The sequence below is a fragment of the Scyliorhinus torazame genome, chromosome 13 (assembly GCF_047496885.1).
Source record: "Scyliorhinus torazame isolate Kashiwa2021f chromosome 13, sScyTor2.1, whole genome shotgun sequence".
Lineage (NCBI taxonomy): Eukaryota > Metazoa > Chordata > Chondrichthyes > Carcharhiniformes > Scyliorhinidae > Scyliorhinus > Scyliorhinus torazame.
Genome location: NC_092719.1, coordinates 67,756,802 through 67,867,713, shown reverse-complemented (window position 1 = coordinate 67,867,713; position 110,912 = coordinate 67,756,802). Strand labels below are relative to the sequence as shown.

The 110,912-nt window shown below is 46.5% G+C and overlaps 2 protein-coding genes across 3 annotated transcripts; both read right to left on the bottom strand.

Moving 5' to 3' along the window:
- Window positions 1-34,652: 34,652 nt before the first annotated feature.
- On the bottom strand, window positions 34,653-76,383 carry dera (deoxyribose-phosphate aldolase (putative)). 2 transcript variants are annotated; one of them, XM_072471722.1, is made up of 9 exons: window positions 76,289-76,383; window positions 68,135-68,232; window positions 56,278-56,425; window positions 54,631-54,726; window positions 53,593-53,727; window positions 52,568-52,696; window positions 37,561-37,673; window positions 35,258-35,407; window positions 34,653-35,098 (listed from the first exon to the last, which is right to left on the bottom strand). In XM_072471722.1, exons 1-9 carry the CDS (start codon window positions 76,317-76,319, stop codon window positions 35,042-35,044), a joined length of 957 nt encoding a protein of 318 aa, XP_072327823.1. In that variant the 5' UTR covers window positions 76,320-76,383; the 3' UTR covers window positions 34,653-35,041. The 2 variants fall into 2 exon arrangements, with proteins under 2 accessions (XP_072327823.1, XP_072327826.1); XM_072471725.1 differs by having other exon boundaries at window positions 76,260-76,296.
- A 2,597-nt stretch (window positions 76,384-78,980) lies between these two features.
- Window positions 78,981-109,695, bottom strand: strap (serine/threonine kinase receptor associated protein). The gene is made up of 10 exons (XM_072471721.1): window positions 109,604-109,695; window positions 109,288-109,457; window positions 98,518-98,653; window positions 97,061-97,142; window positions 96,900-96,972; window positions 93,812-93,911; window positions 93,162-93,299; window positions 81,974-82,110; window positions 80,329-80,478; window positions 78,981-80,095 (listed from the first exon to the last, which is right to left on the bottom strand). The coding sequence occupies exons 2-10, from the start codon at window positions 109,397-109,399 to the stop codon at window positions 80,034-80,036; spliced, it is 990 nt and encodes a 329-aa protein (XP_072327822.1). The 5' UTR covers window positions 109,400-109,457; window positions 109,604-109,695; the 3' UTR covers window positions 78,981-80,033.
- Window positions 109,696-110,912: the final 1,217 nt, after the last annotated feature.

Sequence of the window (110,912 nt, the reverse complement as noted above, 5' to 3'; positions counted from 1 at the left end):
ACAGGACTTTCATCAGGTCGGATGTCCAGCGGCTACTGCGGGAAGGCATCATTGAGGCCAGCAACAGCCCCTGGAGAGCCCAAGTGGTAGTATTAAAGACTGGGTAGAAGCTCAGGATGGTCATTGACTGCAGTCAGACCATCAATCGTTTTACGCAGCTCAACACGTACCCCCTACCACGCATATCTGACATGGTCAATCAGATTGCACAGTATCGGGTCTTTCCACAGTGGACCTGAAGTCCACCTACCACCAGCTCCCCATCCGCCCGAAGGACCGCCAATATACTGCGATCGAAACAGATGGCTGCCTCTATCACTTCCTTGAGGTTCCCTTCGGGGTCACTAATGGGGTCTTGGTCTTCCAATGTGAGATGGACCAATTGGTTGACCGGTACGGACTGCGGGCCACCTTCCCGCACCTAGATAACGTCACCATCTGCGGCCATGATCAGCAGGACCACGATGCTAACCTTCTAAAATTTCTCCAGACCGCCAAGCTCCTTAATCTCACGTACAATAAGGAGAAATGCGTGTTCCGCACCAACTGCTTAGCCATCCTTGGCTATGTCGTGGAAAATGGAGTTCTAGGGCCCGACCCCGACCACATGCGCCCCCTCCTGGAACTCCCCCTCCCCCACTGCCCAAGGCCCTGAAACGATGCCTGGGGTTTTTCTCCTACTATGCCCAGTGGGTCCCTAACTATGCGGACAAGGCCCGTCCACTCATTCAGTCCACAGTTTTTCCCCTGACGGCTGAGGCCCGCCAGGCCTTCAACTGCATCAAGGCAGACATCGCCAAGGCCATGATGCACGCAGTCGACGAGTCCCTCCCCTTCCAAGTCGAGAGCAATGCAGCTCTGGCCGCCATCCTCAACCAGGCGGGCGGGCCCGTGGCCTTCTTTTCCTGCACCCTCCATGCCTCTGAAATTCGGCACTCCTCTGCCGAAAAGGAGGCCCAAGCTATTGTGGAAGCTGTGCGGCATTGGAGGCATTACCTGGCCAGCAGGAGATTCACTCTCCTCACTGACCAATGGTCGGTTGCCTTCATGTCCAATAATACACAGCGGGGCAAGATCAAAAACGATAAGATCTTGAGGTGGAGGATCGAGCTCTCCACCTATAGTTACGAGATTTTGTATCGCCCCAGGAAGCTCAATGTGCCCCCCAATGCCCTATCCCGCAGTACATGTGCCAGCGCACAAGTGGACCGACTCCGGGCTCTCCACGATGGCCTTTGCCACCCGGGGGTCACCAGGTTCTTCCATTTCAGCAAGGCCCGCAACCTGCCCTACAACATTGAGGAGGTCAGGACTGTCACCAGAGGTTGCCACGTCTGTGCTGAGTGCAAGCTGCACTTAGATCGTAGAATACTTCTACCGGCCGGATCGAGCGTACCTGGTGAAGGCCTCCCGCCCCTTTGAGCGCCTCAGCATGGACTTCAAAGGGCCCCTCTCCTCCACCGACCGCAACACGTACTTTCTGAACGTGATTGATGAATACTCCCTGTTCCTTTTCGCTATCCCATGCCCCGATATGACTTCTGCCACAGTCATTAAAGCCCTCCACTGTATCTTCACTCTGTTCAGTTTCCCCACCTATGTCCACAGCGATCGGGGATCCTCCTTTATGAGTGATGAGCTGCGTCAGTTCCTGCTCAACAAGGGCATTGCCTCGAGCAGGGTGACCAGCTACAACCCCCGGGGAAATGGGCAGGTGGAGAGGGAGAACGGGGCGGTCTGGAAGGCCATCCTGCTAGCCCTGCGGTCTAAAAATCTCCCAGTCTCCCGCTGGCAGGAGGTCCTCCCCGACGCGCTCCACTCCATCCGATCGGTCCTCTGCACCGCGACTAACGAAACCCCCCATGAACGTCTCTTTGCCTTCCCCAGGAAGTCCACCTCCGGGGTCTCGCTCCCAACATGGCTGGCAGCTCCAGGACCAATTCTCCTCCACAAGCACGTGCGGCTACACAAGACGGACCCGTTGGTTAAGAGGGTACAGCTACTCCACGCAAACCCGCAGTATGCCTACGTAGCATACCCCGACAGCCGCCAAGACACAGTCTCCCTCAGGGACCTGGCACCAGCTGGGTCCCCACATCCCCCCCGCTCTGCCCCGGCGCCACCCTCCCTCCCCCCAGCGCACCCTACCACAGGCCCCGCTCCAGGACAATCCGTCCTCTCCTTGCTCCCACCCGGGGATGAAGATGAGGTCGACATGCTCCCGGAGTCACTGACGACCGAACCGACGCCTGAATCGCCACCAGAACTGTGGCGCTCGCAACGACGGATCAAGGCGCCCCATCGTCTAAATTTGTAACCACTTTCTTAAATTTTAAACAACCTGTATGTAAATAGTTTTCCACCACCCCCGCTGGACTCTTTTTTAACAGGGGGTGAATATGGTAGTCACCACTGTTTTGTATATTGTATATACCGCATACGAGGGTATTACGGTAAGGCCCCTGTACTACAGGTACGGGGGTAGATCCCTGCCTGCTGGCTCCGCCCAGTAGGTGGAGTATAAATGTGTGTGCTCACCGAGCTGCAGCCATTTCGGCAGCAGCTGCGGGAGGCTCCACATCTGCGTAATAAAGCCTCGATTACTCTCTATTCTCGTCTCGTCGTAATTGATATTTCACACACACACACACACACACACACAGGATGCTCAGTGCGAGAACACACACAGACAGGCTGCTCGGTGCAGGAACACACATACGCACACAGGATGCTCGGTGCGGGAACGCACACACTCACGCTGCTCAGTGCAGGAACACACATACGCACACACACAGGCTGCTCGGTGCAGGAACACACACACACACACAAGCTGCCCGGTGTGAGAAAACACACACACGCACACGCGCTGCTCAGTGCAGGACCATTCACACACACCGGCTGCTCAGTGCAGGAACACACACAGCCTGCTTGGTGCCGGAACACATACACACACAGGCTGCTTGGTGCAGGAACACACACACACATAGGCTGCTCAGTGCAGGAACACACACACACACAGGCTGCTTGGTGCAGGAACACACACACACACAGGCTGCTTGGTGCAGGAACACACATAAGCTGCTCAGTGCAGGAACACACACACACAGGCTGCTTGGTGCAGGAACACACATAAGCTGCTCAGTGCAGGAACACACACACACAGGCTGCTCGGTGCAGGAACACACACACAAACACACACACAGGCTGCTTGGTGCAGGAACACACATAGGCTGCTCAGTGCAGGAACACACACACACACAGGCTGCTTGGTGCAGGAACACACATAAGCTGCTCAGTGCAGGAACACACACACAGGCTGCTTGGTGCAGGAACACACACACACACACAGGCTGCTTGGTGCAGGAACACACACACACACACAGGCTGCTCGGTGCCGGAACACACGCACACACACACAGGCTGCTTGGTGCAGGAACACACACACAGGCTGCTTGGTGCAGGAACACACACACACACAGGCTGCTCGGTGCCAGAACACACGCACACACAGGCTGCTTGGTGCAGGAACACACACACACACAGGCTGCTCGGTGCAGGAACACATACACACACAGGCTGCTCGGTGCCGGAACACACGCACACACAGGCTGCTCGGTGCCGGAACACACGCACACACAGGCTGCTTGGTGCAGGAACACACACACACACAGGCTGCTTGGTGCAGGAAGGCACACACACAAGCTGCATGGTGCAGGAATACACACAGTTTGCTCAGTGCAGGAACATACACAAACACACACAGGCTGCTGATGCACTTTCAATTACAACAAGACGAGAGTAGAGAGTAATCAAGGCTTTATTACACAGAGATGTGTGGCCTACAGCTGCCGCAATGGCTGCAGTTCGGAGAGCACGCACATTTATACTCCGCCTACTGGGCGGAGCCAGCAGGCAGGACCCGTACCTGTAGTACAGGGACCTACCGTAATACCCTCGTATGCAGTGTAGTATATACAATACAACACAACAGTGGTGACTACCACATTCACCCCCTGTTAAAAATGAGTCCAGCAGGGGGGGGTGGAAAACTATCTACATGCAGGTTGTCATTAAAATTTCAGAGAAGGTTACAAATTTAGACGGTCGGGCGCCTTGATCCGTCGTTGAGAGCGTCGCAGTGCTGGTGGCGAGTCAGGCGTCGGCTCGGTCGTCGGTGACTCCGGGAGCGTGTCGACATCCTCTTCATCCCCAGGTGGGACCAAGGGCAGGACAGATTGTCCTGGAGCGGGGCTGTGGTGGGGTGCGCTGGGGGAAGAGAGGGTGGCGCCGGAGCAGGGAGGGGAGGGACCCAGCTGGTGCCAGGTCCCTGAGGGAAACTGTGTCTTGGCGGCCATCGGGGTACACTATGTAGGCGTACTGCGGGTTTGCGTGGAGTAGCTGTACCCTCTCAACCAACGGGTCCGCCTTTTGGAGCCGCATGTGCTTGCGGAGGAGAACGGGTCCTGGAGGTGTCAGCCACGTTGGAAGCTAAATCCCGGAGGTGGACTTCCTGGAGAAGGCAAAGAGACGTTCATGGGCGGTTTCGTTTGTCGCCGTGCACAGGAGCGACCGAATAAAGAACAAACAAAGAAATGTACAGCACAGGAACAGGCCCTTCGGCCCTCCAAGCCCGTGCCGACCATGCTGCCCGACTAAACTACAATCTTCTACACTTCCTGGGTCCGTATCCTTCTATTCCCATCCTATTCATATATTTGTCAAGATGCCCCTTAAATGTCCCTATCGTCCCTGCTTCCACTACCTCCTCCGGTAGCGAGTTCCAGGCACCCACTACCCTCTGCGTAAAAAACTTGCCTCGTACATCTACTCTAAACCTTGCCCTCTCACCTTAAACCTATGCCCCCTAGTAATTGACCCCTCTACCCTGGGGAAAAGCCTCTGACTATCCACTCTGTCTATGCCCCTCATAATTTTGTATACCTCTATCAGGTCTCCCCTCAACCTGCTTCGTTCCAGTGAGAACAAACCGAGTTTATTCAATCGCTCCTCATAGCTAATGCCCTCCATACCAGGCAACATTCTGGTAAATCTCTTCTGCACCCTCTCTAAAGCCTCCACATCCTTCTGGTAGTGTGGCGACCAGAATTGAACACTATACTCCAAGTGTGGCCTAACTAAGGTTCTATACAGCTGCAACATGACTTGCCAATTCTTATACTCAATGCCCCGGCCAATGAAGGCAAGCATGCCGTATGCCTTCTTGACTACCTTCTCCACCTGTGTTGCCCCTTTCAATGACCTGTGGACCTGTACTCCTAGATCTCTTCGACTTTCAATACTCTTGAGGGTTCTACCATTCACTGTATATTCCCTACCTGCATTAGACCTTCCAAAATGCATTACCTCACATTTGTCCGGATTAAACTCCATCTGCCATCTCTCCGCCCAAGTCTCCAGACAATCTAAATCCTGCTGTATCCTCCGACAGTCCTCATCGCTATCCGCAATTCCACCAACCGTTGTGTCGTCTGCAAACTTACTAATCAGACCAGTTACATTTTCCTCCAAATCATTTATATATACTACAAAGAGCAAAGGTCCCAGCACTGATCCCTGTGGAACACCACTGGTCACAGCCCTCCAATTAGAAAAGCATCCCTCCATTGCTACTCTCTGCCTTCTATGGCCTAGCCAGTTCTGTATCCACCTTGCCAGCTCACCCCTGATCCCGTGTGACTTCACCTTTTGTACTAGTCTACCATGAGGGACCTTGTCAAAGGCCTTACTGAAGTCCATAAAGACAACATCTACTGCCCTACCTGCATCAATCATCTTAGTGACCTCCTCGAAAAACTCTATCAAGTTAGTGAGACACGACCTCCCCTTCACAAAACCGTGCTGCCTCTCACTAATACGTCCATTTGCTTCCAAATGGGAGTAGATCCTGTCTCGAAGAATTCTCTCCAGTAATTTCCCTACCACTGAAGTAAGGCTCACCGGCCTGTAGTTCCCGGGATTATCCTTGCTACCCTTCTTAAACAGAGGAACAACATTGGCTATTCTCCAGTCCTCCGGGACATCCCCTGAAGACAGCGAGGATCCAAAGATTTCTGTCAAGGCCTCAGCAATTTCCTCTCCAGCCTCCTTCAGTATTCTGGGGTAGATCCCATCAGGCCCTGGGGACCTATCTACCTTAATATTTTTTAAGACACCCAACACCTCGTCTTTTTGGATCACAATGTGACCCAGGCTATCTACACCCCCTTCTCCAGACTCAACATCTACCAATTCCTTCTCTTTGGTGAATACTGATGCAAAGTATTCATTTAGTACCTCGCCCATTTCCTCTGGCTCCACACATAGATACCCTTGCCTATCCTTCAGTGGGCCAACCCTTTCCCTGGCTACCCTCTTGCTTTTTATGTACGTGTAAAAAGCCTTGGGATTTTCCTTAACCCTATTTGCCAATGACTTTTCGTGACCCCTTCTAGCCCTCCCGACTCCTTGCTTAAGTTCCTTCCTACTTTCCTTATATTCCACGCAGGCTTCGTCTGTTCCCAGCCTTTTAGCCCTGACAAATGCCTCCTTTTTCTTTTTGACGAGGCCTACAATATCACTCGTCATCCAAGGTTCCTGAAAATTGCCGTATTTATCTTTCTTCCTCACAGGAACATGCCGGTCCTGTATTCCTTTCAACTGCCACTTGAAAGCCTCCCACATGTCAGATGTTGATTTGCCCTCAAACATCCGCCCCCAATCTATGTTCTTCAGTTCCCGCCTAATATTGTTATAATTAGCCTTCCCCCAATTTGGCACATTCATCCTCGGACCACTCTTATCCTTGTCCACCAGTACTTTAAAATTTACTGAATTGTGGTCACTGTTACCGAAATGCTCCCCTACTGAAACATCTACCACCTGGCCGGGCTCATTCCCCAATACCAGGTCCAGTACCGCCCCTTCCCTAGTTGGACTGTCTACATATTGTTTTAAGAAGCCCTCCTGGATGCTCCTTACAAACTCCGCCCCGTCTAAACCCCTGGCACTAAGTGAGTCCCAGTCAATATTGGGGAAGTTGAAGTCTCCCATCACCACAACCCTGTTGTTTTTACTCTTTTCCAAAATCTGTCTACCTATCTGCTCCTCTATCTCCCGCTGGCTGTTGGGAGGCCTGTAGTATACCCCCAACATTGTGACTGCACCCTTCTTATTCCTGATCTCTACCCATATAGCCTCACTGCCCTCTGAGGTGTCCTCTCGCAGTACAGCTGTGATATTCTCCCGAACAAGTAGCGCAACTCCGCCTCCCTTTTTACATCCCCCTCTATCCCGCCTGAAACATCTAAATCCTGGAACGTTTAGCTGCCAATCCTGCCCTTCCCTCAACCAGGTCTCTGTAATGGCAACAACATCATAGTTCCAAGTACTAATCCAAGCTCTAAGTTCATCTGCCTTACCCGTAATGCTCCTTGCATTAAAACATATGCACTTCAGGCCACCATACCCGCTGTGTTCAGCAACTTCTCCCTGTCTGCTCTGCCTCAGAGCCACACTGTCCCTATTCCCTAGTTCTCCCTCAATGCTCTCAGCTTCTGACCTATTGCTCCCGTGCCCACCCCCCTGCCATACTAGTTTAAACCCTCCCGTGTGACACTAGCAAACCTCGCGGCCAGGATATTTATGCCTCTCCGGTTTAGATGCAACCCGTCCTTCTTATACAGGTCACACCTGCCCCGGAAGAGCTCCCAGTGGTCCAGATAATGGAAACCCTCCCTCCTACACCAGCTGTTTAGCCACGTGTTTAGCTGCTCTATCTTCCTATTTCTAGCCTCACTGGCACGTGGCACAGGGAGTAATCCCGAGATTACAACCCTCGCGGTCCTGTCTTTTAACTTTCTGCCTAGCTCCCTGAACTCCTGCTGCAGGACCTCATGCCCCTTCCTGCCTATGTCGTTATTACCAATATGTACAACGACCTCTGCCTGTTTGCCCTCCCCCTTCAGGATGCCCTCTATCCTTTCGGAGACATCCTGGACCCTGGCACCAGGGAGGCAACATACCATCCTGGAGTCTCTTTCACGTCCACAGAAGCACCTATCTGTGCCCCTGACTATAGAGTCCCCTATTACTATTACCCTTCTGTGCTTTGACCCTCCCTTCTGACCATCAGAGCCAGCCGTGGTGCCACTGCTCTGGCTGCTGCTGTTTTCCCCTGATAGGCTATCCCCCCCGACAGTATCCAAAGGGGTATATCTGTTCGAGAGGGGGACAACCACAGGGGATTCCTGCACTGACTGCCTGCCCTTTCTGGTGGTCACCCATTTCTCTGCCTGCACCTTGGGTGTGACCACATTTACATAACTGCGATCTATGACGCTTTCCGCCACCTGAATGGAGTGAAGTGCGTCGGGGAGGACCTCCTGCCAGTGGGAGGCCGGGAGATTTCTGGACCATAGGGCCAGCTGGACGGCCTACCAGACTGTCCCATTCCCCCGCTCCACCTGCCCGTTTCCCCGGGGGTTGTAACTCGTCGTCCTGCTCGAGGCAATGCCCCTGGTGAGCAGGTACAGGCGCTGCTCATCCCTCATAAATGAGGATCCCCGGTCGCTGTGGACATAGGCGGGGAAACCGAACAGAGCGAAGGTGGTGTTGAGGGCTTTGATGGCGGTCGCAGACGTCATATCGGGGCATGGGATGGCGAAGGGGAATCTGGAATATTCGTCGACCACATTGAGAAAATACGTGTTGCGGTCGGTGGAGGGGAGGGGCTGAGTCCACGCTGAGGCGTTCAAAGGGACGGGAGGCCTTCACCAGGCGCGTACGGTCTGGCCAGTCGAAGTGCTGTTTACACTCCGCGCAGACCTGGCAGTCTCTGGTGATAGCCCTGACTTCCTCGCTGGTGTAGGGCAGATTGCGGGCCTTAATGAAGTGATAAAAGTGGGTGACCCCTGGATGACAGAGATCGTCATAGAACATAGAACATAGAACAATACAGCGCAGTACAGGCCCTTCGGCCCACGATGTTGCACCGAAACAAAAGCCATCTAACCTACACTATACCATTATCATCCATATGTTTATCCAATAAATTTTTAAATGCCCTTAATGTTGGCGAGTTCACTACTGTAGCAGGTAGGGCATTCCACGGCCTCACTACTCTTTGCGTAAAGAACCTACCCCTGACCTCTGTCCTATATCTATTACCCCTCAGTTTAAGGCTATGTCCCCTCGTGCTAGCCATTTCCATCCGCGGGAGAAGGCTCTCACTGTCCACCCTATCTAACCCTCTGATCATTTTGTATGCCTCTATTAAGTCTCCTCTTAACCTTCTTCTCTCTAACGAAAACAACCTCAAGTCCATCAGCCTTTCCTCATAAGATTTTCCCTCCATACCAGGCAACATCCTGGTAAATCTCCTCTGCACCCGTTCCAAAGCCTCCACATCCTTCCTATAATGCGGTGACCAGAACTGTACGCAATACTCCAAATGCGGCCGTACCAGAGTTCTGTACAGCTGCAACATGACCTCCTGACTCCGGAACTCAATCCCTCTACCAATAAAGGCCAACACTCCATAGGCCTTCTTCACCACCCTATCAACCTGGGTGGCAACTTTCAGGGATCTATGTACATGGACACCTAGATCCCTCTGCTCATCCACACTTTCAAGAACTTTTCCATTAGCCACATATTCCACATTCCTGTTTTTCCTTCCAAAGTGAATCACCTCACACTTCTCTACATTAAACTCCATTTGCCACCTCTCAGCCCAGCACTGCAGCTTATCTATATCCCTCTGTAATCTGCTACTTCCTTCCTCACTATCGACAACACCACCGACTTTAGTATCGTCTGCAAATTTACTCACCCACCCTTCTGCGCCTTCCTCTAGGTCATTGATAAAAATGACAAACAGCAACGGCCCCAGAACAGATCCTTGTGGTACTCCACTTGTGACAGAACTCCATTCTGAACATTTCCCATCAACCACCACCCTCTGTCTTCTTTCAGCTAGCCAATTTCTGATCCACATCTCTAAATCACCCTCAATCCCCAGCCTCCGTATTTTCTGCAATAGCCTACCGTGGGGAACCTTATCAAACGCTTTGCTGAAATCCATATACACCACATCAACTGCTCTACCCTCGTCTACCTGTTCAGTCACCTTCTCAAAGAACTCGATAAGGTTTGTGAGGCATGACCTACCCTTCACAAAGCCATGCTGACTATCCCTGATCATATTATTCCTATCTAGATGATTATAAATCTTGTCTCTTATAATGCCCTCCAAGACTTTACCCACTACAGACGTGAGGCTCACCGGTCTATAGTTGCCGGGGTTGTCTCTGCTCCCCTTTTTGAACAAAGGGACCACATTTGCTATCCTCCAGTCCTCTGGCACTATTCCTGTATCCAATGATGACATAAAAATCAAAGCCAATGGTCCAGCAATCTCTTCCCTGGCCTCCCAGAGAATCCTAGGATAAATCCCATCAGGCCCCGGGGACTTATCTATTTTCAGCCTGTCCAGAATTGCCAACACCTCTTCCCTACTTACCTCAATGCCATCTAATCTATTTACCCGGAGCTCAGCATTCTCCTCCACAACACTATCTTTTTCCTGAGTGAATACTGACGAAAAATATTCATTTAGTATCTCGCCTATCTCTTCAGACTCTACACACAACTTCCCATCCCTGTCCTTGACTGGTCCTACTCTGTCCCTAGTCATTCGCTTATTCCTGACATACCTATAGAAAGCTTTTGGGTTTTCCTTGATCCTTCCTGCCAAATACTTCTCATGTCCCCTCCTTGCTCGTCTTAGCTCTCTCTTTAGATCCTTCCTCGCTACCTTGTAACTATCCATCGCCCCAACTGAAACTTCACACTTCATCTTCACATAGGCCTCCTTCTTCCTCTTAACAAGAGATTCCACTTCTTTGGTAAACCACGGTTCCCTCGCTCGGCACCTTCCTCCCTGCCTGACCGTACATACTTATCAAGAACACGCAAGAGCTGATCCTTGAACAAGCTCCACTTATCCAGTGTGTCCAAAACTTGCAGCCTACTTCTCCACCTTATCCCCCCCAAGTCACGTCTAATGGCATCATAATTTCCCTTCCCCCAGCTATAACTCTTGCGCTGCGGTGTATACTTATCCCTTTCCATCCTTAACGTAAACGTCACCGAATTGTGGTCACTGTCCCCAAAGTGCTCACCTACCTCCAAATCCAACACCTGGCCTGGTTCATTACCCAAAACCAAATCCAATGTGGCCTCACCTCTTGTTGGCCTGTCAACAAACTGTGTCAGGAAACCCTCCTGCACACACTGAACAAAAAACGACCCATCTAATGTACTCGAACTATATCTTTTCCAGTCAATATTTGGAAAGTTAAAGTCTCCCATAATAACTACCCTGTTACTTTCGCTCATATCCAGGATCATCTTCGCCATCCTTTCCTCTACATCCCTAGAACTATTTGGAGGCCTATAGAAAACTCCCAACAGGGTGACCTCTCCTTTCCTGTTTCTAACCTCAGCCCATACTACCTCGGAAGATGAGTCCCCATCTAGCATCCTCTCCGCCACCGTAATACTGCTCTTGACTAGCAGCGCCACACCTCCCCCTCTTTTGCCTCCTTCCCTGAGCTTACTAAAACACCTAAACCCCGGAACCTGCAACATCCATTCCTGTCCCTGCTCTATCCACGTCTCCGAAATGGCAACAACATCGAAGTCCCAGGGTCCGGAGTCGGTCCACTTCTGCGCTGGCACATGTACCTCGGGACAGGGCATTGGGGGGCTCGTTGAGCTTCCCCAGGCGATACAAAATCTCGTAATTAAAGGAGGAGAGCTCGATCCCCCACCGCAAGATCTTATCATTTTTGATCTTACCCCGCTGTGTGTTTCATAGAATTTACAGTGCAGAAGGAGGCCATTTGGCCCATCGAGTCTGCACCGACTCTTGGAAAGAGCACCCTACCCAAGGTCAACGGCTCCACCTTATCCCCATAACCCAGTAACCCCACCCAACACTAAGGGCAATTTTGGACACTAAGGGCAATTTATCATGGCCAATTCACCTAACCTGCACATCTTTGGACTGTGGGAGGAAACCGGAGCACCCGGAGGAAACCCACGCACACACGGGGAGGATGTGCAGCCTCCGCACAGCCAGTGACTCAAGCCGGAATCGAACCTGGGACCCTGGAGCTGTGAAGCAATTGTGCTATCCACAATGCTACCGTGCTGCCCGGTTGTTAAACATGAAGGCAACCGATCGTTGGTCTGTGAGGAGAGTGAATCTCCTGCCAGCCATGTAATGCCTCCAGTGCCGCACAGCTTCAACGATAGCCTGGGCCTCGTTTTCGACAGGGGAGTGCTGAATTTTGGAGGCACGGAGGGTGCGGGAAAAGAATGCCATGGGCCTGCCTGCCTGGTTGAGGGTGGCGGCCAGGGCGACGTCTGATGCATCGCTCTCGACTTGGAAGGAGAGCATCTCATCGACCACGTGCATCGCGGCCTTGGTGATGTCAGCCTTGATACGGTTGAAGGCCTGGTGAGCTTCGGCCGTCAGTGGGAAACCGGTGGAGTGGATGAGTGGGCGGGCCTTGTTCGCATAGTTAGGGACCCACTGGGCGTAGTACGAAAAGAACCCCAGGCATCGTTTGAGGGCCTTGGGGCAGGGGGGAAGGAGGAGATCCATGAGCGGACGCATGCGATCAGGGTCGGGCCTTAGAACTCCGTTCTGAACCACATAGCCGAGGATGGCTAATCGGTTCGTGCTGAACACACTTCTCCTTGTTGTAGGTTAGGTTGAGGAGTTTGGCGGTGTGGAGAAATTTGGAAATGTTAGCGTCGTGGTCCTGCTGGTCGTGGCCACAGATGGTGACGTTATCCAGGTACGGGAAAGTGGCCCGCAGCCCGTACCGGTCAACCGTTCGGTCCATCTCCCATTGGAAGACCGAGACCCCGTTAGTGACGCTGAAGGGAACCCTAAGGAAATGGTAAAGGCGGCCGTCCGCTTCAATCGCAGTGTACGGGCGGTCTGCCTTGCGAATGGGGAGCTGGTGGTAGGCAGATTTCAGGTCCACTGTCGAGAAGACCCGGTACTGTGCAATGTGATTGACCATATCAGATATGCGTGGGAGGGGGTATGCGTCGAGCTGCGAGTACCGATTTATGGTCTGACTGTATTCAACGACCATCCTGTTTTTCTCCCCCGTTTTCACCATTACCACTTGGGCTCTCCAGGGGCTGTTGCTGGCCTCGATGATACCTTCCCACAGCAGCCGCTGGACCTCAGACCTGATGAAGGTCCTGTCCTGAGTGCTGTACCGTCTGCTCCTGGTGGCGACGGGTTTGCAATCCGGGGTGAGGTTTGCAAACAGAGAAGGCGGGTCGACCTTAAGGGTCGTGATGCCGCAAACAGTAAGGGATGGTAGGGGCCCGCCAAATTTCAGAGGTTGCACTGGAAGTCCAGGCCGAGTACCAAGGCAGCGCAGAGGTTGGGGAGGACGCAGAGCCGGAAGCCGCTGAACTCTACGCCCTGGATGGTGAAGGTGGCGATGCAGTACCCCCAGATCGCCACGGAGTGGGATCCGGAGGCCAGGGAGATTCTTTGGTAAATGGGGTGTACCGCAAGGGAGCAGCGCCTTACCGTATCGGGGTGGTTGAAGCTCTCAGTGCTCCCGGAGTCCAGAAGGCAGGATATCTCATGCCCGTCGACCTTCACCTTTGTCGACGCGGTCGTGAGGTTGTGCGGTCGGGACTGGTCGATCGTGACAGAGGCAAGACGCGGCTGGTCGGCGGCAGTTGCAGGCGATGAGCGGCCCGTTGAGGTGCCCGATGGGCAGGGGTACTGAGACGGGGATGATGGCGGCGCCCATGGGCCGCACGTGTTGTGAGGGGAGCAAGATGGCAGCGCCCACGGGCCGCACGTGGTGTGAGGGGAGCAAGATAGCAGCGCCCACGGGCCGCACGTGGTGTGAGGGGAGCAAGATGGCAGCGCCCACAGGCCGCACGTGGTGTGAGGGGAGCAAGATGGCAGCACCCACGGGCCGCACGTGGTGTGAGGGGAGCAAGATGGCAGCGCCCACAGGCCGCACGTGTTGTGAGGGGAGCAAGATGGCGGTACCCACGGGCCGCACGTGGTGTGAGGGGAGCAAGATGGCGACGCCCACGGGCCGCACGTGGTGTGAGGGGAGCAAGATGGCCGTGCCCACGGGCCGCACGTGGTCTGAGAGAGGAAGATGGCAGCGCCCACGGGCCGCACGTGGTGTGAGAGAGGAAGATGCCGGCGCCCACTAGCCGCACGCGGGGGGTGCAGGGACAATAGCAGCGATTGAGTGGGTCTGGCACACTGCAGCGAAATGTCCTTTCTTCCCGCAGGCCTTGCAGAGCGCGCTCCGCGCCGGGCAGCACTGCTGGTGGTGTTTTGTCTGTCCGCAGAAGTAGCACTTGGGTCCCCCGGGGTTGGTTGGCTGCCGCGCGGCGCAGTCCTGGGGTTGGCTGGGGGCAGTCGCTGATGGGGTCCACGGTGGGGTGTTCACTGGCAGGGTCCACGATGCCCAGGAGGGGTGGGCCATGCGGTCGGGGGTATACACCTGTACATTGTGTGAGGCGACTGTGAGCGAGAGCACTAGTTTCTTGGTCGCCGCGAGATCAAGCGTAGCCCCTTCTGAGAGGCGCTGGCGGATGTAGGCCGACCCTATGCCCGTAATGAATGCGACGAGACAACAGTAGAGAGTAAGCGAGGCTTTATTACACAGAGATGTGTGGCCTCCTACAGCTGCTGCCGAAATGGCTGCAGTTCGGAAAGCACACACATTTATACTCCGCCTACTGGGCGGAGCCAGCAGGCAGGGATCTACCCCCGTACCTGGAGTACAGGGGCCTTACCGTAATACCCTCGTATGCAGTGCAGTATATACAATATAATACAACAGTGGTGACTACCACAGCTGCTTGGTGCAGGAACACACACACACACAGGCTGCTTGGTGCAGGAACACACACACATACAGGCTGCTCAGTGCAGGAACACACACACACACAGGCTGCTTGGTGCAGGAACACACACACATACAGGCTGCTCGGTGCAGGAACTCACACATACACAGACTGCTCGGTGCGGGAACATACACACACACTGATGCACGATCAATTACACTCAAGACAAAGTGATTTCATAACTGAAGGCTTTAATCTACTAGAACCTGTTCCCCAGCAGCTTCGGTACAGAAAGTGAAGGCTGTTGTGATAGCACCGTTTCTTATACTCCGCCTGTCAGGGCGGAGCTACGTATCAACAGCCAATGGTAAACTCCTGGGTTTAGCCAATGGTCATCAGCCTCTCAGGTACCGCAATACCTGGTACTACCACATTCACCCCCTGTTAAAAAAGAGTCCGGCGGGGGTGGTGGCCAGTGGTAACAGTCGCCTTTAACATGGTATGATCAGGTATGGAGGTACCGTGCTGTCGAGAATATTTACAAAGTGTTCGTTCACAGTTAAAGTTACAGCGAGCCAATCAGTCGATCGGGTGGCCTGGTCGTCCTTCTGGAGCGTCTGGGCTTCGGTGGTGATTCTGGTGGGGGTCCCAGTGGTTGCGACTCCGGGAGCCTGGTTTCGGACTCCCTGGCAGCTTCATCACCCCAAGGCGGCGCTGTTGGGGCAAACGGTTGACATGGGGGGGAGGGGGGGGGCGCCTGTAGGGGGCGTCAGTGGGTGGGCGGGCCTAGGCAGGAGCGGCGGGAGTACCGACCCTCCAGTGAGGTGCTGTGGGGGGGAGGGGGTTAATGGTTCGGGTACGCGTGGGGTTCCGGCGGGCGCCAGGTCCCGAAGGGAGACTGTATCTTGCTGGCCGTCAGGGAACGCCACTTAAGCGTACTGGGGGTTAGCGTGCAGCAGGTGGACCCTCTCGACCAACGGATTGAATTGTGCGCCCGCACCTGCTTCCGATGCAGGATGGGTCCGGGTGTCGCTAGCCAGGTTGGGAGCAAGGTCCCGGAGGAGGACTTCCTGGGGAAAACAAGGAGACGTTCATGAGGTGTTTGATTTGTGGTTGTACAGAGCAGCGATGGATGGCGTGGAGGGCCACTGGGAGGATTTCTTGCCAGCGGGAGACTGGGAGATTCCTGAACCCTAGGGCTAGTAGAACAGTCTTCCAGACCGTTCCGTTCTCCCTCTCCACCTGTCCGTTTCCCCGGGGGGTGTAACTGGCCGTCCTGCTCGAGGCAATGCCCTTGCTGAGCAGGAATTGACACAGTTCGTCGCTCATAAAGGAGGACCCCCTATTACTGTGTATGTACGCAGGGAAACCGAACAGTGTAAAGTTACCCTGGAGGGCCTTGATGACGGTGGTTGTGTTCATGTCTGGGCAGGGGATGGCGAATGGGAACCATCCCGCTCGGTGCGGGAACAAACGCACGCGCACACATACACACAGGCTGCTCAGTGCGGGAACACACACATATACAGGTTGCTCAGTGCGGGAACACAGACACAGGTTGCTCGGTGCAGGAACACACAAACCATCTCATCCCATCCTCCCTCAAAAAAAACCTTTCCACACACCGACTAGAAGAGGAGGACGATCCAGGCTGAAAGGCAACCCGCTTCCCACTCCAATCTTTGTACGAATTCTGCCAGGGTCAGCTCGACCAGTGTGCACCACTAGAGGGGAATGCAAGGTCTGTGCTGGTTAAACCCAGCTCCTTAGCTCTGTCCTGGTTTTCTTCATATAAATCACTTAAACCTGGATGTCTGATCCATTGAATCCTTACATGCAGAAGAAGGTCATTCAGTCCATCGAGTCTTCACCGACCATCGGAAACAGCAACGCACCTAGGCCCACTTCCCCACCCTAGCCTGGTTACCCTGGTGCAATGATCATGGTCAATTCACAGTTTGTCCCCACTATAATTATGATTCCCAATTCTGGGCACCCAAAGGATGTGAGGGAGAGGGTTAAGAGGGTGAGATTATGGACCTGGAAACAGGAGAAGCGCCAGTGTCTACCTTTTCTCTCGCCCTGGCTCTGTGCTCCACTACAGTATAAAAAAGATGCATAGATCAAGTCATCAGTGCAATCTGGAGTGCAATTAAGCAGATTTTGCTAATCCACGAACAAAAATAATGCATCTCAAAGTGGTTCGTAGACAATGATCTAGTATTGAATGTATCCTGTTCTTACAGTATCCAACTGTACACAAAGCACCAGGAATAACAGATAAGATCTGTACCAGTGATTTGCTTTTGCTCTGGTAATGCTGGGAGAAATCCATGCATTTTATTAATAATAGAACCACTAGACAGAAAGATCTCAAGCTTGAAAACGCGATCAAAATGTACCGTTTGCATCAATTATCAAAAAGTCAGTATAATGAAATTTTTCTCCGAGAAAAGGGCGCGATAACGAACCTCAAGGTAGAATGTGTTAAGGCAGTGTCCCAGATGGAAAAGATGTGCGTTGCAGACGGCAGCCATCTTGCACATGCGCTTTCTAATCCGACACATGCTCACTTCTCAAAAAGATGCGAGATGGATGAAGGCCGATCTGCGCATGCGCAAAGAAGTTTTGTGTGTGATGACGTATACATGATGACGTGTGGAAGGTGTAGAAACGCCCAACCTCAGAAAAAATGTCCAGCTCAAGGAATCATTTGCTCACAATGTGGCATACACAACCACTTCGCTGCTCAGTGCAGATCCACTCTCAAATTTAAATCTTCAAATTTAAATTCAAAACAGATTAATGTTAGAAGTGTGGATACAAAGGAAGAAGGTTTTCAAGAAAAAAATTCCAACGATTTAGATGCTTATTCTTTGGAAGACTCATTCTTCGTAGTCATCGTTGAGAAGTATGATGGAACCACAGAAGTCTCATCTCCTCACTCTATCAACACTGATACGGAATGGAACACAGTACTTCAAGTTACTAATTCTCCAATCAATTTTAAGCTTGATACTGGCGCTTCTCAAATTTGCTCAATAGGCTTGACTTCTCAAAGCTGAAGCAAACTCCGAAGGTCAATAAATCGACTTGTCAATTGCGAGACTACAATGGCAATGCCATCACCTCAGTGGGATCTTGCTAATTGTTAGTTACCAATCATGACACAACGATATCTCTAAGATTTGAGATTGTTGATTCAGACAAATCTTCACTCTTAGGTGCACAACCCTGCAAGGATCTACACCGAATTCAGAGGATTTATAGTGCGAGTTCATCTCAACCACCGATTCAAGACGACTTTCAAGGGATTCTGGATCATTTTCCGGACGTCTTCGAAGGCATGGGTACTCTTCCCTACCGATACAAAATTCAGTTATGACCGGATACCAAACCTGTGGTACACCCGCCGAGAAGAGTTCCTGCACCACTTTGAGAGAGATTGAAGCTTGAATTTGCCAGATTACAAAATCAAGGCATTATATCGAGAATCACAGAACCGACTGACTGGGTCAGTTCCATGGTTTGTGTAAAGAAACCTTCTGGTGATTTGAGGATATGCATCAACCCTAAAGATCTTTATAAGAATATTGAGAGAGAGCACTTTCCCAAACCCAAGAGAGAAGAAATCGCTAGCGAAATGGCTAACGCTAAAATGTTTTCCAAACTGGATGCCTCCAGAGGATTTTGGCAAATGCAGCTAGACAAATTCAGTAGAAAGTGATGTACTTTCAACACGCCTTTTGGCAGGTACTGTTTTAACAGGATGCCATTTGGAATTATCTCAGCATCAGAGATTTCTCATCGTGTGATGGACAGATGACTGAATGTATTAAAGATTTACGTGTGTATGTGGATGATATAATCGTATGGTCATCTACAAGAGAAGAACACAATTCAAGATTATTATGTATTTCAAAAAGTACATAAGTTTGGTTTGATTAGAACCAAATGTAGTTTTGGTATATCGACTCAGAAGTTCCTTGGAGACCCGATTTCAGAACATGGTGTGTGACCTGACAACGACAAGATTAGCCATACAACGAATGAAAATCCCAGAGGACAAAAAGGCCTTTTTAAGGTTTTTAGCTGTTGTGACTTTTCTAGGAAAGTTCATTCCCAATCTCTCGTCCAGAACTACTGCTCTCAGAAATCTCATCAAGAAGTCTACCACGTTTGATTGGACTGACGCTCATCAAAAGGAATGGCTCGATTTAATGTCTCAGCTGACGACTGCTCCTCTTCTTTCGTTCTTTTACCAGACAGAGAACCAAAGATATCGACTGATGTGAGTCAGAGCGGAATAGGAGCTGTTTTGTTCCAGCAAGATGACAATTCGTTATGGTTACAAGTTGCCTATGCTTCCAGAGCAATGACAGCAACTGAACAAGGGTATGCACAAATTGAGAAGCAATGCTTGGGTTTACTGACAGGTGTTTTAAAGTTTCATGATTATGTTTATGGTCTTCCCACCTTTACAGTTGAAAGTGACCACAGACCACTTGTCTATATCATACAAAAGGATCTAAATGATATGACACCAAGATTACAGATGATCTTGATGAAGCTTCGTAGATATGATTTCAGACTTATATATCCTCCAGGCAAGGACTTGTTAATTGGTGATGTTTTATCATGCTCAATTAATTCAGAAGAAGAAACTCGTGAATTTATACAGCACATAGAAGCTCAAGTGCAACTTTGAACTGAAACTCTTCCTGCTTCAGACGTGAAACTGAACCTCATCCGTGAAGAAACCAAAAAGGATTCAATGCTTCAAAGAGTCATAGACCATCTCAACAAAGGTTGGCCAAAAGTGCATTGCTCCAAGTTCAGGAATATACAAACAGAATTAACAGTTGTGGATGGATTGTAACTTCGACCTGATCGGATAGTCTCTCTGACCCATGATTCTCAACCAGATACATGAAGGTCACCTTGGCATTGAAAAGTGCAAGAGAAGAGCAAGACAAGCTGTGTATTGGCCAACTATCAATCGAGGCATCACTGATATGATACTTGGATGCAAAACATGAAAGAAATTTCAACAGCACAATGAAAGGAAAAACTTCAACAGCATGCATTGGAGATGGTCGAAAGTAGGGATTGATTTGTGTCATTGCAATGTTTGTGATTATGCATTAATAATAGAGTACTTTTCGAATTATCCAGAAGTCATCAAGTTGTCAGATCTCACATCCAGATCTGTTAAAAAAGCGACAAAGGAAATTTTTGCCAGACATGGTATTCCACTGTTATGTCTGACAACGGGTGGTGCTTTGATAGTCATGAATGGGCTGAATTCTCCCGAGAATACAACTTTGCTCACATCACTTCAAGTCTGCACTACCCTCAATCAAATGGTAAAGTTGAGAAAGGAGTTCAGATCATGAAACAACTTCTTTACAAAACTTTTGATTTTCATGCAGACATGAATCCTGCGTTACTCAACTGTAGAGAAACTCAGCTTGCCACAGGTTTATCATCAGCACAATCGTTGATGAATAGGGAATTAAGGATTACTCTACCGTCCATTACACTACCTGATCCAGATCATCTACCTGTAATAAAAAGATGCAACATCAACGAGATAAACAACGACTGTACTATGATCGACATGCAAATACGCTGGAAACACTGCTTCCAGGTGACACGGTCAGGATCAAAATACCTGATGGAGGTTGGTCTGCCCCTGCAAAGGTTATTTGACAAGCAGCACCACGCTCCTATGACATTCAAACAGCTGATGGATCAATTGTTCTCAGCAATCGACGAGTACTTTTGAAACTCAAATAGCGCAATAACATCTTTCCAGATTTACAACTACGTGAAAGTATTTTCAATGATACAATCTTCCAAAGTTCATGCAGATTCAGAGGACAGTAAAAACTTCTGAGTCTCCTCTTCGTAGTTTAAGAAGGTTAACCAGGAAAAGAAGGAAACCGGACAGACTCAATTTGTGAATCGTACCTGTTGAACATTTTCGTTATTGATTTTTCACTACATGGCAAAGTCATATACTTATAATGTATTGTATTAATATTATACATTTTTTCCTTTTGTAAATAGAAAAGAAATGTTAAAAATAGGGGGATGTAATGTTATGTATATAGTCAGGTTAGTGAATGGTTAATTATTACATCTCTGTGTAATTCAAACACTAAAGGGCACCACTACTTCTCTGTACATAAATCAGACCTCAGGGAATGCTGGGTAGTGTTAGTGAAGGAGAAAGCAAGAGAACAGCACTAGGAGAAGAGTAGGTTAGATAGAATTAACACAAGATTAGATCATAGTATTATTGGTGACTATTTAGATTATTGATAACTGCTATATAGATTCAATATTACTTTCTTATTAACTATAGCTCAGTAGAGTGTTTGAACTTTATTCAATTAATCGTTATACAATAAATTAGTTTTGTTTCAATCTAATGATTGGGGGATTCTTTGTCATCAACACAATGGACCATTCTGGAAGAACACAATATATTACTACCAAGGGTAACATAACAGTTAAGACTTGTTTAATAATAGATTCTAGCATGTTCCCAATAACTTATGTCAGGTTGTATGATCTACACGTACCTGTTTCTCTCTCTCTTTCTTGATTAATGTTAGATTTGCCAACTTCTCATCCAGTACATTCTAGAATCTGGGGAATTGTGGAAAATCATAACCAGCCTTTCCACTATCTCTGCATCCATCATTCAAGTGGATTGGCCATGATAAATTGCCCTTAGTGTTCAAAATTGCACTTGGTGCTGGGTGGGGTTACTGGGTTATGGGGATAGGGTGGAAGTGTGGGCTTGGGTAGGGTGCTCTTTCCAAGAGCCGGTGTAGACTCGATGGGCCGAATGGCCTCCTTCTGCACTGTAAATTCTATGATTCTATGGGCCTATGAAGTCCTGGGGATTTGTCAATTTTTGGGCCCTTAATTTGCCGCAGGACTATTTGTAAATGGAGTACATGCTGCACAAAGCAGGGGTACATTTCACTCTTCATGCTGACCAATAGTCTCTGAACGGTTAAGAAAATAAAGTGAGGTGGGAAACTTTGTAATCCCCCCACTCCTCAAATCTTTCAGAATCTGCACGAGTTCCTTCGGATCATTGCAAAGCAAAGGGAAATTTGGCTCCTCTGGTTACATGCTTCTTTCTACGCCTGCTTTTCACACCTTGAATCGACATGTGGTCTCTTAAAAAAAATTCACTTCTCTCGCAACTTCTTCAAACTTGTCATCAGCTGGCCGATTATAATTGCTGCAAGCCAACAGCAACCTAATCAGATTCTTTGGGGATGGGTTTTCAAATTGGGGATAGGAACCCTTCGCCCAGATAATATAAAATGCCCTGACTAAACCCAAAGTGCGTTTGCTGCTCATATAGGAGAGGTTGGTTAGCTCAGTTGGCTGGTTCGTGATACAGAGCAATGCTAACAGTGGAGGTTCAATTCCCGTACCAGCTGAGGTTTCCATGAAGCCTGCTCAACCTTATCCCTCACCTGAGGTGTGGTGACCCTCAGGTTAAATCATCACAAATCAGTTCTCTCTGTCTCAATGGGGAGAGCAGCCTATGGTCCTCCGGGACTATGGCAACTTTCATTACTGGTGACGGGTGTTCCCAGGAGGCAGAGGGAGCAGGCAGCCAGAATGGGATCTGGTAAACTGCCTTGCTGAAGAGAAATGGCGGCACCTTGGAGGGTCAGCAGCCCATCTGAGCACCGAAAGGTCGAATGAAAGATATGGGGCGGGATTCTCCACTCCCGCGCCGAAGTGCCCACGATCCCGACCGATTCAGGCCCCGACAATGGGCTAGGATCGGGGCCGCGTCATCTACTGCGCCAGGCCTTGTTGTCGCGTAAAGGCGGCGCCGCATAGATGACGCGGTCGGCGCCGCATAACTGGCGTCACCCGCGCATGCACGGGTTGGCCGGTGCCAACCCGCGCATGCGTGGTTGCCGTCCTCTCTGAGTCCGCCCCGCAAGAAGATGGCGGACGGAACTTGCGGGGCCGCGGAAGGAAGGAGGTCCTCCTTCAGAGAGGACGGCCCAACGATCGGTGGGCACTGCTCAGTGAGATTAACAGGCCACTTCCCCTAATTATCTTAGCAAAGAGTTTATTGTTTTCGAAGACTTGCAGCTGTTAAGTGCATAAGCCATCCTTTCTCAATGCCATAAAGCAGAGAGTAACTCTCTGATGCAGTGCAATTTGGAGTAAGAAAATATAAGTGTCAGAAGTACAGGAGGTGGAGATTACAATCAGCAAAGTTCACATATAAATGTGAGATTCATTCAAAGCAGTCCTAGGGGCCTATTTTAATATTGAATTTAAAATAAACACATTATTGCCTCTAAAACAGTTCCCACAGGAAAATAGTATAAATGTGTTCAGTGTTTCAATGTGAATCTAAGCCAATTCAAATTTTCATCCGATGTTATACTGCACCATTTCAAATGTCTTGGGTCAAGAAGACACAAAAAGTTAATACCAACCTGCTTACGGTATTACTTATTCATTGATTTTTCGTTTGTAGGACAGGGATATTAATGGTAGAATTAAAACATTGTTCCACTTTAGAAATCCAGGCATGGGGCAATCATTCTCTTGCCATAGTTAAGTGCAGCAAAAATCTCCCTTTAAGCAACTTCAGTAAGAATTGCAACATTTTATTGCTTTCCATTTCTTAAATATTTAGGAGTGAAATGCTAAATTGCGTGTGTTGGCTGAATTTCCCTTTAGTCTTTGCGGTTCTCCATTTTAAGTCGGGAAGTGGTCACCCCAGGTGGCTACATGAGTGAGATCAGACCAGAGTGGGATTGGGGGAGACGGATCAGACTGGAAAGGGGGTGGTGGTCAGATCAGACCAGAGAGGTGGGGAGGGTTCTCTGGAGAAAGTTCCCTATACTTATTTAATGCAGTATTTATACAACCAGCTGAGAGAGACCTTCATCCCACGACTTCGGGCTGCACTGAAGTCCAATTTTCAGAGACGAACAGATAATGTGCTACCACATTGAATAACTGAATTTCGGCCTGGATTCTCCGACCATGTCCGTTGCCGCTGCAAGTGAGAACGGAGGATTTGGCGCCCCAGCCAAAACTCCATTCACTTTCAGCCGGACTGGAGAATCGTAGCTGGATAGGAACACAGGAGCAGGCCATGAAGCCCTTCGTGCCTATTTCATCTTTAACATCATGACTGATATGGTGGTCTCAATTCCACTTTCCTGCCTGCTTCCCCCCCCCGCCCCACCCCCACACGCACATATATACACGCACACACACAACATACAACTCACTTGCCTAACAAAAATCCCTCTACCTCTGCCTTGTCTTTCCAATTCAGGTTTAATTCTAGAATAAGTAGTTTTAGCTGAAATAAAAGTAGGAAGTTCCATAATAAAAATAGAAAATTCATGGCGCTGAGGACCCAGGATCGATCCCAGCCCCGGGTCACTGTCCATGTGGAGTTTGAACATTCTCCTCATGTCTGCATGGGTCTCACCTCCACAACCCAACGATGTGCAGAGTAGGTGGATTGGCCACCTAAATTGCCCCTTAATTGGAAAAAAATATATAAAAAATAAAAACAGGAAATGCTGAATAAACGCAGCAGATCTGGCAGCATCTGTGAAGAGAGAAACAGAGTTAATGTTTTGAGTCCGTATGACTTCTTCAGGGCTGAAGAGGGGGAGAAATGTGATGGGTTTTATACTGTTGAAGAGGGGGAGGAGCAAAATAGAATGGATACTGAGTGTTTATGGCTGTGTTAAAGACTAAACAAGGTGCTAATGGGGGCGTAAGGGGAAGAGAGCAGAATGCATTAATACAGAACAAGTTTCAGCGCTGTGAAAGCAAATCACAAACACAGGAGGCTGTGAGGATTGGGGAAAAGGGATTTAAAAAACCATTGAAAGAGATTTTAAAAAGATCAAAATAGAAGAGAGAGTTAATGGTCTGAATTTGTTGAACGCAACGTTAAGCCCAGAAGGCTGTTAAGTACCAAATTGGAAGATGAGGTGCTGCTCCTTCAGTTTGTGTTGAGCTTCACTGGAACATAATAGCAGGCCAAGGATGGACATGTGGACTTGAGTGAGAGGAAGGTGGTGAGTTGAAATGGCAAGTGACAGGAAGATCAGGGCCATGCATGTGGACTGAATGGAGGTATTCTAGTTTCTATGTTGTGCAAAGCAGTTATCCAGTCTCTATTTAGTCCTCCCAATTAGAAAGTGTAGATGTACAAAGGATTCTGGGTGTCCTTGTCCATAGGTCACTGGAGGCTAACATGTAGGTGCAGCAAGCTATTAGGAAGGCTAATGAAATGTTAGCCTTCAATCACAAGATTTGGGTACAGGAGTAGTGAGATCTTGCTTCATTGTATAGAAGCTTGGTTAGTTCGCACCTGGAGTACTGTGTGCAGTTTTGGTCCCCTTACCTCAAAAGGATATTATTGCCACCGAGGGAGTGCAATGAATGTTCACTATATTTATTCCGGTGATGGTGGGACATAAAAAGAAATTGGGGAAACTGGGCCTGTATTCTCTGGAGTTCTGAAGAATGAGAGAACTCATTGAAACCTACAAAATACTGAAAGGAATAGAGAGGGCAGAAGCAGAGAAGATATTTCCCTTTGTTGGGGAGTCTAGAACTAGGGGGCACAATATCACTTAGGAACAAGATGAGCAGAAATTTATTTATCAAGGTTTGTGAATCTTTGGAGTTCTTTACCCTAAAGGGTAGTGGAATCTCATTGGAGTATGTTTAAGGTAGAGATTGATAGATTTCTGATTAACAATAATGTCAAGGGGACTTCCGGTTGCGGCGATGACCAGCTAAGCCGCACGTTTCGGCACCTCCCGTTTCAACTGACTTTTGGGCTCTTATCGGGAGCCCCAACGGAAATCTTTTCACGTCCAAACCCAGTGTGAGGCGACAAAGGAAGGAGTCCCCCCAGGTGTGGATGGAAAGAAGCGATAGTAGTGGCCAGATTGCGGAGGATCCTCTGGAGCAGTGGCAGAGAAGAGAAGGGAGAAGCAAGATGGCGGCTGAGGGAGCCCAGATGGTATGGGACCCGGAACAGCAGGAGTTCCTCCGACGATGTGTGGAGAAGCTCAAGAAGGAGGTGCTGGCGCCAATGTTGCTGGCGATTGAGGGATTGAAGGAGACGCAAAAGACCCAGGCGATGGAGCTCCGTGGAGTGAAGGCAAAGGCAGCCGAAAATGAAGACGAGATACAGGGCTTGGTGGTGAAGACGGAGACGCACGAGGCACTGCATAAGAGGTGCATGGAAAGGCTGGAAGCCCTGGAGAATAGCTCGAGGAGGAAGAATCTAAGGATTTTGGGTCTTCCCGAAGGGACAGAGGGAGCTGATGTTGGGGCGTATGTGAGTACGATGCTCCATACTTTAATGGGAGCTGAGGCCCCGACGGGCCCCCTGGAAGTGGAGGGAGCATACCGGGTCCTCGTGAGAAGACCAAAGGCAGGGGAAATACCGCGAGCAATAGTGGTGAGGTTCCACCGCTACAAGGACAGGGAGATGGTCCTGAGATGGGCTAAGAAGACACGGAGTAGCAGGTGGGAGAACGCGGTGATCCGCGTGTATCAAGATTGGAGTGCGGAGGTGGCGAGAAGGAGGGCGAGTTTCAATCGGGCCAAGGCGGTGCTCCACAGGAAGAAAGTAAAATTTGGAATGCTGCAGCCGGCAAGACTGTGGGTTACACACCAGGGCAAACACCACTACTTCGAGACGGCAGAGGAGGCGTGGACATTTATTCAAGAAGAGAAGTTGGACTAGATTTGAGGAATTAATGTTTGGAAAGAAGTAGCGAGGTGGTGGCAAAGAAATGCAAAGGGGGGAGAGGGTGAGGGTTTATCTGTAAAAATGTTAGACGGGAGAATTTTCCTCCCCCCCCCCCCCCCCCCCCCCCGCCCCGAGTGGGGGGGGACACAAAGAAATGTGGGCGCCGGTGGGGAAGGGGACAGGAGGGAAGGGGAGAGGGAGTTGCGCCACTAGGGGCGAGGCCGAGAGGGAAGCGCGGTTTTTTTTCCCGCGCTATGGAAATTGCGGCAGGAAAAGTGGGCGCAGGAAGGAAGGGGGCCTCACACGCAGGGAGGCCAAGGGTAAACGGGGGAAGCCGAGGTCAGCCAGAGTTTGCTGACTCCGGGAAGCAATATGGGGGGAGCAATCAAGCTAGAAGGGAATCTGGCAGGGGTGGGGGGAGATTAACTGGGTTGCTGCTGCTGAGGGTAAGGGGGAGCTGATACGGGATGGGATGGTCGGGACGGGAGGGCGCCGTCTGGGGGACAAACGGGTGCGTGGGGCCCGGGTGAGGAGCTGGTTTAAAAAAGGGGATGGCTAGTCGACGATGGGGGGGGGGGAAAGGGCCCTCCAACTCGGTTGATCACGTGGAACGTGAGAGGGCTGAATGGGCCGATTAAGAGGGCAAGGGTATTTGCGCACCTAAAGAGACTGAAGGCGGATGTGGTTATGCTTCAGGAGACGCACCTTAAATTGGCAGATCAGGTCAGATTAAGGAAAGGATGGGTGGGACAGGTATTCCACTCAGGCTTAGATACGAAAAATAGAGGGGTGGCAATACTGGTGGGGAAACGGGTATCGTTTGAGGCTAAAACCATAGTGGTGGACAGTGGGGGCAGGTACGTGATGGTGAGTGGCAGATTGCAAGGTGAGGCGGTGGTGCTGGTGAACGTATATGCCCCGAACTGGGATGACGTGGGTTTTATGAAGCGTATTTTGGGGCGCATCCCGGACCTAGAGATGGGAAATTTGGTAATGGGGGGGGGGGGGACTTCAACACGGTGCTGGACCCAGGGCTGGATCGGTCCTGATCTAGGACCGGGAGGAGGCCGGCAGCGGCCAAGGTGCTTAAGGGGTTTATGGATCAGATGGGAGGAGTAGATCCCTGGAGATTTGCTAGACCGAGGAGTAAAGAGTTTTCCTTCTTCTCCCACGTCCATAAAGTATACTCCCGGATAGACTCTTTTGTCCTAGGAAGAGCGCTGATCCCGAAAGTGGTAGGAACAGAATATTCGGCTGTAGACGTTTCAGATCACGCCCCACATTGGGTGGATCTGGATCTAGGAGAGGAGAAGGAGCAGCGCCCACTTTGGAGATTAGACATGGGACTGTTGGCGGACGAGGGGGTATGTGGAAGGGTGAGGGGATTTATTGAAAGATACCTAGAGGTCAATGATGATGGAGCGGTCCAGGTGGGAGTAGTATGGGAAGCGCTGAAGGCGGTGGTTAGGGGGGAGCTGATTTCCATAAGAGCCCACAGGGGGAAACAAGAGGGTAAAGAAAGGGAGAGACTGATTGGGGAGATTCTGAGGGTGGATAGGCAATATGCGGAGGCCCCAGATGAAGGGCTATACAGGGAAAGACGGAGACTACAGACGGAGTTTGACCTGCTGACCACGGGTAAGGCGGAGATGCAGTGGAGGAAGGCACAGGGAATACAATACGAATATGGGGAAAAGGCGAGCCGATTGCTGGCCCAACAACTTAGGAAGAGGGGGGCGGCGAGAGAGATTGGAGGAGTTAGGGACGGGGAGGGAAGAATGGAGCAGAGAGCGGGGAGGGTGAACGGGGTGTTTAAGTCATTTTATGAGAGGCTGTATAAGTCCCAACCCCCGGAGGGGAAAGAGGGAATGATACACTTCCTGGACCAGCTGGAGTTCCCGAGGGTTGAGGAGCAGGAGGTGGCAGGTTTGGGAGCGCAGATTGAGGTGGAGGTGATTAAAGGAATTGGGAACATGCAGGCAGGAAAGGCCCCGGGTCCAGATGGGTTCCCGGTGGAATTTTACAGGAAATATGTGGACCTACTGGCCCCACTCCTGACGAGAACCTTCAATGAGGCTAAGGAAAGGGGGACACTACACCCGACAATGTCGGAGGCGACGATATCGTTGATCCTGAAATGAGACAAAGACCCGCTGCAGTGCGGGTCATAGAGGCCCATCTCCCTCCTAAATGTAGATGCCAAGTTACTGGCCAAAGTGATGGCGACAAGGATAGAGGACTGTGTCCCAGGGGTGGTACATGACGACCAGACAGGGTTTGTTAAAGGGAGGCAATTGAATGCCAATATACAAAGGTTGCTGGGGGTGATGATGATGCCCCCACCGGAGGGGGAGGCGGAGATAGTGGTGGCGATGGATGCAGAGAAGGCATTTGATAGAGTGGAGTGGGACTACCTGTGGGAGGTACTGAAGAGATTTGGATTTGGAGAGGGGTTCATCAGATGGGTTCAGCTCCTGTACGGGATCCCGGTGGCAAGCGTGGTTACAAACAGGCAACGATCCGACTATTTCCGATTACATAGGGGCACAAGACAGGGGTGCCCCCTGTCCCCATTACTGTTCGCGTTGGCAATCGAGCCATTGGCCATAGCGCTGAGGGGCTCTAAGAAGTGGAGGGGGGTGCTCAGAGGAGGAGAGGAATATCGGGTGTCATTATATGCGGATGATTTGCTGCTATATGTGGCGGACCCAGTGGAGGGGATGCCAGAGATAATGCAGACACTCAGGGAGTTTGGAGAGTTCTCGGGATATAAATTGAATATGGGAAAGAGTGAACTTTTTGTGATGCACCCCGGGGAACAGGGCAGGGGGATAGACGATCTGCCGCTGAGGAGAGTAGCAAGGGATTTTCGATATCTAGGGATCCAGGTGGCCAGGAACTGGGGAACCTTGCATAAACTTAGCTTGACGCGACTGGTAGAGCAGATGGAGGAGGACTTTAAGAGGTGGGACATGGTGCCCCTGTCATTGGCGGGCAGAGTACAGGCGGTTAAAAAGGTGGTCCTCCCGAGGTTTCTTTTCGTGTTTCAGTGCCTCCCCATACTGATCACAAAGGCCTTTTTCAAGAAAGTGGACAGGAGTATTATGAGCTTTGTGTGGGCTGGAAAGACCCCGAGGGTAAAGAGGGAGTTCCTGCAGCGCAGTAGGGACAGAGGGGGATTGACACTGCCGAGTCTGAGTGACTATTATTGGGCCGCCAATGTGTCTATATGTAAGTGGATGAGGGAAGAAGTAGGGGCGGCGTGGAAAAGGCTGGAGATGGCGTCCTGTAAGGGAACAAGTTTAAAAGCACTGGCGACGGCGCCGTTACCGTTCCCCCCGAAAAAATACACCACAAACCCAGTAGTGGTGGCGACTTTGAAGATTTGGGGGCAGTGGAGACGACATAGGGGAGTGACGGGTGCCTCGGTGTGGTCCCCGATAAGGAACAATCACAGGTTCGTCCCGGGGAGGATAGATGGGGGATTCCAATCTTGGCAGCAAGCAAGAATTGGGAAGTTGAAGGACTTGTTCTTGGATGGGACGTTCGTGAGTTTGGGAGCATTGGTAGAAAAATAAGGGTTGTCACCTGGGAATGCCTTCCGATATATGCAAGTGAGGGCATTTGCGAGGCAACAGGTGAGGGAATTTCCGCAGCTCCCAGCACAAGGGATCCAGGACAGAGTGATTTCGGGGGCATGGGTTGGTGAAGGTAAAATGTCCGATATATACAGGGAAATGAGAGACGAGGGGGAGATGATGGTAGAGGAGCTGAAGGGTAAATGGGAGGAGGAGCTGGGGGAAGAGATTGAGGAGGGGCTGTGGGCAGATGCCCTAAGTAAGGTAAATTCCTCGTCCTCGTGTGCCAGGCTTAGCCTGATCCAATTCAAAGTTCTACACAGGGCGCATATGACGTGAGCAAGACTGAGCAGATTTTTTGGAGTGGATAGGTGCGGGAGGTGCGCGGGAAGCCCGGCGAACCACACCCACATGTTTTGGTCATGTCCGGTATTGCATGGGTTCTGGGTGGGTGTGGCAAGAGTGATCTTAAAGGTGGTGGGGGTCCGGGTCGAACCGAGCTGGGGGTTAGCTATATTTGGGGTTGCAGAAGAGCCGGGAGTGCAGGAGGCGAGAGAGGCCGATGTTTTGGCCTTTGCGTCCCTAGTAGCCCGGCGAAGGATTCTACTTATGTGGAAAGAAGCCAAACCCCCAGGCGTGGAGGCCTGGATAAACGACATGGCAGGGTTTATAAAATTGGAGCGAATAAAATACGCACTAAGAGGTTCGGCTCAAGGGTTCACCAGGCGGTGGCAACCGTTCCTTGACTATCCCGCAGAGCGATAAGGGAAAACAGGAAAGACAGCAGCAGCAACCCAGGGGGGAGGTGGGGTGGGTGTATTCGGTGTTTTTTTTTCTTTCTCTCCATGTTAGTTGTTTATATTTATTTTTTCAGTATTATTATTTCTTTTTTCTTGTTCTTTTTCTGCACTTGTTAGTTTAATATATTGTTTAAATAACGGTCAATGTACATTTTGTTACAAAGTTGTAAAACTGGAAAATTCTTTTTGATCAAAAATCTTTAATAAAATATATATTTTTTAAAAACAATAATGTCAAGGATTATGGGGAGTATGTGTAAAAAAAGGCATAGTGCCCAATCAGCCATAATCATATTGAATGACAGAGCAGGCTAGATGGGCTGAATGGCCTACTCCTGTTTCCATGTTCCACAGCTGAGGACCCTGACAAGCACTGGGGAGGAAGCCTCAGCTCAGGAAAAGGGCAGACATGTCAGAAGCGCTGTTTTGGAAGGTAGCACCATTGGAACTGTGGGACAGAAGCGGAGGAACTGAGAGAATGGGATGTAGTCCTTACAGGAAGTGGGGTGTGATGAGCTGAGCACAAGGTAACTGTGGTTTTGTAATGAATATTGGGAGACAGTCTATCACCAGAAAAGGAGACAGAGTGGTCAAAATGAAGGAAAATGTCAAAAGACGGACCATATGCAGGTGAGAGAGGAATGGCAATTGGAAGCAAAACTGAAATTTTTTTCAGTTCCAGACGAGAGCGTGAGGCGGCACTGATGTAACGGAAAAATGTAGGTGGGGACTAAAACAAGGAATGTCCCAAATAACCCACAAAAACACAGGTGTAAATTGGATCCCTGTGAGTACCCCATAACCACACCTTTTATTTGGAGGAAGTGAGACAAAAGGAGACATTGTTGAGTGAAAGAACAAGTTAAGGCATACGGAAGAGAGCAGTGGTGGATGGGGTTTGTTTAGATCTCTGAAGCAGAGAACTGGTCACAGGCATATGGGCTGAATAGCCTCCTTCAGTGTTGTAATTTCTATGAACCTAGGACAGGTAGCTGACAAATAAAATGCACCTTATACAACACCCAGCATTGTTGAACCTAGAAGATTCAACCCATTGACCAAATTATTTTGGCACTTCAGAGGCACATTGCATGGAATTTTAATAAACAACTGGGACTGAATGCTGGCACCAGAAAAAACAGGGGGCACAGGGGCTCCCTTGAACTTCTCCAGGCAAAAGTGGTGATGCCTCTCTATATTCAAATTCACCAATAACAGGCATAGAAACTTATTGCTTTTGTTTATAGCCCATCTTTCCTCTTTAATCTTGAGTTACAATTTTATACGCAGACTGAAAGAAACATGACTACCACCCAAAATGTATGTTCTGTTGCTTCTAAGCCTGATTAATTTGATGGTCGAGTCATCTCACTATCACTCCCATTTTCTCACATTCTTACATGGAACTCTCCTAGGTTATTGGGTTCGCAAGAATCAGGCTCTAAGTATGGAGGATAAATGTACTTGTTACCAGGACGTGCTGTGGAAATTCAAAAGCAGATGGCTTCAATTCACACCAGCAATACAGCACAGCGAGAACTTGCTTCACTCTCAAATGGATGGCTGTCTCTATGTTGTGGTCTAGTACACCATACTGTCAGGGGCCATTTCACCTGAATTGGTTAATGAAGTGCCTGTTCAACTATCCCTGCCCCCACCCATGTACCCCAGAATGAGCAACGGCCTGAAACATCTTTATAAGCCTTTCAACGGTAGACTAAGGGATGAAAAACACCACAGCCGCAATAATTCCAGATGCTTGCTTGATAAGATAGAATGTGCAAGGAAACAACAAACGAGTTCACAATATTTGATCTCTACAGGAAACAAAACAGATCAAAAAAACTGAAGCCATGAACAATCAAACTTGCACTTTAGCACTTTCACTTCTGACAATATCAGGTAATCATCTGCATGTATTCTTTTTGTGGGGATGGAGAGTGGGGAGATTTTATTAGTAGGTCACTTACTGTTGAGTTTTATCTCAAGATTGAGTTGAAGTATAAAGACATTCAGTAGTTTAGCCTGTAGGAAGTGGTCCAATGATCCGTCATTTAAATCAGAAGGAAACCATGGGAACATTTCATTTCATACTTTCCTGTAAACCATTTTAAGTGGGGTTAATTATGAGATCATGCTCTCTCAAGACACAGTTTCAGTTCATAAGCAATGCCATTTGCTTTTTGGAATTGTCCATAAGTAGAAGGTGCTACAGAAACTTTCAACTGTAACAGGCTCACATATCAAAATGTAGACACCCTAGCCTGCTGAAGGGAAAGTTCGTTCAACAGTCGATTAAATCTGGAATAAGCTGGAAATTGCTACCCATTGTATATATCGTGTGGGTTTATTTTCTTGTGACTTCTCTGGGCCTTGTCTCCTTACCCTGAAGAAATGCCTTTTTCACACTACTGGTGAACTCGATAGCCACAGCTGTGTAGTCTGCAGGAGCAGCTCACAGTGGCAGCGAGCTGGGTCAGTGGACCTCACACCTTGTCTGTCACAGACATCTGCCGGCTTATTACCTTGCCAGACTCTCTTGTGATTGAAGTATGTTAAGTTCCCCCCCTCACACGCACCCCAAAAAGTCAAAAGAAGCAAGTCTTTTACGTAGACTCCTGAGGTGCCGAGCAAACTGCAGGTGACCTTTGTATTGAATGTGTCATACCCATGACCAAACGGGGTCTAATGCAGTGAGTGTTCTTGTTAATTCTCTAATGAGGTAGGTTACCAACGGAGAAGCTTTGACCTTGCACTTCAGACCGCGAGCTGGCAAGTCATGGACTCCTAACCATCTCGAAACAGCACTGAAGAAAGAATTACCATGGAAACTGAACACCACTGGAGTTGACAGGTTCAAAGAGGTGTTGAGCTGGTCATTCAGAGTTTTGCCTCAGGGAGAGTGTAAAACCCTATACTGATACGGTGGTAAAAAAAAAATGTTTTTCACTAGTATAAATGAATTGGTTTTTTTCACTAGTAATATTTTTTTTAAATGACAAAAGCCTTAAACATGAAAAATCTTCTGTACAAATCCTGGAAAACGTTATTTGGTCTGGAAAGAGGTCACATTTGGGTTTCAAAGGCCTGGTTCAAATGAAATTCATCTTCAATACTCCTGAAATACCATAGTTTAATATTTATGAGATTAAAAATGAGACATGAGGAAAAACAAGCTCGACTGTTTTTCGTTTGGAAGCTTTGAATAAAATTTCTATCAACATTTACCAATGTTTGTTATATATATTAACCTGATATTCAATGTAAAATTCTTAAAACTCAAAAATGATTGCACAGCCTAGAATGCTTTAAATATTTGTCTCATGCACAATTAAGCCAATCACACTTCCTTGGCCAATTTGCATTAATCAAATTGAATGAAAAAGAATATTAAGGTAAATTAAATGATCATGTACTCCTAGCAGACAGCCCTTCTTGATGGAAGTAAGAGATCAGGGTTCAAATTCCAATGCTGTAGCCCCACATTGCTGTCTGAATGAGAGGAAGGTTCTCCATTGGCAACATGAGATCACAGAATTTATTGTGTAATGCAGACCAAATAAAACTATATTTTATTCATAAGAATGATTTGCAATAAATAGCATTTCAAGTAGAGACACAAAGAAACTTATGCCATCATTTTTACATTCTCAAAAGGAACTCAATTTTAATACTTTTAATATAAAAATCAACATAAAATTGTGAATTTCTCCAGATTCAAATTATATTTTACACATTTATATTTTAACTCAACGTTATATATTCAGAATATGCAAACTATTGGAGTTGAGGAAAAAATTATAAAGTTGTATCTGTCTGATTAGAAAAGGAAAAACATGTCTACTTTTAAAATTCCAGCAAAGGTTCCACACACACAGATGGAGAAATGATGCAGGGGATGGAAACGGAGACCATTTCCTGGGCTGGTAGATACATGTACACTTTTAAGCCATTGGCAATTCATGAGCTGCTGCGTACCTTCCTGTCACGTGATGATAGATCTGAAGAAAATCAAATAGAATTCAATATATTTAGAAACAGCAGATTCTCAGGACTACACATTTTGAAAAAAGTTCTGTGTTTAGAAGCAATTACCAAAACACAATTCATGCAAGTATAACTTAGGTGGAACAACAAAGGTTTGCTGTTGGAATTCTAACCTGTCTTTCAATGTCAGAAAGTAAAGTGCTAGCACCCAGTCGGAACAATTCTGGCTTTAGCCAGTTGTTGCCCAGCTCTTCTTTGATCAGTGACAACCAGGTCAATGCATCCTTCGCACTGCGGATACCACCTGCTGGCTTAAACCCAACCTGCAAAAAGAGAATACAATGTTTATGGAGCTTCATCTTCAGTCTTCATCTAACTTAACCTGGAAAGTTACGATTGTTGGCAATTGTCGGCAAGACTCTAACTCTTGGGTGCAATGAATCAACTTACATTTTACCAATAAAACATCACTGAATTGCATCCGACTGTCGGAATACAACTGATGTGAAGTTTTCAAGAAAAGATTTGTCAATGTAAAATGAAACACATTTAAAAAAACATTCAGTTTTAGGCAGGTGAAAGATAAGCTACACTTATTTAAAGCTTACATCTTTCTTTCTGAACAAAAGTGGATGCTATAAAAGGAGATTGTTCAAAATACTGCCGGTTGAATCAATCAGCTTTTGTAACTAGTTTAATAGTCTTTGTGCTGCTGTGCCCTTACTCTAACTGTTTACCAGCAATGCCTATTTGTACAAGATGATTATTGTAATGTGAAAGTATTGCGTTGAACTATACATCTTCCTCTCAGGATTGAGACCATTCCAATACCATCACATCTAGGATTGATACAGGAAATAGCTACATCTATTGTAAAATAACTTCTACATGACTGGTTGACTGAAAATTGAATATCTATTGCAACTGTCTCCATCGTACTCCAGCCGGTCTCCAAAGACAGATAAATGACAATGAACCTGCTATGAAGCTTGGTCAGGCAGTCAGAATTCACTGCTGCAGTTCCCTTTGCCTGAAGAAAGTCAAAATGGCAGCACTGAGGCCAAATGCAAAAGATCGTTAATGAAGAATTATCGAAGAGTTAGCAGGGCAAATATGAAATATCACAATTTTAATTTAAACTCTATGCGGTTGCAGGAAGTATGTATCATTAGACATGCAAACCATTTGACTAATAGAATAGCGTGGGTTGGATTAATTAATCACAATTGATTTGAATCTCACAAAAATTTTCAAGCGGCCCAATGCAACAATGCACTAGGCAGCTAAAATTTCAACAGTAGCACATAACAAGGAGCCCAAAGTACAAGCACTGAACACTGTGCTGGTTGGAGTTACTGGTGATTAAAATTTTAAAATGGAATTGGCCCTTTTGTTATTATTCCAACACCTACAAAATTAATAACTATTATACAAACGGAAGGAAGCCACAAGAGTTCTGCAAAGAAATATGTTATTACTAAATATTTTTGCAGCAATAGCATCTGGAAAAAGGTGCATTTTTAAAAGAAACGCAAAGTTAAAAAATGTTACTACATTAATAGCTGAAGACACAAGCACATTTAACATGCAATTGGCAAAGTATGCACAAATTATACAGGTTTTGCGAAGTGTTTTCTTTCTTGGAGCTTCCCCTCAAACTTATTTGCATCTCAGTGAACAGAAAATCTGCCATGAACCAATGCTCGTGGGCAGTATTTGAAGAAGGCAGCTGAAAAAAATGTCTTTAAAATATCTCTCGACGTATTGTCAATGGTAACTAGGCGCAGTTCAGTGGGGTTCTGGAAGGGGCGCCGGTGGCACTGGTAAATGTGTACATCCCGAACTGGGACAACTGTGAGTACATTAAGAAGACACTAGCAGCGATCCCCGATCGCGACTACCACCAACTGATCGTGGTTGGGGGGGGGGGGGGGGCACTTGTCCTGTAACCAGAACGGGCGGGAGGGTCTCTCCCTCCTCATTCCGGGAGATACTGAAGGCAGTGGTCAGGGGGGAGAGAATAGTAGACAGGGCACGTGAGTTGATCTCAACCGGGAAGGCAGTGAGCCAACTCCGCCAGACACAGGGGACCTTCTACAGATATGGGGACAAGGCCAGCCACCTCTGCTCCACCAGAGGTGGACTTTACATACTGTTTTTGGTCCAATCAACTTCCAAACTCGTCTAAAAGGGGTCCTTGATCTTTCAATGAAACCAGAATAGAAAACTCTATTTTTCTGCTTCTTTCACACAGGTCTGAATACCCGTGTCTGGAGATTTCAATCCATTCTTTCAATCCAAGCAAATCGTTGGCAACTGTGATTTTTAGGAAAATGCAGATCTTCACTGCTTTCATTCATCGCAATCTGCTTATATTTTTAGGTAAACAAATTATTCTTCTAAAAACAAACAAATACACTTGGAATCGTAAATATTAGAAATTCCCCTCCAAAATATTTCCTAATTGCTGGTGTACCTTGTAACCGATCCTACAGTAATAGTCTCTGATGGCCCGCACCATCACTAGGGCAACAGGGAACGTTGCATTCACCCCTTCTTTTCCTGTAGAGGTTTTAATAAAATCAGAACCTAAAAAAAATAAAAGATTAGCAACATTTAAAATGGAGTGAATTTAATAGGAAGCCACCATCTTATCACTCGGAAGTAAACCATTGAACAAAAGCGGAATTTTTCAGCTACAGAAATGGTTTCCCAACAGCAGTGATAAAAAGTGCGGCTAAATAATACTTCAATAAGGTCACACGCCATAAAGACTGCTAATTTTAGACGAGAATTCCACAGGAGACTGCCAATAAAAGAAACCCAAGAAAACTGTAAAAGAAAAACGAACAGCAATGTAGAAAAAGCAAGCATATCGAGTGGGAATGTAGTGAATATAAACTAGGAGTAAAAGTTCACGTGCAGATAATCCCAAAAAGCCAAAGACTAAAAGGAGGAAGAAGAAAGAATTAAGGGATGTCATCATGGTCAGTTGATAGCAACTCTTAAGTAAGTCAAAGGGTTGTGTTCAAGCCATATGACTGGAGCAAACAATCCAAGTATCACAGAATCCCGACAGTGCAAAAGGAGGCTATTCGGTCCATCGAGTCTGCACAGACCCTCTGAAAAAGCACCCTACCCAGGCCCACTCCCCCACCCCATCCCCATAACCCCATCTAACCTGTACATCCCTGGACACTAAGTGGCAATCTAGCATGGCCAATCCACCTACCCTGCACAACTTTGGACTGTGGGAGGAAACCGGAGCACACGGTGAAAACCCACTTAGACACGGGGAGAACGTGCACATGGATAGTCACCCAAGGCCAAAATTTAACTCAGGTTCACGGTGCTATGAGCAGCTAATCACTGTGCCACAATGCTGCCCAATGCAACAGTACAGCATTTGCTCAGTACTATGCTGGAGGTGCATCATTCATATGAGGGGTTAAATCAAGGCCGACTGCCCTGTCTTTCTAAGAATGTCCAAACTAATGTTGCGATGTCAGATTGAAGTTCCAATTGTAAAATAGCAAAAGTAATCAAGATGAAAGGATATTTCTTTGGTTGTGGTGAAGAGGAGCTGAGAACCAGTCCGTCCTTCAACTAATCCCACCATACAATGGACTGAATAGTCACTTGCTGTGGGATATTGCAGTGTGTACATTCACTGCCATATTCATCTACAGAGCTTTTTTAAAATAAATTTAGAATATCCAATTCATTTTTTTCCAATTAAGGAGCAATTTAGTGTGGCCAATCCACCTAACCTGCACATCTTTTGGGTTGTGGGGGCAAAACCCACACAAACAGGGTGAGAATGTGCAAACTCCACACGGACAGTGACCCAGAGCTGGGATCGAACCTGGGACCTCGGCACCGTGAGGCCGCAGTGCTAACCCACTGCGCCACCGTGCTTCCCTCTTCATCTACAGAGCTGACTGCACTTGCACAACTGGACACACTGACAAATAACAAGTTGTTCTTTTATGCAGACAGGACAATACATTACATGGCAATGGAGCACTGCAATGTGATTGATTTACATCAGTCCCAAATTAAGCTACTCTTCAGAGGTAACTCATAGGATTGAAGGACAGCTAACGTGGTTCCACGTTTCAACAAAGCTGGTAGATATAAACCAGTGAATTGCAGACCAGTGAGTCTCACATCAGTGGTAGGGAAATTATTGGGGAAAAGCCTGAAGGTGACAATTTATCTCCAATTGGAGAGGCAAAGTTTGATCAGAGATAATCGGTATGGCTTTGTCAGAGGAAGGTTATGCCCAACAACTAGGAATGAATTTTTCGAGGATGTGATCGGGTGTGTAGAGGGTAGTGCAGTTGTCATAGTTTATATGGATTTCGGCAAAGCCTTTGACAACGTCCCACATGGGAAACTGATAAAGGTAAAAGCACATGGGATGCAGGGGAACTTGGCAAATTTGATCCAAAATTAGGTCAGGCGATGCACTTTGGAAGGAGTAACAAGACAAGGGAGCATTCATGAATGGCAGGACACTAGGATCTCAGGAACAAAGGGATCTTGAGGTGCTGATCCACAGATCCCTGAAGGCAGGAGGACAGGTTAATTTTTCGGGTATATAAAGGTAGTTAAGAAGGCATACGGGATACTCGTGGCACAGATTATAAGAGCAGGGAGGTTATGTTATGTTAGAGCTGTACAATACTTTGGTTAGACCACGGCTGAGTACTGTGAGCAGTTCTGGGCTCCTCATTGTAGGAACGATGAGATTGCACTGGAGAAGGTGGAGGAGATTCACCAGGATGTTGCCTGGGATGGAGCATTTGAGCAACCGAGAGAGAGGCTGGATAGGCTTGGGTTGTTTTCTTTAAGCAGAGAAGGCTGAGGGAGGACCCAATTGAGGTGCATAAGGCTGAGGGGTATGGACAGGGTGGATAGGAAGCAGCTGTTCTCCTTAGTTAAAGAGTCAATAATGAGAGGGCATAATTTTACAGTGAAGGGCAGGGCGTGGAGCGGGTTTGAGGAAATATCTTTTCACCCAGAGTGTGGTGGGAATCTGGAATGCGCCGTCTGGGAGGGTAGTAGAGGCAGAAAACCTCGCAACCTTCAAACAAAAGGTTCATTTTTCACATGGACGAGCACTTGAACCGTCATAATATTCAAGGCTATAGGCCAAGTGCTGGAAAGTGGGATTAGTGTGGATTTAGTGTAGTTTTGTCAGTGCAGAGACGATGGGCCAAAGGGCCTCTTCTATATTGTATACTGACTAAAATAAACAAATATTAAGGATAAGTACTACTGTCAAAAGGTTTATTTGAAATATAAGCAAATGGGATCCAGGAATGGTGCAGACCCTTATTTTTATCTGTAACAGAGCAGAATCTCTCAAACTATTAGCATTGTGGAATCTTTTCAACCTGAGCAAAGCAAAGTTCCTGGAAAATCCACGCATGCCATTTCTGGAGACATAATATTTTGAGAAATTATATTTCAGGCAAGCCGTTTTGGACAATGTCCTAAAACAGCCCTTTCCAAGTTCCAAATGCAATATGTTATTGGATCCCCCACTAGAGAGTGAAACTCATTTACTCAGCATGCAGAAATGAGCGCAAAGTGACAGTTTTTAGTGCAAGAAACCCGAGGTCACAAGAAGCCATCTGTTCAAAAGGGAGCATATGTCAGTGTGTGGAAGGTAAGAATTCAGCTGGTGTTGAGGGCTTGTGTTCCCAAGCAGTCGCCACACCAGTGGAAGCTGTCCACCAGACTGTCCCTCCATAGGAGGGAGGGAGGTCACACTGGCTGCCAACTGAAGCCTTAAATATTTGGGCACGATCTCTACGGAATAATGCTGTCAAAGTAAAATGATTGGGGCTTGGCCACAAATTAACTTGATGAGATTCTAACCAGATGCTACAAAGAGCTTTTTATTTAGATATACTTGTGTGGACAATAGGAGCAAATGACACAAGCAGGAAATCAAGATCACATGAAAACTACTGCAAGTGAAAAATGTTTAAAGAGGAAATATCTGTGATCATCTCCATTTTGATAACAGCCTAAACCTTTGTACAGTGCTGGATGAACAAATGATTTCCAGGACCTTGTAATTAAAGTCTAATACATGTACACCACCTTACAATAGTTAAATGCAAATTAGTACACAAAAGAATAGTAACGCTGTGTGGGTCACTCTAATAAATTCGAGAACCTAAAAGAAGAAGAACTAAGAGTAAGAAACTCTTGAATACCTCCGGTACAAAAGATAGAGAAGGGTTACTTGTATGACTCTGCCTTGAGCTGATGCTATGAGGGAAATTTTAAAAGTCTCTCAGGTGAGATGAAATCTCATCCACTGTCAGCGAGCATCAAAAAAACATGGACAAGCCCAGGATTTTCTTAAATGCCTGTTGTGGCTGAAGTTCCTTCCCATTGGCACATATTTATGAAATTTAAACTTAGAAATATACGTTAAGTATGTGGACTGTGGGGCAGCATGGTGGCGCAGTGGTTAGCACTGCTGCCTACGGTGCTGAGGACCCGGGTTTTATCCCTGCCCCAGGTCACTGTGTGGAGTTTGCACATTCGCCCCAACAACACAAAGATGTGCAGGATAGGTGGATTGGCTACACTAAATTGCCCCTTAATTGGAAAAAAAATAAGTGGGTACTCTAAATTTATTTTATTTTAAAAGTATGTGGACTGAATGTCTTGACTACACCTTGATGTGTAGTGATCGATATACCCGAATAGTGGTTTCCCCCCACGCTTGTCGACTTAGGCACTGTTTCAGAACAACGCATGCAAAGTAGAAAAGCAAAATGTCCAGTAGTCAAGATCAAATCCTTCCATACTATCAGTCTAGGTAGGAGAGACATATGCAAATAAAAGAGGAATCCTTTTAAGATGCACTGAAAAACATACAGCTCTAAAATAGCAATTTTGCACCCCCAATTATAAGCAATAATACAATTGCTTGCATTTCATTTCCATCTCTTACAGAATCCAAATGTAATATTTCAAAAACATAAATGAAAATTTCTGTTAAAATAAGATTCCTTTGTCGGGCTTTTCATTTGAAAAATATAGGATCACTTTTTATGTTGCTTCTGTAGGCTTTATTCTTCATTTTTTACACAGGCAAATTCATCTTTTAGAGTCTATAATCAGATTTTTTTTCCTTTTGACATTTAATAATCAGCTTTTGATGAAAAAGATAGATAACATTCTTATTCTCCATGCTACACAATGTGTCTTAATTACATCCACTGCTAAATTCATTTGCTTCAATTCTCCAAGGGCTTTTGATGCAATTCTGCACCTCATCACTAAACAGGACAAGATTAACATTTTTCAGTTCATTAAAGAAATGTTCTATGTGTTATTTCCTTTGTACTCATCTTTCTTAATTATCGCATAATGGCTAATGCTTTTTAAATACATTTTCTAGAATTAAAGCACTATTCATTTGCAAACTAAAAGACTATGTGAAGAGTGATATAAAATTACTGACTCCAAAGATTAATGTATTAAATTATTACTCTAATTTTAAAATTCTAAGTCACAGATTATTTAATGAGAAAAGACCAGGCTATAAGGATCTATTATTTGGGGGAAAAAAGTGTTAAATTAATTTTCAAAGTAGATCAGTATGCAATTAGTTATAATCAGCTTTATCTCCAATTATGATAAAAGACAGAAATTATATTTCAGTTCTTTGAGGATTAGCTTTGTGTTTCATAACTGATGACCAAAACACGTGGTTCGGTTTTCATATTACTGTGAAGAACAAGTTTCCACAAATGAGAACTATTCTGTTTAACAGTACTGGGGGGAGTGTGGAAGCAGTGTGTGTTTGCGGAGGGATGCAGGGAGAAAAAAGAATTATTCAAAAGAGCAAAGAAGAATCTCGATGTCATACGGTTTTAATGGGTTACAAGATAACGCAGGATGCAATTAAAACCAACTAGCCAACTGATTCAACTCTAGGCTAGAAGGTTAGAAATCCAAAATGGAGATTACTACACGCTGGTAAACAATCACGCTGCCTCCGTCATATCAAACTTTGCAAATGTAGGCTTTTGGTCTGCACAGCATGCATAGCAAGTTTTATGAACAAGATCTGAGCAGTCCTTCCCATCCATGATGTGCCCAGAGAGTACACCCCCTTCCAATCCACTCAAATTCAACTGAATGGTTTGAATCCATGACACTCAATAAGGTTGAGGCTATGTCATTCTTATTCCCTGATGCCAGAGCTTTGGAATGAAATCTCAAAAGTCCCAAAGAAAGAACAATTCAGAGTCTTGGCCTGCAAAATGCGTTGGCAGGAATGGGAATCCAGAATAGAAAAAAAAAATGATGAAAATCCAAAATAAGCTCAGAAAATGCTGAAAACATCCAGGTCAGCATCTCCAAAGAGAAATCATGGATTAAAAACTTTTAGAGAGTGTACCCTTTGCCTACAGTTTCAAATCTCACTCAGCTGTCTGTTTGCTTTTCGGTTCTGAAAAAGGGGCACACCCGAAATACAAACCTATATTTTCTATTTGCAGATACTGCCTGACCTATTGTGTGCACACTTTTATTAGAATGATGCATCCTGGCTATAGAAGATGTTGCACCATGGGAAAATGTAAAACAGCCATTCAGTTGAGTATCTTCATCTTCTAAGTTGAGGGACCTAATGACAGATTTGACATGAGAATGCAATTAGAGTGTTCCAACTGCCTCAACTGACCAACGCAGAAAGAACACATCAATGTCTGTGCAAACCAAAATAAGATACTAATGTTATCTGGCTAAAAGCAAAGAGTGTTAGTGCACAAGTGCTAATCGTATCCATCTTTGCAATGCAGTAGAAACTACGCACATCATAATGCTTTTGGAAGAAAAATCTTTAAATGAGAAAGATCTGTGAGCCCTATGTCTTCATTCTGATGGCAGCATTAAACATTCGGTGTGTGGCGATGACATGTACCCAGGTGTGAATTATACAGTAAATGGCACAACCCTTAGGAACATTGACATAGAGGGAACTTGGCATTCAGGTCATAGTCCCATGAAAGTGGCAATGCAGGTGGATAAGTTGGTCAAGAAGGCACACAGCATGCTTGCCTTCATTGGCCGGGGCATTCAGTACACAAGTTGGCAGGTCATGTTACACTTGTATAAAACTTGCGTCGGGCCACATTTGGAATATTGTGAGCATGTCTGGTTGCCACACTACCAGAGTACATGGATGCCTTGGAGAGAGTGCAAAGAAGGTTACCAGGATGATGCCTGGTCTGGAGGATGTTAGTTATGAGGAGAGGTTGAATAAACTCGGACTGTTTTTGTTAGAAAGACTGAGGGGAGACCTGATTGAGGTGTACAAAATTACAAGAGATATAGACAGGGTGAATAGTCACATGCTTTTTCCCAGGAAGGCAGACTCAATTACAAGAGGGCACAGGTTCAAGGGGGAAAGTTTAGGGGATTTGTGTGGGGTAAGTTTTTCACCCAGAGGGTGGTGGGTGCCTGGAACACGTTGTCAGTGGAGGTGGTGGAGGCAGGCACGATAGCAACATTTAAGATGTATTTTGATAAGACACATGAATGGGCAGGGAATGGAGGAATACAGATCGTTTGGGCAATAAGAAGTAGGTCTAAATAACGAATCTGGATCAACGCAGGATTAGTGGGCCGAAGGGTCTGTTCCTGTGCTGTAATGTTCTTTGTTCTATGTAGAAGGATGAATGTTTCACTCCAACTCACCCAGAGTTGCATTAAATGAGTTCTACTTGCATTTTAATTAATTATTGTCCTAAGTTACATATAGCAAGCAAACACATACCAATGCAAAAGTGATTTTTCATAAAAGTTGAATTGTAATGTACTCTTCAGAGCTATTAAGTCAATTTTGAGGAAATTTAGGAAAAGCAGTTCTTCTCAAGCAAGGCCAATTATAATATGATTTTTCCTCCACAGCAGTTTTATCTTCTGCTCAATGTGTTTGCTTGCCACACAAAAAAATTAAAGGCCATTTGTTCATCTGCACAGGATGTGTTCAACAGTCAGAAATGGCTGCAGACAAACATGACAAGAGTGTAATAAAGTGAAATTAAATTACTGGATGAAAATTAAAAAAAACAATTTAAAAAACACAAATTGTACAGTTTTAGCACAGAACAGGTTACTGGCAGAGTTGTGGCTTGGGATGGTTGCTCAAGAGCAAGAGAACCAAATCTGGCTCTCAGGTTTCTCTTGAGAGAGCCAGTGCTGAATATGGCACTTGTGTAGGAAAGAAATGGGGACCTTGCTTTTATAGTGCCCCTCTTCAGGCCCTCAGGAAATCCCAAAGCACTTTATAGGCAATAATTTGTTGATGTGCAGTGACTGAAGTCAAATGCAGCAGCCAACTTGCACTCTACAAGATCATAAAATACAAATAAGATAAACCACCAGATAGTCTGTTTTTGTGCTACTGGCTAAAGGATAAATGCTGGCTGAGAAATTGGCTAAACCTCCCTGATCCTTTTCAAGTGGTGTCACACAATCTTGGCAGTTCACCTGAATCGGAGGTTAAGATTTTTTGTTTGAGAGGGGTCAATCCCAAGAGGGAAGGTTACCCAAGGTCACCTTTGCTTTTATGTTATATTAATGCTACGGATTTCTGAAGCACAGATTTGGCATTTTACTCAGACTGACTGACTAGTCTACCGTGAAAAAATGGCAAGCGTTGACAGCTGGCCGTCACAGGACTCCACCATTTTTATTCAGATTGCAGTTGGCACAAGATACATACCTCGGCAAAGTGTCTGCAGCTGGCCATCTCAGAGGGTGCAGTGAAGGAAGCTTGGGGTCAGAACATCTTCCCGAGTTTTTTGTTTACAAAGTTAAATGTAATAGATGAGGATACAAGGCGGGTGGCAGTTACCTCAGATGAGTGAGAAAACAAGTGCGCTAATTGGCCAAATGTTGGATTACACAAAATACGTACAATCCATATCTATATATTCCTGATGGTAACATCTAGTTCGAACTTTCAAATTAGAAACAGCACGAGTAACAGCACCACCTACAGCAAAATTTAAAAACTGCTATGGTGAAGTATGATTACTTGACACATTTAAACACTGGCTGAGATGCATGATGCCCCCGAACTGAAAACTAATTTAAAAATCTTTTAGTTCACATTTGAATATGGTATTGTTATTGCAGTTCCTACGGGTACCGAATAGTTAGTAAAATATTTCAAGGCACTCCACACTGAATTATCAAGCAAGCTATCCAGGGCAGCATGGTAGCACAGTGGTTAGCACTGTTGCTTCACAGCCAGGGTCCCAGGTTCGATTCCCAGCTTGGGTCAGTGTCTATGCGGAGTCTGCACGTTCTCCCCGTGTCTGCGTGGCTTTCTTCCGGGTGCTCCGGTTTCCTCCCACAAGTCCCGAAAGACATGCTTGTTGGGTAAATTGGACATTCTGAATTCTCCCTCTGTGTACCCCAACAGGCGCCGGAATATGGCGACTAGGGGTTTTTCACAGTAACTTCATTGCAGTGTTAATGTAAGCCTTCTTGTGACAATAAAGATTATTATTACTGTGGAGGATTGCAGTGTACAGTAGGTTACAGATAAGCAGCAAGGCCAAGGAGGGTTGTGAAAATTTAAAAAACTGGGGCTTTGCTCAATTTGGCGGAGCCAATTCAAGTCAGTGAGCACGGGATTGATGGGTAAAAGGCACTTTGTGCAAATTGGAATATTGGCAACAAGAGTTAAATTCAAGAAGGGTGTAAGATGGGAGGCGGATCAGGAAGGCATTGGAATAATCAAATCTAGAGGTAACAAAGGCATGGATGAGGACAGGGAAAGGAACAAGGGTGGAGTAAGGCCCAGTAATGGAGGTGGAGGTTGGCAATCTTATTGATTGCGTGGATGTGGTGAGAAACTCATCTCTTGGTCAAGGGCAATGTCAAGGTTGTAAGCAATCTGTTTCAGTTTCCAGGAAAAAGAGATGTGGAGTTGGCAGCTAAGGAACACGGCTTGTGGCGGAGACGCTGCAGCCCTCCCAGTATTTAGCTGGGGCGCTTTTCTGCTCATCCAGTGCTGGACGTTAGACAAGTTGTCTGATGATATTAAATTGGTGGAAGGGTCAAACTATGGTGGTATGGTTGAACTGGAATTTGTCAGGTGTACACATGGAACCTGGCATTGAGTTTCCAGGTGGTGTTGCTGTAGGACAGCATGATGATGAAAAGAATACGACAGGGCCAAGGGTAGATCCTTGGAGGACACTAGAAGTTAACTGCAGAATTGGGAAGAGAAACCATTGATTCTCTGGATACAACTAGACATACTATGAGCAACAAAGGTCCCTGCGGAACACCACTAGTCACATCCTTCCATTCAGAAAAGCACTCTTCCACTGCTACCCTCTGTCTTCTATGACCGAGCTAGTTCTGTATCCATCTTGCCATTACACCTCTGATCCCATGTGACTTCACCTTTTGTACCAGTCTGCCATGAGGGACCTTGTCAAAGGCTTTAATGAAGTCCATGTAGACAACATCTACTGCCCTTCCTTCATCAATCATCTTTGTCACTTCCTCGAAAAAATCGATTAAATTAGTGAGACACGACCTTCCCTTCACAAAACCATGATGCCTATCGCTAATAAGCCCATTTGTTTCCAAATGTGAGTAAATCATGTTCCTAAGAATCCTCTCCAACAATTTCCATACCACTGATGTAAGGCTCATCGGCCTATAATTCCTGGATTATCCCGGCTATCCTTCTTAAACATAGGAACAACATTGGTTATTCTCCAGTCCACTGATACCTCATCTGTAGCCAATGAGGGTACAAAGATTTCCCTCAAGGCCCCAGCAATTTCCTCCCTTGCCTCCCTCATTAATCTGTATATATATTTATAATTTATTTGTGTAATGGTTTATCCAGCAATAGTCCAGAAGGGCCAGCTTCCCTTGGACAATTGCGCCGAGATGGGAACCATCCGACAAAGCGAGTTAAACCACTAACTTTGGATGGTCCTGCCAGTTTTACCTTGATAGTTAGCCTGACAGAGTTAGAAGGAAAAAAAGCACTTCTAACTTCAGCGCATCTATTTAAACACCCAGTCCGAGCTCCGCACGGTACACTTCCACACACCTGACCCAGACCCCACCCCTCCCAATGGAGCACCCCACCCACCAATCAGACCCCAACTCAATTGGGCTCGACCCCACACCAGCCCAACGACTCCCTTGACCTGACCCGACCAGACACCACCCCGCCCATGTCCCAATCCTTACCACCACGTCCCATTCAGTTACCTTAGAAACGTACCTTCTCCCTTTCAATGGACCCTTTAAATTCACCTGCTTTATGGAGGCTAGTGACCTAAAAAAGGGGCGCATACTCCTTCGCTCCACTACTTTCACACTTCACTGCTGGAGTTACTGACCTGCTTCGTTTCTTCAGTCTCATTCAGCCTGGGTCCGGAAAGTTGGGCGAGACAAGACGCTTTGGAATTCAAGCATGGGTAAGTCACTACGAAGTGGCAATCCACCACTCACTGCCACCCCAAGGAAGTTATGGATCATTGTGTCCAATTTTGGGTGCTGTACTTTAGCATGAAACCATGGAGAGGATACAGAAGAGACTTACTAATTCCAGAAAAGAGGATATGAGAGCAGCTCATAGAAGTGTTTGAAATTTTGAGGGATTTGGACAAACTAAATGAAAGCTATTTCCACTTGTTGGTGAATCAGTAACTAGAGGGCAAGAATTTATGAAAATGAAGAACAAAGTGAGAGTTTAAGAGAGATTATTATGCAGAAGGCTGTTAGCACATGGGATTCCAGCAAGAAATAAAGGCACATACCAAGGAGCTTTGCTGACAGATATAGGGAAAGCAAATAAGGTAGAAATTAATTAGGAAAGGTAACAAGAGGTTTGGTTGGAAATACTGAATTTGAGAAGATTTTATAAAGGTTGAGATGGGGGGTTTGCAGAGAATAAGACTGAAGCAGCTGAGGATCTGCTGTCAATAGTAAAACAGAGGGAGAGGGGATTCAGCATTCGACAGGGCATGAGGATTCTAAATCACTCCTGCCCTCCATATCATCACAGACTTTTGTTCTTGTTCACACTCCTTGCTCTCCCACTCCTTTTCCGCCTTGATAAATCTCCAAATTCTTCCAGCTTGCATGAAAGACCATTGACCTAAAACGTTAACTGTTTCACTCTCCACAGATACCCACTTGAGTTTCCAGCAATCCACAATATTCCTTTGTTTAAATACAATGTGAGTAGATTAGCAAGGACAAGGTGGAAGGATCAGTCAGTCTTAAATGTGGGACAGAATATAATTAGCGGAATTTTGGACAAATTGACATTTTTTCTGATTATTCTCGCACCCTCCCCATAGTGTTTGAACAGTCAGGTTGGACGATGCCAAAGACAGGGGTTTCAACAATGGATGGAATGAGGTTGAGACAGAGCTAGGCAATATTGCAGTGATGGATTAAGTACTATCCATGAAGGATGGGATATGCAGTTTAAAACTCTTTTCAGGTTCAAACAAAAAGACAACAGTATCAGCTGTTTTTATGTTTGGAGAGATGTCATTACGTCCCTCCAAAAAGTGAAGTGGATAAATACTTTAAAGAAAAGAAAATGTTATGCAGAAGGAAATTGAGACTAAGTCAATAGTTTTTTCAGAGAGCTGACACAGTCATGATGGGTAGAATAATTCGAGTGAGCTGTAATTGAAGTGTGCACAGAGATTTTCAATTTCTCTACATTCTTTCATTAAGTCTAGTCATTCCTTGAACCCCTTGAATGAGCAGGTTTGATAATTGTTCTCAAAGCCATATCTGGAGACGGGTAGGTGCAGCATTGGGTGACTGACTGTCCCTCAAGTTTAGTACCGGCCATCTATTTTGGGCATTTATTTATTTGACATTCTTTCATGGGATACGAGCTTCGTTAAGAGTCAACCACATTACTGCGGGTCTGGAGTCGCATGTAGGCCAGACCAGGTAAGGACAGCAGATTTCCTTCCCGAAATGACGGAAGGCCATTGTGAACATTAGTGAACCAGATGGGTTTTATGACAATTAGACTTTTAATTTCAGATTTTAAATTTTTTTTAAAATTCAAATTCCATCCATCTGTTATGGTGGGATTCGAATTCAGGTCCCCAGAGCATTAACCTGGGTCTCTGGATTGCTAGTCCAGTGACAATACCACCGTACCACCGCGCCCCCCTGAATTTCTCACAATGAAAGTCAGAAATACGAGGAGGCTGTATAATTCTGTCTTGTTGAGATTTAGTAGTGGTGTTAAAAATTATGACTGGTTTTGATTAGAGTAAATAAGGAGAAACTGTTCCTACTGTGCAGAGGACCGGCAGGCAGAAGACAGATTTAACGAGAAAAAAAGAGGGGAATGCATTTCTGACAGTGCATGGTTATGACCTGCTACACACAGCCCGAGAGGGTAGTGGAAGTAGATTCAGTGATAACTTTCAGAAAGGAATTGGAAAAGGATATAAAACTGCAGGGTTATGGGGAAAGAGCTGGGGAGGGCAGGGAAAATCGGTTGCCCTTTCAACGAGCCAATACAGACACAATCGGCTGAATGGATACGTATCAAGACATATTAGAGCTTCATCGCACTGCCTGGTCAGGCTATCAGTAGACAAAACAGTTCATGTGAATTTCTGCACGTTCTCCATCACCCTTTCTTTTCATTTTAAAATCACACCTTCCTCTGTGCAAAATGTCAGAGGTACAAGAAATCCTCCTGAGCCCCTGGCAATGCCACGTTAGCAAGCTGCAAAGAGATACGAGACCAGCCTGATAATTTTCTCTTCACTTCTTGTGGAAAAGCTCTGTTTCACTGAAAACAGAGTGAGCTTGTTCTCCTCACACCATCACAGTCATGATCACATGATTTGATCAAGTATGACAGCGCACCAACAAATTAATAGACTGCATCTTTTTATGAAGGGGGCAGTGGTCCTGGGAACAACTTTTCTCAAACAATGAAATCGTAAGGAAATGAAGAAAGAACTGAAATACAGTACTAATATTCACAGTCAGAAAGTTCTCAATGTGCTACACAAATGGTTATGTCCGGTGTCGCCAATTAATGAACAGCAGCATCATACAAACACAATAATCTGATTCTGGCACTGTTAGTTGAAGAGCTGTGACTAGACAGTGGCCCAGATCCTCCGATCAGGATCAAAAACCATATTCTGACCAAGATCAGACAAAAAAAATGCACATTCATCTCCCTCAGATTTTTCTGAGCAATCTGCTGATGGAAGATCTTACAGAACTGACTCAGTGTAGCAAGTCTCGGAGAGAGAAGCAGAGAGAATCTGTGCAGAAGCCATGCCCACTTTTTTACAGCACGAGCTGCTTTATTCCACGAGTAAGTAAAAAGAATTTAAATGTCCCAAAGATTCTTTGAAATGCTACAGAGGAGGCAAATGTGTGAAGAGGTGAAGTAAATGAATACGGTGGCAGATGAGTATGGCGGGTCAGGGGTAGTCGGGTCAGAGCATGAGGGGTTGTTAGGCCGCATGGTGAGGCTAGGCAGGCTAGGTAAGGGAAGGAATGGTGGGGTAGTCAGTCACATAGTTACTCAGGTGTTAGACCAGGCTTTTTCTGTCTAACATTGTCTGGGTAACTATCTAGGCAAGTAAGTCGGAACCGTCCGAAGTCTCTGATTCAAATTCTGAGTTGGACACTTTTTTGAAGGATTAGATTTGTTTATTGTCACGTGAACCGAGGTACAGTGAAAAGTATTTTTCTGCGAGCAGCCCAACAAATCATTAAGTACATGAGAAGAAAAGGGAATAAAAAGAAAATACAGGGTGTAGTGTTAATGAGGTCAGTCCATAAGAGGGACATTTAGGAGTCTGGTAACAGTGGGGAAGAAGCTGTTTTTGAGTCTGTTCGTGCATGTTCTCAGACTTCTGTATCTCCTGCCCGATGGAAGAAGTCGGAAGGGTGAGTAAGCCGGGCGGGAGGGGCTTTGATTATGCTGCCCGCTTTCCCCAGGCAGCGGGAGGTGTAGATGAAGTCAATGGGGTCCTGGGGAGTTGGGGAATTGCCCATTGAAACTGCAAAAATTCCAGGCAATTCCCACGGCGTCCTTACATTGAGCCGTCCGAGGAGTCCCAAAGTGCACCTTCCAGGGGTACATCCCATCTCCAACCATCTGGACACTCAAAGATCTGGGACACAGTGTTTTACTCGTTTCTGATTAAACCCATAGGATCTTTCATGCTCTACAACCATCAGAAAAGCCAGACTGTGCCCAATTGAATTCTCACCCAAAAGTTGACATCTCCACTAATGTAACCCTCCCTCTGTACTGTACTGCCAACCTTGAATAGTGGGCTTGATTTCAACAACTTCACACTCAAAATGCAAGAGTACTACCAATACTACCAACTGAACTTTATATAAACTTTTGGAAGGCTGCAAACAGAATTTGAAGTTACCTGCCATCATGGCTACGAGACTAGCCTTATAGACGTTTGTCAACGATCCCAATTCTCCTGTTCCTAGTATGGTCTTCATGTGGGCTTCTCCACAGGCATCATGACATTGTTGAATTTCCTTGTACAGCTCTAGAAACACACATGTTGAGAGCTCTAAACAGTAAATTACTATATACTGCTCCCGTGTTTTCCAGTGTGGTTTTCCCAATATATCATCTTAAATACCTCCTCTTTGTAGGATGCTCTCAAATTTCCTCAACGTGCTATCCCTGATATGCTACTCCCATGTGTTCCTATGGTGAAGGTGTAACCACAACCTCAGTTTTTATAGTAGTTTGACATAGCTGAATGGCTTGTTCGAGTGCTTCAGATGAAATTTAAGACAAATTGGCGTGGGGCTGAAGTCACGTGTAGACCAGACAAACTAACGACCACAGGTTTCTTTCCCCAGAACGAACAAGTTGGATTTTTAATGACAGCATCATTGTTACTTTTGCTGTTTGCAGCTTTTTTTTCATGGACTAAATTTGAATTCTCAAACTGCTGTGGTGCAATTTAAATTCAGTAGGATTATTAGTCTAGACCCCTGGATTAATAATCCAGGAACAATACTGCTACACTATGGTAACCAATGACGTGTATATCCAAATTGACAGGTAAATATTAAGCAGGAAACCCTCTGCAGCAGAAATAACAATTAGCCGTTTGCTCTGATCACTGCCCCAAGTTAAATAAGAAATGAAGGAAATACAAGTGTAGTAACCACAATTTTCTAATGCACGTTCACCATGCTCTGTGCCAAGAGCAGAGGTTCAAACATCACTTTCTGCTTAACAAAACAGCTCGCCTCAATATTAACAACCACTTTATAGGACAGAAGAAAGAGAATCAGCATTATTTCCAGTGTCAGGTTCAAAAGAGAATACAGGCAGGTAATCCACAGCAGGACAAATTGCAATTTATTTTTAAACAAAACAAACACCATCTAAATAGTTCTCATTTGCAGACAATTGAACAGCTCTTACCTTCCCACTGGCCTTTCAGCACCAAGGTTCTGTTAATTACAATATCAATTTCTCTAGCACCTTCTTCAACAGCAAGTTTTATCTCCTGCAAACGTATCGTCAGTGGTGTCTGTCCAGCAGGAAAGCCAGTTGCCACTGATACATAAAAAAAATATTATAGCTGAAGCCGAATTGAGATGAAGGAATAAGTAGCATTTCTGCAGTGCAACGCACATACAGGGAGACATTTCACAACATCATGCAATAACAAAATGCAAAGGTATTCCATGAAAATCAACTAACGGGGAGAGGGGGGAGGAGAGGGGGGGGGGGGGGGGGGATTCAAGGCCTATAGAAACCAGTACAGAACCAAAGTCACAATCGAAGAAGTGTTCCCGCAAATATTTGGGAACTAGACACAGAATGCCAGAAAGCAGGAACACAGCTGAGTGGCTGTGGAGCAGAGGACAGGAAAAGCCCTGTGTTGAAGGAGCTGAGGATGAATGGAGTATGTATGGCAGCAGGAGATTGCTATGATACAGGGGGAGCCAAGCCACCCATGTGACTAACATACTGGGTGGATGAAACTGCAGGAAGAGGACAAGAGAGGACCGATATGTAAGTGGAACTAGCTGCAGAGGAGGTCATTGAGTTCTGTATGGTTGGATGAGTTAAAACCTGCAGGGTTGATGCAAAGAGGCCTATTTGCAGAGCACTGAATAAACCCAGCCGAGTTAACGAAGGGCTAGATTGGGGTTTCAGTGGTACAGAAGAGAGATATGAGCAGAGACAAACAGCTGCAGAGGAAGAAGAAGTGTGTTTTGGCAACGTGGATGTGGGAGAGGAAGCTGAGAAGAACACCACAATTCAGAATTAACAACAGAAACTACAAATTTCAAATTGTCATAATTTAACGATGACAGTTAAAATAACACCAAAGAAAACATCTAGATCAGAGTTTTCATAAGAATCATTGCCTAAATATTTACTGAATGTATTTTTTTAAAGTTTAACATATTTAACTATAATTTCAAAAAAGGTTTCAAGTTACTTTCACACCTGAGGCAACGGGGATATTGCATACTATATTCCTCAATGTTTGTACTGCATCAGACACCCGAGATGGATAAACACACACTGCGCCAGTAGTAATACCTACAAAACAGCAGATCAACTATTCACTCTTTATTACTTTGAACAGTATGTGTAAGCACGTGTAAACTACATATACCATGAAAATAAACCCAATAGTATCCTCATAAACAGCTACATTATGAATTATACACAGTATTTTAATCAAAAACACTTTGCCACAGGTACACACAGAATCAAACTCACTGCAGCCTGTATGCCATGAACTTTGACATGCCATGAACTTTGACACGCCAACCACAATGTCCAAGCATCTCAGCCCCATTTCTACTTGTATTTCTTACTCCTTTGGGGAGTACTGCTTGAATTTCACAGGACCAGAAGTTTGCAACAGCTGTTCTTAGCTTTGCTGCCTCACTAATTGGATAAATGGGCAGCACGGTAATTGATTATGGGTAGCATGGTAGCAGTGGTTAGCACAGTTGCTTCACAGCTCCAGGGTCCCAGGTTCGATTCCCAGCTTGGGTCACTGTCTGTGTGGAGTCTGCACGTTCTTCCTGTGTCTGCGTGGGTTTCCTCCGGGTACCCCGGTTTTCTCCCACAGTCCAAAGATGTGCAGGTTAGGTGGATTGGCCATGATAAATTGCCCTTACTGTCCAAAAAGATGGAATGGGGTTACTGGGTTACAGGGATAGGGTGGAGGTGTGGGCTAGGGTAGGGTGCTCTTGCCAAGGGCCGGTGCAGACTTGATGGGCTGAATGACCTCCTTCTGCACTGCATGTTCCATGTTCTAAATCATAAAACCAAAACACCACAATCTATTTGTGTCACCCACTCAAGAATAGCAGGAACATGGATTTAAAATTAATATGTGATCCATGTAAAGCTTGAGCTACAGTGCAATAGGAACTCCAGTTTCTCACAGTTCCCACATCTTTCCCTAATGGAACAACAGTTTAGGGGACTGGGTAAAATACTCATTAAAATACATGATATTCTGAAAGTGGTTGGATTACTCATGGAGGCCGGGGATTGTTTGCACAGCTCTCCCCAAGGTGTGGCAGAGTCTGATATAGGGTAGTTTGCATGCTGCAAAAGGAACCGGTTTGAGGACCTCAGTGGCTTATCATCACCCCAAACCTTGTTATACTTTGAATGTATTAAATGTAATTTACTACAAAGGCCTTGGTGACTGAAAGAAACGCCAGTGATAAAGTGCCAGAGTATTTTTCAGCAAGAACTTTGCCCTCAGTGACATCACGATCTTTAAAATGAAAGGTCAGGTGACTATTTGGCATAAATAGGTGTCAAATGGCTCTTACAATAAGAGGGAAAGGGATGCAGTGAATACGAGGTTCAGAGAATGGAACGGGTAGAGTCAATGCTCAGCTTATCAGAACAGGCAATCACATGCTCTACTTGGCCCAAATCATTATTAACATAGGCTACTGGGGTAAGTAAAACAAAAGTTAGGTAAATTTCAGGACAATCTTCAGGAAATTCTTCTCTTTCTCCCAAAGACGAGAAAATTTGAAGAGGCCACAAAGGCTTCTCAACTAATTTACAATAAACAGTGCCAGAAGAAGGCGTTCAACATTATTTAAATGCCGCTACCTTTATTGTCCATGTTCAGGCTCTTCAGCAGGTCTTCTCTGATTGGGTGCTTGGCTTTGTAGCAGAGTCTCTGGACATTTGAAGGTGTATCATCACCAGATAGTGTGGTGAGGTCGATACAGGTGACAGCCTTCAGCAGCCATGCAGCCTGTTAAATAACGCAAGGTAAATGGGGAGGGGATAAGGATAGAGAAGAGATTATGAAGAATCAGATTGGCATGAATTGTCAGAAGAAAATGGCACTGCGATATTCATTTCCTGGCATAATACAGAGATCCTACATTCACAATTGCCAGCTTTGACGACAGAGATGCACCACAGTTCTGACAGCTGCATTCCCTCTGAATCCTGGTGCAAAAGGTGTGCCCTTCCCCATCTCTCAGACAAAGATAGGTAGAGTATCACTGAAATATCCATGTGGTTAGTGACATTAATAGAATATTTGTGCTTTTCTGTCTCACTCCCAACTTCATGCTATTAGATGTGAACAGAGCATTTAAAAACAGAGAAGCAACAGTTAGAACACATTTTCTAACAGACTTGGTGAGCATTCCAACCCTCTAACGAGGGTGCAGCTAGTGATAAAGCATTCTCGAAACTGCTCACTGCATGTAACTTTGGCCTTTTGACTCGGCTGGATCTCTGACATCAATTTTGATCTAACTGATTGCAGCACTGAATAAAGTGACATTGAAAGAAACTGGAATTGCCCCACAGTAACACAGACTTAACATAAATCAGAAATAAGCCACACAAACTATTTGCACAGGCTTGCTGACAGACGGGCTTATCATTACAAAGCTCAGCTGAGGGAGGGGTTTGAACATAGGAAACTCAATCAGCTGGTACTTCAAACTAAAAGGGTATTTGACAAAGAAGCAAATTGCCATGTAGACAGAGAAAGTACAGCACAGGTGGCCATTTCGCCCATTATGCTTATTCCAGGCTACCTGTTCTAACCCAATTCTCCTGTAATTTGTGTAAAATTTCACAAGTTTAAATAGGAGAATCTGGATTTTGAAAAGGACCATACTATTTATTGTTCAGGCATATGGATTCTGCACAAGTCCGATGTTAACTCAAGATTCCCCTGCAATATCTGAGTGGCCAATATTTGGGCGGGACAGTGGCCAGCAGTTCTGGTCAAATTGGTGAACATTCCAACTCTGCCCACAAAGTTTCCCTGTCTAATTGACATTATGATGTGTTGTTGGGTCAAGTCAGAAACAAACGGGATTTGCTGATTGTCAAAACTTTCTGCACAGAAAAGAGAGCACTGTGTGAAGATGATAGTCGTAATTTATAGAGACAGCCCACAGGACAAACAGTGCTTATCCCCAGAAAACGCTCTTCGGTTTACAGCTCAGGATAAACCATGGCCTCTTTGTCTGATGGTAAGCCAATTATTTATACTTGAAGGCAGAACCTGCATTTCTGTAGCACCCCATCACATTGGGATTTTATTTTTTTTAATCTGTCCAAGATACAGATTTTGGGATAAAATTATGTTTAGGGGTTACCTGCTTTAAAAAAACACAAAATACATTTGGACAGGTTTGAAAAAGGCCACAGGTTGCATGGCAGGATTGACTCAGCACCTCTTGAATAGGACCCCCTTCGTCATTTGCGTTTGCTCAAAAGGAAAGCACGTTCTCAAGTCATTGCAGCCCGGGCAAGAGCTCTCAGCAAGTCCAAATAATGCTGAGCAATAACCAGCAAACAGAATGCTCAATTGTAACGTAAAAACCATAGAGCACAGAGCTGAGTGAGCCATGCTCAAACTAGCCAGTGCTCAGGCCACACGCTCTTATCACCAAAGCACTAAACAGATGGCTCAGTGAAGAAATACAAGACTTACCCCCAGCTAAATTATAAACAATGACTGGAAAAACTTGGGCTGTGCAACACAGAATTTGACAATGTAGAAAGAATGGTGAATCAGACAAATGTTAGATCAAATTTAATCAGAAATATGAACTGAATACCCCAGAGAGGTACTGGAGCGGTTCGGGCTTGGAACAGGGTTCACCTGCTGGGTAAAACTCCTATACAAGGCTCCCATGGCGAGCGTACGGACCAACAACACCAACTCCCGATACTTTCAGCTGCACAGGGGCACCAGGCAAGGATGCCCTGTCCCCGCTGCATAGCACAATTGCTTCACAGCTCCAGGGTCCCAGGTTCGATTCCGGCTTGGGTCACTATCTGTGCGGAGTCTGCACATCCTCCCCGTGTGTGCGTGGGTTTCCTCCGGGTGCTCCGGTTTCCTCCCACAGTCCAAAGATGTGCAGGTTAGGTGGATTGGCCATGATAAATTGCCCTTAGTGACCAAAATTGCCCTTAGTGTTGGGTGGGGTTACTGGGTTATGGGGATAGGGTGGAGGTGTGGGTTTGGGTAGGATGCTCTTTCCAAGAGCCGGTGCAGACTCGATGGGCCGAATGGCCTCCTTCTGCACTGTAAATTCTATGATTAGCAATTGCTCTCAGAGCAGCAAAAAGCTGGAGGGGGATCCAAAGGGGTGGCAGAGAGCACAGAGTCTCACTCTATGCAGATGACCTGCTCCTCTACATTTCGGACCCACAAAGCAGCATGGACGGAATTATCGCGCTCCTGAAAGAGTTTGGTGCCTTTTCGGGCTACAAACTCGGACAGCACGGTAGCATTGTGGATAGCACAATTGCTTCACAGCTCCAATGTCCCAGGTTTGATTCCGGCATGGGCCACTGACTGTGCGGAGTCCGCACATCCTCCCAGTGTGTGCGTGGGTTTCCTCCGGGTGCTCCGGTTTCCTCCCACAGTCCAAAGATGTGCAGGTTAGGTGGATTGGTCATGATAAATTGCCCTTAGTGTCCAAAATTGCCCTTAGTGTTGGGTGGGTGGGGTTACTGGGTTATGGGGATAGGGTGGAGGTGTGGACTTGGGTAGGGTACTCTTTCCAAGAGCCGGTGCAGACTCGATGGGGCGAATGGCCTCCTTCTGCACTGTAAATTCTATGATAATCTATGAAACTCAACATGAGCAAAAGCGGGGTCTTCCCGGTAACCCACAAGGGGGGGGCAGCACTAACGGGACTGCCGTTTAAACAAGCCCGCTAACTGGGGATCCAAATAGCCCATGACTGGAAAGAGATCCACAAATGGAACCTCACCAGTCTGACAGAGGAAGTAAAAAAGGACCTGCAAAGATGGAACACACTCCCACTCTCCCTCGCGGGGAGAGTCCAGACGATCAAAATGAACGTGCTGCCCAGGTACCTCTTCCTACTTAGATCCATCCCGATCTACATCCCCAAGGCCTTTTTCAAAGCATGAGACAAACTAATCAGGGTGGCGACGGCCGAGCGAATAAGGGGATGGATCAAGGAGCCAGAAGCCGAGTGGGTGCACGCGGAAGAGACCTCCTGCAAGGGGACCGGCCCTCGCCATGGTGGCACTCCCATCCCCACCCGAAAAATACTCCAGCAGCCCGGTGGTGATAGCCTGTCCTGGAACCAACTACAGCAGCAATTTGGCCTCACCAAAATGTCAGACAAAGCTCCCATCTGCAACAACCATAGGTTCGCACCAGCGCTGACTGACGCCACCTTTAAAAAGTGGGGACAGGATGGGGGGACACTGATAGTCAGGGACCTATACACGGACGGCAGGGTCGCAACAATGGACGAACTGATAAGAGAAATTCCAGCTATCCAGGGGGATAGAGCTAAGGGACCAGCAACTCAAAAACTTCCTACAAAAGGAGACAAGGACGTATCCACAACCGCCACGACAGACATTACTGGAAGAATTACTGGACGCAAGCATCCTAGATAAAGGGAACTGTCGCGACATGTATGACCGACTAGTAGAGAGGGCCGACACCGTACTGGACGCAACAAGAAAGAAATGGGAGGAGGACCTGGGGACTGAAATAGGGTGGGGACTCTGGAGCGAAGCACTGCATAGGGTCAACACCACCTCCACGTGCGCAAGGCTCAGCCTGACGCAACTAAAAGTGGTACATAGAGCCCACTTAACATGAACTCGTATGAGTAGGTTCTTCCCGGAGATGGAGGATAGAAGTGAACGATGCCAAGGAGGCCCGGCCAACCACGCCCACATGTTCTGGTCTTGCCCCAGACTTGCGGGGTACTGGACAGCCTTCTTCGAGGCAATGTCCAAAGTGGTGGGGATGAGGGTGGAGCCATGCCCGAAATTGGCGGTCTTCGGGGTATCAGACCAGTCAGATCTATTCCAGGGGAGGAGAGCGGATGCCCTTGCCTCTGCCTCCCTGATCGCCCGCCGTAGAATCCTGTCCGGCTGGCGGTCAGCAGCACCACCCAAAGCTGCAGACTGGCTGTCCGACATTTCAGAATCTCTCTAAATGGAGAAAATCAAATTCGCCATCCGAGGGTCAGACGACGGCTTCCACAGAACGTGGGAGCCATTCACCCAATTGTTCCGGGACCTGTTTGTGGCCAACGAACAAGCAGAAGAATAGCCAGGTAGCCAAGAATCAGGGGAAAGTAGCCGTGGCGGGAGGGAGAGATAGACCGGGGGGGGGAGATAGCAGCTAAACGTAAGAGAAAGGAAAGGCGAACCACAGGAGAAGGGGGGGGGGTAGTGGAAGAGGGAGGAGACAGGGAACAATTGAGGGGAACCAGTGAGGTGGGGGGGGAGGCAAGGGAACGACAGCCGGAAGGAGGGCACGGGAAACAATAACAAACTTGGCATCTACAGGAGTAGAGAACAAGGAAAATCCAGGCGAAAGACGGGACGAACGGCTGAAGCGGAGATGATCGCGAGACGACAACGAAAACCGTCCGGGAGAAGCAAGCGACAACACCAACACCAGATCCATTCACGTATTGCCCTCTGTAATTGTTTCCCCGGCGCCCAAATGTATATGTACCCCACCCCCCCCCCCCCCCCACCCCACAAACAGATGCCTACTTATGTGCTAAAACCAATACTGCCAATTGTACAGAGCTGTTGAGCTAGCACTATAATACCCTACCAGTAATTTTATTCTTTTTTTGTTGTTGTTGTTTGTTTTGTTTTCAAAATATGTTTATTCAAATTTTCCAACAAACTTTTTAACAAACCACCCCCCCCAATCACAAAAAGAAAGCAACACAAACACAAGTCAAAAATTATACAAAACTGATACATTGGGTTTCCCCCATATACAGTAACCCCCCCCATATGACATTCAAAGGTATCCATAGGGAAGCCCCACCCCACCCACCCGAATTCCTCCCCGCCCCCGCTAAAAGAGACCCCCCCCCCCCTTGGGTTGCTGCTGCTGCTGACCTCCTCCTAACGCTCCGCGAGATAGTCCAGGAACGGTTGCCACCGCCTGAAGAACCCCTGCACAGACCCTCGTAAGGCAAACTTGATCCTCTCCAGCTTAATGAACCCTGCCATATCATTTATCCAGGCTTCCACACTGGGGGGCTTTGTGTCCTTCCATAATAGCAAGATCCTCCGCCGGGCTACCAGGGACGCAAAGGCCAGGATACCGGCCTCTTTCGCCTCCTGCACTCCCGGCTCGTCCGTTACCCCAGATAGTGCCAAACCCCAACTCGGCTTGACCTGGACTTTCACCACCTTGGACATAGTCCTCGCGAAACCCCTCCAAAACCCATCCAGTGCCGGGCACGACCAGAACATGTGGACGTGATTCGCCGGGCTTCCCAAGCACCTCCCACATCTGTCCTCCACCCCAAAGAACCTACTCAACCTCGCCCCTGTCATATGTGCTCGGTGAGTAACCTTGAATTGTATTAGGCTGAGCCTGGCGCAAGAGGAGGAAGAGTTAACCCTACTCAGGGCATCAGCCCACAGACCCACATCTATCTCCTCCCCAAGCTCCTCCTCCCATTTGCCCAGTAACTCCTCTACCGAGGCCTCCTCCTCTTCTTTCAGCTCCTGGTAGATCGCCGAAACACTGCCATCTCCCACCCATATGCCCAAAATCACCCTGTCCTGAGTACCTGTGCCGGGAGCAGCGGGAATTCCCTCACCTGCCGCCTCACAAATGCCCTCACTTGCATATACCTGAAAGCATTTCCCAGGGGTAACCCAAACTTCTCCTCCAGCGGCCCTAGGCTCGCAAACGTCCCATCCAAAAACAGGTCCCCCATTCTTCTAATCCCTGCCCGATGCCAGCTCCGAAACCCCCCATCCATCCTTCCCGGGACGAACCGATGGTTCTCCCGAATCGGGGACCAAACCGAGGCTCACACCTCGCCCGTGTCGTCTCCACTGCCCCCAGATCTTCAACGTCGCTGCCACCACCGGATTCGTGGTGTACCTTGTCGGCGAGAGCGGCAGCGGTGCCGTCGCCAGCGCCCTCAGGCTCGTGCCCACACAGGACGCCATCTCCAACCTCTTCCACGCTGCACCCTCTCCCTCCATTACCCACTTTCGGATCATCGCCACATTGGCAGCCCAATAATAGCCGCACAAATTCAGCAGAGCCAGCCCTCCCCGTACCTACTACGTTCCTGAAACACCCTCTTTACCCTCGGGGTCTTATTTGCCCACACGAAACCCATGATGCTCCCACCTACCTGTTTGAAAAAGGCCTTGGGAATCATAATGGGAAGGCACTGGAACACAAAGATTAACCTCGGGAGGACCATCATTTTAACCGACCGCACCCTGCCCGCTAGCGAGAGTGGCAGCACATCCCATCTTTTGAAATCCTCCTCCATCTGCTCCACCAACCGCGTCAAATTGAGCTTGTGCAGGGCCCCCCAACTCCCAGCCACCTGGATCCCTAAGTACCGAAAGCTCCTTTCCGCCCTCTTCAACAGTAGGTCGTCTATCCCCTTGCCCTGGTTCCCTGGATGAACCGCAAAGAGCTCACTTTTCCCTACATTGAGCTTATACCCAGAGTAGTCCCCAAACTCCCTTAGGATCCGCATGACCTCCGCCATCCCCTCCACTGGATATGCCACATACAGCAACAGGTCGTCCGCATATAGCGACACCGATGTTTCTCTCCCCCTCGGACCAGTCCCCTCCATTTCCTGGACTCCCTTAGTGCCATGGCCAGAGGCTCAATTGCCAATGCAAACAACAAGGGGGACAGGGGGCACCCCTGCCTCGTCCCTCGGTACAGCCGAAAGTACTCCGACCTCCGCCGATTCGTAGCCACACTCGCCACCGGGGTTCTATATAGTAACCTGACCCAGCTGATGAACCCCTCCCCAAACCCAAACCTCCGCAGCACTTCCCAAAGATACTCCCACTCCACCCGGTCGAAGGCCATCTCCGCGTCCATAGCTGCCATTACCTCCGCTTCTCCCTCCACCGAGGGCATCATAATCACATTGAGGAGCCTCCGCACATTGGTGTTTAGCTGCCTGCCCTTTACAAATCCCGTCTGGTCCTCATGAATCACCCCCGGGACACGGTCCTCAATTCTCGTAGCCAGCACTTTTGCCAGCAAGTTAGCATCCACATTGAGGAGCGAGATCGGTCTATACGACCCACATTGCAGTGGGTCCTTGTCCCGCTTCAGGATCAGAGAGATCAGCGCCCCGGACATTGTCGGGGGCAAGGTCCCCCTCTCCCTTGCCTTATTGGAAGTCCTCACTAGCAACGGGCCTAGCAGGTCCACGTATTTCCTGTAAAACTCGACCGGGAACCCATCTGGCCCCGGGGCCTTCCCCGCCTGCATGTTCCCCAATCCTTTAACCAGCTCCTCCAGCCCAATCGGCGCCCCCAAACCAGCCACCTCCTCCTCCTCCACCCTCGGGAACCTCAGCTGAACCAAAAATCGTCGCATCCCCTCTTCCCCCGCAGGGGGCTCAGATCTGTACAGATCCCCATAGAAGTCCCTAAATACCTTGTTTATTCTCACCGCACCGTATTCCCCCCGCTATCCTTAACTCCACATATCTCCCTCGCTGCCTCCCTCTTATGAAGCTGGTGTGCCAGCATCCGACTCGCCTTCTCCCCATACTCATACGTCGCTTCCTGCGCTTTCCTCCACTGTGCCTCTGCTTTCCCTGTGGTCAACAGGTCGAAGTCCGTCTGGAGGTTCCGCCGCTCCCCGAGTAGTCCCTCCTCTGCATATCTCCTGTCCACCCTTAAGATCTCCCCCACCAACCTCTCCCTCTCCCTGCCCTCTCTCTTCTCCCTGTGGGCCCTGATGGAGAGTAACTCTCCCCTGACCACCGCCTTCAGCGCCTCCCAGACTACCCCCACCTGCACCTCCCCGTTGTCATTGGCCTCCAAATATCTTTCAATGCACCCTCGCACCTGCCCGCACACCTCCTCATCCGCCAATAATCCCACATCAAGACGCCACAGCGGACGCTGGTCCCTCTCCTCTCCTAACTCCAGCTCCACCCAGTGCGGGGCGTGGTCTGAGATGGCTATGGCCGAATACTCTGATCCCCCCACTTTCGGGATTAGCGCCCTATTCAAAATTTAAAAATCTATCCGGGAGTAGGCTCTATGGACATGGGAAAAGAATGAAAATTCCCTGGCCAGGGGCCTGACAAACCTCCATGGATCCACTCCCTCCATCTGGTCCATAAACCCCCTAAGTACCTTGGCCGCAGCCGGCCTCTTACCCGTCTTGGACCTCGAGCGATCCAGTGCTGGGTCCAGCACAGTGTTGAAATCCCCCCCATTATCAAGCTTCCTACCTCCAGGTCCGGAATCCGACCCAGCATGCGTTTCATAAATCCGGCATCATCCCAGTTCGGGGCATATACGTTTACCAGTACCACCCGCACCCCCTGCAGCCTACCGCTCACCATCACATATCGACCTCCATTATCGACTACAATATTCATTGCCTCAAACAACGCCCGCTTCCCCACCAGTTTTGCAACCCTCTGTTCTTCGCATCCAGCCCTGAATGGAATACCTGTCCTACCCATCCCTTTCTCAGCATAACCTGATCTGCCACCTTCAAATGTGTCTACTGGAGCATAACCACGTCTGCATTCAGTCCCTTTAAGTGCGCGAACACCCGGGCCCTCTTGACCGACCCATTCAGGCCACTCACATTCCACGTTATCAGCCGGATTGGGGGGGGGCTGCTCACCCCCCCCCCCCCCCCCCCCCACCCCCCCCCCACCCCCGCCGACTAGCCATCTCCTTTTCTAGGCCAGCCACGTGCCCGCACCTCCCGCATCCTCCAGTCCCCAAGATGATAGACCGCCGCCCCGACCACGTCTCCTACTTCCAGCTCCCCTTTGGCCCATGCAGCAGCAACCCTATACACCCCCTCTCCCCTCTAGATCCACAGCTAGCCGTTTTGCTCCCCCCATAACACTCCCGTACGTCAGCTGACTCCTGCTGACCTCGATCTCTCCCGCCATTCCATCGACCCCCCCCCCCCCCCCAGTGTGAGAATCCCCCCTTCCCCTCCCTGGCAGTCAGTGTGCGCTCCTCTCCAGCACCGCCCATCCCCCCCGGCCCCCACCCCCGTCCTTCCCTAGCGCGGGAAAAAGCCCGCGCTTTCCTGAGCCGGCCCCGCCCCCTCTGGCGCAGCTCCTTTTGTGGCCTTACCCCAATTCCCCATCCCCGGGCCTCCACTCCCCCTCTTCCTTCGTGGGGGTCTGCCCCTCCAACACAGACGCCCACACTCTCCCACAGTCTCCCCATCAAATCCCTTCACCCATCCCCATCCAACACCCAACCAAAGGAACAAACCCCAAACCTAATAAACATCATATACACAGTAAACATCCCCCCACAACAAACCCTCAATTTGAGTCCAACTTTTCAGTCCGTATAAAGCTCCATGCCTCATCAGGCGTTTCGAAATAGTGGTGCTGATCCTGGAACGTGACCCACAATCGCGCTGGCTGCAGCATACCGAACTTCACCCCCTTCCGATGGATCACCGCCTTAGCCCGATTGAAACCAGCTCTCTTCTTAGCCACCTCTGCACTCCAGTCCTGGAAGATTCGGATCTCCGTGTTCTCCCACCTGCTGCTCCGCTCTTTCTTGGCCCATCTCAGGACACACTCTCTGTCCATAAAGCGGTGAAACCTCACCACGACAGCCCTTGGCGGCTTGTTGGCCTTGGGCCTCCTTGCTAGGACACGGTGAGCCCCATCCAGCTCCAGGGGCCTCGGGAAGGCTCCCGCGCCCATCAGCGAATTGAGCATCGTGCTCACATATGCCCAGCATCGGGCCCATCCACTCCTTCAGGGAGACCCAGAATCCAAAGATTCTTCCTCCTCGACCTATTCTCCAGGTCCTCAAATCTTTCCGCCCACCTCTTGTGTAGCGCCTTGTGCGCCTCCACGTTCACCGCCAGGCCCAAGATCTCGTCCTCGTTCTCCGAGGCTTTTTGCCGGACCTCCCGGATCGCCGCCCCTTGGGCCTTCTGGGTCTCCACTAGCTTCTCGATCGCCGCCTTCATTGGCGCCAGCATTTCGATTTTCAGCTCCTCAAAGCAGCGTTTAAGAAACCCCTGCTGCTCCTGCAACCACTGCACCCATGCTGCTTGGTCTCCACCCGCCGCCATCTTGTTTTTACTCCCTCTCACTTTTCGCTGCTCCAAGATCACTTTTTTCACTGCTCCACTCCTGGTCCAATCCATATAATGTCGGGGGGACCTTGCTGTCACCTTCCCACACTGGAAGCCGTCGAACAATTGCCGTTGGGGCCCCTCTAGAGAGCCCAAAAGTCCGTTCCCAGCGGGAGCTGCCGAACGTGCGACCTACTAGGCATAGCTGCAACCGGAAATCTTTGTTTTGTTTTTTGTGCGTGTTCCCTTCTCTTTACGTATATATATGTATTCTATTTTGTGTACATAATGGTAAATATACTTTATTCAAAAACCCAATAAAAAACATTTATAAATAACTGATCCTTGTAGAAGGAAAATGGGAGAAGATGATATAAACTCTATATATATATATATATATATATATATATATATATATATATATATAATATATATATATATATATATATATAAAAACTTTTATTAAATATCGTTTACTAATTGTTTATACAAAAATTGGACTGGTTCCTCACTGGGCTGTATATTGTTCCTTACATTATTCCTAAACAGAAATACACCACTAACAACCAGTGTTTCAAGTTATCCTTCAGGGATCTGAGACAGGGATCGGGTAACATCAGCGGGATTCTTTACAATTACTGATATGGTTTTGTTAACAGTTTTGTTAATTCCACCAAAACAAAAAGGCAATTCACCACCCACTATGAACGAGATTCTAATTTTGGCACTTTAGTACGATAAGGGGTCGCACAGACCAGAAAGAACTTAGGTTTAATATGGTAAATGTCATCACTGTTAAGCTGCGCATGTTTCTTATGCTGGTACAGAACTTCACAATGGGGGTTAGGGGCGGGGGGACTTCACAATGAGGGGGGTGCTGTCTTATGCATTCTCTGTAGCAGTAACCAATAATCAGTTGGTGTTGTCTTCAAAATAACAGTTCTAACTGGTGAATGGATGCACTGAAGGCAGCTGATCCCAATTGATATATATATATTTATATCATCTTCTCTCATTTTCCTTCCAAAAGGATCACTTCATATTTCTGACTAAATTTCATCTAACATTTGCCTGCTTCACCATACTTTCTACATTCCCAAGTTCTCTGTCATCTGCAAACTTTCAAATTACAGCCTCCATACCCAAGTTCAGGTTATTGACGCATATCAAAAACTGCAGTGGTCTGTAAACCAACAACGCTCAAGGGGGAAACACCACTGTAAACTTCCATTCAGTCTTAAACTGTCCACTAATACTCTCTGCTTTCTGTCTCTTAACCAATTTAATATCCACAAAGCATTTTACCTCTTTAATCCTATGGGCTTTTTGCAAACACAAATCGGTGAGAAAAGTATCAAATTAAATACTTACTTGCCACTCTTTGCTCAAATTCCTCCTCGTCTGTATTTGTTCAGCACGTCTCAAAACAGCAGGTTGGTTCACCTGAACTTTGGATATCCAGCCCAAATCTGAATGGAGAGTCAAATCATGAAAACAGGTTGTCCCTCTCCTCCTCACACAAAACAGCACAATCAACACATTTAAAAGTGGCACGCTGAAATAAATTACATCCAACTATTCAATACCAAAATAATTGCCAACGCTGAAATAATTTATCTAGGCTTTCCCGATTTAAGGTGCACTAATATGCCATTTGCACTTCACAATGTGTGGGTGCACCAACATGCTGTGAGTGTTCTAGGTGGATGGGCTAAGGCGAGTCAAAAGAGACCCCCATCTGTATCAGGTAATTTTTGAAGTGAAAGTTTTACTGCCAGTTACCAAAGAACTGATTGGATCTGAAATTTAAAATCTAGCTTGGGATCTGAAAGAGACTGGAAGCACCTTGACCCATTAGGGTCAATGTTAGTTTGCACTCCTGATGAAAACCCGGGTTCAAGGCATGCAAGGTTGGTGCAAATGCCCAGTCAGTGGGCATCCAAATTACCAGTACTGCTAGCTCAAAATCCCCACGCCATTTTGGCAATTGTAAAAAAATGCATTTTTCTAAGATCTTTGCCTTCCCAGAATTTCAACAATCCTCCTTTAATAGAAAGCTTTCTCAAAGGTCTGTACAGCACTTGCTTCTGAAAGTTTGGCATAGTAGTGCATGGAAGTAGCTCCGGTAGCTGCTTTCAATATAGAATGCCTTGGTACTATTGAGAATTTTGTACCCATGAAATGTCACAAGATTCACTCTACACTTACCAGGCCCTAGAGCAACTACAGTTCTCAAATTAACTCAATTCATGAGCATTCCTTTAGCTCTACAACACTGCATCTTTCAGCTGCCTTGTATTTATGCTCCTAGAATCAAATTTAATAAAGTCACAGGTTCATTCGACATGGTTGATACACAAGATTATAATGCAGCAGACTGACCTTGTGCAGCAGGATGTGCTTTACACAAGAACTTCGCCTCTGACTGACCCTCCCCAAGTTCATGGCATAAGTTCCATGCCTGCACTATCTATTCATTATTAGCCTCCTTTCCGCTTAATAGCCCCCAGAATGCCAGTTTGAAACAGGATCGCAAAGCTGGAGGCTGTTCTTTCATGCACTTCACAACAATGTTAGAAAATAAATTGTCTCGACAGGAAGGTTTAGGTATTGTAGCCACTTAAAATGGCCAACTCCTGATTCAAAATGGCGAACGGCAAAGGCTGATGGGAAAGTTAGCCAACAGGACAAAAACGAGCAGCTGCGGGCTGAGTGTGTATTTACCTCTGGAAAGGCCAGACAAGATCGATACCAGCAACCATCAGCATAACAAAACACCAGCCATCTGCATACTAATGTTCCCCGGGAACAATAGGCAACATTTAGACACAAAAAGCAAAACCAGATTCTTCGGCGCCAGCAGAAGCCTACACAAAGGGAGGTGAACGACCACCTCAAGGCCACCCATCGATCAGGGAACTGCTCCAGCATTGGAGAAAATCGAACCAAGTGATTGGGACAAAGTCCAATCACTTGGGACCAGGTACAGGGTCCGCCCCGAAAGGCGGGAAGCCCCTGGGGACGATAAGAATTGAGCCCCAAGTTCAAGTCGCTCTCTTCTTCTTCGGCTCGCTTCCAGCTCTTCCAGCTCTCGTCACTCTTCAGCAGCCGATCGAACCTGTAAGTCTTACTTCAACGCTCGCTACGAGATAGGCGCTCCTAGCTACCAATCTGTACCAACTTCGAATCCCGCGGGCTCAGAACCCGAACAAAAGGCCATTTGTTTCCCTGACCTGGTGGGCCAGTTCCAAGTTAAGTATAGGCCTGTTAGTTGTAGAAGTAGCTTAGACGTAGAATTTATGCATGAGTAGCGATTACTGTGTATAATAAATGTGCTTTGATTTAAATCTTACTAATCGGTGTACTGGATTATTGATCATTACTCGGACTTGAACCACGTGGCAGTATCAGAAAGATAGCTGGCGACTCAAGAGCAAAGGTGATAAAAACAGAGCAATTAAACCAAGGCAAAGTTAGCAGCAGTATTCAGCGGCCACATTAAATCCATTATGCAGTTAGTTTATACCTGGTGCATTTTGTCCCCTACATTGACAAGACAATCTCTGATGAATATTGATCAACATTTTAATATAACACCCCCTCCTTTTCTGGACTTGGAGCACAATGATGTGGTGCAATGCTATTGATGTACACTAGAGGGAGATTCATTGTGTACTTAAAATCATAACTTGCACAAACAAAGTACTGCAGGAATTCAGTGAGAGCTCGTAAAAGGCCTTTGGAGCGTGAATATTTTTACATCAGATGACTATGGATCCTAGAAAGACATCCTCCCTTTGTACTCCATGCTCAGTACATATTTACCACCTAAATCCAAGTTTGGTTGGTTTTAGCTCAGCATTATTCCTCAATTATTGAATCTCCTCGCTTTCGCTCCGGTTTCCTCCCACAGTCCAGAGATGTACAGGTTAGGTGGATTGGCCATGTTAAATTGCCCCTTAGTGCCCAAAGGTATAGGTGGGGTTACGGGTATAGGGTGAAGGCACGACCGTAAGGTGCTCTTTCCAAGGGCCAAATGGCCTCCTTCTACACTGTAGGGATTCTATGATTTTATGATTCTTAACCTCTGTGGCATCCCGTTTCGGGAGCCTTCACTCTGATTTTTCAACATGAAGGAAACACATACCACATAATTTTATGTATACTTTAGGAAGGAGGTCAGTTAGCTCAGTTGGCTGGACGGCTGGTACATAATGTGGATGTGACACCATGGATTCAATTCCCATATCGGCTGAGGCTATTGAAGATTCCGCCTTCTCAACCTTTTATCTCTCACCTGTGGTGTGGTGACCCTCAGGTTAAATCATCACCAGTCAGCTCTCTCTCTCTCTCAAAAGGGGCGAGCAGTCTATGGTCCTCTGGGACTGAGGTAACATTTACATTTTACTTCAGTAAATGCAGCGGACACAGACCAGAACACGCTTCAGTGAAAAATCAATATGTGCTGATTTTGAAATTGAAACAAATGGAGTGCGCTGGACCATACACTTTTTCAGCCCTCTAGATATACAGAATATTTTGAAGAGGTGTGGTGTTTCTGTTTGGAATTTAAAGATTTTCCCTTGTTTTTACATTTATATTATTTTGTCCCTTACATGCTGGAAACTGAAGACTCGCACTGGGCTAATACGTTTGCATTGTCAACTTCAGGGAGCGTAAACAACCCTATAACCTCGTAAAGCAACAGATTAGCTAAGAGGTATGGTTACAAGGCAGAAATGATATAATGCAAAACACCTTCTGCAAAACATAATTGCTCCAAAAATGGTCAAGTGCATAAGTGACCAGGAAATATCTGCAATGCAAGTTCCAGCTTGTAACTAAGGGTAAGTCTCAATTATTTTCAAAAGGCATCTCTTAATTAACATGATGTGGAGATCCTGGCGTTGGACTGGGGTGAGCACAGTAGAAGGAGCAGTGCTCCGAAAGCTAGTGATTTGAAACAAACCTGTTGGACTTCAACCTGGTGTTATAAGACTTCTTACTTAATTAACTTGCTGCCTCTTTCGTTGTCAATCAGGAATTTCTATGCAAGACTGCTATCACAGAAGCCTCATTTCCAAGTTGGCCCAGTCAAGTGTCCTTAAACAATCACATCTATATTCAACACCACACAAAACAAAATCATAACATTTGATATAATTCAAAATCATCATCTGTACCACTTGATAGACATAGGCTGGATTTACACTACAAGTGAAGCATCAGTGTGGAGTACTTTCATTTTTCAATTATAGTGATTTATCGATTGCTACGTTCAGCTTGAATCCAGAGTCAGGAACCAGCCTGGCATGTAAAAATAAGTGGAGCATCCAAAAACGCTTTTACAGCTAGGCAGTACTTTTGAAGTGCAGTCAGTTTGAAATATAGAAAATGTGGCAGCCAATTTGCACACAGCCAGCTCCCACAAACAGCAATGCCTTTCCAGTGAGAGTGGAATCCACTATCTTTGACTTGCATAAGAAATAGTAGGCATTCAACCTTGTTCCATCATTCAATAAGATCACGATCATGGCTCATCGTCTATCTCAACTCACCTTCCAGCATTATTCTCCATATCCCTTAGTGGTCAGAACTCTATTGATCTCTATTCTGAATCCACTCAACAACTGATTGCAATATTCTGACGTGGAGAATTTCAAAGAATCATAAACATCTGGGTGAAGAAATCCTCACCTCTGTCCTTAATAGAATACCCCTTATTTTGAGAATATGACCCATGTTCTGGATTCCCAACATTGACCTGGGGTCAAGCCCATTAAAAATATTTTAGGTTGTAATTCGGTCAACTCTCATTCCTCTAAGTTTGAGGGTATACAGGCCTCAACCTCTCCTCAAAAGGTCAAGTCCCTCATTCCAGGAACAGTCTAGTGAATCTTCAGTGCACTCTCTCCAAGACAGTATATGCTTCCTTAGGTAAGGAGGCCAGAGGTAGATATAGTACTCCCAGTGGGCAGCATGGTAGCACAATGATCAGCACTGTTGCTTCACAGCACCAGGGTCCCAGGTTCCATTCCCGGCCCCGCGTCACTGTCCGTGTGGAGTTTGCAATTCTCCCAGTGTCTGCGTGGGTCTCACCCCCACAACCCAAAAAGATGTGCAGGGTAGGTGGATTGGCCATGCTAAATTGCCCCTTAAGTGGAAAAAAAATGGGTACTCAATTTAAAAGAAAAAAGAAAAGAAAAATAACCACCTCACATCTGTATGAAGGGTTAATTCACCGTAGGTGGCATCAAACTCATTGAGTAGCGATTTGAGCAAGCGATGTTGCAGAGCTCTGGCACGAATGGAGTCGATGATCTTGACAACTGTCATTACATGAGGAAAGTCAATAATGTTGCTTGCGAACAATTGCTGGTGGATAACACTGTGGGAATTGACAAAGGAGATTTCAGAATCATTTCTGCAATGTGCAACAAAGCCTGCATTGACACCAGGCCTTGACGGTGCACCATCAGTTGTGACTGAAACCAGTTTCTTGATTAGAATGTTTTTCCTCAAGTCACATACCTTTTGAATGACATCCTCGCCTCTTGTCCTCTCTTTTGAGTGGCAAAAGCGTGAGAAAGCCCTTCTATGTTGTTGAGTCTTGGAATGCCATGCAAGCTAAAACAATCAGCTGGGCCATATCAGGCACATGTACTGATTCATCAAGCGGTAGTGAAAAACATTCACAGCCAGATATGTCCTGGTGTATTTGCTGAGACACTTCTTCAGACAGCAATGCCATCCTTCCGACTACTTCTTCTATTCATGAACACACGTGCACACACACAAACACTCTCTCTCCACGGCAGTGTGAATCATATGAGCCTTAAGTAGAAATGCTGATCAGCTATCCTCAACACTCCAATTCTCTTATCTTGGGAGTAAATGGACAATTTAAAGTAGAACTGTTTATAACCCAACATTCTCAACACTTTGCTGGGACTTTAGAGAGACACAGGCTATCTGCCATTCTCTCTAAGAGTTTGATAATTTTACTAATCTATGGATTTTATTCTATAACCACAATTTAAAATTAAGTGGTTTAGTCTTGACTTTTTGTTGGGCAATTAACTGTCAAGGTAAATGGGGAACAGGAAAAGCAGTTGTTTGTAATGAAACAAAATTGTTTTATGATGGAGCTCCTTTTGAGCTTGGAACTGAAGCTGTCTTGATGGCCAAAATACTAGTATATGTTTGTTTTTAAATCAGTTTGAAGGAATTGTTAAAATCAGCCATAATTTAGGATTGTTTAAACAAACTATATATTGTTTTAATTGATCTGTACCAGAAATTGAGACTTTATTCTCTGATATTATAAGAAGTGGTCATAACGGTTCATTTTAATAGCTTTAGTGCAGGGTTGGGTTAAGATGTGTTGACAAGAGAACGCGACGATTTATGCCTTGTCTGTATCTGGAAAGAAATGTTCATAATTCTGTGATGGAATGTAAACAACTGGAGTTTATGACCTATAAAGCAGGGGTGACTGCAAAGGTGGGGTGACACAAGATGATTTGCATCAGACAACCAATAGGTGCTTATTTGGACCATCTAGAAAAAAAAGGAGAAATGGGAAACTGGGGGAGTGAAGTTGAGAAATCATGATTCTCGTTGGCACAGCGGTACCTTGGCTTCTGGGGTATTACTCTTCTGGACGCAGTGCAACATCACTTCAAAAGACAAGGAAGAGCAACATAATCTGTGCTTACAACAGAGTGCCTTGGATCTCAAGACATGAGAAACTTCTATGTTGCCTTCACTGCCTCTTTTTAAGTACATATAAAATCTTGCTCGATACATTTTACTTCATTCATAAATACGAGCTATTCCTACCTTGTGGTCAAAAACACAACTGAGGACCCTAGTATTAGAGAAATTAAAAATTTGGGCCTTAAGAGCTTGTTTTAATTAGAAGGGTTTTATACCACAAAACCCCAAACCCTACATCTCCTAATGTGAACACCTTCTTCCCAATAAAGCAATATGGGCCCATTCAATTGAACAAATCAAACTACCCAACCTTTATATCAGGGAAACTTCAGGACAGCTCACATAATCTCCTTCATTTTACTTATAAGACAGCCCTAAAACATAATTTTATATGCCTCATTTGTTTATTGTCACGTGTACCGAGGTACAGTGAAAAGTATTTTTCTGCGAGCAGCTCAAACAGATCATTAAGTACATGAAAATAAAATACATAATAGAGCAACACAGGGTACACAATGCAAATGCATAGACACCGGCATCGGGTGAAGCATACAGGGGTGTAGTATTAATCAGGTCAGTCCATAAGAGGGTCGTTTAGGAGTCTGGCAACAGTGGGAAAGAAGCTGTTTTTGAGTCTGTTCGTGTGTGTTCTCAGGCTTTTGTATCTCCTGCCAAATAGAAGAAGTTGGAAGAGTGAGTAAGCCGGGTGGGAGGGGTTTCTGATTAAGCTGCCCGCTTTCCTCAGGCAGTGGGAGGTGTAGATGGAGTCAATGGATGGGAGGCAGGTTTGTGTGATGGACTGGGCTGTGTTCATCATGTTCACATAGATCATGCATGTTTGGTTCAATTTGTTGGATGGAAAGCAACATGTAATTAAATTATTTGGTTGCATGTAGTATTCAAGGAATTTTCACATGATGTTCAAACAACTTCTGCATCAGTCTTTAATGGATTATAATTGCTTCACTGGTAACTATGAAAAGGCTGTCTGTTACTTTACCATCATTGGCTGCCCAATAGATTCCATCACGTAAAATATTAATTTCTTTATTGGATTACAAGTGGACCAGCATTTGGATCATCCCACTGCATGTACCTTTGCTCAATTGCTCAAAGAAAGTAAGAAAGATAAACCTCCATTTATACAACACACTTCATGAAATCAGCACTCTGAAGAGTAGGTGCTGTTGCAAATGTAGGATACAGCAGCCAAAATGTAACCACAAATGATGTTTAAGATGTGAGCAGATAATGTTTTTAAGGTTGATCACCACTTAAACTCAAAAAGACGGGGCTGGGAGAATGCATACAGCTCCTTTGTACTAGGCAATAAACCTATCTGCACCATTTTAGCTTCATGGATACAAAAGCAAATATACTAATACAGATGCTGAAAAACTGAAAGATAAAGGTTAATATTTGAAAGGTCACAGAGCTGAAACGTGAACTGATTCCCACGCCACCGATGCTGCCAAACCTGCTGAATGTTCCCAGAATTTTCTGATTTTTTTTTTTTTAAAAAGCTAATGAACATTGTTTTTTTTTTAGTTCTGGTGCCAATTCCCAGTTATGAACCACACTGCCCTGACCATTCCTGGTCAAGCTGCACCTCCTGTCGTAAAGGCTCCTTCTGGGGATTTAACAGGGACTTTAACCCCGACCAGTTCTGCAGAGACCCAGAGCTCAGCGTCCTAACCGTTAAATGTCAAAATGCTAACTCAAAACTCCACCTCCCCGCTTCAAACACCCCTTCTCAGAGCCCGAGCCCGCCACCTACCACCATCTCGCACTCGGCCCATTCCTTACCCAGCGAACAGCCGCAGTTCCTGACCGCCATGGCACCCAGCTCCTGATCGCTTCCGCCTAATCGTCACTTCCGTCATGGGGAACCAGCCAATCGGTTACCGGAACACTGCCCCGTCCATCAGTCTAGCCAATCAGCTGCAGGAAGACTTCCTTCATTGGAATCCAATCAGCGCCAGGAAAACGGCCCTTAAGAGTCCAGCCAATTAAGTCCAGGTAGACTGCCAATACTTCCCCGCAGAAGAGAAAGTAAATGTTCTTCGGAGTCTTCAACATGTCGTCGATGATGACGAACATCTCGCCAAGGCCATCCCCACAACTTGCCTTCAAACCACCTAACCTCAAACAAACCATTGTTCGCAACAAACTACCGAGCCCTCAGAACAGCAAGCACACCACACACTACCATCACACGCGAGATCTCCCACCAGGTACACGGTATACACTCATGCGACGAGGTCAATGTTGTTTACCTCATATGCTGCAGGAAAGGATGTCCCGAGGCAATAGTACATTAGCGAGACCTACGACAACAGATGAACGAACACCGCGCAACAATTGCCAGGCAGGGACCACTTCATCAGTCAAGGGCATTCAGCCTCCAAGCTTCGGGTAAACATTCTCCAAGACGGCCTTCAAGAAACACAATGCCGAATCACCGAGCAGAAACTGGTAACCAAGTTCCGCCCGCAATGAGGACGGCCTCAACTGGGATCTCAGGTTCATGTCAGGTCACATGTAACCCCCACCATACTGCCCGGGTTTACAGAATCCTACTAACTGTCCTGGCTGGAGACAATTCACACCTCGATTACCTGTGATTGGGCCTCACTCGACTCAGTTTGTACCTGTAAAGACTGATTCCAACCATTCTTCACATTCCAATCTGTAATTACTTTGCAATTGTTTCTGCCTATATATGCTGTTTTGTGAACCTGCTGGAGTGGCACTCCAAAAGCTTATGATTTCAAATAAACCTGTTGGGCTTTACCGTACCACCAGTCCAGCGCCAGCATCTGCACATCATGAATTAATTAAGAGTCCAGCCAATCAGCTCCAGGAATACTCATTCATCAGTGAGCTCCAACAGCAGCCCAGCCGCTTGACAGCACACAGGACAAAGCAACATGTTTGATGCCTCCTCCACCACTGACACAGTGATGGTGTACCATCTACAAGATGTACTGCAGAAACTCAAAGTGGCGCTCAACAGCATCTTCCCAATTCAGGATCTCTGCCACCTCAAAAGGACAAGGGCAGATAAAAGGACAAGGGCAGAGGACACATGGAAACACCACCACTTTTATTCTCCTACAAGCCACACCCAATTCTGAATTAGAACCATGTCACTGTTCTTTTGCTGCCATTAGATCAAAATCCCCAAACTGCCTTCCTAACAGCACCAAGTATACCACAAACTAATAGTTCAATAGGTAGCTCACCACCACAAAGACAATTAGGGATGCACATTAAATTATGGCCTCATCAGTGTCACCCACATCCTGCGAACAAATAAAAATAAGTAGTGGGTGCAGCCAATTAGTTCCAAGACTGCCTATTCATTACTGCTCACTCAGTCACGTGTAGACGTCAACCATAGAGCCTTGCTCATGAACCAAGTCACCTGCTCATTCACGAGAGCCCCATTCTTCAACCCTTGGTAGTTCTGCCATTTTAGAACTCATTCCATCAGACTCTGTAATGGGCAATCTATACATCTCATCAGCTAAGGGCAAATAAGCCACAGAGCTGTTCAGTCTTGAACCCAGCCCAGGTTAGACTGCCTATTAATATTAATTCAAGAAACGTTACATAATCCATACTCAATTCCGTTTCAGAAACAATCTTGCCATGTATTTCTTAATCACATCTTAAAAGCCATCAGAAATAACTCATTTTATATCTCTATCATTGCATACTGCTGCCCTATCCAGATGGCTAATTTTTAAAGCAATTCAACATACGAAACCCTTGAGTTAATTTTCGGTTGATGTCAGTTATCCACAAGAAATTTTAGTCCTATTCTGAAACATTACTATTCTTGTGCCAGGTCATTTAATTGCCTTATCTGGAATCAGTCATGTAGTGAACTCATTTTCATCTGCAGTGGCTCATTAACCCACTTCCGATCAAGGCTCAGGCACTAAAACACTCAAATGGTTTGAAATTAAATTGTACATAACAGAATAAAATCACCCATATGATCTTCCCACATTGACTGTCAGTGCTGTAGGAAATTCAGTTTTTGAGGATACATTATCTTGAATTTATTCTGCAAAGCAACCATCACCGATCCCTCCCTTCAATTTTATTCCATCTGCTCTGTGGCAGCTGCTCAAAGGCTTCCAACTAAGATTGCTTTGCTTTCCGTATTAAATGGGGTTTACTGTTCTGATTTTTTTCCTTTCCAGGTGGAGTTAGTCAAGACTTCACTCAGCATCCCCCTGCACTCATGAAGCATGGGAAACAGTAAATTGCCCCAAGTCAGCAACACAAGAGGATTCCCAATTGGAATGTTAAGAATATGGCAATACTAAAATATTCACTTCTTCAATGCACCTGTGAATTAACCACCATTTTAGATGGTCAATTCGGTGAGTTTTAAGCATCAATTTGTACTGGTGACAAACTAGCTTCTCATTAGTTTGCATGACAATGTAATATCTGAACATGGTCTACCAAAGCAAAGGCAAGCTTCATAGTCTGGCCCACTTTTATTGATTATCAGGACACAAGTGTCACAAAACATTTTCATTGAGAGCCTGACAAACCAACAATACTGAAAATGGAAAAGAAAAAGAAAAGAAGTGGGGATCAAGATCAGGCAGCAACTCAAAAGATCACCCTCAAACCTATGATTGGGGTGCAGCATTAAACAAAACCAGAGTTTACTAGGACACTAATTAATCCTATAATGCTGTAAATAATCAAAGCTGTTGGCTGTAGCAGTGAACAATTCAAGATTGCCAACCTACGTTGAAAATACACAAGATATACTGAATATAGTTCCTGCCAGATAAAGAACTAACGTGATTGCTGCTATTGCCCACTTTTCTTTTGCAGAGGACAATAAAGAATTAACAGATTTCAATAAGCATTCATACCCAGATTCAATAAACTTCTGAACAAACATGCATTTAATTGCACAAAACACAGTGGTGAGTGGGCACAAAGCAGCCATAAATACACAAAATTTGAAGAGTACAAATACACTTGAAGAATTGTGTTGGGTAATTTTGCACAAGTTGTGTGGGGGCCAGTTGAATACTGTTCAAGGCACCAATCAAACAAATAAAATGTTGTAAATGGTGACAGGTGCCATATAATTTTAAATGAATAGAATAACAGCATAGCTTGAATAACCTTTTATTGTTAAACCACAGAATGTATGCAGGGAAACTAAAAATGGATTCTAAGGAAAACATACTTGACTCCTTTATGCTATAGTTGTAACTTGACCACACTTCCTCAATGAGAAACTTTTGCCAAGATACAATATATATGTACAGATGTTCCTGGTCAGGCCCAGTGAAATCAACACAAGATGGAAGGCAGCTACACCGAACATGCATAGGTCTCCTACTTTTTTTCCTTGCAGACACCAAGTGCTTATCTTACAGTTAACTACAATTGTCTTCAGTTGATATGGTTAGATGCCTGCATTTGCCGTGACCAGATAACAAAATCTTGTTCACTTTTCAATTAATCAGATATTGCTGCTTGGGTTGTTTTTCTTCAAGCTGGCAGCTCAAGCTTTTACTTCTGGAGGGGTGCCATAGATAGAATCAGAGTTTTCAGAGCCAAGCTCCTCTGCAATTCAAAGAAAGAAGTGTAAAATACCTGCAGTTCATCACAATGACATTAACTTACAAGTATTTCACCCAAGGATAATTGACCTGCACATTAAGCAAATGCCATCTGAATTAAATTGTTCCTTCAGAAAATCAAGAGTCCCTATATAATAAAGGCACATTGCTCTAGATTAAAGTATGCAATAAGATTAATATTAGTTAACCATGGACTATGTATAAAAATGTACTTACCAGGGAGCACACATTTCCATAACCCATAGGTTTTACCAACAGTTGTCTGCCAGAGACGAAGAGTTCCATCTTCAGAACCACTCGCGTATAATTCTCCATCAGGGCTAAATCTTACACAATGGACTGGGCCAAAGTGCCCTTTGTATGATTCTGTTTCAAGACAAATATAAATCCTTTTGTTACAGAGTGATCATAGCAGAGATAAATACAGCTTCCTCTTGGTTTTTAATAATTGTACATTTGAGTTCCAGAAGCATTAAATTCCCACTTTGCTGTGCAGTACTTGATGCAATTTAAAGTTACAGGAACATCAAGCCATGTTTCAGTTGGTGGCACACCCACCAGAGTCAGAAGGTTGTAAACGCAAGTCCCATTCCAGAGACTTCAAACAAAAAGTCAGGCTGATTCGCCAATGTAGTACTTTCAGAGGTGCAGTCTTTCAGATGAGACATTAAACAGAGGTCCCACCATCACAAAGACAAATTATCTGGTTATCACATTGTTATTTGTGGGAATCTTGCTGTGCAAACTGCATGTATGAAGCACCTCACTGGTTGTAAAGCAATTTTGGACATCCTGTGGTCACAGAATCCCTATAGTGCAGAAGGAGGCCACTCAGCACATTGAGTCTGCCCTGACCCTCCAAAAGAGCACTCCATCAAAAAGAGCACTCCACCCAAGCCCACTTCCCCACCCTATTCCGGCAACCCTTTCACCCAACCTATACACCCCTGGACAGTAAGGGACAATATATCATGGACAATCCACCTAACCTGCACATCTTTGGACTGTGGGAGGAAACCGGAACACCCGGAAGAAGCACACACAGACACGGGGAGAAAGTGCAAACTCCACAGTTACACAAGGTCAGAATTGAATCAGAGTCCCTGGTGTTGAGAGGCAGCAGTGCTAACCACTGTGCCACCATGCCGCCTATGAAAAAGCACATATCTTTCTTCCAAATGTGATTTATTCAAAAGATTATTAGAAGTGCACCCATAATGGGTGGCACGATGGGCCAAATGGCTTCCTCCTCCATAACAATTTGATAATCTTAAAATCCTGGAGTTGCTAAAACTGTAATAAACAAGTTTAATGTATTGAAAACAACAATGTTGTTATGGTAATGTCTTTTCTTGCTTCCTCCAGAGATGGCACTGCAAACTTTAAAAACAGTATCACTAGAGCAAGTTATTCTCACTTGCTTCAGAGATCTCAGCCAGCTTTACTTACCATTTCCATTTTCTCCAACTGGCTGCAAGGTCACAGGGGATTCAATTTTCACATGTGTACAGACAGGAATCACAACTAATTTCTTGCTCTTCACTGATCTGCCACTTTTCAACAGCCTTTATTTACTACGGACTCAATTTGTCAACATTCAAATGCACAATTGAGTCGGGACTAATTAAAAAGACATTTGTTGTGGGGACAAAATTAAGGAGATGAATTTTAATTTCTACGGTTAAAGCATAAAGGTACCTTCGGGGCAAAGTTTCTATTTCTATTTTCATAAAGGCATTTTATGCACGAGAATTAAGCATCAAGCAGTAGCCATCCTGCTATGTGCAGTGCCAAAAAACTGTGATTTGAAATACAAATTTCCCCAAGCAACTAATACGCTTGAAAAGATATGAAGACCTACCTAAATCTTCGCCTGTATTGTAGTCAAATTTGTATATTTTGAAGTCATCACCCCCTGCAACAAAGACATCTTTCTCAGGGTGAAGAGAAGCAGAGCTGATTGATGCTGGTGTGTCAAAGGATTTGATCAACTCAAGGCTGTTAAAAAAAATATAAAATCTCACAAAAAACACCTAAATATTTATTAATATTCCCACAAAAGCAACTGTTTTTGTCTACAAAAACCACACTCTATAAGCATGAAAATATTGGTCCCCTGGAGCAAAAAGCATAAACCGGATTCCCAAGCATAACCAGTTTGAACGCCAAGACAACATCAAATCCTCCACTGGAGAATCCAAAAACTTAATGTGGGAGGGAGACGGAGTGCTAAAACTACAAAAGTAATCTGGTTAGTTAGATGAAGAGTGCATTTCTTTTCACCTCTACCTCATTAATTCTTTAATTTGAATATAGAAGACCACCTCAAACTAAATTCAGGGTGATATTTTCCATTTCTCAGCTATCTTGCAGCCTAATTAGTGCCAAGCAATACTAAATTAGGGCCGCTTTCACAGATAGCTTTCCAAGTGTACCCTCTTCAAATATTTAATGAAACCACTTCTAAATTATGCAGTTCCTCCTTTAATAGCAGCTTTTAGTAAAGTAATCCATGTTCTAATAAAAACAATGCAATTACTTAAGATTCTTGTCCTCAAACATGGATAGAACAGATACAGCCAACAGCACGTCAATTCTCAAGCTCGCTAAAAATACAAAGATATTGAGGTTCTTCAAATTTGAGACAGGTTTTCTAGTGGCTCAGTATTGAAGTAAAATTGTTGCAAAAAGCTATCCTGTACCTCCAGAAATTGACCATCTTTCTGACATGAGCTTATCCCAATCTGTTTGAAAGCTTAACCCTGCCCCAACCACCATGAAAACCATCCTTGTCTAACCTCTGCATTCGTACATGATACCATTCACAACTGTAAACCAGGGGGCCGTTACGGTCTTAAATCCTTTGTGATTTCTTAATTCAATCTAGAATTTTCTACTGTCTACTTCTCTCACTCCTCCCTCACTTCCCATTGATTTCAACCTTAATCACAAAGACTAATCCTCCCCTTTTAGCATTTTTGCCATATTTTCCATAGACAAGTGAACCCGAAGTGGGGTATGCAGACCCTGGGGATTTGGTAAATGTCCCTTAATTAAATTAATTTAATTGAAAAATGGCAGATTTTAAAGGGACGGGAGCTTTTTTTTCCCAACTGCCACCCACCCCTTTCCACGGTTAAGGGGCTCCCAAACACAAGTGTCACTGGTGCTCAAGCTCATGCACTGCCACTCACCTTCCCACGGCACCTCCAATTACAGATTGCTACACTCCTCTGCTTGCTGCTAATGGGCACAACTGCATCTCACGAATGCATCTAATAGCAGCAGGGGTGGGAGAGAAACAAGCTCTATTAGGAGGAGCAGTTGGAAGGCAAGTGGCAACGCATGGGCCTGAGCTCAGGCTCGGCAGTGGTTGAGAGCAGGAGCTACTGGCCAAAACACAGTGGGCGAGGTAGCCGCTTGACCAGAGGATCAGTGGACTTCAGGGCAGACATGGCCTGCCAGGTCTAGGCCATCACCCTGGTGGAACCATCTCACAAAGGTACAAAGGAATGAGTGAGTGACCTTGGGAAGAGGGGTTGCTGAGTGACTGATTCTGTGTGGGGTAGGGCGGTTCAGTGATATATCCATTCGTGAGCAAATTATTTCACAATATGATCAAAATGTTGCAATTAGCTTAGCCATATTTGTTAAAATATATAACTAGAGTATTTGAATTATTTTCAAATGTACCAATGAGTACAGTGAATGCAGAAAAAAAATGGCGTAATAAAAATTGATAGTAGGGGTATGCAAAATAGTCAGTAAATCAGAGTAGGGATACATAACTGAAAAGGTTTGAGAGTCATTGCTTATAGACCTGGTATAGTGTTAGGAAATAGAGGTAATTTAAACCATTTATATTTGTTTTGTATTAGGAAAACGGTACTTTAAAAAAAAAATCTTTTTATACATTTGAGTACCCAATTCCTTTTTTTCCAATTAAGGGGCAATTTAGCGTGGTCAATTCACCTGCGCATCTTTGGGTTGTGGGGGGCGAGACCCACGCAGACACAGGAAGAATGTGCAAACTCCACACAGACAGTGACTCGGGGCCAGGATTGAACCTCTGTAGGCCCAGAAAACTAGAACTAATTTCATACTGAACTGTCGGTATTACTGATCTGGAGCAGGTAAAAAAAAAAGAGGATCCAGAGACAGTAACCACCACCTAGAGGAGGTCCAGTCCAGTGTAGCCCTGGCCCGAAGCCCACATTATTATCCGTGGTAAAGTAACAAAATTAAAGATAGCATCAAATTAAAAGAAAAAGCACATCATTCCACAAAGATGAGTGGCAAGTCCGAAGATTGGGCAGAATATAAAGAACAGCAAAGAATGACCAGAAAATTGAGAGAGAAATCAGAGAATGACAAAGCTAGCCTGAAATATGAAAACAGATCGTAAGAGTTTCTACATGTATTTAAAAAGTAAAATGAGCACAGGTCATCCCAAATGTGTCTGGAGAATTAATAATGGAAAATAAGGAAATAGCGGATCAATTGAACAGATATGGTCCCGGGGAACTGCTCAGGGAGTCTAGTAGTATTAGCGACATTGAAAATCTAGAGGCGACTTCCAGTTGCGGCGATGCGGAGCTAAGCTGCATGTTTCGGCAGCTCCCGCGACAACGGACTTTCGGGCTCTCCAGAGGAGCCCGAATGAAACTTTTTGGAATTGATCCCATGTTGGAAGGTGCAGTAAGGTCCCCCCTTACGATATATGGCCGAGATCAGCGGCGGAGCGGCGAAAAAAGAGGCTCTGGAGCAGCGGCAAAATCGAGGGGGAAAAGCAAGATGGCGGAGAGCGAGCAGCATGCGGCGATTCTTGGACCAATTGAGGTTCCCAAGGGTGAAGGAGGAGGAGGAGATGGCTGGTTTGGGGGCGCCAATTGGGGTGGAGGAGCTGGTTAAAGGACTGGGGAGCATGCAGGCTGGGAAGGCCCCGGGGCCGGATGGGTTCCCGGTGGAGTTTTATAGGAAGTATGTAGACCTGTTAGCCCCGTTGCTGGTAAGGACCTTCAATGAAGCAAGGGAGGGGTGGACCCTGCCCCCGACAATGTCGGAGGCGACAATCTCTTTGATCTTGAAGCGGGATAAGGATCCATTCCAATGTGGGTCGTAAAGACCGATCTCGCTCCTTAATGTAGATGCTAAGTTGCTGGCAAAAATGTTGGCCACGAGGATTGAGGACTGTGTCCCGGGGGTGATTCACGAGGACCAGACGGGATTCGTAAAGGGTAGGCAGTTAAATACTAATGTGCGAAGGCTCCTAAATGTGATAATGATGCCATCGGTGGAGGGAGAAGCGGAGATAGTGACAGCCATGGGCGTGGAGAAGGCCTTTGATTGGATAGAGTGGGAGTATCTCTGGGAAGCGTTGAGGAGGTTTGCGTTTGGGGGAGGGTTTATTAGTTGGGTTAAGCTCCTGTATAAAGCCCCGGTGGAGAGCGTGGTCACGAACCGGCGGTAGTCGGAGTATTTCCGGCTGTATCGAGGGACGAGGCAGGGGTGCCCCGTCCCCTCTGCTGTTTGCATTAGCAATTGAATCTTTGGCCATGGCGTTAAGGGAGTCGGGGAAATGGAAGGGGGTGGTTCGAGGGGGAGAGGAACATCGAGTGTCGCTGTACGCAGACGACCTGTTGCTGTATGTGACGGATGCAGTGGAGGGGATGGTGGAGGTAATGCAGATCCTACGGGAGTTTGGAGATTTTTCGGGCTATAAGCTCAATGTGGGAAAGAGTGAGCTCTTTGTGATCCATCCAGGGGACCGGGGAAGAGGGATAGACGACCTACTGTTGAGGAGGGCGGAAAGGAGCTTTCGATACTTGGGGATTCAGGTAACTAGGAGCTGGGGGGCACTGCACAAACTTAATTTGACGCGGTTGGTGGAACAGATGGAGGAGGATTTTAAAAGGTGGGACATGTTGCCACTCTCGTTGGCGGGTAGGGTACAGTCGGTTAAAATGGTGGTCCTCCTGGGATTTCTTTTTGTATTCCAATGCCTCCCAATTGTGATTACTAAGGCCTTCTTTAAGAGAGTAAGCAGGAGCATTATGGGATTTGTGTGGGCGAGCAAGACCCCGCGGGTAAGGAGGGGGTTCCTGGAGCGTAGCAGAGATAGCGTAGCGTTGCCGAATTTGGCTGGTTACTATTGGGCAGCCAACGTGGCAATGATCCGTAAGTGGGTGATGGAGGGAGAGGGTGCGGCGTGGAAGAGGTTGGAGATGGCGTCCTGCAAGGGAACGAGCCTGTGGGCGCTGGTGACGGCACCGCTGCCGCTCTCGCCGACAAGTTTCACCACGAGCCCGGTGGTGGCGGCAACGCTAAAGATCTGGGGGCAGTGGAGACGGCACAGGGGTGCGACGGGAGCCTCGGTGTGGTCCCCAATCAGAGACAACCATCGGTTTATCCCAGGAAGGATGGACGGGGGGTTTCAGAGCTGGCATCGGGCAGGGATTAGAAGAATGGGGGATCTGTTCATTGACGGGACGTTTGCGAGCTTAGGGGCGCTGGAGGAGAAGTTTGGGCTACCCCCAGGAAACACTTTCAGGTACATGCAAGTGAGGGCGTTTGTGAGGCGGCAGGTAAGGGAATTTCCGCTACTCCCGGCACAGGGGATTCAAGATAGGGTGTTTTCGGGCGTATAGGTCGGAGAGGGAAAGGTGTCAGCGATATACCAGGAGATGAAAGAGAGGGAGGCTTTGGTAGAGGGGTTGAAGGGTAAATGGGAGGAGGAGTTGGGGGAGGAGATTGAGGAGGGGCTAGGGGCTGATGCCCTAAGTAGGGTTAATTCCTCTTCCTCGTGTGCCAGGCTTAGCCTGATACAATTTAAGGTGGTTCATAGAGCGCATATGACGGGGACGAGGCCGAGTAGGTTCTTTGGGGTGGAAGACAGATGTGGGAGGTGCTCAGGAAGTCCGGCGAACCATGTCCATATGTTTTGGTCATGCCCGGCACTGGAGGGGTTCTGGAGGAGAGTGGCGGGAACAATATCTAAGGTGGTGAAAGTCTGGGTCAAGCCAAGCTGGGGGCTAGCACTATTTGGAGTAGTGGACGAGCCGGGAGTGCAGGAGGCGAAAGAGGCCGGCATTCTGGCCTTTGCGTCCATAGTAACCCGGCGAAGGATCTTGCTAATGTGGAAGGATCGAAGCCCCCCCAGCATGGAAGCCTGGATAAATGATATGGCTGGGTTTATCAAGTTGGAAAGGATAAAGTTTGCCTTGAGAGGGTCTGCGCAGGGGTTCTACAGGCGGTGGCAACCGTTCCTAGATCATCTCGCTGAGCATTAGATGATGGTCAGACAACAGCAACAGCAACCCCGGCGGGGGGGGGGGGGGGACATAGGTCGTGGGTCTGGGGGGCATGTGAGCAAGAAAACACATGAATGATCCGGAAACTGACATGTACGGGAAGAATCCAATGTACAAAGTTCTGTATCTTATTGACTTGCCATGTTCATGTCTTGCCACGCGAGTTCTCTTTCTTTTCTTTGTTAGGGGGGGGGGGGGTTGTTTGTAAGGTGGAAAACATTGTTGAAAAATTCTCAATAAAAACATATTTATAGACTTCCGGGGACGGCGGGCGGAAGGCAGCCGCACATTGGAAGGCTCCCGTTCGGGAACAGCATTTTCGGGGAGTAACGCCCGTCCTAGGGCCAGCGACAGCAGTAAAAGTCGGGAGATAGCGCAAGGAGAAGGATGTCGAAAAACACCAAATAAACGGCCGGGAAAAAAGCGGCTGAAAGTCCATTGGAGAGGGGAAAGGTCACAGCGGGGTCAACAAAGAAAATGGAGGCTGGAGCACCAGGGGAGGCCGCAGTGCTTACGGCTGAAGAACTAACTAAGGTGATGGCTGCGGAATTCCAAAAGCAGTTGGCGCAGATTGAGAAATGTATGGAGATGGTGAGGAAGGAGATGAGGGAGGTTTTGAATGTGCTGGTGGAGGAGGCGGTTTCCCCGGTGAAGACGGCGGTGGCGAGCGCAGTGGCGGAGGTGCGAGAGCAAGGGGAGGCGCTGAAGGAAGTGGAGGAAACGTTATTGCAGCACGGTGATCAACTTGCCTCGATGGGGAAGGAGATGCGGAAGGTGATGGGCACGAACAAGAATCTGCGAGGAAAAATGGAAGATCTGGAAAACAGATCCAGGCGACAGAATTTGAGGGTCGTGGGGCTGCTCGAAGGAGTTGAAGGACCAAAGCCGACTTGAGTATTTTGCCGCGATGCTGGCAAAACTACTGGGGGAGGGGGAGGATCCCTCCCGATATGAACTGGATCGGGCTCATCGGTCATGGAGGCCTGTACCAAAGGCAAGTGAGCCGCCAAGGGCAGTGACTCTCTACTTCCGTAGGTACAGTGTGAAGGAGAAGGTCCTGAGCTGGGCCAAGCAGAAGCGGGTGGTGCAGTGGGCTGGAGCTGGTATACGTGTATACCAGGACTTTACGGTGGAGCTGGCGAGAAGGTGGGCTGTCTTCAACCGGGTGAAGAGGGCACTGTACATTGGCACGGTGCAGTGCGGCATTGTATATCCAGCGAAGCTGAGGGTGACTTACAAGCTCAGGGACTTTTATTTTGGAACGGCGGAAGCAGCGGAGGAGTTTGCGAAGGCAGAAGGACTGTGGCAGAACTGACAAATTGAGGAATGGTCATGTGCTGATGTAACCTCATGACTGTATTTTCTTCTGTTTTTTGTATCACTGCGCGCCCTTGTAGAGGCTAAAGGAGCCAATGTTGCATATATTTGGACAAGGGAAGGGACAGGGCTTTCACTCGAAAGGAGGGCTCTTTGGGGTGTAGGTGGATATGCGGGGTTTGCGTGCTAAAAGGGGATCTTTGGGCTTTCCTAGGACTGGGCAAGGGGGAAAGGGACCCGGGCGGGGGCCTCCACGCTGGCCGGTTTAAGCCGGCCAGTGAATGGGAGGTGGGGGGAGGGGCTGCGGCCATCGGAGCCTGACAGAACATGGTCGGAGCGGTCTAACCGGGGTGGAAAGTTGGGGGGAGGGAACCGAGGTTGGGAGGAGGAAGTTTTACAAGAGGCAGTGGACGAGAGGAGCTGGAGACTTTGGGGGGGGGGGGGGGGGGTGTACAACTTTGGGGTATCATGTACGATACTCTCTTAGAGGCTGGATGGCGTTGGTTGGGGGGGGGGGGGGGGGGGGGGGGGGGGGGGGGAACCGTGTAGATTAAGGGTGACTCCGGGTAATTCCTGATTCCTTTTTGTCATTTGTTTATGTAAATATGCGGGTTGAGGTTTCGTGGGCGGATGGGATCGTTGTTATTATGGGGATTGACATTTCTTGTTGATTATTGTTTATTGTTGATGGGTGTAAATGTGGGAGAAAACGTGAAAAAGGAGGCGAATAAAAAAAAAAAAAAATTTTTTCAAACATTTATAAAAATTTTAAAAAAGAAAATCTAGAGGCAGTTGCGCCAGCACTTTAGGCTGGGGACGGGGTCAAGGGAAATGCCGATCCGGGGCAATCACAGATTTGAGCCAGGGAGGTGGAATGGGAATTTTCAGAGATGGGAGGAGAAGGGAGTTAGGGCACTAAAGGATTTGTTTCTGGGGGGCAAGTTTGCAGGATTGAGGCGCTGGAGGCGAAATATGGGTTGGGGCAGGGGAAAATGTTGAGGTATATGCAGGTCTGGGATTTCACGAAGGGGATACAGAACTTTCCGGTTGCACCGGCCTCCACACTTTTGGAGATGCTGCCGACAGGGGGAATGAACAAGGGGGTGGTGTCGGCGATTTATGGGGCGATTCTGGAAGAGAAGGCACCACTGGAGGGGATTAAGGCAAAGTGGGAGGAGTTGGGAGAGGGTATGGAGGAGAGGTTGTGGTGTGAGGTGCTCCGTAGGGTGAATGCCTCAACTGTGTGCGAGGTTGCGGCTGATACAACTGAAGGTGGTGTATAGGGCGCACCTCACAAAGGCGAGGATGAGCCGACTCTTTGAGGGGGTAGAACGTTTGTGAGCGTTGCGGTGGCGGGGGGCGCAAACCACGTTCATTTGTTTTGGTCCTGACCAAAGCTGGAAGGGTATTGGAGGGAGGTTTTCAGGATAATTTCAAAGATGGTACATGTGAGACTTGAATCGGGTCCTCTGGAGGCCATATTCAGGGTATCGGATCAGCCGGGGTTGGAAGTGGTTGCGGAGGCAGATGTTTTAGCCTTCGCCTCGCTGATTGCACCTAGGCGGATCCTGTTGCGGTGGAGGTCAGTCTCTCCACCCTGTGCCCTGCCGGGGGAGTCTGTTGGGAGTTTTTAAAACACTCATGGTGGTGAAGTTTGAGTTGAGGGGAAGGATGGAAGGGTTCTACAATTCATGAACTTTGTTTATTATGCACTTTCAAGAATTGGATGACATTGAACATTAGTGGGGGCTATGTTGTTGATGACTATGTATAGGTGGATTCCTGATTCCTTTTCTTTGAGCTTGTATTTAAAACATTGGGGGCTGTTTCAGGGGTTGGTGGGAGGATGGGATTGTTTTAAAAAAAATTTTTTTTAGAGTACCCAATTCATTTTTTTCAATTGAGGGGCAATTTAGTGTGGCCAATCCACCTAGCCCACACATCTTTGGGATGTGGGGGCGAAATCCACACAGACACAAGGAGAATGCACAAACTCCGCATGGACAGTGACCCAGAGCCGGGATCGAACCTGCGACCTCGGACAAAGCAGGCAACTATCGGCCAAGTAGCTTAACAGTCACCGGGAAATTCCTGGAATCTATTACTGGAGTGCCACAGGGTCTGTGCTGTAGCCTCAACCATTTATAATTTATCTCAATGACTTGGATGAAGGGACCAAATATATGGTTGCTAAATAAAGGTAGGTGGGAAAGTAAGTAGTGAAAAATGACATAAGAAGTCTGCAAAGGAACATAGATAGGTTAGGTGCGTGGGAAAAATTTGGCAGGTGGAAGATAATGTGGGAAAATGTGAATGGGCCCACTACAGCAGGAACAAAAACAGTATATTATTTCCAAGAGAGATATTGTAAAACTCGGTGGCACATAAGGAGAGATTTGGGTGCCCTGATACATGAATCAGAAAGAGTTAATATGCAGGTAGAGCAAGCAATTCGGAAGGCAAATGGAATGAAGTCACTTATTGCAAGTGGAGTGGAATATAAAAGGAGGGATATTTTGCTACTGTTGTACACAGTTTTGGTGAGATCACATATAGAGCACAGGTTTGATCTACTCATTTAAGAAGGCTTAAATGCTTTGGAAGCAGTTCAGAGAAGGTTCACTTCACTGATACTTAAGATGGGGGTTATCTTACAAGGAAAGGTTGGACAGGCTGGGCCTGTATTCTTTGGAGTTCTGAAGAATGAAAGGCAACATCATATTGAAACATACGGGAGATCCTGAAGGAACTTAACCGAGTGGATGCGGAAAGCATGTTTTCCCTTGTGGGAGAGACTGGAACTAGGGGACATAAGTTTAAGAATAAGTGGTCACCCATTCAAGATGGAGACTGGGAAGAAATCTTTTCTCGGAGGATTGTGAATCTTTGGAACTCTCTTCCCCAGACAGCGATGGGGGCTGGGTCAATGAATATTTTTTAGACAGTGGCAGTTAAAATTCTTGACTAACAAGTCAACGGTTATTTTGGGGGGGGGTGGTGGTGGGGGGGGGGGGGGGAGAAGAGTTGGAATTTGAATTTGGGGCCAGAATCAGATCAGTCATGATCTTACTGTAACGTGAAAGCAGGCTCTCGGAGCTGATAGGCCGACTCCTAACACGTTCAATTACTTAGTGCTGGCTATGGCTCAAACATGAGATTGTCCTCGTTCATACTGCCTAACATTTCAAAACTTCTCACCATGCTCAGTCTGCAACACCTAATAAGCTTTAGGTATTTAAAACTGAAGCTTATGATCACTTTTTAATCCACCTGCCCTCTTACTTCTTTTTAACCTAAGTGTTGTGTGCCAGAAGCTTCAGAATTACACAACCACATCAACTCTGTAGCTGCAGCATCACTGGCCATGGGTTTTCTTCCCACTGTTAAGAGTCACCCCCAAAGACCCATCTTTGGCCCTGCTCTTTTGCATCTTGACAACTACAGATATGGAATTCGCTCCCACATCTACACACATCCCTCTAAACTTTCTCTGCTATTAGGCTGCCTATTTGACATCTTGGCTTGCATGAGTTACAATTTCCTCCAAGTAATATATTTTTCCTCCAAGTAATATGTTGTTCCCCCACACCTCTCCCCCGCCACCCCAACCCCTCAAACACAAATTCCATATAGTCATCAACTCTTTACTCCCAACCCTTTCCTTCTTCAGTCAAACCAGACTGTTGCAGCATTTTGTTTCACTCCAAGCTGAATTCCCCAACTTCAATCTGCCCTTCATAACTACCTAAATTCCAATTCCAACCCATAACATGCACACCTCCGTCCTTCCCAGAGTTAATTTGCTGCTGAAACCCACAGTCGTGCCTTTGTCACCGGCAGACCGGGTTATTCACCCTTTGTAAATTTAAAATTCACACCGTTATCTGTTGAAATCTCCCATGGCCTTTGTCTCACCTTCTCCAATTTCCTCCAGTCCTACACCACTACTTCTCCCTCCAACCCCATCACCAAATTTTCATCTTTGTGCACCCCATCTTTGCTCATCAATGGTAGACAAAACACAGCCACCCATCCTCTGGAATTTTCTTCCCAAAACCCTCCAACTTCTCTTCTGATTTGAAGGCCCTCCTTCTTCCATATTTTCTGGTCAGGCCTTCTACTTTGTCCCCTTTGGTCCAATGACCAATTTATCTTATGCGTCAAAACATTTAGGGGACATTTTCAATTTTGATAGGTGCAATATAAATACAAAAAACATTTCCACTGAAAGCTTGGGGGTTTCTTATAATTAAACATTTTCATTGATCCCATTTTGCAGCTGCAGCAGTACATTTCTAAAACTTGATTTTATTTCATGAATTGAGGATTTACCAATTGCAGAATCATATACCAAGTACCAAGAAAGACAGCATATGTGTTAAACAAAGTCAAAGACAAGTTAAGTTAAATCTTTCAACTTGCCTTAGTGCATTGTGAAAAGCAACCGTTTTTCCATAAGTCAAAACCAATATTTCCCCATCAGGTATGTACTCTACACTGCTGACAGATGATCCAACATGAATGGTTTGCACTTCAGTCATGCTAGACCTGTCCCAGAGCCTGTACAAATAAAAACATAAAATATTAAAATATGCTTTCAATAAAGAGCCTTCACATAGTCACAATAGGTTGAGGAAAACTCTCCTCATTCATCCATACCATCTTTAAGTTTAAGCTCAATCAGAGCCTTCTTCCAAAATGAGCTTGGAATCAGGTGTCGGAGATTTTGGCCAAGTCTCCAGACATAACCTTGTCAAGCAGCCGGAGAAAGCCGGCAGTGCTCAGGGAGTGGATAATGTTGAGAGGTGGCAGAGGAGACCATCAGAAATTAGCTAACTCGAAAGAAAAATAGAGTGGATGCAAGAAGTCCGAAGTGGAAACAGAAAACGTCGGAAACACTCAGAAGGTCAGGAAGTTCAATTAACGTCACCTGAATTTGGGGATTTACCCACCTCTCTAGCCACAGTCAAGCTCAGAAACCCAGTCCTCATCTTAAAAAGATCAGAGTTTACTCAAATATCCATTTTTTAATATTAATTTTGAACGTGTATTTCACAACAAAAAATGCTTACCTTACAGTCTTGTCATCAGCTGCCGAAATGATCTGCCTGTCCCCATTACACCACAGGGCTTTCTTAATACCAGAACTATGGCCACTGATCTCCAGAGGCTCTGACAGAGAAAGAACATCAGGGTTTACATGCAGCCAAGTGAACATTTCTCATTGCAAGAATGACAAACTGGTTACAAATCTGACACCCGAAGGCATACAACCCAATGACTTATACTTATGCTTGGATTTTTCAGTTTCACTCTCTTCCACGCAGTTCACCTTTAAGTTTGTTTTGGAACCATAGAATCCCTACAGTAGGTTAGAAGGCCCTTTAGCCCATCGAGCCTGCACAGACCCAATGAATAGGCACCCTACCTATGGCCCACTCGCACACCCTATCTCCATCACCCCACCTAACCTACACATCTTTGTGTATTAAGGGGCAATTTAGCATGGCCAACCCACCTAACTTGCACATCTTTGGACTGTCGGAGGAAACCAGACTGCCCAGAGGAAACCCACACAGACCGGGGGACAAAGTGCAAACTCCAGTCACCCAAGGCCAGAATTGAACCCGGGTCCCTGGCACTGTGAGGCAGCACTATGCCACCCCTTCAAGCTTTATGTTTTTGCTGTGACACTTGCTTTTCTTCAATGGCCTTAGTTTCAAATACCGTTTGTGCTTGTTTTTCTCGATTCTTAATGTCTAGTCAGCCACTCAAAAGTACAAGAGAATTCTGCATTTTTTGTTTAGTCCGTTCTCCAAGATTACAAAAAGGACCAATTTGGATTTTTGAAAAAATGTTACATTAGCTGATCTGTCAAATTGGCAGTGCTGTATGTCCGAGATGTCATACCGAGGCTCTATCTGCCCTCCCATGTGATAGCTAAAAAGAGAGATAAACATCTATGATCTGATAGCCATTGCAGAGACATGGCTGCAAATGACAAAAGCTGAATATTCAAGGATGCAGGACATTTCAAAAAGAAAGGAAGCCTGGAAAAGATGGACGGGTAGCTTTGTTAATTAAGGATGACATTAGTACAATAGAGGGAGATGATCTTTAGAACCAAGGTTAAGATGTGGAATCAGTTTGGGGAGGCCAAAAAATAGTCAATGCAGGAAATCACTTGTGGTAATAGCTTTGAGGTCACCCGTGAACAGTAACCACAATGTAGGATGGAGTACACAGAAAGAAATAATGCGGACTTAACTATGGGTGATTTTAATCTAGATATAGATTGGGCGAATCAGATTGGCAACAGTAGCCTGGAGGATTAGTTCATAAAGAGTGCTTTCAGGCCAATTTTCAAAGTAGCACATGCTGGAGCCAACCAGAAAGCAGGCTATTCCAGATCCGGTAATGTGCAATGAGGTTTAATTACCTCATAGGTAGCAGTGATCACAACACGATTGAATTTCACTTTCAGTTCAAAGGAGAGAGGGACTTGTCTAAAAATAGTGTTTCATACTTAAATAAGGGAAATTCCAAGGCATCGAATACAGCTGGTTAAAATTAACTGGGAAATGGTTACAGGATAAGTCAGTAGTCAGTAGAGGTACAGTGGCAGACCTTTATAGAGATATTTCATAATACTCAGCAAAAATACATTCCAGTGAAAGAGACACTCCAGTGAAAGACTATAAGGACCGACAATCCGTGGCTAATTATTCTTTCAAGTTAATACAATTCCACAAAGATTAGGTAGAAAACTGGACAAAACATAAAAATCAGCAAAGAGTGGCTAAGAAATGAGGAAGAAATTAAAGTATGCGTGAAAGCTAGCAAGAGTTTTTGCAGGATTTAAATGGAAAAAAGTAAACTGAACATTGGTCCTCTAGTGTGCCTGGGGAATTAAGGAAATGGCAGATAAATTGAACAGATATTTTGCATCTGTTTTCACTGCAAAGGATACAAAGGACTAAACAAAAAATGCAGAATTCTCTTGTACTTTGAGTGGCGACTGACATTAAGAATCTAGAAATAAGTGTGTGTCAAGAGGTGAAAGGGAGGGGAGAAACTTAAAACAATTACAATCACCAGGGAAAGAGTAATGAGAAAAGTATTCAAACAACCAGTTGCTGGACTTCATTCTAGTGGCTCCTGAGGTAGTAGCTGCATTGGTTTTAATTTTCTAAATTCCCTAGCTTTTGGAAAGGTCCCATCCGATTGTAAAATGGCAAGTGTAATTTTTCTATTTAAGAAAGGAGGGAGATAGAAAGCAAGAAACCCCAGGTTAGTTAGCTTAATATCTGTCATAGGGAAAATGCTATAACCTATTATTATGGAGGCTATAGCAGGACACTTGGAAAATCTTTAATGCAATCAGGCAACATCAACCTTTCATGAAAGGGAAATAGTGTTAATTCATGAGTTATTCAAAGAAGTAACAAGCAATATGGATAAAAGGGAACCTGTTGATATGGTGCACTTGGATTTCCAAAAGGCATCTGACAGGGTGCCACAAAGGTTAGTACACAAAATAAAAGTTCACGGCACACGGGGAAGTAAGATATTAGCATAGGAAGATTACAGACTGCAGAAGTTCAAGAAGGCAGTACACCACTGCTTTCCCAAAGGCAATTAGGGATGAACAAATTTTTTTAAAACTGATTATGACATTGCTGTTGGTGGGATGTTACCACGTGTAAACTGGCTACCATGTTTTCTACATCACTTCAGAAGCATTTCATTGACTGCAGGAGCCATGGTTATATGAATACAAGTCTTTATTTTTCTTTCTATAATTAATCCAGGTGAACAAATTTACAAACCCAACTCACAAGCAACTGTCCAGACAAGAATAAGTTCTAACCAGCAATACTACAACATAAAAACAATCATTTAAAATTATTCTATAATCAACAAAATTAACATGTATTGTTGCTTCAAATGCAACAAAAATTGTAAATTCTTGGCAAACAAGTGTTTGTTTCACTGAAAAAAGGTTAGCTCATCACATTTGAAATCTGGTAACACCCCGTGCAATTCTGCTTGTTATACATTTCTGCAGTCTTTCTTCATCAACATCGTAATGTGGTTGTTGGAATAAAAGCCCTTATATACTACCCACAAAAATTTTTTTCGATAACAATCATGCCTCACCTGATTCAGGTTTGTTCAAATCATAAATACGCAATATTTTATCTTGTCCACCAGTCAGCAAGTTGATGCTATCCTGAAGAAAAAAAAATCATCCAAGTTTAAAAGGTTCCAAAAATTATGGATAGAAATACATACTTACTGAATTTAGAAATAGATTTTACCTGGGTAAAGTCCACACTTTTGACAATATGCTTGTGGGCTAAAGCGGTCAGTTCATCACCTGTCACAGCATCCCACACCTTGCTGAGGAAAAAAAAAACAAATTCAGGTGAAACTCAGTCATGTGAAAATAAATATAAGACTGCTAAAACACAAATTCTCTGAATATCAACTGGAATGACAGAGGTTGGGGGGCGACCTGATAGAGATCTACAAAATTATGAGGGGCATAGACAGAGGATAGTCAGAGGCTTTTCCCCAGTGTAGAGGGGTCAATTACCAGGTGGCATAGGTTTAAGGTGTGAGGGGCAAGGTTCAGAGTAGCTGTACGAGGCAAGTTTTTTTTTCTTTTTTTTTTATACACAGAGCGTAGTGGGTGCCTGGAACTCGCTGCCGGAGGTGGTGGAAGCAGGGACGATAGTGACATTTAAGGGGCATCTTGACAAATACATGAATAGGATGGGAATAGAGGGATACGGACCCAGGAAATGTAGAAGATTGTAGTTTAGTCAGGCAGCATGGTCGGCACAGGCTTGGAGGGCCAAAGGGCCTGTTCTTGTGCTGTACTTTTCTTTGTTCTTAAACCCAACTTTAATCCGAGCCTTGGCTGCTACTTCTACATTTCACCAGCCTACAAAGCCATTGAAAGCAGCTAAGTTATCAGGAACCTCTCGTGATGGTGTGAAAATTTCTGGGGCACATGAAACATGAAGACTTCAAAGTGACATTTCAAGTTTACATATATGTGTCCGTCAATTTGTGTCACTCCAATTGCTAATACGAACAGATCTTGGTGTTTTAATTTAGAATTGCCAGCTCGAGGGAATAGCTTTACAAACGGTGCAGCACAATAGTACTGTTGCTTCACAGCGTCAGGGACCCGGGTTGGGTCACTGTCTATGCGGAGTCTGCACGTTCTCCCTGTGTCTGCTTGGGTTTACTCCCAGTCCAAAGGTGTGCAGGTTAGGTGGATTGGTCACGTAAATTTGCCACGTCGTGTCCAAAAGTTAGGTGGGGTTGCTCGGTTACGGGGATAGGATGGAGGTGTGGGCTTGGGTAGGTGCTCTTTCAAAGGCCAGTGTAGACTAGATGGGCTGAATGGCCTCCATCTGCACTGTAAATTCTATGATTCATGAACATCTCTACCACAGGCTCAAGATACAAACAGGACAAAGCAATGAGGTAGTTGGCATGACAAATGTCTGCAGTAAGCAGCCTCATGGCTCACAGAATGCCACTTGCACGACAAGATAGGACCTAAATTTAAAAAAAATATTATACAAAAAAATTAATTTTGCCATTTTGTTTAACTTTCCTCTTCAGTGCAGTTTATTTATATAAAGCCACATCCACAACCCACCTTGATTTCATCATGCAATATATTCTTCGATAAGATCATTAATTGTTTTTAAGTGACAGCTATTCACGCCATCTCTGTATAAAAGTGAGAAATACTCACGCTGAAAAATCTGCTGCTGCGGTTGCTGCCTTATTGGCCTCTTTATTTAATGTGGCTCCCCAGACAGCACCTTTGTGACCCAGAAACGTCCCAATCCAGTCTCCTGTGTCACCCTGGCGCATCATAGGCTTGCCATCTGAATGGATATCAAATGAAATGAATTGTAATTACAGAAATTAAACAATTTGCATTTATATATTGCCATTACCACTGCAGAATATCTCAAGGCAGGGCAGCACGGTGGCGCAGTGGTAGCACTGCAGTCTCACGGCGTCGAGGTCCCAGGTTTGATCCTGGCTCTGGGTCACTGTCCGTGTGGAGTTTGCACATTCTCGCCGTGTTTGCGTGGGTTTGGCCCCCACAACCCAAAGATGTGCAAGGTAGGCGAGTTGAACATACTAAATTGCCCCTTAATTGGAAAAAATGAATTGGGTACTCTAATTTTTTTTAAATATCTCAAGGCATTTCATGGGAGCAATAAGCAACAGTTGAAACTGAGCCACATCAAGGGGATATTACGCTAAGAGGTAGGCTTTAACGGGCATTATAGAAAAAAAAAGTGAAGTGGAGAGGCTTAAAAAGGAATTTCAGAACTCGGGTCATGGCCAGATGGAGGAACAGCAATTAATGGAACAATTAAAAACAGGGATATGCAAGAGGCCGAACGAGTGCTGCAGCAATTGTAAAGATTGGTTCCAGTCCTATCTTTCACCAGCTAGCTTGGTTCCAGTCCTATCTTTCACCAGCTAGCTTACTAGAATAAAACAGGTGACAGTAAATTGAAAGAATGGGGGTCCTGTACCTAATGAGAGGTACAGCTAATATTTCAGCTCACCGGAGACAGGGAAGGGGTAGATAGAGAAGTTGGGTACTTTGGTGGGATTAGGGTCAAAGGAGACAGATCTCAGGGACAAAATGAGACAGCCAGAGTACAACTGGAGTTCAGGGCTCTGGCAGGGTGACAACCTTCGAGAAGTTTGGTTTGGTGGGCTTGGGGAAGGAAGGAAAATGGCAAAGGCAACCGATTAGATGGTCTCAGCTTTGCTGTCAAAGTCCCTGAGCTCTTCACCCTTGTTTTTGGCAGTGAGGGTAGAGGGGACAGGGGAAAGTTGTTTAAAGTTGATGGTTAGGAAGAGAAAAGATGACTTCCGGTGGTGGCCATGGTGTGAGTGGTCGCACACAGGGCAGCTCCTGCTTAAAGGCATAAAAAAAAAAAAAGAGAGCTCTTTTTACCAAAAATTGGGTGCAACTTTGACAGAAAAGTGTAGTTGAAGGTCGGAGAAGTTCCTCCGGGAGTGGTCTGTCCACTGGTTATCAAACCTAGCAGAAGATGAAAGACCTGGCTAAGGAGATGTCAGGACCTGTGGTGCAGCAGCCAGTAGAAAGATGGCTGAGGGGGAAGGGCTTGTGCAAGTTGGAAAGCCCCAGATTGAACAGATGATGGCGTTCATCAAGGAGGAGTTCCGCCAGTAGAGGAAAGAGATGCACGAGGATCGCTCGACAGCCATTGCAGGGGCTGTGGCACCCCTGAAGGGCTTGATGGAGAGGGTGGAGAAATGTTTGGAGGCGCAGGTCTGAGATTGAGGGTGATGTCGGACCACAGCGATCGGGTGGTGGCACTGGGGGCAGAGGTGGGACTCTTAGGAGACCTTTGCAAGACGTTGAGAGCGAAGGTGGAGGAGCAGGAAAATAGTTCGAGAAGGTATAATCTAGGGATAGTGGGACTGCCTGAAGGAGTGGAAGGTGCGAGTGCCACAAGGTACGTTTCAAGGATGCTAGCAGGGCTGGTGGCCAAGGAAGTGCTGGATAAGGCCCCTGAAGTGAACAGAGCACACAGGTCTCTGAGGCAGAAGCCGAGAACGGGGGAACCCCCGCGGGCGGTGATCGTGAGCTCCATAAGTTCGTGGAGAAAGAGAAGATTTTGCAGTGGGCCAGGGAGAAACAGAACTGTGAATGGGGGGTTTGGGGGGGGGGGGGGGGGGAAACAAGGTCCGAATATACCAGGACATTGGAGCCGAGCTGGCGAACCGCCATGCAGGGTTCAACAAAGCCACGGCGGTGCTATATCGGCGGCGCATCAGGTTTGGGGTGCTCTTCCCAGCGAAACTATGGGTGACGTATAAAGGCCAGGAATACTGTTTTGAGACCCCCCCAGAAGCAGAAGACTTTATAAAGGAGCATAAACTGGGGAAGAACTGAACAATTTTGGGAGACTGAGGTGCTGCCACTTTGAAATAATTGGGACAATGGGTAGAGTGTGTGTGGGGGGGTGGGTCTCTTCCTTATGGAAGGATTTTTTCTTGTTTTTTATTTCCTGTTGGGTTGACAAAGGGTAGCAGGTGTGAAAAGTTTATATGGAGTCGGCTGTCGTCGTGGTGTGTGTGTGCCCCACCACCCCCCCCGGTCCTGTCCCGTCCCTCTCCCCGCTGCGAGAGGCTGTTTTTTTTTCCTGTTTGTTTGCTCTTGGGGAAGGTGACCCATGACTCAAGATGAGTCTTTGTTTGGGTGGGAGAGGGTAAGGTCAGTGGGGAGCCTTCTTCACTGAGCAGAGAGGTGAGGGCTGGGGGATCTGTGGGAGAAACCTTTGGGCAACAGCTGCCACGCTGGCAAGTAATGCCGGTGAACGGAAATGAGGTGGGGGAGAAAGCTGAGAGAGATAGCTGGTGGGGGGGGTCGCTTCTGCAGGAGACGCACCTCCGCGTGAAGGAACAGGTTAGGCTAAGGAAAGGGTGGGTGGGTCAGGTTTTTAGATAGGGAGTACTCGAGGGTGCCCACCAGGGAGCGATTGGAATAAACAATTACAGGAGCAATTTGGTAGGTTGACTACGAGAAGGGCGATAGGACAGCTGCGTGGGGCATGGGGGGATGCAGTACAAATGCAGGGAGAAGGCGAGTCGGATGTTAGCGCATACTAAAGATACAGACTGGGGCAGGGGATGTGGTGTCGGAGTCAGGGAAAATAAATCAGGCGTTTAGATATTATCATAAGGAGCTGTACAGGACGCACCTGGGTGGTGAAGAGCGAGACATGGGACGGTTCTTAGATGATTTGGAGTTTCCACAGCTGGAGGAAGAGAAGAGGCAGGTGCTAAAGGAGCCTCTGGGGCTGGGGAAGGTGTTGGACAGTATAAGGGGTATGATGTCGGGGAAGGCTCCAGGACCCGATGGCTATCCGGCGGAGGAGTTCGCGACAGACCAGCTGCCACATCTCCTGGGGGTGCTTAATGATACTTTGCAGAAGGGGGAGCTGCCGGAGACTATGACGCATGCAACGATCACGTTAATTCCGAAAAGGGGGAAGGACCGTTGAAATGTGGGTCTTATTGGCCCACATCGCTGTTAAATACAGATATGAAAGTGCTGGCTAAGTTGATGGCGGGAAGGATGGAAAGTTGTGTCTCGGGGGTGGTTGCAGAGGACCAAACAGGCTCTGTAAAGGGCAGGCAGCTTTCGAGCAATATAAAGAGGCTGTTAAATGTGATTATAACCCCGTCAGGAGCTCAGGTACTGGAGGTAATGGTGTCCATGGTTGCAGAGAAAACATTTGACTGGGTGGAGCAACAATACCTGTTTGAGGTCCTGGGTAGGTTTGGGCCGAAGTTTGTGGCATTGGCACGCCTGCTGTATGTGGCACCGAGGGCAAGTGTGCGGACCAATTACATGGGTTCACGGAACTTCAAATTACACAGGGGAACAAGGCAGGGGTGCCCACTCTCGTCGCTGCTGTTTGCACTGGCTATAGCTTTGGCAATGACTCTTAGGAGTCGGCAGAATGGCAAGGGATTACAAGGGAACGGAGGGAGCATCGGGTGTCGCTCTAAGCTGACGACCTACTATTGTTATGTTTCGAACCCGCTGGAGAACATAAAGAGAATCATGGGCCTGTTGGGGAAGTTTGGCATGTCCTCGGTATAGAAGTTAAATGTAGGGAAAATCGAAGTGTTCCCAATGAATAAGTTGGGTTGGCGAGCCAATTTGGGGGGGGGGGGGGGGGGTGTTTAAGGTGGCTAGAGATAGGTTCAGATACCTGGAGATTCAGGTAGCGAAGGAATGGGCGATGCTTCACAAATGGAATTTAATAAAACTGGTGGAGGCTACGGAGGATCTCAAATAGTGGGACATGATGCACTTGACTCAGGGAGGGTCCAAGTGGTGAAGATGAATATTCGGCCGAGGTTCCTGTTCAGTTTCCAGACACGACCGATTTTTATCATATGTTGACAAATGTGAGGTTATCCATTTTGGTAAGAATAACGGCAAAAGGGATTATTATTTAAATGATAAAAAATTAAAACATGCTGCTGTGCAGAGAGATCTGGGTGTGCTAGTGCATGAGTCGCAGAAAGTTGGTTTTCAGGTGCAACAGGTGATTAAGAAGGCAAATGGAATTTTGTCCTTCATTGCTAGAGGGATGGAGTTTAAGACTAGGGAGGTTATGCTGCAATTGTATAAGGTGTTAGTGAGGCCACACCTGGAGTATTGTGTTCAGTTTTGGTCTCCTTACTTGAGAAAGGACGTACTGGCACTGGAGGGTGTGCAGAGGAGATTCACTAGGTTAATCCCAGAGCTGAAGGGGTTGGATTACGAAGAGAGGTTGAGTAGACTGGGACTGTACTCGTTGGAATTTAGAAGGACGAGGGGGGATCTTATAGAAACATATAAGATTATGAAGGGAATAGATAGGATAGATGCGGGCAGGTTGTTTCCACTGGCGGGTGAAAGCAGAACTAGGGGGCATAGCCTCAAAATAAGGGGAAGTAGATTTAGGACTGAGTTTTGGAGGAACTTCTTCACCCAAAGGGTTGTGAATCTATGGAATTCCTTGCCCAGTGAAGCAGTAGAGGCTCCTTCATTAAATGTTTTTAAGATAAAGATAGATAGTTTTTTGAAGAATAAAGGGATTAAGGGTTATGGTGTTCGGGCCGGAAAGTGGAGCTGAGTCCACAAAAGATCAGCCATGATCTCATTGAATGGCGGAGCAGGCTCGAGGGGCCAGATGGCCTACTCCTGCTCCTAGTTCTTATGTTCTTATACCAAAGGCCTTCTTTCGGAAAATGGACAATTATTTCAGACTTTGTATTGGCTGGGAATGTTCCATGGGTTAAGAGGACACTGTTACAGAGGTCGAAGCAGGAGGGAGGATTGGCGTTGCCGAACCTTTTAGATTACTATTGGGCAGCAAATGTGGAGACAGTGAGTTGGTGGTGGGAAGGAGAGGGGATAGAATGGGTTAGGATGGAGGAGGAATCCTGTAGGGGGTCCAGCTTAAGGAAAATGATGACGGCAGCATTGCCAATGGCGCCAAGCGGATACTCAGGCAGCCCGGTGGTGCAGTCCACAGTGAATATTTGGAACCAGTTGAGGGGGCACTTTAGGATAGAGGGGATATCAGTGTTAACCGCGTTGTGCGAAAATCACGGTTTGGATGAATTGAAGGGTCGTGGGGGAGTGGGAAGGGGGGGGGGGGGGGGTGAAAAAGTGGAAACATTTGTACAAACTGTACAATTGTTTGTTGGGAAGTTTGTTTCCCGAATTGTTTGCGTTGTAACTTTTCTTATAAGGTTGTAATAAAATACATCTTTAAAACAAAGGAATAGAGAAAAGATATAAATGATTATTACATTTCAGAAAGGGCCTGGAATAATGCACATTTTCACAAATGAGAGCAGGGTCTGAATGCTTTGCTTGGTCCAGCTAGATCGGGCTAACCCAGTTGTCCACCATACTCATTCAAGTCTATGCCCTCTGGATTTCGAGGAGTGGACGCAACAGCCTTACTGGGGAAATGAGGGGCTTGCGCCGGGGGGGGGGGGGGGGGGGGGGGGCACAGGAGGAGTGTGTAGTGGTTTTAAAGGTGAGTATATCAAACGTAGAGAGGAGGGTGGGGTTGCACAGATCATGGTAGCAGAAATGTCTTGGTAAATGGAGGGCCAGCGGGTGATAGTTTTGAATTTAGAAATGCAATTTGAAATGATTAGACAAGAGTACGTCTCCCAGGGGTGCACACAGAAGGAAGTGGGTGGGGATGGAGTGGGTGTGGGGGGAGAGAATACAAGAGATCAGAGATGATCTACATGGAAAGAGATTTAAGGAAAGATAGCAGTCTTGAACTCAGAAGTGAGAACATGGTGGGTTGAAATGGAGGATGACCAAAAGAAAAGCCACGTGGTGAATGGACTGAGGGAGGAAAACAGTCAAGATGAAAATGATCAATTCCACAAACATGGATACTGACTCTGAAAGTAACAGCCATTCTCAAAATACTCAGGCAGCAATGATCAAGACAATCCATTCAACTTGAAGCAATAATTCTCAGACAAGAGAGCAAAACCCCACTGATAACTTATACTTGTACCTCAATCCACAGATTTGGGATTTTAACATTCTTAATGCCATACATTGCATGGAACACTGACTTTTGCAGGAGGGGGGGGGGGGGGGTCGTTGTATGGCGATGAGGCCCGGGGGGGGGGGGGGGGGGGGGGGGGTCGTTGTATGCCGATGACCTGTTGTAGTATATTGCGGATCTAGTGGAGGGGATGGCAGAGGTCATGCAGATCCTTAGGGAGTTTGGGGACTTTTCGGGGTATAAACTCAACGTAGGGAAGAGCGAGCTCTTTATGGTGTATTCAGGGGACCACTAAAGGGGGATCGATGAGCTACCGCTGAAGAGGGCAGAAAGGAGCTTTCGGTACCTAGGGATCCAGGTAGCTAGGAGTTGGGGGGCCCTGCACAAGCTCAATTTGACGCGGTTGGTGGAGCAGATGGAGGATTTTAAAAGATGGGATATGCTGCCACTCGCACTAGCGGGTAGGGTGCAGTCGGTCAAAATGACGGTCCTCCCGAGGTTTCTCTTTGTGTTCCAGTGCCTTCCCATTTTGACCCCCAAGGCCTTTTTCAAACGGGTAAGCAGCAGCATCATGGGATTTGTGTGTGCGAATAAGACCCCGAGGGTGAAGAGTGTGTTTCTGGAGCGTAGCAGGGACAGGGGGCGCTGGAGCTGCTGAATGTGTGGCTATCATTGGGCAGCCAATGTGGCGATGATCCGTAAGTGGGTAATGGAGGGAGAGGGGGCGGCATGGAAGAGGCTAGAGATGGCGTCCTGTGTGGGCACGAGCCTGAGGGCGCTGGTGACGGCACCGCTGCCGCTCTCGCCGACAAAGTACACCACGAGTCCGGTGTTGGCAGCGACGCTGAAGATCTGGGGCAGTGGAGGCGACACAGGGGCGAGGTGGGAGCCTCGGTTTGGTCCCCAATTCGGGAGAACCATTGGTTCGTCCCGGGAAGGATAGATGGTGGGTTTTGGAGCTGGCATCGGGCAGGGATTAGAAGAATGGGGGACCTGTTCATCGATGGGACGTTTGCGAGCCTATGGGCGCTGGAGGAGAAGTTTGGGCTACCCTCGGGAAATGCTTTCAGGTACATGCAAGTGAGGGCGTTTGTGAGGTGGCAGGTGAGGGAATTCCCGCTGCTTCCGGCATGTGGGATTCGGGACAGGGTAATTTTGGGTGTATGGGTTGGAGAAGGCAAGTTTTCGGCGATTTACCAGGAGCTGAAGGAAGAGGAGGCGGCCTCGGTGGAGGAGTTAAAGGGCAAGTGGGAGGAGAAGCTTGGGGAGGAGATAGATGAGGGTCTGTGGGCTGATGCCCTGAGTAGGGTTAGTTCTTCCTCCTCTTGCGCCAGGCTCAGCCTAAAACAGTTCAAAGTTACTCACAGAGCGCATATGACAGGGGCGAGGTTGAGTAGGTTCTTTGGGGTGGAGGACAGATGTGGGAGGTGCTCGGGGAGCCTGGCAAATCACGTCCATATGTTCTGGTCGGGTGGATAGGTTTTAGAGGGGTTTTGCGAGGACGATGTCCAAGGTGGTGAACGCTCGGGTCAAGCCGAACTGGGGATTAGCATTATTTGGGGTATCGGACGAGGCGGGAGTGCAGGACGCGAAAGAGGCCGGTATTCTGGCCTTTGCGTCCCTGGTAGCCCGGCGGAGGATTTTGCTACTATGGAAAGATGCGAAGCCCCCTAGTGTGAAAGCTTGGATCAATGACATGGCAGGGTTCATCAAGCCTTGCAAGGGTCTGTGCAAGGGTTCCCCAGGCGGTGGCAACCGTTCCCAGACTATCTCGTGGAGCGTTAGGAGGTCAGCAGCAGCCCAAGAGCAGGGGGCGGGGGCATTTGGGTGAAGGTGGTTTTTTTCCCCCCTATTTGTGTTTTTAAATGTTATACGGGGGGGGTTATTGTATATGGGGAAATCAAATGTATAATTTCTGTTTGTTGTGTCTTGTTTTTTTTCTTCTTGTTTGTGGGGGGGGGGTGGGGGGGTTGTTGAAAAATTTGAATAAATATATATATATTTTTTTAAAAGACTTAAATGAGAGTCAGGGCATTCAAAACCAAAGTAAGAAAACAATGAGCGCTAGAAGTGTTGAACTCTCCACAAAAGGCAGCAGCGCCCGTTCAGTTATTTATGCGATAGAAATATTTTTATAAGCCAAGGACATGATGTGGAGCCTATTGTGGAGATACGATAGTCATGTTTGAATGAAAGAACCCGCTCACCAGGAGCTGAATGGCCTAATGTTGCTCATATAACCCATCAACTCCAGGATTTTAAGCAGATCGTAGTTCGACAACCCAAACTGAAATTCCAAATGAGGAAAAAGTTTCAAATTTAATTCAGCCTCTGAATCCAGTTGATACTCCACAGGTTGATTCACTCACTTGAAGAGGCATTGCCCAAATCATTTTTAACTGGCATTTCACCCAAGTTGTCCACCACGATTTAAAAACTTTACAAAGCGAACAACGAAGAAAGTTTTAAGACAATTCAATAGGAAAGAGTCAACATAATCAGCCTTTTTTTCATGATGATGTTTGATGCACAAGTATACGTTTTCTCCCCTATTTGTTCATGGAATGTGGGTCTCATTGACATCTACTGTTCATTCCCAATTGCCCTTGAGATGGTGATGAGCCACCACCTTGAACCATTGCAGTCCATGTGCTTTGGTATATCTAGATTGCTGTTAACAAGTTCCAAGAATTTGGCTCCACAACACTGAAGAAAGAATGATATATTTCCAGGTCAGGACTTTGCAGAGGGCTGTATTTGGTCAGATTAGATTTGTCTTCCTTTGTGTGAACAGGACATCCTTAGGCAGCTTTCCATGGTCATGTGGAAAGCTGCAAGTGTTGCAGTTGTACTGGAACAACCGGACTAGGGGTACTGCAAGTTCTGGAGCACTAGTCTTCAGCACTATTGCCAGTATATTGCTGGTGCCCATAGCCTTTGCATCACACTCAGCTATTTCTTGATATCCATCGAGTGAATCAAATTTGACTGGCATCCATGATGTTAGGTACTTCAGAAGGCGGCTACTATGGACCATCCACTTGGTAATTCTGGCTGCAGGTGGTGGCAAACATTTCAGTCTTGGGTTATATATCGTCATACTGATCTCCAGCATTATTGATGATAGCAAGATTCATGAAACCTCCCTCTCAAGTTTGCTGTTTAATTAGCCTCCACCATTCACAACTAGCTTCGATTTGAAAAGTTGGTTGTGGAGCTGCTTCGCTCTATCACGTTTCTGCGATTCAGCATGGATGTAATCTCATGTCCTAGCTTCCACAGACCAGCACCTAATTTTTAGGTATACCTGTTGCTGCTCCTGGCATGGCCCCCTACACTCTTCATTGAGCCAGGCTTGATTGTAATGACAGAGTAAGGGACAAGCCAGCTGATGAAGCTAAATATTATGGTGGAATATGATCTACAAATAGTGGTACCAACATTTCATGGATGCGTACTTTTGAGTTGCTGGATCGCAATCTCTTTCATTTAACGCAGTCGCAGAGCTACAACGTGAACTACCCTACTGTAGCCAGAGGACTTTCTCTGCACAAGGATTTGTAAAGGATGAACTCGGTCACTGTTTAAAAATACAGGATTGCCAATTTAAGACACGAGATGAAACGTTTTTGGAGAGGGCCAAGTCTTTGGAACTCTCTTCCTTAAAAGGTAATGGTAACAAAGTTTTTCAATATTTTTAAGGCAGAGCTAGACAGATTCTTGTAAAGCAAGGGGTGAAAGATTATTTGGGATAGATGGGAAGGGGGAGTTGAGTCACAATCAGCGCAGCCATGATCTTATTGAACAGTGGAGCAGGTTCAATGAGTCCAGTGTCCGACTCCTGCTTCTAATTTCGATGTTCATATTTCAGGACCATCACGGTCATACCAATCAATACAAAGATGGCCAAATTCACCTCAGGCTTGAGGCAAGCTCACATAGGTCTTTTTCTCGTTGGTTCTCATTACTTGCCACTAGCCGAGTGATGCCCTTCAGGACTTAGCCAGCTCGGTAATGGTACTACCCGAATCACTCTTGATGGATATTGAAGTCCTCCGACCAGAGCACTCAAATCCGTTTCGTGACATTTCTATTTATAAATGCACCTCATTCGGATATCTGCTGACAGCATAAACAAGGTCTAAGTATCAGCACATGCAGCATCTTAACTACTGCCATTCAAAAGTACAAACTGAGGGTGCGGGAAATTTTAAAAGTGTCCATGTGTTGAAAATACACCTTTTAACATTTGGTTAAGTCCCAGCGAGGTCAGTGACCAGGCAGCAATTTAACACGAGACGGTGCCTGAAAGATCGAACAAGTCAACACAATACAGAGAAGCTGCTGCTGCCAGTCACAGGCCTAAGGGAGAGGCTTCGAAACCCCCCCCACCCCAGGCCCGCCACCGGGCCCGACCTCACCTTTACACGCGCTGATCAAGAAGTAGCCGTAAGGCGTGATGCCGCTGAAAGCCAAGTCGACCACTGGCCTGGTGTGGCCGCTGCAGGTCAGCGGAGTTTGTCTCATCGCCATCCCCCCGGGCCTCGGCGGAGCGGCCCCCCCCGGCAGCGCGGCTCCGCTCCTCGGCAACCTGGACACAAACAAGAGAGGCGGTGAGAGGCCGGAGGCAGCTTCCCAACTATCCCCTCCCCTGCCCCGGTCCCCCACACCTCCGGTGCCGGCCGGTCTCTCTCGCCCTCCCTCGGTCTCTCCCCGGTCCCGGCCGGTCTCGCTCACCCTCAGTCCTCTCCCCCGCCGGTGCCTCACCACGCGCGAGCCGACGCGGAAATGACGCTAGGCGGCCTGGGGACCAGGCGCCGCCGCCCCCGCACATGCGCACTTCCGTTGACAGTACTCCATTCTTAAAATCTTCCCCCCCGCCCCCCCCTTTTCGGAGCAGAATCCAGTGAGTTGCGGTGTGGGTTCCAGCTCCATTCCAAAGACAAAATTTACCCTACTCCAGTGAAAGTACTGAGAAAGATGCTGTCATTTAAAGTGGCGGTTTTAAGATTCCCCCACTCTTATGGTTGTAAAATAGACAATAAATTATGTTATACAAATGCAAAGTTTTTATACAATTTACACTTTTAAGCTTAAAAGCTGCCAGCCACCAGAATTGTCCTGGAGTTTTTGATTAATCTCCCAAGATTCTGGCTTTAAGTAATTTTCTTCCAGCAACTTATTTGATTTTTTTCGTGGGATATGAGTGTCACGAGGAAGGCCAGCATTTTGTGCTCATCCCTAACTGCTCTTGAGTTGGTGTTGAGCCGCCTTCTTGAACAGATGCAGTCCATGTGATGTAGGTCAAGGAAGGGAATTGCTGTTGAAGTTTGATATCACCTGCGCCAATGCAGTCTGCTTGACTGACACCCCATCCACCACCTGAAACTTCCACTCCTTCCACCATGTCATAACCCCCACAGGGCACGAGGAAACCATTATCAATCGCCCCATGGGGCTCGTGGAGTATGAGCTTCCCAGGTAGGGGCAGAGGACCACCCTGCTGCGGCTCTTTAAACCGAGCATAAGAGCCGACCAAAGCAAGGACCTGATGTGTTGGGTGCTCTGGGTCCACGGAACACATACAGGCCACCAACACTTAAAATAGTGCAACACTATTTTATTAAGTTAGAAACTGTTGAACATACTTTCACTGTGGGTTAACACAATGTTAGATTAAACTAAAGACCTATGCCTGTCCGAACCAGTCTATGCACTCAGCACATGGTGAGGATCTGTGCTGTAAGCTCTGTCCTTGTAGGAGGCTGCATCCCGAATGAGCGGGAACTCTGATGACCCCTGTCTTTATAGTGAGTGTGCTCTAACTGGTGATTGGCTGCGGTGTTGTGTGTGTTGATTGGTCTTGCTGTGTGTCCATCAGTGTGTGTGTATCTGCACCATGATATACTGGTGTATATTATGACATCCCCCCTTTTATAAAAGAATGTATGTGTGTGGCAATAAATAATGTATGGTGAGAATGTTCCTAACTACGTGTGGGGTGCGAGGACATATTTACCGGACTACGTACATGAGAACTAAACTA

What these genes read in the sequence shown, in the direction of transcription:
- dera (XM_072471722.1), bottom strand. Translation starts at nt 76,319, where the DNA reads ATGGCGGTCAGGAACTGCGGCTGTTCGCTGG. An exon ending in GAACTGCGGCTGTTCGCTGG is followed by an intron (nt 68,233 to 76,288) that starts GTAAGGAATGGG and finishes CTCTCCATTCAG; the next exon opens with ATTTGGGCTGGATATCCAAA. An exon ending in ACTGTAGGATCGGTTACAAG is followed by an intron (nt 35,408 to 37,560) that starts GTACACCAGCAA and finishes CTCTTTTTGCAG; the next exon opens with GTTGGGTTTAAGCCAGCAGG.
- strap (XM_072471721.1), bottom strand. Translation starts at nt 109,399, where the DNA reads ATGGCGATGAGACAAACTCCGCTGACCTGCAGCGGCCACACCAGGCCA. An exon ending in GCTGATGACAAGACTGTAAG is followed by an intron (nt 93,300 to 93,811) that starts GTAAGCATTTTT and finishes TTATTTGTACAG; the next exon opens with GCTCTGGGACAGGTCTAGCA. An exon ending in ATGGAAATGTGTGCTCCCTG is followed by an intron (nt 80,096 to 80,328) that starts GTAAGTACATTT and finishes TTTGAATTGCAG; the next exon opens with AGGAGCTTGGCTCTGAAAAC.